The 136,668-nt window shown below is 51.8% G+C and overlaps 7 protein-coding genes and 6 long non-coding RNA genes across 20 annotated transcripts; 7 read left to right on the top strand and 6 right to left on the bottom strand.

Annotated features, from left to right (window-relative positions):
• Positions 1-1,265: 1,265 nt before the first annotated feature.
• LOC145544863 (uncharacterized) lies at positions 1,266-5,383 on the bottom strand. The gene is made up of 3 exons (XR_014081676.1): positions 5,143-5,383; positions 4,556-4,683; positions 1,266-3,299 (listed from the first exon to the last, which is right to left on the bottom strand). It is a non-coding gene; the product is annotated as an uncharacterized LOC145544863 (long non-coding RNA).
• A 6,845-nt stretch (positions 5,384-12,228) lies between these two features.
• On the top strand, positions 12,229-15,559 carry HOXC11 (homeobox C11). 2 transcript variants are annotated; one of them, XM_081588259.1, is made up of 2 exons: positions 12,229-13,021; positions 14,302-15,559. In XM_081588259.1, the coding sequence occupies exons 1-2, from the start codon at positions 12,340-12,342 to the stop codon at positions 14,532-14,534; spliced, it is 915 nt and encodes a 304-aa protein (XP_081444385.1). In that variant the 5' UTR covers positions 12,229-12,339; the 3' UTR covers positions 14,535-15,559. The 2 variants fall into 2 exon arrangements, with proteins under 2 accessions (XP_081444385.1, XP_081444384.1); XM_081588258.1 differs by having other exon boundaries at positions 12,335-13,025.
• Positions 15,560-20,538: 4,979 nt separating this feature from the next.
• Positions 20,539-23,827, bottom strand: LOC145544389 (uncharacterized). Its single transcript, XR_014081370.1, has 2 exons — positions 23,119-23,827; positions 20,539-23,041 (listed from the first exon to the last, which is right to left on the bottom strand). It is a non-coding gene; the product is annotated as an uncharacterized LOC145544389 (long non-coding RNA).
• A 562-nt stretch (positions 23,828-24,389) lies between these two features.
• Positions 24,390-29,467, top strand: HOXC10 (homeobox C10). Its single transcript, XM_081587271.1, has 2 exons — positions 24,390-25,212; positions 28,343-29,467. Exons 1-2 carry the CDS (start codon positions 24,462-24,464, stop codon positions 28,618-28,620), a joined length of 1,029 nt encoding a protein of 342 aa, XP_081443397.1. The 5' UTR covers positions 24,390-24,461; the 3' UTR covers positions 28,621-29,467.
• Positions 29,468-33,007: 3,540 nt separating this feature from the next.
• Positions 33,008-35,656, bottom strand: LOC145544386 (uncharacterized). The gene is made up of 3 exons (XR_014081369.1): positions 35,477-35,656; positions 35,034-35,110; positions 33,008-34,206 (listed from the first exon to the last, which is right to left on the bottom strand). It is a non-coding gene; the product is annotated as an uncharacterized LOC145544386 (long non-coding RNA).
• Positions 35,657-38,236: 2,580 nt separating this feature from the next.
• Positions 38,237-39,339, bottom strand: LOC145544383 (uncharacterized). Its single transcript, XR_014081365.1, has 2 exons — positions 38,912-39,339; positions 38,237-38,480 (listed from the first exon to the last, which is right to left on the bottom strand). It is a non-coding gene; the product is annotated as an uncharacterized LOC145544383 (long non-coding RNA).
• On the top strand, positions 39,278-42,208 carry HOXC9 (homeobox C9). Its single transcript, XM_081587261.1, has 2 exons — positions 39,278-39,932; positions 41,638-42,208. The coding sequence occupies exons 1-2, from the start codon at positions 39,395-39,397 to the stop codon at positions 41,880-41,882; spliced, it is 783 nt and encodes a 260-aa protein (XP_081443387.1). The 5' UTR covers positions 39,278-39,394; the 3' UTR covers positions 41,883-42,208.
• A 5,762-nt stretch (positions 42,209-47,970) lies between these two features.
• On the top strand, positions 47,971-51,959 carry HOXC8 (homeobox C8). Its single transcript, XM_081587262.1, has 2 exons — positions 47,971-48,896; positions 50,271-51,959. Exons 1-2 carry the CDS (start codon positions 48,461-48,463, stop codon positions 50,561-50,563), a joined length of 729 nt encoding a protein of 242 aa, XP_081443388.1. The 5' UTR covers positions 47,971-48,460; the 3' UTR covers positions 50,564-51,959.
• Positions 51,960-54,060: 2,101 nt separating this feature from the next.
• LOC145544385 (uncharacterized) lies at positions 54,061-57,408 on the bottom strand. 2 transcript variants are annotated; one of them, XR_014081367.1, is made up of 4 exons: positions 57,355-57,408; positions 56,808-56,898; positions 55,880-55,988; positions 54,061-55,426 (listed from the first exon to the last, which is right to left on the bottom strand). It is a non-coding gene; the product is annotated as an uncharacterized LOC145544385 (long non-coding RNA). The 2 variants fall into 2 exon arrangements; XR_014081368.1 differs by having other exon boundaries at positions 56,808-56,858.
• A 998-nt stretch (positions 57,409-58,406) lies between these two features.
• HOXC6 (homeobox C6) lies at positions 58,407-69,629 on the top strand. Of its 5 annotated transcripts, none has more exons than XM_081587268.1 (4): positions 58,407-58,569; positions 61,369-61,442; positions 67,507-67,732; positions 68,458-69,629. In XM_081587268.1, exons 3-4 carry the CDS (start codon positions 67,579-67,581, stop codon positions 68,763-68,765), a joined length of 462 nt encoding a protein of 153 aa, XP_081443394.1. In that variant the 5' UTR covers positions 58,407-58,569; positions 61,369-61,442; positions 67,507-67,578; the 3' UTR covers positions 68,766-69,629. The 5 variants fall into 5 exon arrangements, with proteins under 5 accessions (XP_081443394.1, XP_081443393.1, XP_081443392.1 ...); XM_081587267.1 differs by having other exon boundaries at positions 67,387-67,732; XM_081587266.1 differs by lacking the exon at positions 61,369-61,442.
• HOXC4 (homeobox C4) lies at positions 58,407-131,945 on the top strand. 2 transcript variants are annotated; one of them, XM_081587259.1, is made up of 4 exons: positions 91,550-92,663; positions 93,148-93,496; positions 129,348-129,403; positions 131,171-131,945. In XM_081587259.1, the coding sequence occupies exons 1-4, from the start codon at positions 92,225-92,227 to the stop codon at positions 131,395-131,397; spliced, it is 1,071 nt and encodes a 356-aa protein (XP_081443385.1). In that variant the 5' UTR covers positions 91,550-92,224; the 3' UTR covers positions 131,398-131,945. The 2 variants fall into 2 exon arrangements, with proteins under 2 accessions (XP_081443386.1, XP_081443385.1); XM_081587260.1 differs by lacking the exons at positions 129,348-129,403; positions 131,171-131,945 and adding an exon at positions 58,407-58,569 and having other exon boundaries at positions 91,463-92,663; positions 93,148-93,568.
• On the top strand, positions 71,957-74,232 carry HOXC5 (homeobox C5). Its single transcript, XM_081587269.1, has 2 exons — positions 71,957-72,433; positions 73,132-74,232. Exons 1-2 carry the CDS (start codon positions 71,980-71,982, stop codon positions 73,344-73,346), a joined length of 669 nt encoding a protein of 222 aa, XP_081443395.1. The 5' UTR covers positions 71,957-71,979; the 3' UTR covers positions 73,347-74,232.
• LOC145544384 (uncharacterized) lies at positions 113,174-117,529 on the bottom strand. Its single transcript, XR_014081366.1, has 2 exons — positions 116,963-117,529; positions 113,174-116,161 (listed from the first exon to the last, which is right to left on the bottom strand). It is a non-coding gene; the product is annotated as an uncharacterized LOC145544384 (long non-coding RNA).
• Positions 131,946-136,668: the final 4,723 nt, after the last annotated feature.

Below are 136,668 nucleotides of genomic sequence, written 5' to 3'. Positions count from 1 at the left end.
GACCGGCCAGAGCTTCCGCCCATCCTCTCCGCCATTACCCGGAAAGTAGGAGAGGATTGTAGGCCCCCGACCCGTGTGGGAAACGCATACCGGAGCCCCCAACCCTCTCTGCGCGGCGGGGACATGGAGGCGCCGAAGGTTCCACCGTAATTAAACGCGAGGTGGGCTGCAAGCCGAGGACCCCACCGCCGCGTATAAGCCGAGTGTTTGGCCCGACCGGCCGCCCTTCGGTGTCTACCTCCGTCGAGACGGAGCTGCCGATTTTTCGCGGGGAAGCGTGCGTCCCGGGCCCGCCGCCACCGAACGCCCCGCACCACAGCAGCCGGGCGCCGAGCTAGCGATCGCCGCTCCAGGCGCCGAGACAAAGACCCGCCAGCCGCTGGTGGCCGACGCGGGCGCCTGGCCGCTCGCTCCCCGCCCCGAGTTCGGAGCGCTCCGTGCCCCGGCCCGGCGGACAGGGCTCCGGGACCTCGGTTTAGTTCCCCGAGCGCCTCACCTGACTTCGGATCCGGGGCGCCCGGGATCCCAAGGAGAGGAAACACGGCCCGCCTCCCAGCCCCGGCCCCGCCGCCCCGTGTAGCTGCCAGCCCAACCAACAGCGCCAGTCGCCGCCCGAGGGCCGCCGGCCCCGCGAATGACGGGATGACCCCTGCTGGCCGGAGCCGCGGAGACCGCCAAGACCCGGACCCGCCCAGCTGATCAGCCCCGAGCCCCAGCCCGGGGAGACGCTCCGTGGGTTTGTGGGTGACCTCAGAGAACAGCCTGAGTCCCAGACGCTGCCGGGCTGCGGGAACCAGCCCAGGCCTTTCTCCCAAATGGCCTCCCTCTGCTGGGCACGCGGCGTCCGCACAGGGGCGGCCGGGCCTCCTGCCGGGCTCCTCACAGCCGGCGGCTCTGCCTCAGGCTCCTAAATAAAGTCTGTGCCGCCCGCAGGAGCCTGGCACCAGAGGCTTGGACGAGATCAAACGCAGAGAACCTTTAGCCAGTGCGACCCAGCCTCTTGCCTGGGGGTGACTTCTCTCTGGGCATGAGGTGCTTTGTGGATACTCCGAGACAAGCCTTTGGTTTGTCAATTTTCATGATCTGGAGTGGAGAACTTCAAGGACCAGTCTGTGCGGATGGAATTCACTGGCAGTTCTTGCTAGAAAAGCTCCCTATGAAAGATAGTGCACGTTCCAAGCAGGGAAAAGGTGCTCCATAAAATGTATGCCTGGACATACTGCCCACATAACCGACATATTGAAACAGTCTAAAATGCACAGAGATCTATATTACATGTACATTCTGGGAATGGAAAATATATTTCTCTAGAAAATATACCAACGTAGGCATTCATCTATTGTATGGGAAAGCAACCTCCTGAAAAAAGATTACATATAGCACATATATCCATCATATATAAAAATTCATTTACATGTATAAACAGTACACTTGCACAGGGACAGTACAGTCCTGCACCTATTTAGATACATGGGTATATACACTCTAAAAGCCATATAAAATCAGTACATGGACAATGCATCCAGATAATAATAGTTATAATATTAGATATTAATAGTATTATATCTTAATATATTCACATTTTAAAACTTCATGGAAAATATATCATGTTATTATATATACACAAAGTGCATACCAACTCAGTACATGAAAAATATATTCTGTGAATTACGTTTGCATACATGGTGTATGTGTACCAAATACACTAAAGTACATACTTTGGGTTCACATAGTATTGTATTTATAGTACACATTTCTCTGCCAATCTTAAAAACAGTATCAGGAGGAAGCCCAAGCATTAGCAATGACATTCTCCATCGGCAGAAGCTCTTTTCTATCTTTCCGTAATTTCCATTATTTCTGTCTTTTCAAACCCCCCTCTATATCTACATGGATTATTTATATCAGTGTTCTCCTGTCTCTGTTTAACTTTTGCCTCTCTTGTCTGAGGTCAGGGTCTATATTTTGAGCCCTAAGTCCTGTTTGCAGCAGGGTCTAACTGCACAATCATGCCTGCAGGGAATTAGCATTGTCTAATTACTTTACCCCTTCTATCTTAGGATTTGTTCTTCTGGACCTACTATAAATATCCAGTTACTCTGGGTTGCCAGTTAGTGAAGTACAGCAGCCAGGAGAGGTGTGTAACAGCCAGGTTCTGAGTGTGTGCTGGGCATACAAGGGCTCCTTGAAGGGTGAGGATTGTTTAAATTTTTTAAAATTTACTTTCAAAATTCAAGTCTAGGAAGCAGTATGAAGCAAAGACTGGACCTTGTCTTCTATGCTGCTCTGTAATTCCATAGCAGCCCCACTCTGCCCAGCCAACCAGGAAGAGGACCCTGGCCTGCCCAGCTCCTGGACTCCAGTTTTCAACCTCAATCTTGGCCAGGTCTACCCAAGCAACCAGGAAAATTTATCCCATAACCCAAGTTTTTCTCAACAAAACCCACTCCCAATGCTTTTCCAGAGGCAGTAATAATTTAAAGCATTTTGGGGGGCTGAGTAAACTCTGATTTGGCCCCTTAAAAATTAGGTCCACTTGGGTCCTTCTTTAGTAGCTAAAAATCCTGGACTATCTGACACATGCCTATGGAAAAATTCTTTGAGAGACAATACACTCACACCCAACAGAGATACTGTTTATGCATCGATGGGTTCCGTGTAGATGCAGCCATATTTTACTGTCCAAAGGAAACAATTAATTAGTGCCTCACCAGTCCCCACACCCGCCGCTGCTTGGCTGAGCGTGAGCTGCAGAGATAGATGTATGTGGCTAGCTCACAGGTCTTGTTAACAAGCCTCGTCATAAAGATGGAGATGATAAGAAAAGCAAAGAAGCCCTGGTGGCCGTGAGGGGGGACTTCGAGGGCCCAGCCCAAGGGTCTGTGGGGCAGAGGCAGGTTGGAGCCAGAGCGATGTAGGACCGAGGATGGAGGAGGTGTTCCGAGACCGAGGATTGAGGAGGATCCGGTGTATCCAGTGTTTTTCCCTTCTAGGTTTGAGACGCTGTGACTCGAATAATTCCCTCTCCCCTCCCCACTTCTTGAGTTTTCCCTTTTTAAAATCAAGACTCAAATTTTTAAAAATTAAAAAAAAATAAAGATACATAAACCTCTGTCCATGAGTGCCTGTCTTGCCCTTCACCACGTTTGTTCAGGAACCTGCCGCTTTCTCTTTTCCCCGCATTTCTGTTCGTGGTCCTTTTTCATCTCCATCTGGCACTCTCTTCCCTCCTTTGGCTTGCTCTCTGGCTTCAAGCTTGCTTTTTCTACCAAGTTGATACTGGCTCAGGCCCCAGTGAGCTTGTAAAAATAATAATACAGATACCCCTGCTTATCTCTCAGCAGAGTAAACACCCCTAGATAAGCCCAAAGGAAAACAAAAAACAAACAAAAACAACAACAAAACATTCGCCTCCCCCCCAAAAAACCCTTGGATATAATTGCTGGTTTGGGTTGCAGCACTTAACTCTGTTTATTCTTTCACCAATGTGGATACTGAACAGAGAGATATTGATATTAGAAGGCAGGGGGGAATTAATTTCACTTTTATAGTAATCTATTAAGAGCAGAGAGTGATCTGAATCTCCTTTAAAGGGACCAAAAGCGGGGGGCAGTGGAGAGAGAGAGAAAGGGAGGGGGAAGGGAGAAATATGACTGAAGGCAAACAAAGATGTTGCCTGAAGAAACAATGTAACACTAGACAGAACTATAAAGTCTAGGAATGTAAGAACGCAGGCTCTCTCAGCTTCCCCCATTTGGAATCCGGTCCCTTGCACTTCCTGCTGAAATCTCAACCTGACTACCCAGCGGTATTCAAGGAAGGATTCATGCAATTATCCGGATAATTGTAGGGGGAGAGAGAAAGCATTTCCTTTTGATGGTCTGATCCTCTCTGGTGTCTGTGCAGAGGAGGAGGAGGAGAAGGGGGTGCAAGGGGAAAAGGAGGTGGTAGGGTCTTCCAATATGACCCATCCCCTAGAAGATGGCTCCTCCTAACCACGGAGGTCCTCGGCAGGCTTACAGATTCTGAAACATACTTAAGAATGAACAGAGTCTCACTTTCATTTTTCAGCATATTTCCTTGGCTTTATTTGTCTGCATAGATCTGCCTCATCCAGTATTGTAATTATCATAAGTAAGCGAATAATAGATAATTATAGGGGTGTCCATAATATCATTTATTTTATAGCCACACAAGATATGATTAGAGTTAATGTTGGAGGCTTTGTTGGCGCCTGGGAGGCAACAAGAGGTAAAGCAGAGAGGCCTGAATAATCTATATCTTTTCTATTTTTATGTGTGTGGGAATATCCAAATCCCTATTTCTCTAAATTCCCTCCCCAAATGCCTTAAGTGAAATATCTAGGATTTTACAGGCTGAAAGCTCAGAGAAAGGTAAACAGCAATTAACTCCTTAAACCTTCCCCTAAGTCTCAAGAGCAGTGGTCTCTGCTCTCCCCATATCCCCCACAAACAAGAGCTTCACCCTCAGTTCAAGACTCCTAGGGTCACAGAGACCTGGCAGGTGAGGCCAGTGAAAGAAGACAGAGTCTTACCAAAACCAAGTTCATTGCCATCCTCAAGTGGGCACTGGGCCCAGAATGAAGTCCCTTTGATCCCAAACTTGCCTTCTTTCCTGGACCCTCTTCCTCATGAAGTGACTTAGCAGCTTCCTCAGAGATACCTGGATGGGGGCAGAAGCCAGGCAAGGGCTATGGAGGTCAGTTGGGGTGGGGATGGGAGAGTATTGGAAATATTATTTCCTGTTTCTGAGATTCAAAAGATCAGGAAAGAAGAAAGAGATTGCATCAGAGAGGCCAGGAAAGAGAGAATCAAGGGAAGCCATGAAACCAGAAGGCAAGAATCAAAAGAATTAGTGAAAGGAAAGGGGGAAGAAGAACAAGAACAGCAGAGGGAAAAAAAGAAGGAAGAAAGTAAAAAAGAAAGGGTAGGAAAAGGGGAAGAAAGGGAGAGAAAGGGGAAGAAGGAAGTGAGGGGGGAAAGAAAAGAAGAGACATTTGACAGACAAAAAAGGAAGCAGGGAGGCAGAGGCCAGGGTCGCCTGGGCTCTGCCTGGCTGCCTGCAGCGGTCTGGGTGGGCGGGGGGCGCCATGACAAAGTGAAGGTCAAGTTAGCATCGTACCTTATAAGGAAGGCGTCGGTCCTCCATTTCAGCCTTTCTTTCTGCCAGGACGTGGCCGTGGCATTTCTGGTCTTGTAAACACTGGAGTCTTAGGGGCCTTAAAAAAAAAATAATAAAGACCCCCCTCCTTCCTTTATTGGGGGTGAGCTCGGCCGGCTGGGGGAAGCAGTGGACACAGAAGTCAACTAATGAAGACTCCGGGAAACTTTTCTCTCCTTTTCTCTCTGGCTCCGCTCCCGCCAGCTGGGGCCCCCTCCCCCTCCCTCCGTCCCTCCCTCCCTCCCTCTCCCCACCCTAGTGCTTCTTTCTCTTCTCGGTATCTCTCCGTCTTCCGTATCTCTCGCCACCGTCTGTAACTCTGGGCTCCGTCTCTCCACTCCCTCTTCCCAATACTGCAGACTTCTAAATCCCTTTCATTCTACCGCGAAGCGGAATGGGACGTAAGAACTGGAGAGAAAATTAGCCGTCACAAAGAAAAAAGTTCATTTACAGCTTAGATGTCTGACTGTTCAGATTTCCTTCGAAAACAAGGCGGTACACTCGGTAAGGAGGAGGGGAAGTGAGGCAGCAAGAGTGGGGAGGGCTGATGAAGCAGAGGACTTGGATTTATTTATTTCTCACATCCAGAGGGGGAAAGGGGTGGGGGGAGAAACGGGAAAGTGAGAGAGAGAAGCGGTTGAACCCAGCAACTAGCAAAGAAGCAAGCTGCAGCGGGGGACGGGGAGTGAAGCGCAAGGACCCGGTGGTGCGGCGGTGATCCGCGAGTCCTGAGCCGGCTGAGCCCAGGCCTTGGGTACGGAGGGACAAGGGCGTTAGAAGTCTGTTGGTCTGAGAGGTGGGGGCGGCGGGGTGTGAAGGCAGGGATGGAAGGAGTCAGGGAGAGACAGGCGGAGTGAGGCGGCGCCCCAGCCGGCGGGCCGGAGGGAAAGCGAGTTCCGGAGCCGCCGCGGCGGCCCAGGCAGCGGGCAGCGGGCGGGCTCAGGGGAGAAAGGCGGCCAGAGGGAAGAGCCTGAAGTGGAATCCTTGGCCCGGTGCCTCCAGGGTACCAGAATAGCACCAGGGGAGAGGGGGAGAAAGAGAGAATGTGGTGTGGAGGTGGCTGTGAAGGACTCACCTCTCTCTAAGACTTCTCCTGTTTTTGCCTGCTCTGCGCCCACCTTGCCCTTTTTAGGCGTAATCATTGCTTATTACATGGGAATTCTAATAGCAAGGGAGGGACGCCCTGATGGCGGGCTTCTGGTTAAACCTGATGCCCCACAAACCCCTTCTGGTTGTCACCTACACCCTTCTTAACTGAAAAATCAGCGTCTGGGATCAGCCCCCTCCCACTTGACCTACCTGGTTGAGGGCAACTAAAGACTCTCTGGAACCTGAAGTGGGGCCTGGGGCCTAGGTGGGAGCAGCCAGGAGCAGTGAGGGTGGTCAGGGAGCTCCCAGGCCTCAGCGCCGGCAGCCCTCTCACCCTGTGTTCTGATAATGAAAAACAAAGGGGGAGGATTTGATTATTTCTGCTGGTGTTAAAGGAGCCTGGCTTTCAAAAACAGCCTCTGACCCTGAGCTCTAAGGTGATAAGTGTCTCTCCTATGGACTTTTAATCTGGTCAAACCTCCCACTGACTGGGCTCTGGGGGCTGAGGGGGTGGCCAGGGTAAGGACATTTGAAGCCAGGAAGCCCCAGGGAGGGAGCGGCAGGCCCTCTCTGGCACTCTCTAGAGTTCTGTGGAGAGTACTTTTAAAGGTCAGAATGGACTGGGGAAGCCCTTTCTGAGGTTTCCCTCCGGGAAAGGGAGCCCTAGGAAGGGAGGGAGTTTATTAGGAGCTGGGACTTTTCTCTAATGTGGGAAAGACAGAGATAGCCAGACCTTATCCTGCAAAAGTGTATTTTGTGCCTGGGACAGAAAATTGGTAGCCTCTGGGGAGACTAGGGACTGGCAGTGAGTGGAGCAGGGTCAAATGCTGTGGTGAAGGCAGAGGTTGAGGTGTGATTTAGGGTGGGTGCAGGAATCTGAGGGAAAGGGACTGGAAAGGTATCACCCAAACCCTTTTTCTTGGAGAAGCTAAACACACATACACACACACACACACACACACACAATGGGCCCAAAATTGAAAAACACCAGATGATCTGCTTCGAAGAGACATAAACAGGCCAAGCGGATGCACGTTAATAAAACCTGCAAAATCCCAGACAGGAACACTTAACATGCCCCAGAAACAAAGCATACCATGACAAATTCTCACCCAACACACAAGTACATGTAGCAGAATGTTCCCAGGCACAGGCAGTCCTTCCCTATTTCCAGCTCCCACACTGGGACACTCAGGTGAACCTGCCCAGCTCCAAAGGCACATGCACATTTGCATCCCGTGCTATACCTACCCACCAGGAGCCCCTATTGGGCAGGGGGGCTGCACACACACCCCACATAGTCAGGCCCGAGTCTCCTGAGCCTCAATAATGCATGATCCATACCCGGAGATAAAAGTCTAGACAATAGATGGCTGTTGATGACAACAAGGCTCTCCAAGTTTGGGGCCAGGCGATAAATCTCTGGCGAATCTTCCTGTAACTCAACGTCTGGCTGTAGTGACGGGAGAACCACGGAGACCGCTGAAAGGGGAGCAACAAAATGGAAGATGCTTTGAATCTAGAGCAGAAGGCAAGCGACTTCTTGGCTCGGTCAAGGGAATGAAAGCGGCCACTCTCGGCCCCCATGGCAGGTCCACAGTGTGGAAGCTTTTGGATCAAGCTTCAGAACACAGGCGAGTCAGGCTTCCTGGCTCCTGAAATCAGGGAGAAATGGCAGGGCCTGGAGGCTGGGACAGACCCTCAAACCATTCTTGCTGCAGGCAAAGGGTCTTTTTTGTGGGTGACCCAAATCTTCTTGCCATGTGCCACCTGAATTTTTTCACCCCATGCCTTCTCTCTCTCTCCCTTTCCTTTTTGGATTGATGGACTGTACCCTTTTGCATTTTCGACCCAGGCGTCTGATTACAAGTAAAGAGCCACTTAAGTTGATCTCATAAAAATGCCCCGAGCTCACTTTGATCTGCGCGGACTGGGTCCGAGCCTAAGTAGGCGCTAAAGCCGGGGAATGGCGGCTCCGGCCAACCTGGCCTCCGCTCCGCCGAGGTCGGAGATCCTGGTGGCTGGCGGGGTGGCCGGGCAGGGCAATCCTGCTCAGAAAAGGCATTTTGTGTGTGTGTGATGCTGCAGCTGAGTTTGGAGACCAAGGTCAGTGGTTGTGACTCCGTTTCCAGACTCCTTTTAAGACATTTCCTTCATTTTAGAGCATTTGGTGAGGGGGCCAGTGAAACGAGCTCGTAAAATGGGACTTTTATGGGGAGAAATGGGGTCGCGTTGCTAGCCTCCCAGGACAATCCCTCCGCGGAGGAAAGAGGGTGGGGCTGCGGGGGCTGAGGGGCTGCCCTTTTCCCTCCCCTGATCCTCTCCAGAGGCCAGAGGAACCTCGGAGCAGCGCGTCCTCTTAGGTAACCTGAGTTAGGACCCTGGGCTTGGGCTGAGAAGAGATGAGGGTTGGGAATTGGCAGTCTCTTTCCTTTCTAGTTCCCTGGCTGGAGGTGTGAGGTGTCTCGGGGTGCAGGATAAACCGCTGGCCTGAAAATCCCCAAGTACACTAAAAGGATTATTAACATCAGTGGCATTGCTCTAACGGAGAGAGATGTGCCCAAAAGGATGCAACCGTTGCCCGGCAGGCAGCCTCAGACCCACGGAGGGAGTCCATGTGCTGATTGCTTATCTTTTTATTGACTCCACAGAGACTGATGTTACAGACTTGAGAGCCCCTTAAGGGCCCCCTTGCTCCAACCTGAGGTTGCCTCCCAGTTCTTGATCTGTGGGAGTGGGCCTCTTTCCCTCACCACAATCCACTCTCTCCTGAGCCTCAGCAGGGGTGGACAAACTGCAAGGGGGCTCAGTACTGGGTGGGGGGTGCTGCGCTGGGATCCGGAGATACTGCCCCCTTCTGAAGCCGCTTCTGGTGTCTGCCTGTGGAAGGGAAGGGTGCTAGTATCCGTCGCAGCCCTGGCCAGAGTACCGAGGCAGCTACCCAGACCGCAGCTGCCCACTAGCCGTCATGCAGGCAGACAACGCTGTCTGAGGCCACCCATAGCCTCAGTGGGGCTGGCAGGATGGCCCCGCTGAGGAGGATTTCAGGTGAAATCTGGGTCTCCAGTAGGAGAGGCTACAGGTACCCATGAGATGAGGGGAAAGCCAGCCACCTCCACTCTGAGGCGTGGGGCTGCCCAGGGCTTTTGGGAAGTGATCTGGGTTCTCACTTCAGGGAAAGCACTGATGCTCAGGGATGCAGGCCGGTGCAGGTGGCTAAAGCCTATGCTTCAGGGTGGCCTGGACTTAGGATTGGGCAAGGAGGCTGCTTGCCCATTCCTTGGGCACTTTTGCTCCCCAATATCTTCCTGACTTCAGCCACCAGGGCCTTCTCTCCTTGACCCCAGTAGCAACCTCTTGTTGGGACTTTTTCTAAGCTGTTGAAAAATTAAAAGTCAGACCAAAACTAGAAAAAACATATTTTTGAACTTTGTGCCTTACTTTTAGGGACACGAATATTAATGTTCAGAAACCTCTGTTGGGAGACCTCACAGTTTCCTGAACATCGACTCCTTTGACATTCTTTCTTGCCTTTCTTTTTGTTTCAAGGAAATCGAGCTGCCAGCAGCTCCTTGCAGCCGCCTGGCTCACTTTTATGGTGGCCCTGGAATAAACTTTGGTGGTCAAATTCAAGTGCTCAGGCCCACAGCTGTCTTCCTCACAGGAAGTGCACCCCCTCCCCACTGTCGGCAGTGGCAGTGCCTTGGGGGCTTGGGCCCCACAGCGCCCTGGAGGCCAGGATGGGGGAGGAAGCATGGCCCTGGGGGGAAGTGGGGAAAGCCTGAGCTGAGACTCTGAGCCGTCATCCACACCTCTGCAAGGGATAGGGGTACCTCTCACCTCCTTGCCAGTTCCTATCACTGTTTGGGGAGCATTTTGCCTCCAATAAATTCGAGTTTAATGAGGAGAGCACGAACCCCATAAAAGCCATAGCCCATAGTTCCCCATCATTATAATTAAAAACGCTGGCCCCAGTTCACCCTATAAAAAGGGGTAGAGGAAAGAGGAAAAGCAACAGATTTTTTTTTCTTGCAGCTTACTCTTTAGCAAAGCTCCAGTCTAGCTCCTCTTTGCCTTTGGTTAAGATCTGGCCAGAAATAAAGGAGGGCTCGGGAAACTGTGCCCAGCCAAAAATGGGTAAAGGGAAGCCAGAGGCCTACCCTTGGGTATGCCAGAGCCACCCCAAGAACGGGACCCATGGTCAAGGCTGTCCCAACCCAGTTGTTGCACTAAAGTAGATTTGAGGAGGCAGGAGGGTTGGGAAAGAATGACTTTGGGGGAGTTGTATTTGGAGTCAAGGTATCATTTTTTTTTTTTTTGGTATCCTCCCAGTCTGGTATTGGGGCCTCTGTACCTCGTCAAGTTCAGCAAGAAAAATCAAATACAAATAATATTTTTAAAGTGGAAACCAAGTTTAACTATGAGTTAGGGGTTAAAAGAGGGTTTGGGCCATTTCTGGCTTTTCCTAAGAGTGCATGGACTAAGTCCTTGGGGGCTTCAGTTCCTCCCTCCTCCGACTCTTGGACCGAACAGAATAGATCATGCCCTGCTGGCTCCTCTTCAGATGCACGGTTGCTTTCTGCTCATGGGCGGTTGCTCTGGTACCCAGTCCAGAACCCTTCAATAAACCGATTTTCAACTATCCAGATGTGTCCTGTGGTGCCCAGAGGGAAGGGAGGCAGGCAAGGGAGGGCAGAACCACTGAGTCCACCCCTTGGGTCACAGCCATGTAGGAGGCTGGCAGATGTGGAGGAGGGCAGGGCAGGGCTGAGAAACAGGAAAGAGGCACCCACCAAGGTCTGGCTGCAGCCCCTGGGGAGGGGGGAGCGGGGTTTCCACTAGGGAGTGGCCCCTTGCCCAGCCCGCCAGGGTCCTCAGTTCCCCTCCACTGCCCTGCTGGTCTGTGTCAGAGATCTATACTGTCCACACGAATCATTCAAGGATATCACCCCCAAACCCAGACCCCCCACCATATCCTACCTAGACCCAACACTGGGCTTCGTAACTGCTGCGCAGAAGCTGAGACTGAGCTCCCAACTCGAAGGGGCCCCAACAGAGAAGATGCAGGACTCTCATTGCAACCTTTTTCTTGGCAGTTGAAATTTAAAAATCCACAGTGGATGCAGCTTTCTGCGCATTGATTGACAATAAAGGCAGGCATGAAATATTCACCCAGGGCCACTCTCTCATACTAAATATTTAACACAACATTAGAGAAGGTTTTTCCCAGACTTCGCCAGGCACCGGCTGGGCGGCTGGCTCACTGCTTACCACTGTTTATGACTAATCTGAGTCCCTAGCCGCCAGCAGCACAGCAAGCCAGACAAAGTTGGGACACTGGCTGGTTGCTGGGCCACCTCACCTTTGAGAAACTTCAGATACTCTTCCAGGGAGTCCCTCCAAAGGGGAAAGCGAGTCTGGATACCCAGTCCTGGCTAGGAAAAGAATCGACTTCTTCAAACTCTTGTAAACAGGCACTGACTCTCTTCGGGTTGGTGGGTAAGAGTCCCTGAGAGTTGGGGGGAAAGATTCACGTCTCTGGAGGAATCAGGCAGCGGAGAAAGAGGTCCTCATCCCCACCCCTGTCTTGGGCTGATCACAGGGAGAAGGCAAGACCCCCCCATACGTGAGAACCCTCCTCCTTCTCCCAATCCTGGGGAAAAAAAAGAGCAGCAGCTAGAAAAAAGTACAATTACCCCCTCCTAGCCCCCGCCCCCGCCCATCCCACCGCCCACCCCACCCCACCCCTCTCTCTCTCCTCCTTTGCTCGCTCTGTGGAATGGAGAGGAGGGGAGTGTCAAGAGCAAAACGAATACAAATCTGCAATTGATTTTCATAATGTTTCTGCGGTGTTTGCAAACCAATCGCCTGAACGTCCCCATCTTACCTAAGAGAGAACCCCTCCTACGACTGCGAAGTGCTCCGAACTGATATATGACAATATCTACTTTGGATCACGTGCTCGGGGAGAGAGACTAAGACGGATAACGCGTCATCTCGCCTTCCCAAATTTTCCCCCCTCGCTAGACCTGGTCCAAAACCTCCATCTGGAGCCGGCAGAAGAGAACGATGTTTAACTCGGTCAACCTGGGCAACTTCTGCTCGCCGTCGCGCAAGGAGAGGGGCGCCGATTTCGGCGAGCGAGGGAGCTGCGCCTCCAACCTCTATCTGCCCAGTTGCACTTACTACGTGCCCGAGTTCTCCACGGTCTCCTCGTTTCTGCCCCAGGCCCCCTCTCGTCAGATCTCCTATCCCTACCCGGCCCAAGTGCCCCCGGTCCGAGAGGTCTCCTACGGCCTGGAGCCCTCCGGCAAGTGGCACCCCCGGAACAGCTACTCCTCCTGCTATGCGGCGGCCGACGAGCTCATGCACCGGGAGTGCCTGCCTCCTTCCACCGTCACGGAGATCCTCATGAAAAACGAAGGCTCCTACGGCGGCCACCACCACCCCAGCGCCCCGCACGCCGCCCCCGCCGGCTTCTACTCCTCAGTCAACAAGAACAGCGTCCTGCCCCAAGCCTTTGACCGCTTCTTCGACAACGCCTACTGCGGCGGTGGCGACCCGCCCGCCGAGCCCCCCTGCCCGGGCAAGGGTGAGGCCAAAGGGGAGCCTGAGGCGCCCCCGGCCTCGGGACTGGCGTCCCGGGCTGAGGCGGGGGCCGAGGCCGAGGCCGAGGAGGAGAACACGAATCCCAGCTCGTCCGGTTCAGCCCACTCGGCGGCCAAGGAGCCGGCCAAGGGAGCCGCCCCCAGTAGGTAGCAGCGGCCGGGAAACAGGAGGGCAGGAGGGAGGGAGCTAGGGAGGGAGGGCGAGAGTAGGGGGGAGGCGAGGGGAGCGGGGACGGCCTCGTGTTTTGGGTCAGTCCAATTTTATGTGGAGTTTTATAAGCATTCAAAGGATTTTATTATAACCTACAAAGCCCTCTCTCCCAACGACTCGACTTTTTACGATGGAGAAGGGGTGGGGAGGGAGGGAAAAGGGCTCTTTGGAAAAGCCGGGTGAACCCCCCTCTCCGTTATCTCCTTCGGTCTGTGAAATTTTTAAAAGCGCCACCATCGCGGGCAATATTAACTTTGATCGTGAACTTAGAGGAGCATTTAAGGAAGGATGGGGAGCCCGGTGGCCGGGGTTGGGGGTGGGAGGGAGGGGAGGGGTGGAGGGGGAAAAAGGGGAGGGCAAGGGAAAGACAGGGAGAAACTCCGAGAGGGGGAGTGGTGGAGGAGAGAGGCAATGGAGCAGAGCCGGAGCCCGGGGAGTCCAGCCAGGGCCGCTCTGCTTCTTTAAAAAAAAAAAAAACTATTTTTTGAAATGTTCAAACTCGGTGTTGGCGGGTCCCTGAGCAGGGCCCGGAGCGACCCGAGGGTCAGCGGCGACAGGGGGTGGGGGCGAGGCGGGCTCAGGGCTCCCCTCTGCTCCAGGCCTGGGGCTTGGCGTTTCCCTGCGGCCCGCGGCCTCTGCGCCGGCCTGGCCTGGCCGCGGGGAAGGCGCGGCCCGCCGGGCGTCCCGGGGCGCCAGGGCCCCCGGAAGCGGCTCTCGGGTGTCTGGTGCCTGCTCGCTTGCTTCCTCCCCGCCTCCTAATGACTCGCGCCGGATCGCACTTCTTTGCGCCCGTTCTCCGCGGTCCCCCCACATTTCTGGGGGTGGGGAGGTTGGGGTGGGTTTTCAGAGCCACCCGGAGGGCCGAGGAGCGCGGCTGAGCGGGCGGGGGCCATTGGGGACGCACTTGGCCGCGGCTGGCGTGCATCTCCCGCAGACCCCGCCACAGCCACGGCCCTCGCCGGAGGGGAGGGGGCACGGGCCCCCGCGGTGGCCCGGGACGGGGGACGCGCTTGCCGCCCAGGCAGGGGGTCGCGGCTCGGCCCGGCGCCGCGCCCGCGGGAGGAGAGCCGGACGGCCTGGCGGGAGGGCTGCCCGGCGGTGGGGCTGGCAGAGGGGCCCACCGAGCGCTCCGGGGGGCTGGGGTCGCCCGGGTCTCACGTGTCTCTCTCCCCCTCTCCTCGCACTTGCCCCCTCCCCTCCCCTCCCCTCCAGACGCCCCCCGCACCCGCAAGAAGCGCTGCCCTTATTCGAAATTCCAGATCCGGGAACTGGAGCGAGAGTTTTTCTTCAACGTGTATATCAACAAAGAGAAGCGGCTGCAGCTGTCTCGGATGCTGAACCTGACGGACCGACAAGTGAAAATTTGGTTTCAGAACAGAAGGATGAAAGAAAAAAAACTAAGCAGAGACCGGCTGCAGTATTTCTCGGGAAATCCTCTGCTGTAACCGCAGACTGGGCCCTTTTGAGGGGAGGGGGAAAAGGGGGAAATTATTTTATTTTATTTTTATTTTTTATTTTCTAACTCGCCTACTTTCCGCGGGTGGAAAACTGGACTGTGGCCAGGGCTGGCCCCCACTGCCGTTTCCCGCACATCTTTCTGGACAACGTCCTTCACTTTGGTCTGACTCCATGTGGGACAGGGACAGGGCCTGGAGTGGGGGGTGAAGGAAAGTGTCTGACCCACGGCGAGTGGACACCGTTGGCGCCGAGGCCAAGACTCATTATTTAAAAGAAAACACACCTCGCGACCATGTCTTGCTGCTCGGATTGGGTGGGGGAGGGGCGAGAGTCGTGGGCGCCTGAACCGAACAATCCTTGAACTAAAAGCCCTCCCTTGCCCAAGTGACAAGATCTGCTAGGACACCGGGTCTGCGAGGGGAGACTTCCCGGGCTCCCCGTCCCTACCCCACCTGGCTCCATTGGTAGGGGGCAGCTAAATGTGACCCCGCCTTGCTGTGAAATTTCTGTTCCTTTGACCTGGTGTTAGGTGTGCAAACTCGTGTCCTACCTCTGTCTACGCCCAGGCCCCGCCCGAGCTGTTCTCCCCTTGAAGGTGTAGAGCTCTCCTTTGAAATTTCTTAACTGGTGCATTGAGGTTTCCTAACCTTTTTCCTAGCCGCGCCCCACTCCGTGAATTTATAGCTATAGTCTATGCATTTGTTACCTCCTTTTTTTTGTTGTTGTTAAGGAAAAAATAAAAAAGATTAGGGTGGAAGAGGCAATAGGGAGATGGGATTGGGCGCCTCCCCTATGCTGGGGCCTGAATTTTTTGTAAATAAATTTCACAAGCATTTCTTTCTACCCTGAGGGGATGTGGGGAGGACTGGCCTGGAATGAGATTGGAATCACCCATCTCCATGTGCGTGAGTGTGTGTACGTGTGCAATCCCCATCCGGCTCGCTCCCCGTCCCAGAGGGATTGCTGTGAATTTTTTTTTTGGTGGCAAATAAAGATATTTCATTCTGTTCAATATTATGATTTTATTTGACCCTTTTATTAGCCCCTCTCCTCTTAAAACCCTCAATGCTCTCCAGGCGGAGGAGGAGGCAGGCGGGCAGAGCATGTGAAGGTGAAGTAGGCCAGAGCTAGCGGGCCTGTACCCTCCTTTCCACGGTCAGGGGCAGGAGTGTGGCAGTAGCTTCCTCCAGCTCTCAGACTGAGGACTTTCCACAATGAGTCTCAAAGCTGTCCTTTCTCACGTGCTGCTCGAGCTTCATCCAAATGCCCAGCAACGCTTTCCGTTTAAGCACACGTTTGTTGTGGAGTTAATTGTAACCATCATCGAATTTAAATTTATAGGAATTTTCTTGGCTCCACTGCCCTCCTGCCAGATGTCTCCGTCTGTCGCAGTTAAATGTGTAGGGTCGAGGCTAGGGTTTTCGATTTTCCTTTTTTTCTTCCCCCCACCATGAGAAGACTGTATTGGAATTTTTATATACAGTTTTGAGGGAGGGAGGAGAGAGGCGGGGAAAACCAGCCCCCACTCCTTTTCCTCCCTGCGTCGGTTCCTGAGACGGGGAAGGTGGGGCTGGGCCCCTTCCCCTCAAGCACAAATGGCCAGTTCCTCCAGACACAACAAGACCCTAGGCTGGGGCTGGCCACCCTGATGTTTATACGTTGGTTTCCCAGAGTAGAAAGCCCCAGAGATTCGTTTTGTAAGGGGTTGGCTTGGGGTGGGGCTCTGGAAAGGAGGTAACCTGTGAGAGGGTCGCCACACCCATCTATACTTGCTGCATGTTTCCTCTGTATAAAGATAACCATAGTCCTTTTAGCGTGTTCAGTGAGGGCACTCGGGTGGTCTCTGTTCCAAATTCGTTCTTTGGGGGCTGAGATTTGGAAGCAATTCTCTCATCTTTCCCTTCTCTTTGGAACTGTTCTGTAATTCAAAGAAAATGTTTTTTGTCAATAACAATTCTGTTGAATGAAAGAAAAAGCACCACGACTATGGACTGACTATTGCATCTAGGTTCTGTCATTTTTGATGACAGAGGTATCTGAATCTCTAATTTGTAAATGTAGGTCTTGAGATGAAATTGGCAAACTGGGGTTTATACGCAGCCCCACAATCCTTTCATGTGCTTGCACACAAATATTTAAGTTGGGATGTCTATGCGTGCACATGAAAAGGAATGTTATGCGTACGTTTTTGCCTGTAGTGTGGAGTAAAATTGACCCCGTGCACATCTAGAGCTTGTGTTCTCCAAGGTGTGTAACCACTCTCGGTGTTTAGTGAATGTCAGCAGCAATGCAGCTGAGGAGCCTCTGTGTGTATGTGTGTGTGTGTGTGTGTGTATGTGTGTATGTGTGTGTGTGTGTGCTTGCACATGTTCATGCATGTGCACGGAAATACAAGAGATTTCTCTAGGTATGGTGTTTGTCCACCAGTAATAACAAGGGATATTGACCTGCCGGCTGTGTTTCCAATAAAATAGGAAGGAGATAATGATAATGCTATAGAAGGAACCTGTTTATAAAGCAAAATACTAATCTCCAAATGGCTCCTGATTTTGGAGAAAAATATTAAAAATCCAAAGCTACCACTTTCCCTGTATTGTGAAGCTCAGAAAAGGTACCCGGCTCTAGAAGGATTTCTGAAGGAAGGCGCAGAGTGACATAGTGAAAGAAAAACAAAAGCTTCTAGGATTCAAGCCCAGGAAACTGCCAGTCCTTGGTGACCCTCTAAAAATTAGGGGAAAAAAGAGGTCTCTGTCCCCCAAACAAACCCACCTTTGGGCCCCTGGGATGTCCAACCCCCCTTGCCGGTCAGGGGCACTCTGAGCTCAACCTCTTCGGGTAATCCCCTCCAGCCGCGGCGCTGCCTGGGAACAAAAGAGCCTCGTCTAGACGCCGCCATAAAGCGCCCCCCCCCCGCGCCTCTAAACCCAGTTTCATTTCGCCCTTAACGACCCAGTCTGGCCTGTGTTAGAAAACGCTTCCGCCCTAAATAGTAAACAAACCCGCCGCGGATAGTCTCGGCTCCCCCAACACACCCCAGATCCCCATTCCATTACCCCCTTGCCTGCATTTCCCCCCTTTTCTCCTCCTGCTTTTCTCAGGTCTCAGCACCCCCAATCCCCTCCCCCCACCCCAGTAAATAAACTCGAGGCCGAGTTCAAAGTTTCCTGGAGCTAAGGAGGAATGTTGGTTGTAAAATTCCAAGTTTATAGCGCACGTGGGAGTTTACAAGGGTATTAAGTGGTGTGGGCTGAGAGAGCACTCTGGGCCCCTCCCCCTCCCACTGTGGGCTTTGTGGGTGCAGGGGGAACCTGGGGGACTTGAAAAGAAAAGTGGGTTAGGGCCAGTCTTGGATTTGGGTTTCTTTGTCACTCAGACCCTGGGGTTGCTGGGGGATGGTGATGCAAGGGAGACTTGAAAGAAGGTTCACAAAGCCCCACCAAGCACCTCTGAGAGAAAACCCACAGGTTCTAGGTGTCCCAGATGGAGCGGGTGGGGAGCTCTGCTTTGGACAAGCAAGGTTACAGACCAGGTGTCTGAAAGGTGGACGGAGTTGGGGATACCCGGAACCCTTCCTCAACCAGAGAGGAGAAACTACCTGAGGCTGATTTCTCGAGTGGGTTGAAGGCAGAGGGGGTTTTCCTCACCAGAGCAAAAAAGAACTTTGAACTTCAAGGGAGTCAAGGGCACCACCCTTTCCCTCTCCCCGCCCCTCTCCGGAATCTACAGGGCAATTCCTTTCTGAGCAAATATTCCCTCAAGGGGGCAGCCCCTGGGGTTTCCTGGTGCCCCAGGGCTGGATAATGCTGTTTGCTGAAGGCTCCCAGCTCAGAGCCCGCCAGAACTGTGTGCACGCGACTGCACTCTTTATTATTCATATAAACCTTTGGAAAAGGCAACGCCCGGGAAGTTTTTATAACTTTGTTTGGCGTAAAAGTTTTACAAGATTCCTCCTCCCTTTTTTTAAAAAAAAAAGTTTTGGTTTTGCCATGGAATGAAGTCTCAGGATCTCTGGGAGGGTGGGGAGAGAGAGGTTCTGGGGTCCTGTGTGTGTATGGGGGGGGATGTCTGGAGCTGCATCTCTAAGGCAAAACAAGGCTTAAAGGTAGGGATTACTCATTCTTGAGGCCCACCTTAGATCCAGCTTTGGGGGCTTCTGGGAAAGTCTCAGCCACTCTGATGTTGAGACACACAGACCCCCAAAGTTTGGACGAAGTCAACTGGACCAGATCGTTTCCATCACATCCTCTTGTTCTCCTGTATGCATCTCTCTCTCTCTCTCTCTCTCTCACACACACACACATGCGCGCGCACACACACACACACACACACAAACCCTGCTCACCCTCAACCCACTGCACAAAGTGGAGACCCATAACCTTGACTCAGACCTCCAAGTTGGCAGAGTCTCTGCACACACACACCCACATCCCTGCTTCCTGCAAAGTCCACAAAGGGTTTGATGAAAGACAGAATTCAAAACGACAAGAACGGCCTGCCCAGAGGTTGCAGCGAATGTAGGACGAGAGAAGAAGAAAGCCAGTGGGCTGCAGTCCAGGAGTGTGCAGAACAAAGGTGCCTGTGTAGAGATGTGGCCTTGAGCTGCTAAGCCTGCTCCTGACTCCGTGGATCTGCCCCCCACCTGGGACTGACAGAACCCCACTCCTTCATTTCCCCTAACTCCAGCCTCGTGACATCAAGTTGACTGAAACAAGGGCTATTTTAATGTTCACCTCTGGAAGTCACGACAAAGACGGAGCAACTTCTCCAAAGACGGGCCTGGCGGATGAGGCTCGTTTGGGGTGATGGACTTGAGGATACCTAAGCCCTGGAGCTGGGCACTTCAGGGAGCCATCGGAGTCGGTCAGGACGTGCCCCAGCCCCTGCTTTTCCTTCTCTCTAATGGCGACTGCTGAGGCCTGGCTGCCAGCCGCTGACAGCCCTACACTTCGCCTTGTGAGGAGCCGAGTTAAGGCTGAAGGCGGGGGAAGGTCAACTCCAAGCTTGAGCAGCGGGGCTGGGGAGGGATGCTACAGAGCCTGGTGCTCTCCCCATCTTGGGGCGCCTGGCGCAACACAGAAAAGTAAGGAAAGCTGGAGGAGAAAGTCAGAGGAAAGGAAAGCATTGAAGAGGAAAGAAAAGAGTAAAGAATAAATTGTATAATGAAGGAAGAGAGAAACAAGGAGGACAATTAATTTAAAAAGAGAAAGAATCCGAAAAAGAGAAGGAAACAAATGGATTCCGGAGAAAAAGAGAAAGAAGCAAATAATGAGAAAGGAAGAAGATGGGGAAAGAAAGAAGGGGGGGGGGGATGGAAAACAAAGATCTTCAAAAAGGAATTTAGCCGGTAAGGGAGGATCGAGATTCTCTCTGGAGTAAGTCGGCCAACCGCAGACCTGACTCGGGGCTGGAAACCCGACCTACTGGGTAACTTGGGAGCACACCATAAAGTGGGGAGCAAGTCTTTCCCCTCCCCAGACATCCTCCCATCCGTCCTCCTCCTAAAGCTTCTCTTGGATGTGTTTGCTGTCTGGTTTCAATTCAGGAGGCAAAGTTAAATAACTAGCTGGCTTCAGCAGGGCAAGAAAGCAGTTGTGCTGGCTATCAGACTTCGGGATGCGGGAATCGCAGGGAGTACATTTTTGGGTAAAAGTGACTATTTGTGGCCCTGTACTTACAGTTAAGCGCCTAGTCAGACACGTGTCTAGGCGGTAACCTCCATAGCATTTGGGTGCAAACGTGTACAATGTCCAGATTTGAGAGCGACTCTGATGGCTGGGCTGCTGCTGTGGCGAGGACATTGGGGTGGATCAGAGGTCCCTCCATGCGTTCTCGGCCTCCCACTTGCCTCTTGTACCTGTTTGAAAATCTGTTTGCGGGTGGGGGTGGTGGTGGCTGGGGAGCTTCTAAGCATTCTGTCTTTTGCCTGAGATTTCTCTGCTCCCAGTTCAGCCGGGGCAGAGCCCGGTGTTAAGGAAGAAAGCAAATCTTTCCTTCAAGTTTTGAGAAGAGATTGATTTATTGGGCCTCCAAAACCAGAGGGAAAAAACTCGGCAGTTTTCACCACTAGTGTGATTTTGGTTTCCATTTCGCTTGAAGAGATTTCAGCACACACACACTGTATAATTATTTTATTATTTGATCCTAAATGGAGAGACATTTTATTTTTGTTTCACTTCACCTTTGGAATTTCCTAGATGACTACCTTAACTTGGTGAGGAAACTCCACCAATTTTCCTTGGAGGAATCAGGGTGCCTCTGGGGCGTTGTGAGGGCTAGAGTGGGCAAAGCAGCCGAGGTTCCTTTCTGTTCATTGAGTACTACCTTTCCTTCTTCTGTTTCCACTTGGGGACCCCTAGCGCCCCAGCCCTCAGCCTGTCCTCTGGAACCTGCCGACGACCACCCTGGAATCTGTGAGGAGCACCCTCCACCTCTCCCTTGGTCACAGTCTCACTGGCAGCAGGAGGCCCAGCTCCCATCCCTGGTGCCCTTTCCAGGGTCTGGGTACTGCGAAGAAGGGCGCAAGGGGCCAGGGCTCTCGGGACGGGGGGTTGTCAAAATATAGGCGCAGCCTGAGCCCCCTCACTGTGGCCTAGAGCCCCTGAATTTTCGCATCCCCAAGTTGAAGCAAGAAGAGGGCAATCCGGAGTCAAGCATAGATGCGGCACGTTCCCAGAAAGTTGGGTAAATGGCTTAACGGTGATTTTAGCAACACAGACTTCTCCTGGACCCCAGTCCAGTTCCCTAGGGGTGCAGGCCTGAGGCTCTAGGCCCCGTGGGGCTGGGCTGATGGGCGCCTGGCAGCGGAGGCAGGCGGGGTGGCCGTGGCAGCCTGAGTGCCTTTGAACGCCAGGCCCGGACAATAGGACTGAAACGGCCTTTGCTCCTGGCCTCGGGAAAGACGGAGCCCAAGGGGGCAGGGCTAGGACCCACACCCAGACCCACACACTCGCTCCCCTCTCCCCGTTCTCACCCTTGCATCTTCCTTCTTTTCACCTCCATTGGGGCAGAAACCCAAGCCTGCAAAACCCCAAGTTATTCAAGTCTGCGGCTTTGGGTACTTGTTTAACAGCTCTGGGTTTGCGTTTATCCTGCATAATTAAAGGCAAACATTTGTCCCACCGGGGGTCCCACTTAGGCTGATGAATTTGATTTCTTTTTTCATGAATGGGCCGTGTTTATCATACTTCTAATTATTTCAACTTTAAACACTATTCGTTCTTGTGAGGAGGTGGGAGTGGAGGCAGGAAGTTCCTTCTCCCTGGGGGATTATTTCCATGAATAATACCAAGGATTCTGAAAGCGATTCTGTCCCCACCCGGGGCTGAGGTAAGGAGTGGGTTTGGGACCGGGGTCGGGTTGGTCTGGGAGACAGGTCGCGAGGCCCAGTGAGTCTGCTTCCCTCCAGCTGGTTCCCCAGGTTAAGCTGTGGGGCTTGATGTTTTTGAGAGGTTATCTGGAGTTTGTCTCCCTCACTCTGCTGCCTCCCTCGCCCCCTCCCAGGCTAGGCTCAGACCCTTCCCCTTCAAGGCTCTTGGAAACCTTCCACAACCTTAGCGGATACCAGCCTGGCCTGGGCAGAGAGGCTCAGGGAACGATGTCCTGGCCCCCAGCTTCCAACACTGAGAGAAAAACCAGGAAAAGCTGAGGTAGTCAAGCGGCCCCTGGGTGTGGGGGACAGGGCCCAGCAGACCCCAAAATGGGGAGCAAGGGCAAGGGACTGGGACGTCAAACTCCAGGACAGGCATACCAGGCAGGAAAATAAAGGAGATGTGAAAGAGGGGGGAGGGAACCCCCTAAAGCCATATAATTCTCAATTGCTTTGGTCTTTAATTTCATCGCCCCATAAATGAGGAAATATCAGTTCCCATACTAAATTTTTATCCTCGGCTGATAGATATGACGGGGAATTTTCGTTGGGTCCTCGTAAAAGCGAACAGTTTCGATCAAACTGGTGGGGAAAGACTTATGCAGATAATACAAACAGAGTGGCCATAAAGTCTCCGCGTTTCCCGCGGGGTGGGCGGTGGGACAAATGGCTCCCTGAATTGACTGCCGCCCCGGCCGGCCAAGTCTCATCTGGGGCCTAAACAGGCTAACCTTGCCCCGGGCCAACCCCCTGTACCGAGCCTACTGCGACCCCTGCAAATGAAAACACGAAAGCATTTCAAATCTCCCTTGGCTGGCCGGGCCAGCAAGTCACACATTACAAACATTTTCTTCCAGTTTTTCCTGGGGTTCAGGAATCCCTGAGCCTTCTCTCTCGCCCTCTGGATGCAAGAAATCCGCGGATTTCTTTCCGAAGTCGTCTTCTAGCAGCCGCCGGCTTGGGCCTCCCTAGAAGCGATCCAGTCTCCTCACTCCACGCCAGGGCGCGCGGGGCTCAGGTCCCTTTCCCGGCCCTGCTCCAGTCCTTTGGAAAATCGAAACCCGAGGCTTGGCACCGGGGGAAATGTGGGGCCACCGGAAAGACAAAATATTCTTCAGATTCCGTTTCCTGAGGAAGGGGTAGAGAGTTTAGTTCGCATTGGGAGAAAGGCGATGAAGAAAAGGAAAGAACTATTTGAAACATACCTTGTCTCTTATTTCTCGCTTCCCCTTATTACAAAAAATAAAAATAAAAAATAAAATAACAACCACAAAAATAGTCTGGTTCCGCTGCATTTAAAAATACCCCCAGCTCCTTGGCTCCGTAAAGGACACTTCTCTAGGTTGGGTTTCGTCGCCTCCGTTGTGCCGGTTTCCCGGTTGATACGTGACTCCCCCAAGCCGCTCGAGGCAGCCCCGAGGGTTCCCTCTTTCTCTCTGGGAATATTCCCTGTTTTCAGGGGGGCAAGGTCAACTGGAAAGCGAGGGCCGCCGGGGCTCGAAGCAAAGCAGCCGAACCGGCTCCAAGGCCAAAGCCTTCCAGCCCGAGTTGATAACCCCGGAGCCGCCCATCCAGCCAGGCCCAGGCCGCACTCCCTGGTCGGGGAGCTGGCGCTTTGGGCTGTCGGCTTCTTCCTCCCGCGACCCCTAAACCCCTTCGGAACCTCCCTCGCCCACGCAGCCCTAAAGTCGTCTTGACCCCTCCCTGGCCTGCCCGGGACACTGGAGACTCCCCGTCAATCCCCGCAGGGAACTGGCGACTCAACCAACTTCCGTGACAGGCGGTCCCGAGCTGAACTCCCAGCCCCAGGGAACGAGCCCGACGAAGGAGGACACAGGAGAGGAGAAACTTGAGTTCTGTTCGGGAGTCCTTAACTTTTTCTCTCCCTTTTTCTGCCCACAGGAGCCCTCCCCCAAACCTCACCCCACTCCCATCCCAAGGGAATAAGTGGGGGCGGGGGGCAAGGAGAGGAAAAGAGGAGGTGAGGAGAGGGGAAGAAGTACCTGAATCGTGTCTTGACCTTTTAATTTGAATTTGACTGTTTTGAGCCCCGAGTTGCCTCGCTCGCTCACTCTCTCCCGCATTTCCCCCCCACCTTCTCCCGCCCCCCTCTCCCCAGGAGTTACAGGCTGGTTCCCGGGTAAGCAAACCCCATTCTCCCTAGAACCCCCGCACCCCCCTCGACTCCCTCCTGCCCCCGTCGCCCCGGGGGCCCTTCCTTTGTTCGCGGGGAAGGGCTCCGGCGCCCCTACCCCGAGGCGGCTGCTAGGTGGCGCTGTTACTCCACGCTGCGCACTCCGCCTGCCGACAACTTGACCCCGCTGACGTCACGGCCGTCTGAATCATCAAGGCCATTTTCAAATCCCATTGGTCTAGCCGTCACATGGTGAGGCCCGAATGCGCGGATAATTATGGAGCTGATATTTCCCCCCCTCCCCTTCTTTTCCCTCCCGCCCCTTCAACCGCCCCCCCTCCCGGGTGGGGAAAAAAAAAAAGATGTCAGCTCCTCCGCTGTAGTATTGCTCCTTAAAAACCCCTCTCTCTGAAAATGACATGCCCTCGCAATGTAACTCCGAACTCGTACGCGGAGCCCTTGGCTGCGCCGGGCGGAGGAGAGCGCTATAGCCGGAGCGCAGGCATGTATATGCAATCTGGGAGTGACTTCAACTGCGGGGTGATGAGGGGCTGCGGGCTCGCGCCCTCGCTCTCCAAGAGGGACGAGGGCAGCAGCCCCAACCTCGCCCTCAACACCTACCCGTCCTACCTCTCGCAGCTGGACTCCTGGGGCGACCCCAAAGCCGCCTACCGCCTGGAACAACCTGTTGGCAGGCCGCTGTCCTCCTGCTCCTACCCACCTAGTGTCAAGGAGGAGAATGTCTGCTGCATGTACAGCGCAGAGAAGCGGGCGAAAAGTGGCCCCGAGGCAGCTCTCTACTCCCACCCTCTGCAGGAGTCCTGCCTCGGGGAGCACGAGGTGCCCGTGCCCAGCTACTATCGCGCCAGCCCGAGCTACTCCGCGCTGGACAAGCCGCCCCACTGTGCCGGGGCCAACGACTTCGAAGCCCCTTTCGAGCAGCGGGCCAGTCTCAACCCGCGCGCCGAACATCTGGAGTCTCCCCAGCTCGGGGGTAAAGTGAGTTTCCCTGAGACCCCCAAGTCCGACAGCCAGACCCCCAGTCCCAATGAGATCAAGACCGAGCAGAACCTGGCAGGCCCAAAAGGCAGCCCCTTGGAGAGCGAAAAGGATCGGGCCAAAACCGCCGACTCCAGCCCAGACACCTCGGATAACGAAGCAAAAGGTAAGGCCGCCTGGGCCGTGGTCTGGCTGGGACGCTCGGGCACTGGGTCTTCGTGGCCCCGGGCGAGGGCAGGGAGAGGGTTGGGCCGAGGAGGCCCTGGACGGTCTTGGGAATGCTTGCGACTCGTGTCTACTGAGCGCCAGGCTGGTGGCGCGTCACTTGGCTAGGGAAGGTAAGCGGCGAAGTGGAGGTGCAAGGCCGGCAGCGGCGGTGGGCGCCAAGACCGGGTGGTGCACACCGCGGGCAGCCTGCGGGTGCCTTGTGCTGCCCAGGGCGGGTGACCGCGCCTGGGTGTGTGCTGCCTTTGGTTTGCTTTCTCTACGTTGTTATCCTGGGGGGCTGATGTCCGCCCCCCCTCAGGTCAGAAGCTTGCAAAAAAGCTTAAAATGGCGATCTTGGGCCAGGGACTAAGGGAAGCTTGGGAGAAGGGGGATTTCGCTTTACTGCGTTTTCCCAGTTGAAAATGTTTCCTGCGAAGCGCGGTTTGTTGTTTGTGGGTCTGATTCCTGCGTGTGGTTTGGGCTCCTGCGGTTTTTGGCTCGGCCGGGGGGCCTCGGGCAACAGGGCTGGGGCCGGAAGAGGTGGAGGTGAAGGGCTGCCCGCTGCGTCCCTCCCTCCCCCAGACGCCTAGGCTGCCTATGGCGTTGGAACAGGGCATTTGGAATGTTAAGTTTTTTGTCTTCCCTTTGAAATTTTTTTTCTTTTCCTTTTTTTCTAGTTGCATTTTTAAAAATGTAGTTTTCCCATTGATTTCCAAAAGCAGCCTACAAATGAGTGATTGGGAAATTTCTGTGTGCATGGTAAGCGGTTTTCTCCTGCAAGGGAGTGTGGCTTTAGTTGGATTTCATTGTGATTTTGGTTAGTGAGGGAAAGCCTAGGCAGAGTTCAAGCTCAGAGTTCAAGATTCATTTCTGCTGAAGGAGCTGGGGGCCTTCAGGACCCTTCTCTGACACCTGGAGAAAATGTAAAGGAAACAGGAGCAGTGGAGGGAGGCTGAGGGGGTTTTCCATGAAAAGTTGGAGCAAAAAGCATCGGAAAAGGCCCAACTGGCAGAAGAGGTGGGGGTGGATAAACTGCTCCCCACGGCACTGGCTACTGGAGGCTGTGTATAAGAAGGGCTCTTTGGGTGCAGAGGCAGATGAAATAGTGCGAACTGTGCAGACTGAGGGCGGCCTGGGTCTTGTGGCGCTTTGTATATGGATGCTGTGCACACGCATGCCTGGCGGCGACCTGTGCCACACTCACACACACTCACGCATTCCTTCGCATACATGCACACGCACTCTTTCGGAGGGTGAGGGCAGAGCCTCGCCCTCTTGGGTCTCCTCTGCAAATCAAAGGTGGGCCTTGGCAAATCATCCCATGGAGACCTTAGCCAGAAGATGGGCACGGGTGTGTTCCTGAAGGTGAGGGGGAGAGAGGCACACACACCCACGAAGCCTTGGTGGTGGCACGTGTGCAGCACAGAAGTTTAATTTTATACCATCTCCCCACACCATGGGATTGGTTGGGGTGCAGATTTAGGGTAGGAAAAGCTGCATTCTAGCCCCACCAAAAGCAAAGTCAAGGTTAACAAGCCCACCTCCTAGCTCAAATTGCTCCCATGCCTGATAGACTCTCCTTTCTCTCCTGCCATCCCCACATCATCTAAACCCTCCAGCCCCAACTAATCCCTCTCTGCCTTCTGCCTGTGCCTTTCTTGCCTCCATCTCCCCATCTTGGTACCTCCATCAGGCCAGAGGCAAGCCGGCTTTGGGCCAGACCTCCCCACTTGTAATTTCTCCCCTTCCCCTAAACCTCAATAAAAAAAATCAATGGCACAGAGTTATATGTGGAGAGCCTTTGAACAGTTTGGCAGGAGGCAGGTGCAGAGGTGGGAGCAGAATTAAGGACATTCAAATGTTTTAAACTAGAGCCTCAAGTTTGCATTTTTCTGGTGCCTCCTGGTTCCCCTAGGGCCCCCACACCACTCCCCATTAAGATAAGATCCAGGAACCTGGCAGTTTCATTGGGCATAGAGGGGGATAGAGCACAGAGCCATCAACAGAGTCCTTTGCTGGGTGTCCCTCTCAGATCTCTGGACTCTGGGTTTTTTCCTTGGAAAAGATAGCCAAGGTCCCTTCTGCTGCTTGAGGTTCATTTCAGCAAGAATGTGTGCCAGGGGGAGAAGCTATCCATGAGGGAAAGGGAAATACACAGTATATTTAGAGTATCTCCTTATATAAATAGACACACATGTGCATATCCCTGTATGTGTGCATATGGGGAGGAATGTGTGTTGCTGCAGAAATGCGCATGTACATGCATGCATATCTGCATAGACGAGGCAGGAGATTTCCAGGAGGCTGCATTTCCTCAGGATCTCTCTCCCTTGACCTTAGGTCTCTGGCCAGGGCAGTTGTCTGAGGACCCCTCAGCATGCCCCAGAGCTGTTGCCCCTGACCTCTGCTGCCTGCACAAGCTCCCTGCCTCAGGTACTCCTGGGGAAAACAGCCAGGAGTGGAAAAGCTGGCGATGGGAGATCCAGTGGGGGCAGAGTCGCTCTGTGGCACTTGGGGTGGGAGTCAGGGCTGGGGGTCTGACTCTGGGTGCAGAGACGGCTGCAATGGCCTCTGGCTGCAGAGACTGGGGCAACCTCCCTGCACTGAGTTGAAAGGGGCCAAAGCTCTCTGGGAATTGCTCGGGGCAGCGGGGTGGACTCTGTTATCCAGTCTGAGTGAGGCCTGGAAAACACCTTTCCTTCTGGTTGGGTTTTTTTTTTTCCCCCCAGAGCTGGAAGGGAACAGAGAGGAGGGAGGGTCTGGTGAGGCTTAGAGAGCCCACCAGGGTCAACAAGCTGAGGGAGAGCCGGAGTACTCAGAACCTGCTAAGTCAAGGTGGACTGGGGTGATTTAAATTTAATAGACACGTTGGAGGCAAGTACCTTCTGTCTTTCTTCCCTGTAAGTTTAGACCCCAGAGAAATTCTAAAAGCCCTGAACCCAAGAACACCCCACCAGCCAGGCCTGCGGGGTGAGAGCAGCTCCCCTGGGCTTCCTCAGCCACCCCCACAGCAAGCTGGCTAAGGCTGCACTGCTGCGAGGGTTTGCCTCTTCGAGGGATACTTATGTAAATAATGTTATTTTTAACAGAGGAGATAAAGGCAGAAAACACCACAGGAAATTGGCTGACAGCAAAGAGCGGAAGGAAGAAGAGGTGCCCCTATACTAAACACCAGACGCTGGAATTGGAGAAAGAATTTCTGTTCAATATGTATTTGACGCGAGAGCGCCGCCTGGAGATTAGCAAGACCATTAACCTTACAGACAGACAAGTCAAAATCTGGTTTCAAAATCGCAGAATGAAACTCAAGAAAATGAACCGAGAGAATCGGATCCGGGAACTGACCTCCAATTTTAATTTCACCTGAGCTCGGGGGGGCCTCCCCTCCCCCTCCCTTCTCCCCCCCCACCTTCCTTTCCCCGCCCCTCCTCCCTTTGTGCCTGGTGGTATATTTTTTTTTCCTCCCTGAGTATAAATGCAACACGCCTGCAAAAAAGGCAAAGACCTCAGACTCTCCTTCCAAGGGACCTATGGTTCGTGCTCCGAAGATGCGTCCACCTAAAGCATGAGAAATGGGGTGCTGGGGTGTGGGGTGTGGTGTGCCCACATAGATGAGGGTGGGAGTGTGGCTGGTGTGCGTGTCAACCCCTCACTCATGGACGCACTCACACATAGCATCCTGTTCTCCAGGCAAAGTTAAGGTCGAATCCACCCGATTATAGGGGAAAAAATCAACCAGAGAAGGTCTGTAATCTCGCAGAGCACAGTCAGAATCAGAATCGCTTCTTCCTTGCTGCATTTCCTCCTTAGAATAATAGACGTTTTGGAAAGTTCAGCTAGTGTTTGTGTGTTTGTCGTAGCGTCCAGCGCCTCTGCCAAACCCTCTCTGTGTCTTTACCTCCCAGTCGCTCTGAGAATCTGCTTGAAGTCTCGTATTTGTACTGCTTTCTGCTTTTCTCCCATCCTCCCAGCACCCCTACATCCTCCATCCACTACCATCTCAGAAATTCCATTCAGAGGAACAAAAAACAATTTTTAAATTAAAAATAGAACATAGAGAAGCAAAGACAGAATGCCCCTCCCCCAAATATTACCCTGTCCCTGTCTGGGAGTTGTGTTATTTAAAGATATTCTGTATGTTGTATCTTTTGCATGTAGCTTCCTTAATGGAGAAGAAAAAATCCTAATAAATTTCCAGAATCGTAATCCTCAAATGGGTGGTTTTTTTGTTTTTTAGTGTTTTTTTTTTTTTTTAGCGACACCCTCCCCCCAAAGAGGCTGAGTGTGTGGATGTGTGTGTTTTGTGTTCGACTCATCTCCTAGAGCCTTTCTAGAACGTCTCTTGGCAGGTTTAATGTAAGTGAGAGACCATAACGTTGATTTAAATATTATCCAGGTGACCACAATAAGTCAAGGTCATAAAACAGTAATGTCAGGACGGTCTTGGTGCGCGCGAGAGGTGGATTTTATGATCTGCAAATATAATGTGGTGCTGCAGTAAAAGATGCATTTAAAGGTGACTGGAGGAGGGAAAGAGGCAGAAAGCAAACTGCAATCTTGAGGAGCAGACGGATCCCATCGCCTGGGGTGCTGGGCCAGGCGCACCCCACCGCTGCTGGGGGGAACCCCAAGAGCCCCCCACCTATCCAAGGAGAGGAATAAACTTAACCGCCGGAGGGGGATGAGGAGCTGAGCCCCCCCTTCTCGACAGCAGCAGCAGAAGCGCGGGCAGTGGCAGGAGGAGGAGGCAGCGACAAGGTAAGAGAAGCGGTTTCTTGTTCTTCTCTTGGCGGCGGAGTGGGGACCAGCGGCGTCCCCAGGTGCCCAGCGCGCGTTGGGCAGAGCAGGGTGGAAGGTGTTCTGGGCATCTTTGCTTGCTGGGAGCCCAGGCTTGCCCTGTGGCGGCTTGAAGCGGAGGGCAGTGGCCACAAGCTCCCCCTCCCTGACCCATTGCCTTGGGGTTCGGCGGTTAAAGGGGTAAATTGGTGGTTTTTGGCTTCTTTCTTTACTTGGTCACTCAGGGTCGCCTGGAGCTCGACACATGGGTCTTGATGTAGCTCAGTCTGGTCGTCTGCTGGGGGGAGGCAGAAGGAGGATGGGCTGGCGAGGGTTGGAGCTTGAAGCTTGGGTTTTCCTGCTTTCTGCTGGTTTAGATGTGAGCCTTAGCCAGGCTCTCGGTCCCCACTCGCTCTGGCTGTGGGGCTTTGCCAGGCAAGTGGCCTGATTGGAAGAGGCTTTGGAGTGGTTCGGCCACACACGGACGAAGGGAAGCCAGAGTTCTGCTGAAAGATGGAGAGGATCAGAGGAAACCTAGGAGGAGAGCACAGGAGAGCCAGAAGGGCAAGAGAGGGGACCCAGCTCGAGAGTGGAAGGACACTCCAGCTTCCCCCAGGGCCAGGGCCAGAGGCAGGGGGATAGCCCCACTGCGGTGCTGGGGGCGGGGCAGGGGGTTTGGCGGCTTGAGGTCCCATTTCACCAGTCTCCCTGAGCAATTTGCTTAGACCAGAAGCTGATGAGGCAGTCAGACCCCCTACCCACCCAGCCACCCAAAGTCTACCCTCTAGTCCTTAGGGAGGTTGTGGGGGCGGAAAGGGGGACGGGGCTGAATTTCTTCCTTCCCCAACCCCCTTCCCTTCTCCTCCCGATAGATGCAAAGCTGAATCTCCCGCCCTGCTCGCTCAGCTGATCTGTGGCTTAGGTAGTTTCATGTTGTTGGGATTGAGTTTTGAACTCGGCAACAAGAAACTGCCTGAGTTACATCAGTCGGTTATCGTCGAGGGCCCCAACCCACCTATCCCGCTCCTACCCTCCCCAGTGGGACTGCTCCCCCGGCCCCCTCCTAGACAGGGCAAAATGGGTACAGACTGAGGAGGGCAAGCTGTGAGTGGGGCCACACAGCAAGTCTGGAGAACCCCAGTTTATCCTGTCCACTCCTCAGCCTGTCCCAATCCCCGTGCTTGAGGGAGAGGAGTTTTTCCTGCAGCTATTGTTTCCTGGGCCCAGCTGATGGAGACAGACAAAGGAGGTCTAACCAATTCCAAGGAAATTCAGGAATTTGAGTAAGAGGTGGCCTGGTGGGCCAGCTCAGCTGGGTAGCAGGGTGGGACAGGATGATTAGAAGAGAGAAGACCACAGAAATAGAAAGGAGTCTTTGAAGGGTTAGCTTTTCCCACTTGCCACCCCCAAGGAAAAAAAAAATCTGCCTCCAGTTGAGTGGGGCTGGAGCTTCTTCTTAGAAAAGTGGGGTGCATGGAGGGGTCCCAGGAGCTGGGGAACTCTGAGCGCCAGCTCAGCCACCTCCTCTTCCTCTTGTATAGCCCCATCCCCAGGAGAAGGGCATATTTAGGGTGTTAGCAGGCTAGAAGAAAGTCATCAAGTCCAAGTAGAAACCCCCCCACACACACCCTACTGGGAAACATCAGGGCAAGAATCTGGCTCGGGTCCCTTTCTAGCTGTCTGTTGCCCGTAGGCCTTGGTCTGTCGTGTCTGTGCCTGTCAGGCAGCTGCTTGTCTCTGCACTGTGTGGAAAGGTCTGGGTGAACGGAGGCTGCCAGCGCCCACCATTATCATATTGTTGGAGAGGTTGTTGGCTGATGCCAGGGGGAGGAGGGGAGGACCTGGAGTAAAGGGGCATCTGAGCAATGTGCAACTTTGCAAAGCTTCTTCCCCTCCTTGCCCCCTCTGGTTCCTCAGTTCTGGTCCCGGTTGCTAGAGAGAGGGCTCTCCAAAGAGGTTTCTCTGCCTGCAGAGAAAAATGGGGAGGGTCACGGAAAATGGGGAGGTACACCCCTGCTCTCAGACTGGGAAAGAGAAAGTCAAAAGGCAAAGGACAGGTTCTTGGTTCTCTTACTTTGGAATTATTATGATTATTAAAACATTAGAAACTTTCAGACAGGGAAACAAAGTCATGTCCCTGTAACACAGTATATCCGTGAAGTTTATTCACGCAGTTGTCTGCTGGGGGGATATATGGAACCTTGCATGCGTGTGGGTCTCTGTTTCTATATCTCTGCCTCCTCCAGGCTCTCCCAGATCCCCTGTATGTATTTTTGTCCATACTCATGTATTTTTTTCTCTCTCTTATACAAAGAGATCCCATGGAGACTAGAGGAGAGAATAGTAATAGAGCCTCCCTTCTCCCCAGCTGAAATTGTCAGTCTGTCTTTCTGTCTGTCCCCCAGCCCTTTGTAGGGGGAAAAAAAAAAATCTCTTCCCTTGGAAGGAAGTGCTCAAATCGCCCTATGGCTCCCAGGGAAATGGGGAGGTTTTCAGAGAGGAAGGCCAGCTGGTGCGAGGCAGGCAAGGGATTCCCTGGTTTGGGAGCCCTTGGCAGTCTCTGAGTTTTCAGGCTGTCAGAAGCCCGGGGCCAGCTGGAGTGAAGGGAGTCCTAGGCAGGGGCGGGGTGCTCAGGAGTGCCTGGCTTTGAGACAGTGTCCCTGATGGGCCGAAATTTACCAATGAACGACTTCTGCGCTTTGGGTCTCTCAGCCCCAATTTCCATTTCAGAGCTGGTGGGCTTATAGGGGGGTGGCCACAGAGCCATGGGTCTGGGTGTCCCCCCCCAATATCCTGGGGAGTGGGGTGCATTCTCACAGGGCCAAGGTGAGAACCAGTCTGGTGGCCAGTGTCCACCACGGGGCCCTGGGGCCATGGATCATGGCTAAGGCGATGGTGATTATTTATTCGCTTCGCTGGAGGGGAGTCTTCAAAAGAAACAGCGTGAAGAGGAGGGAAAAAATTATCTCTCTCGTCTGTGGATATTAAGATGGATTTTTATTTCTTAAAGGACCCTCCCCGCCGAGAGCGCATAAGCGTAAACTTAATATATGCTCTGCAGCCCAACTCCAGAAATCGCAATAAAAGTTAAAACCTCCCCTACTGGTTTTTTTTAATTATGATATGGGAAAGAGGAGCAGGATTTATAGAGCTGAACTCTCGGCGTGTAAGTGTTTAAGACTTGCGGGAGAAGGAGGAAAAGACAAGAGCTCGCCAAGGAGAGCCTTGGTCTCTGAGATCTCTCGCCGGCTGCGGGGGCTCCGGCTTAGACGGCGGATCATCTGTGGCCTCCCTGGGACCTCGGCTCCCGGGCACCCTCCGGCCCGGCCCACCGCCCTGCCTTGGTTCGCTCGGAGATGCGGCCCTTCTTGAGAACAGGTGAAGGGCAGCGGGGCCGGGGAGAGGGGGCTGCGGGTGGGGGCGTCGGGACACTGGGCTTTGTGTGGGTCCCGTGCAGGGGAGGAGGTGGGCAGCCTCGGGCAGGGCCGCGGCCCGAGGGTGGTCAGCGGGTGCCTTGGCTCGGAAGGGTGTCCGGCCGGCCCCGAGAGCACGGACAAGGTGGATTGTGTGAGGACTTTGGCCGTAGATGGAGCGGAGCGGGCTGCTGGGCGGAGAGGCCAGCGGCGAGGCGGGCAACCGGATGTTGAGTCTGTAGGAAGGACCTTGAGGTCTGCTTGGTGTTTGGGCTGCCGGGGACGGCGGCCCAGAGTGTTGAGCGCGCGGGGCGCGGCGGCCGGCGTGGGCGAGGCAGCAGGCCTGCACACCTCTGCAGCCGCAGGGCCGGGCCCAGGACGCCTGAACTGAGGCCGACCAATGGTCAGAGCGTGAAAAATAAATGCAGTTCAGGGTCCTTCTTTCTTTTCTGTATCAGAGGTCCTTTCTTTTTTGTGTCTTTCGGAGATACCTGGATTTGGTCCAGAACAGGTTGCCCGCGGGAGGGCCCCGCGAGCGGCGGCGCGCGAGGGAGGGAGAGAGGGAGGGAGGGCGAGGAAGAGGGAGGGAGGGAAGGAGGGCGGGCAGCGGCGGCTGCGGTGGCCGGGGCTTCCCTCCCTCGGCGGAGGCGGCTGCCCTGCATCTGTGGCCGTGGGGAGCCGAGGAGCAGGTAACGAAGGCACTTCCCAAGGCGGGATTGGACCAAGCCAGAGGGACCGAGTCTTCCGGGTCTCTGCCGGACGCCCTGGAGGGGAGAGAAGGTAGGGAGATCGCCGCCCGCCCGGCCTGGCAGAGAGGCCTGGGGAATGTTGAACCTGTATTTGATTTCAGACTCACACTCATGTTGTGAGTCTGTCTGCCTCCGGAGATGCGGTTTGCCTGTCTGTCTGTCTGTCCGTCTGAGACGTCCTAAACCCTAGGCTGTCCAGCCAAAGGCTGAAAAAAATCGGGAAAAATTCGTCGGAATGTGCACTTTCATTCACTGGATTCTCGGCGACTCAGTGGGGCTGGTGGCTGGGCCCCCAAGTTGGAGGGCGCTTTCTTCCTGCTTTCTGGATGCCAGAACCTCTGGTTCCCTCCGCCACGGGCTGAGTTTCCGGCTCCAGGTTCGCGGTTTGCCCTGAGGTTTGAGGCCAGACAGCTCCTAGTCTGGCAGGAAGGGCGGGGGAAGAGACTAGCGGCTCTGGCTCCTTAATTGTACTTCGGATCCGTATTGTCTCTACTTTCGCCACCTCCGCTTCCTCAGTCTGGGCTCCAAAGTCACTGCAAATTTCCTTGCGACACATACATCACACAAAGATCAGGTAACCAGGCGCCCAGGACCACGGGGGGCTCCAGGCGGAGAGCACCCCTAGCTCTGAGGCCGCTCCTCCTCCAGCCACTCCCCAGGCTGGGAAACCAGACCGGGTTGGGGGAGCGGAAATAGCCCCGTTTGCCGCGGGGCGCAGGGCAGGGGGCCGGAGGGAATGCAGGCCGTGGCGTTGAGAGGGCCACGTTCACAGGCCCTGGGGGTTTCACTCCTGCTGGGCTTAGCGGCTGGACTCTTGGTGTGTAGGGATCCCGGATACCCACCTGGGGTGGGGGCAGGACGCTGGTCTCCTCGCGGCGGGCCAGGAGAATTCAGTTTCTGCTTCCAGCGCAGGCCTGAGCTAGGAGGAGTTGTGTGTGTGGGTGTGTTTTTCCCAACAAAGAGGGATCAGGAGAGAAAAGGGGGGAAAGGAGTGGGGAACCAAGGAGGGGGCGGGGAGGAGGAGAGGGCAGCGGAGAGGTGATCTGAGCCCATTTCAGGGGGAGAAGGAAAACGAAAGCAAATGGAGCACGCAGGGCCTCCTCCGCGCAGGCGGGTGCTGACGAGCCGGGAGCGGGCGCCCTGCTTGCGGCTGCGGGAATGACCCGCTGGGGGACGGGGGAAAGCCTGTTTTAAATATAATCCGAACTTGACGGTGTGGATTGAACCGGAGGGAATTTAATCACTAAAAGGGAGGTGTAGGGCCAGGGGAGGGGATCAGTCTAACCTGTCTTTCTGTCTGTCTGTCCTGCCCACGGTGGTGCTAGCTTGATTGTGATCCCAGCTGTTCAGGTCTGAGGTGATGTAGTCAGGGTGCTCCTCCCCCTGAGGGGGCTCTCTGCCCAGTGCCGTCTTTTGGGGTCAGAAGAGAGCTCTAAGAACAACAGTGAATGCACAGCTGCTAGCTAAAGCTGGAGTCCTCCCATCTCCCAACAGGGACTCCCAGTGGCCTCCAGTCCCTCGGGCTCCCCATCAGTGATGAGGAAAATCGAAGGGAGTGGTGGGGGTGAGAGGGAGTCTGGGAACCTGGCAGGAGATTGAGCAGGCATAGCCGAACCTGGGAAGACAAACCCCTCCTTCTTGGTGCTCCCACATCCTTGGTGCCCTGACACCTCCAGGTCTGGATCTGGGGAGAGCCCTAGGGTCTGCTTCAGAGCTCTGACCTGCCACCCCACCTCCAAATGCAGAGGATGGGGGTACCATCCACATGTAGTTGTGGAACCCGAGGGACCTCGGCCTGGTGGCCTGGTGAACTCAGGGATTCTCAGCCTCTTCCAGCCCCCCTCCCCCAGGCTGCCTCTCTTAGCAAGGCCCAGGCAAAATGGGGAGTTGGTGGGGAGGGGGCTGTGGGTGAGGCCTGCTTCCAGATCCACAGCTGTGTCTGTGCCTGAGTGGGGAGGGTCTGAGTTCACGCTCTGAAACGAAGGCAACAACCTCCCCTCAGTTTCACAGGGAATTTGATGGCAGCAGAGAGCGTGGGCCTGGTGATCCTGGCTGCCCCACTGCTGCTGTCTCTGCCGGGTGGGCAGGCAGGGTGGGCAGGCTGCTCAAGAGTTGAAAAGAAGGTGGTGGCCAAGCTGGGTAGGAGAGAAAGGGGCATCTGTTTACAGCCACTGTGTCTGGGGGGCTTTCCCAAATAGTAGAAGCCCATAGCAGAGGGGCTTGGGGGCATCTTCCTTCTAGGAAGACTGAGGTAGGGGCAGATGGGCCCTGTCCCCTGGCGAAGACGAAAAGGAGGAGCCGGCAGGCTTGAAACCTTCTCCTTCCTCCTGTCTTCTTTGCTCCTGGATGAGAGCGTGGCTCAGCTCCCAGCTGCCTGGGTAGCTGCCTGCTCTGAGATAGGGTTCTATATCCTGGAGGCCTGGTGTCCCCACCCCAGCAGGTCGCCCGGGAGGGGCAGGAGAGGAGGCCTCTTCCTCCTTTGTGTCCGGACAGAAGTGGCCGCCGCGCCCAGAGCCGGTCCCGCGGCAAAGGCCCGGCCAGCCAGCGGGCTGCACAATGCCACGGCTGCTCGGCCAGCCCCGCGCCCTGCCCCGTCCTGCCTGCCTGTCGCCGCCCTTCCTCCGACTCTCTCTGCATGCCTTCCTTTCCCTGCTCTTCCCTCTCTTTTCATCCTGCCTCCCCTCTTTTCTTTCTTCCCTCTTTTATTCTAATCTGTTTTCTTCTTTCCTTCCCTCCTTCCTTCCTCCCTTCCTCTCTGGGGACCTGGCGCTGTGCTTCAGTCTTGCTGTCTCAGGATGTCTCGGGCTCAGTCTCTCTCAGGCTCTGTCCCCTGATGTCCTCTTGGTCACAGTCTGGCCCTGGGCCCTCTGAACGCTCAGCGGCTCTGCTCAGCATTGCCAGCAGCCACCCAAGAACCAGGCAGGGTCCCCCACCGCCAGGGCTGGGGGGAGGTGCTGATGGCGCTGGGGATTTGGAGAAAGCCTAGGCAGGGGGAAGGTAACCTCCAGTCTTTTCCTTGAACTAGTGAGGGAGAATTTTTGATTGACAGCTAACCCAACTCCATCAAGGCCAAAGAGATATTCTGTTTCTTGCTGTTATTTGGCTTTTCCAAAACCAGTCCAGTCGGGGGGAGGAGAAGATAATCAGAGCTGAGGGTGAAGAGGCTGAGGCCCGGGTCGCCTCTCCCCAGCCGGGTACTTGTCACGTCCCCCCCATGCGTCGAAATCCCAGCCCCGCTAGACCGAAAAGGAGATAACCCGAGAAGGGGAGGAGCAGGGACTGGGGTGGGGGCCTGGCAGGCTGGGGTCAGTGCTGCGGGCTGCAGACAGACCCTTCCCCCTCAACTTTCCTCACCCCCCCCCCAAACACACACACTACAGTCTCTGGAACACCTCTCTCGAGCCCTTCTCCTCCCTAGAGGAGACAGGCTGACAGAGATGCAGGAAAAAAGCAGCCTCCGCCCCCCCCCCCACCCCTGGTGTTTGGTCCCCTCCTGAGGACAGGAATGGGAAAGAAGAGCAGGCATCTCCAGTCTGAGAAACCTTGTCTTTCCCTGCTGCCTCAGAGCCTGTGTCTTAGCCTCAGCTCCTGCCTGTTTCCCTTGGCGCAAACTGGACTATTCCCTGCTGACCCTGAAATTGCGCCCCTCCTTCAAATTCACTCTGCCCTGCCTAGGACACCTGCGTCTCTGGGGATATCACCTGCTCTTCTCCCCCACCCCCACCAACTTCCCTGCCCCTCTCTTGCACCCATACTGAGAATTTCCTGCTTGCCTTTGCCCACCTTTGCTAAACCACCATGGGACAGTCTGATGGAAAGCAGAAGGCTGGGCAATGAACCCCAAATTCAAGGAGGGTAGCAACCAACTTACTGAGGGGGGGAGGAATCCAAGTTGTGTGATCTTCCCTACCATCACAATGCCCCCTCCAGAATTCCTGTGTCTGACTCCAAAGAAATTGCTTTCTCCCATTTCTCCATAGCTTTTTTCGTTCCAAAAACAGCCTACAATTTTATTTAATGAAAGACACATTTATGAACAATCAAATGATCCTCATAAAAATTTTATTGAAGGACGTAAAAACAAGCTACTTGCCCACGACCGAGGTCGCTCTCTCGCCTTGCCCGCTCTCACCCTGGCTCTCTGCAGACAGAGCCCCCGGAGTGACTTCTTTTTGGGGGGGAGGGTAGGATGTCTCAGAGATGGAGTTGGGGGCAAAAGAGGGCGAACAGGAAGACGGGACGGGGACACCCCACTGAAGTTGTGTAGATCTCTCCTCCACTTCTTCAGGCTGGCAAAGAAAGATAAAGATACAGACAATAAATTTAAAATAAAGATGTTTGCATATCTGTGCCAAAGCAAAGAGAGGACTTCGGGTGACAGAGGTGTATAAGGTCCTCAGGTCCTACCCCTCCCACCCTTGGGCCACCTTCCCCAAGCTTCCCCTGCCCCAGATTTGGGGGGCTGAGTTGGCCAGTGGCAGAAGGACGCTCCCCTTTCCCTCCTTCCCTCCCTCCATCCCAGCTTCCCCAGTCCCCTCCCACTCTCCCTCCCTCGCTGCTGCTGCTCCAGAAAGAAATACATACATACACACTATTTAAAAACGCATTTTTAAAAGCCACGTTCCGAACTGACAATCGCTGATCTCGGCTCGCGCAGAGACTGCGGGAGCGTCGGGACCGACAGAGACGGATTACGTCAAGAAATAGTTCCTCCACCTACCTCGGCCGGCCTCTCCGCCCCTGCGGGGCTCCAGCGCCCAGCTCAGCCCTGAGGGTCCGGGAACCCTGGCTTCGGGGACTGGCATTGGCACCCTATTAAGAAATCCTCCCGGGGGTGGGGGCGGAGGCCATCTGCTTATGGGTGGACACGGCCAGGGGCTTCTGTGCTGAGATGCGAGTTGTCCTGAGGGGGTGGCGGGTCCTTGGGTCCAGAGTTGCGGACCCCCAGGAAAACGCAGGTCGCGGGGATCAGCAGAGAGAAGGGGGTGGGAGAAGGGAAAAAAAAAAAAGCCAGGAAAAAAAGCCCCTGCGCATTGATCCGCGCCGTATTTTTGGGTAAATACGATCACGTGGGGGCCGGGGAGCCAATGAGCTGCGGGGAAAAGGCTGGAAAAATAATTACCTGCCTTGATTGTTCTGTGAGCAGATAAAAAGTACATATACAGTTCATACAATAATCTTATGTATGTAAAACCCTGTTACGATGTCGGCGACGGGGCCCATCAGTAACTATTACGTGGACTCGCTCATCTCTCACGACAATGAAGACCTCCTAGCGTCCAGGTTTCCGGCCACAGGGGCTCACCCCGCCGCCGCCAGACCCAGCGGTTTGGTGCCGGACTGTAGCGATTTTCCGTCCTGTAGCTTCGCGCCCAAGCCGGCAGTGTTCAGCACGTCGTGGGCGCCTGTGCCCTCGCAGTCGTCCGTGGTCTACCACCCGTACGGCCCCCAGCCCCACCTCGGCGCCGACACGCGCTACATGCGGACTTGGCTCGAGCCGCTGTCCGGCGCCGTCTCCTTCCCCAGCTTCCCGGCCGGGGGCCGTCACTACGCCCTCAAGCCGGACGCCTACCCCGGGCGCCGCGCCGACTGCGGCCCGGGCGACGGCCGCAGCTACCCGGACTACATGTACGGCTCGCCCGGGGAGCTGCGCGACCGCGCCCCGCAGACCCTGCCCTCGCCCGAGGCGGACGCCCTCGCCGGCAGCAAGCACAAAGAGGAGAAGGCCGACCTGGACCCCAGTAAGTTGGGAGCAATTTTCCTTTACAACCCGCGCGGGAGGGGAGGGGAGGCCAGGCGGGGGGAGCGGATTACAGCCCCTCGGAGCGGCGCAGGGAGCGCGGGAGAGGGGTGAGGGCGAGGACTCAATAAAAGCGAATTACCTTGGGGAGTTTTCAGGGGCAGGAAGGTCTGAGAAGGGGCCCAGGGAGCCAGGTTGGGAGAAGGCTGAGGGGGGCTCCTCTCCCAGAAGCTGGCTTTGATGAGACCCCCGCCCCCACACCCCCAGCCCAGGCTTTTTGGCTCAGTCACTACTTTCGAAGAAATGCAGACAGGGCCAGGGGATAGGGTTGGGGCGAGGTTCATTTTATGGTTTGGGATGAGATGGGGGAGAGATGAGGAGGACACTGGGGATAGAGAGGAAATAACCCCAAGGAGAAAAGCCACCCCTACCTCCCAGGCAGTGTGGGGGTCCTCACCCCACTAGAGATTCATAAAACAGAAGGTCCATGGGCTTCTCCCCCAGGAACCCTGGATGAGAGGTCTGAGGGCTTTCCCAGCCTGGGAACTTGGAGGGATCAGGACTTCCAGAGTTGAGGGAGAGAAGAGGGGTCCCAGTCTCCTTAAACTTGAGAGCCCTCTTCTGAGGGTCTGCAGGAGAGAGGGGTGGGAATGGGGGTCAGGTGTGAGGAGTGGGGAGAAGCATCTCCCCAGATTAGAGAATTGCACACACACACACACACACACACACACCAGTCAGGGAAAGAGGAGCCTTCTGAGTATTGCAGAGAAAGGCAAGGGTAGTTTTTTTTGGGGGGGGGACAGGTGAGAGCTGCAGGGACAGAAAGAGGATAGAAGGGGAAACAGCAGGAGGAGGGGGTGCAGCCCCTGGGTGTGAGGAAATGTCTGGGGGAGACCCAGGAGGGGGCTGCAGGAAGTCCTTTCCTGCAGCCCCATCAGGGGCCAGGGCCTAATTATACCCCTCTGAAGGCTTCCCTCCTTGCCCTCAGCTACTCCCATAAACCTGAAATTGGAGGCTTGGCTCCTGCAGAGCCTGTCCTGGGGCTGGCAGGAGGAGGGGGCACTGGAAGCCAAAGAGGGAAGCTAAGATATAGGGGAGCCTCTCCCCAAGGCCAGCAGCTCCCTGGGGAGAGGAGAAAGGCTTTTCCCATCCCAGCATCACCCTGAGAATTCGCCTCAGCAGGGTTGAATTCAGAGTGGAGATGGGGCGCTGGAGAGGGTAGTGAGGGGCTTGGGGACTCTCAGGGTCAGGAAACAGAACTGCTGAAATTTCAGGACTTGGTCGTGGGCTGGGAGGATGGGAGGGGGCAGAGGAGGAGGGAAGTGGGGAGGAGAGAGAGACCTCGCTATAAAAATAAAAAACAAGAGAGAGAAGCGTTTATGGGCCTATGAAACGGTTGGGAATTTGGACTTTTTATGAGGATATTCTCGAATTACTACTCTTGAAGCTGAGGAGGACCAGACTGTAGAGGCTTTGATAGCTTCGATTTCCTATAGTTTTAGGTGCTGGAAACTGAGGAGGGGAAAGATAGGGAGGGGGGAGATCGCAAAAGCAGTAAGGGGGGGAATTCCCCCTAAAGCAAAACGTGTCCAAATTCAGGTTCAATTATTGGGTTTGGGGAGCCTGGCTGAGCCTGGCGATGGGGTGGCAGGGGTCCTGGGCTGGAGAGGGGCTCCACTGACCCCTGCCTGTGTTTGGCCCTCCAGGCAACCCCGTGGCCAACTGGATTCACGCCCGTTCCACGAGGAAGAAGCGCTGCCCCTACACCAAGTACCAGACGCTGGAACTGGAGAAGGAGTTTCTCTTCAATATGTATTTAACCAGGGACCGTCGGTACGAGGTGGCCCGGGTTCTCAACCTCACCGAGCGGCAGGTCAAAATCTGGTTTCAGAATCGGAGGATGAAGATGAAAAAGATGAATAAAGAGAAAACCGACAAGGAGCAATCCTAAACCCTGCCCCAGCCTGCTGCCTCGCACAGCCAAGGGAAAAACAAAACAAAACAAAAAACCCACAAAGTACCCCAGCCCAGGCGGGAGACAGCACTGAAAGAAAAAAGGAAAGAGCAAGATAGAGAAAAGCCAATCGGCTTAAAAAGGAAGAAAATAAAAGGGGGGGGAAGGGGAAAAGGAAAACTCTTGCGATTTGGGAGGGTTCAGTGTTGAGAAATTGGTGTTTTAGAGTTAGTTCTACCCAGCGAGGAGGAGGAGGAGGCGGGGAGAGAAACCGCGTTCTCTTCTCCCAGCGCAACTGAAATAAACGACACACACAAATGTGATTTTTTTTCTCCTTTCTTCAGAGAAGCCAGTACTTGAATCGCTATATTTCTATTTTTTTTTCATGTATTGCATTTGGTCCCGGCCATCGTTCCCCAGGCCTGGGGTGCTCTGTGTGCAGATTTTGTACAAAAACACACACATGCGCACACACACAACATACACAAGTATGCTTCCCAGCCCAGGAGCTAAAGGGCGAGGGCCGGGGACCATGCCGCAGGCTGGGTCCAGCGGCGCAGGCCGGCGCCTCTGGCGTGTACATAGCAGTGTCTCCTCTCATCTTCAGAGTCGGTCCTGTAACGTGCTTCTGTTTGTTATGGTAGAACAGCTCTGTGTTAATATATCGAAGTCACTTAAAAAACCAGAAACCCAACTGCATCCAGTTCTCATTATTTCTCCTCCTTGTCGCTCCGAGGCTTCTGATGTGGAGGAGGCATGTGCTTAGATCCTTTAGGGGAGGTGGGAGCAAGGCAAGGAGCTCCCTCTACTTCGGAAGGGCAAGTGCCCGCCACTTCTCTCCAGGCAGGGTGTGATGGGGCTAAGAGGCTCCCGGGGCGCGGTGGAGGCTGCTGAGGCCCCGGTACAGCTTGTGTCTGCCCTGGCTGGCTGCCTGTGAGCCTCCTGGTAGCTCGATGGAGTCCCTGGGGGTGGGGGTACGGCATGAATGGTTTTCCTTGGCTGTAATTAATTGTAATAATTTATGAGTACATGAGATCGGAGGGAAGAGATAGGTAAAGATGAAGGTTGTGTGCTGGGTGCAGGCTGGGGCTGGATTCTTGCCTGGCTGCATCGGTGCTTTGAGGGGTGTCTTGGTCGGGGGGAGGCTGCTAAGGAGGGTGTGCGGTGAAGGGTGAAGAGGAAGGCCCTGCAGGCCTCAGGGAACTGGACAGGCACTGGGTATTGAGAGTGAAAGAAGATGCAGAGAGAGAGCAGGGAGAGAGAGTAGAAAGGGAAGAAAGAAAAGGAAGGAAAGGAGGGAGAGAGAAGAAAGATGGCAAAACCAATGCAATCAAGATTAGATTTAGTTTCTATTTCTCGGTGTATTCTCAGTTCCTCTCTCCATCTCCTAGTTCTCTCTTTTCTATTCAACCTCTCTTATCTCTCTGGTGCTTAATTTGAATGTTGAGCTGGGGGTGAAGTTTGAATGTTGGTCTGAGGGTGACAGTGGTTATGCTGAGCAACCGCAGCATTTCTAGGAGATCCCGAGGCTAGGGCCAAAGGAAGCGGGTCAGGGATTAGCCAGAAGTGGGGTGTTCTCTGGTGGCTGTGGGACCCCAGGGGCGAAGATTTGGGGATATGTGTGTGTAACAACAACCCAGTGGGGATGGTCGACTGCCTAGCACCCCAAGCGCCTTCCCCAGAACCAGCAGTTTTCATCTAATCAGAAGCAGACTCAAGCTGCCGGGTATGCTTCGGCCCAGCGCCCCCTTTCTCGGAAATCCCCCAATCTGGAAACTATTAAACTCAGACTGCTTGAAATATAGCCCTTTAATATCTCAGGCTGCCCATTCTGGCGAGGGTGCAGGGTGTTGCTATGAATACTTGGGGAATACCACTGTAAAGGAAAATAATTGGGGACCCCAATTCCTAAGCAGCTCCCCCCATGGCATCACCTTACAGGATTGGTGAGGCACTTGTAGGGACCAGCCCCTTCCCATCATTTGAATCTCCTACCCGCTCCTCCTATTAAATAGTCCAGTTTCAGGGGCTGGAGGAAGGTGGGAAGAGGTGAACGTTTTGTTTTTGATAATATTTTGAGGGAGACAATCTAAAGTCGCAATTTGGTTTTCCCAGTCGCTGAAGCACCCCTCCTCTTTCCCGCTGAAGAAGAGACCTCCCAATTCCAGAAGCGATTGTTTTCTTGGTCCTTTTGAAAGGTGCTTTGCCTGTAGTTTTCTGGCCACCTCACTTCTCCTCTGGGACCCTGGCCTCAGTTGCGCCCCGCGCGGAGTACAAGACACCCACCCATCTCCCTCGGTCCTGACCGCGGGGACTCAAGCTTCTCTCCCGCCCCGAGCTCGGCGGTGTTTCCGGGCCTCCACCCCGCCCCTGCTCCAAGGCCCTGTCGCCTCCCCTCGTCCGTCCGTCAGCGCGGCCTGCTTCCTGCGGCCCGCCCGAGCCGGTCTGGCTGCGGGCAGGAAGGAGGGCCGGGACCAGAGCGTGGGATCCAGAGCAGGCCCACGCGGTCCAGCCCACGGCTCAGTACCAGCTCAGCCTCCAGCCTGCAGGTCAGGATTGGATTCGATTTTTATTTATTGTCATTTGTGAACTCAAACCACCACAACACGACACACATCTGGGGAAAGAAACGAAAGCTGGGGACGAAAGAGGGGCTTGCAAACGCCACCCTTCCCTAATCCTCCCCTCCCACCTCTCCTCTGCTCCTTTGTCAGAATCACAAAACCCTAAAGGTTGTTCCACTTGGGAAGGCAGAGGGTAGGTACATTTCCGAGGCCCCGAAATGCCACTTTTATGGCGCTGTTTGTCTCCCTGCGCTGGATTCTGAATGGGGCCGAACAAAACAGCAGCGCAGAGCTGGCTAGACGTCTGGGCTTAATTGTTTTATGGTTTAAATAAGGTGGACACTCTTTCCTTTGAAATCGGATTATAGGAATGTTTTGTCTATGGCCCACGGAGAACAGGACCTCACTGGCTGGGAGGGAGAGGTGGAGAGAGAGCGCGCGTGAGAGAGGGATGGGCCACAAACCAGGGGGCAAAGAGCCGGGAGAAGTCAGAGTCCCACCCCAAAGTGCTGCAGGCGGCGGCGGAATAGGCGGTACGGAGCCGGCGGCAGGGTAAGAGGAGCGAGGAGTTTAGGGTGCGCGCCACGGGTAGGCGGTCGCGGGAGCTTCGGTGCGTGCGTCTGCGTGCGCGGTGTTCCGAGGCCAGAAATGCGCCTGATTGCGGGGAAAATCGCGGCATTTCCTTTTGCACAGTGTCTCTTAATGTGGGAAGGGAGGGTGACAAAAGAGAGAAAATAGTATAAAACCTTGGACAAGGTTTATTTCGAGGATTTAGAAAACAAAAGAACAGTGCTCCTGGGGAGGGGGGGAAATCCCTTTCGGGGACCCCTCTCGTGCGCATTCATTTGGAAACTCCTTCCTCCCACCTCCCACCTTTGGGTCAAGCCTGGCAGGTCCTGCTTGCTCTTAGCTGCTGGCTTTTTCCCGGCCGAACTGCATTGGAGCAAGTGAACGCGAGGTGGCGCTGTTGCTCAATGTTAGAGGCGGCGGCGGTGCCCCCAGCCGGCCTGGCCGCACTGACATTTGAGGCCCGGCCCCGAGGAGCAGCGACTAGAAGGCCGGGCGCCCCGGCCCAGCCCGGCCCCTCTGGCTCTGAGCAAATCAATCCTCTCACCTGCGAGGTGTAAATAAATCGCGAGTGGCGGCAAGAGATGGGCCCTCGCTCTGCCAGCAGACCCGGGAGGCTCAGAAGGGCGGGCGTTGAAAATAATCGCTTTGCGGAGGAGATAAGCACGAAGCAGGCCGCGCGTAATTAACACGCAAAGGCAGAATGACCCGGACAAACGAACATAAATCCACGATACCTAGGAGGGCGGTGCAGGCCTCAGGGGGAGGGACGGAGACGCCCCAGCAAGGATGGCTGCTTGCGGTTCCTTTATTTCCAGGCTCCAGGAGGGAAATCAACCAGATACATGTAAAAAACAAACAGTCAAATGAACTAAAGAGAGAAAAGGCGGGGGACCCTCGAAAGGGGAAATCAAGTCCAGCCGGGGGTTTGGGGACTGGTGGGCTCTCAAAGCAGGCGGTGCAGGCAGCACACTCTGGACAGTTGCATTCCAAGACACAAAGGCCCGGAAGGATAGCTCTGTGGCAGGGTTTTCGCTGGCCCATAAAATGTTGAGATATCCCCCCACTCCCTAAAAGATAAGGCGAAGGCCCCAGAGCGGATACGGCCTGCCCAGCCTCTGCTTTCCAGGAGGGAAAAGGAAAGTATTTATGACAGTCCCCAGTGACCTAGAAGCTGGGAGTCCAGAGTCTGTCAGCTTAGTACCCGCAGAGCAGGCTCAGAGAAGGCAGAGCCTGAACCAAGGCTGCAGCATGCTCTCGTAGTGGAGGAAATCTCTGTCATGTCCCCAAATGCCCTGGACCCTGCAGCCCTGGCATGGCCCTCTGACCCTCCCCTCCTGCGGCTCCAGGGTCAGAGTTATGGGTGTGGTGTTGCAGAGTTGGAGCAGTCCCCACCTCACTCAGATGGGGGGGATTCTTCCAAATGCAGAGTATCCTGATCTCTTGCTGGGGCCCCAATGGTTCTCCTTTGGGAATGTGGCTGAAGTGACTATTTCCCCAGCAATTATTTAGATACAAAAGGGGGAGACTCATTCTCTCTGCATCGTCCTCCCCTGCGCTTTCATTTCTTCCTTCATCCCTAGAGCTGGGCTCCGGATGGGTGGCTAAGAAAAAGATCTGATTTTCTAACTGCCTCCTTCCTCATCCAACCCTGAAACCCCAGGATGTGGAAGGAAAATAGGTAGCAATTTTTTTTTTTATGATGCAAAGAGCGAAAGATGCATGTGTGTTTATCAGGTCTTATTTTCATATATGCCTGGATGTGCACAAGTGTGCACAGCTTCTGTGAAGTGTCAGGGGTGCTTTCTGATAGTTGAGTGGGTGTGCATTTGATGTTGTTCGTGGTGGAAGGGAGCACATACAGTATGTGTGGATCCTGAGTATGGCCCCGCATTGCCCTCACATACTGTGGAGGGGGAGGACCAGAAAAATCATTCTTCTTCATTCACCTGCACAGAGCACACGTGTCCACAGCTCTCTTTCTCCCTTTTCTCTCTTTCTGTGTTCAGTCCATGTAACTGTACATGTTTATGGCCAGAGAAGGGTGCTGATGGAATAAGGGTCTTTTATCCATTAGGATTAACTTGAATTTACCCAGTCTTGGGGATGGGGGAAACCCCCCAGAGAAGTGTGGGTAAATATTTAAAGAGTGTCTGTTGACAGTTCCCATCCACATCCTGGCCTGGGCAGCCTGCCTGGGGATGTTGTGTGTGTAGGGGGGGGGGAGCAGTGAAGCCAGGAGGCCCCTCCAGGCCAAAATGGCATTTTCTATGGGGTTAGGGTATGTGGGGACAAGTAAGAGGCCTGCTTTAGACTCCTCCAACCCAGATACAAGGGGTCTCCTAAGAAGCAACCTCCTGGATCAACCCAGCCAGAAGCCAGAGAACCACAGCTGCCCTCTCCTTCTGTCCCCACCAGCGGCTTTGCTCTCAGAGCCTCCAGCAAGCTCGTGGCTGTTGCCCGGGGTTCCTGCCTGAGGCATAAGCTGGTGTCTGAAGGGGCAGTGCAGCCCTGACTGGGTATGTGGAGTATCCTCGCCTCTGGCCCTCTCCAGTACCCACAGCCGGCTGACAAGGGATCTTAAGAATCTAGGGGGGACAGGGCAGCTGGATAGGGGCAAGAGGGTTCTGATGGCTGAAGTGTCTGGGGATAAGATGTGCTTTTCCTCCTCAAAGTCCCCAGGCTTAAGGACCCCCTGGGGAACCCATCTTCTCTTGTTGGCATTCAGCCCCCTCGGGGGTCTTATACCTGTTGAGGTAACCTGAGTTGACCTGCTGGCTCAGGTACCTCTCTCTCTGAGAGGAAGGAAAAGAGAAGGGAGGAGAGGCACCTTCAAATCTGAATGCGCACCTTGGAAAAGCTGGCCCTAGCCATTAGCTGGGGCTGGCTCACCACCCCCCCACACACATACCACACCCCCATCCCTCCCCCTTCCTCCCCTCCCCTTCTTCCAGGTCCCCCCAGCCCTGAACCCCTCTACCCCCCGCCCGCCATCCCTCCCTTCCTTCTCTCTCCCTCTCTCTCTCTCTCCCTCTCTCTCTCCCTCTCTCTCTCTCCCTCTCGCCTGTCTTCATGTCGTGGATTGATGAACGCGAATCGCGTGTAAGCGCCGCCACCGCCGGGAGTCTGAGGAATTCGCCTGGGCTGTTAAAGGAAAGAGCTAAGTGCGAGAGCGCGAGCTCTACCTACCGACAGTGAAGAGAGCCGCCGCCGCTGCCGCCGCCGCCGCCCGCTTGCCCGCCGCCGCCCGCGCCCAGCCCGGGAGCTGCGCCGCCCCGCCGGCCACCGGCACCCAGGCGCCCCCCACCTGCCCAGTCCGGCCCGCCGCCCCGGGGAGCCGGCCGGCCTGGGGATCGCTCCCGGGGGGGAGGGCAGTTTCGGGGGTCCCGGGCGGGGGAGTCGGGAGCCAGAAGGGAGGGGGCGGCGGGTTTTCATGTGCCCAGCATGAGCTCCTACTTCGTCAACCCCCTGTTCTCCAAGTACAAAGGCGGCGAGTCCCTGGAGCCGGCCTATTACGACTGCCGCTTCCCGCAGAGCGTGGGCCGGAGCCATGCGCTGGTGTACGGGCCCGGCGGCTCGGCGCCCGGCTTCCAGCACGCCTCGCACCACGTCCAAGACTTCTTCCACCACGGCACCTCGGGCATCTCCAACTCGGGCTACCAGCAGAACCCGTGCTCGCTGAGCTGCCACGGAGACGCCTCCAAATTCTATGGCTACGAGGCGCTCCCCAGACAGTCCCTTTATGGGGCTCAGCAAGAGGCGAGCGTGGTGCAATATCCCGACTGTAAATCCTCCGCCAACACTAACAGTAGCGAAGGACAAGGCCACTTAAATCAAAACTCGTCTCCCAGCCTCATGTTTCCATGGATGAGACCCCACGGTGAGAAGCCTTTTCTCTTTCCCCCTTGGTCTCCCGCGCTCCGGGGTCTTCCCCCCCTCCCTCGCCTCCTTTTTGTCTGCCCTCGCTTTCCCTCCTAGCTTGGGGCTCTCTCGGGCCCCACCCCCGGGCCTGAGTGGGTTTCTGGAGGTTGGGAGATTCAGCTAGGGGTGGGGCACCGGGCTTGTCTGGGAGATTTGGGGGATTGGGGTAAAAGTGGGGGAAAAGGTGGTATCTGGGTGCAAAGGGTTAAAAAAACGTTTTCTCCACCTCTGTCAGTCTCTCTTTCTCTCTCTCTCCTCTTTCTCTGTCTCTTTCTCTCACCATCTGTAGTCAAAGTTGGGGAGGTGGCTGGGAAGGAGCGGGGGACCCTGAGGTTATCAGCCTTTGGAGCAAGCCAGTTTCTCCATAAGGCAGAGAGCCCCAGTCCAGGACAGTGGCCAGGCTGTCTTGGGATGAAGACCCCTGCTTCCCTCCCCTAGCTGGGTCAAGGGGTGGCAGGACCCCAAGGACAGGTGATCTGCCTCTCTGGGGTACCCACCACCTCCTCTCAGAGAACTAGCTATAGGGCCACTACCCCAACTTTGCTCTACTTCCCTCAGTTGGAGAGAAGAGAGGGAGTCAGAGAGGAGGGGGGAAAAAAAGTCCTGAAAAGGAGAGAGGCCATGTAGATTAGAGGGCTCTGAGGTCCAGAAGACCCTCGCCAAGCTGCCCCCCATCAAAGGCTTGTGAGGTCTTCCTGAGACCCTCAGGGCAGCTCAGGTCATGAGCCCCTCCAAGGGTGGCCCCTCATCACCCAATTTCGAAGTAAAAGGGGAAGCTAGAAAGCGACAAGTTCCAGCGAGGATGGCCCGTGATTTATTTGCTGATCTCCAGTTAGCAATCAGGCCAAGCAGTGATACATTCCAGGAGATCAATTATTTTTCCTCCTTGCAAGGCATAAGGCAGAGAGATCTGAAGAGGGGCAGTGAGCAGAGCCCCACTTCTTCACCCCCAGCCTTTTTGCCTTCCTTTTGGAAACAGACTGTCCCCAGCCCTGCTCACCCAATGCCCCTCTGTACTTGTAAACAAAGCTGCAAGGGCCAGTTTCCTGGAACTACAGGCCTGGGGGGACTGTGCAGTGCTCCCTTGGCCTCTTCCAGCCCCCACTTTCCAGACAGATCATAGTCCCTGCCCCCACCCCCACCCTACCTCCCAAGGTGAAGCTAAACCAAAACAAACCCCCCAAACTTTCCTGCCCTTGCCTGCTCTGCCTTTTCTGCAGGAGGGAGGGGAACTGGGGAAACCAGAGGGGGGGGATTTCAGGGGAGGAAGAGTGACAGGGGAAAGCCAAGCCCCTACCCAAACATAACCAGACTGGGCTTCTGTTCTGTCCAGCTCCGGGACGGCGCAGCGGAAGGCAAACTTACAGCCGGTATCAGACCTTGGAACTAGAAAAGGAGTTTCTCTTTAATCCTTATTTGACACGAAAGCGTCGGATTGAAGTCTCTCATGCCCTGGGACTGACTGAGAGACAAGTGAAGATCTGGTTCCAGAACCGAAGGATGAAGTGGAAAAAGGAGAACAACAAGGATAAACTGCCCGGAGCCCGAGATGAGGAGAAGGTGGAGGAAGAAGGAAACGAGGAAGAGGAGAAAGAAGAGGAGGAAAAGGAAGAAAACAAGGACTGAGCAAAAAAGAGAGACACCCCCCCCTCCTTTAGCAACTCCCTTGAAGTTTCATTTTATGGTAGCAGATAAATTGAGAAGTTTACGACTGTCATTTGCTTTTATAGAGAATAGAATGACACTCACAACTCTAACTACCTGTCAGATACTTGCAGCTCTGGTTTTATTACCTTTGGACTTCCCCCCATCTTTATTTGTTTGGGGGCTGGAGGGGGGAGACTGAGACACAGGGAAAAGTTCCGAGTCTCTGTCTCAGTCGTTGCCCCAACACACACACTTCTCCCTACCCCCACTCTTCTTAGTCTTGCCTGGATTTTAAGGTCTGAGACCTGGCCCCCTTTCCCCTTCTCCCAGCCCCTTCTTGCCACAGTGCCACCTCCCTGCTTCTCTGGTATTTATTTTAGAGGGGAGCCCCCTCAAAATGCGGAAGAAAACTCGTGGCTTTGTTTTCATGCTAGGATTAGTGTCTTAGATTGACTTTTTTTCCCAAAGGACAGAAAAAGTGAAGGAAGGAAGGAAAAGAAAGGGAAGATGTTCAAAGACATTTTAAAAATGATAGCAAGGAATATCCCCTCTCCCTCCCTGGGGGTCCCCACTTAGACCTCCTTGACTTTCTCTAGGAACCTGATGGAAACCTGAAGGAGACTGGGGTCTCCCCCTCCCCCTTCCCTTTTCACGGGGTAGAAAGGCGCCTGCAGTTGCCGCTCAGATCCTACCTAGCCATCCCATGGTCACTCGGGCCCATGCCTTCCTCCCCTTCAGCTGTCTAATTCCTGTTGTTGGGCCCAGCTTCCTCTGAGCTGCACTGGTATAAGTGCTCAGAAATCGCCATAATCATGAAAATAATAATAATACTGATAATAGTCATAGTAAATCTTTAACATACTACCTAAAGGGAACCTGCAATAATCTTGAAAAAATAAAAAAGAGAAATTAAAAAAAAATCCTAATACAGGAGAAAAAAAGAGAAAAAAATTAAAATAAAAAAAAAAGACAGAAACCTCCAATGTATTTTATCACTACCTATAGGAAGAAATCCTGCTTTGAGAGTATTTGTAATGCGGTTTTGTTGTCGTTTGTTGCTGCTTATTTCACTAAGAAAAACCCAACAACTGAGACTGCCTAGCCCGCCGGTCCTGTGCGCTTTTATTGTGCTTCTAACCCCAGTAGAGTAGAACTAAATTGCACTGAATGTATAGTTAACTGTCTTGAATTCTCTGTTTATGCAATGTGCTCGAAAGAAAAACGTTAAAAATATATCTATAATAATAATTTTTGGTCATTCGTCTTTATGTCCAGCTATGAATGTAGATTTTGTGTCCCGGCAGCAGCTCTGTTTCTGGTCCAAGTACTTTGTATTGTATACGTGAGTCATAATAAAAAAAATGGAGAAAAAAAATATTTGAAGCTGTAATGACTGACTCGACTTTTCCCCATCGCACCCCATTTTCTACCCCTCTCCTCCTTACCCTTTTTCAATATTCTAGTAAAGGTTTCCTCTCCTGATCTGACTTGGGGTTGGACAGCACTCACATGGCGAGGAGTGGAGGAGCTGAGAGGGCTGGCTGGGCTTGGAGGGCAGGTGAAAGTGGGGAGGTGAACAGGAGGAGGAGGAAGAAGAGCAGAATGCCCTTGGGAGAACATTGGCTCCAAACAAAGTATGTTGGTAGATGCCAGGGTCCCAGTGGAAAGAAAGCATCTTCTCCTCCACTCATCCATCTTCTTCCTCCTGGCCCTGGGCTGAGCTCTGACCAAAAATCTGCCCCCCTCTCATGCCCCTCCAGCTACTAGGCCTTTTTCAACCAGGGGCTGGGGCTGAGGATGAGGCAATTGTGATTCCTTCTGATCTCACATGCCTCTCATGGTCAACCCTTAGTACTCAGCCCCCAGCACTAGAAAGCAAACAGGGTGAGAAGGATGTGAGGCTCAAGGCAATCTGGAGGACTTGGTTGGAAAAAGCCTGAGAGTGGGGGATAAGGGAGCTTAAGCCTACAAGAGAGGAGAGAAGGGAAAGGTGGAGGGACTGGTAAGACAAGCAGCCTGAGTCCACAGTCTGAAATTCAAATTCAGCCAGCACAGAGCCATCACTGTCACTCAGCCCGCTTGCACCTACTCCAGCCTCTGTTCTGGTTGTTTCAAGCCCTCTCAGCTTCACCTTGACAATTGGGCAGCCTGCCCTGCCCTTATAATTCAGGTCATTGGCTTGGGTGGGGGTGGGCCCGCTGAGTGGACAGTCCCTCACTCCAGCCACAGCCGGTAAGGACAGTCTTCACTGGATTCCCCATTCCCCAAAATAAAGGGTTGAAGGCTAAGGGACTCAGGGGGCAAGAGGTCCTCCCTGGAGAGTCCTAGACAGAGAAATCTGTTTATGCCAGTAAGATTCTGGCCAAATAATACCAAATTCCAGAGATACAAGCCGTCTAATTCAGTCAAGAGATGGGACAAGGGGAGAGGAAGGGATCTTCTGGTCTTAAAAACCCAGACCCCCAAAGGCTGAAATATTTTTGAGGCCAGACCTCTCTTTCTCTCTTACTCCCTTCACTGTCTCAAGTCTCTGTTCTCCTGTTCAATGATTTTCCCAGACTTACGCCCAGGTCGACTCTAGTTTTGTGTAATTTCACCCGCGTCTGAGCCCCTGGCTCCCACGCAAAGTGGTCTTGAATACAGGATTGGATCAGGCGTCGTTAATAGGGGACTCCTGCGGCCCGAGGGAGGCTACCGATTGGAAGTGCAGGCTGCGGGCAGTCGGGAACAGCTTTGAACAGCTCTGGGGGAAATCTTTCGGAACCTGGGGTCCCAGCTGCCAGCCGCGGGACCAGCCAGGTAACCCCGTTTGCTGCGGGGAAACATCGGCTGCCCGCCGGGGAGGCCCAAATAGACAGCATTTCGCTCCGACCTCAGGCCTTCCCACGGGCGTCCAGGCTCCGAGGGCCGGCGAGGGTCGTTTCATTTTGAAATGTGGAATTATGCTTGCTATTAATAAAAAATCGCTGGCCCAGTAGCCGAGTGGGTTGACCCTACACTAAATGGCTTCCAAGAACCTCACTGAATTTTCCCCACACCCAATGCCCCATTCAACCCCGGCCGTGCGCAGCAATGCCCGTGGCCCCAAGCCCGGCGTCGGAGGGCGGGGTGCGTCTGGCGCCCAGCAACGCTTGAGATGCGAAGCATCGGGTGGGCCAGACCCAGAGAGCTCCAGTCGCTCTATCTTACAGCACCCGCTCCCCCCCAACCCGTGGTGCCCACCGCCTCTGTTTTCTCGTTTGGAGAGAAAAGGAGGCAAAACCCGTTTTATGGGAGAACTTAATTGCGAGCGGGGATGCGCTCTTTTTAGAAACGCGTCCTCCCAAATACTCCCGCCGTCCCATTACCGGAATGGGGACCATTCGGCTGCAGCAGCTAGGACTTTCTCCCATTCTTTACTTTTTTATTAGCCAATCAAAGTGGCTTCCGAAAGCTATTTGTGATTTGTGAAAAATAGTGTCTTTCAAAATGCTGAGTTGAAGCATCTCGCTCATTTCGCCTTGAATTTATTATTCTAATCTCAACCGTAGAGACAGGATAATGCAGCTATTAAGTTGGGGGGCAAATTCGTTTCTCAGGATTTAAAAAAAAAATCTCGGCATTGTCTCCCTCCCCACTTCATTGTAGAGGCCAAGGGAATTACGGGCCTGTAGGGGATCTGGGGGAGGAGGATGAGGGAGATAATAAGTGCCCTAAAAGGCTCCTTGGGGGACCCTAGGATGGGAGAGTGTATCAGCCTCCCCAGCCTCAGCTTCCCCAAATGAGATGCCCCAGCGGCTGTGTGCTGGAGAAAGTCACCCCGTGCCAGTTAAAGCGAACTCTAAGACAGGTTGTGCCACAGACTAGAAGTAAAATTTCCGGTGAACTGCCCGCAGAGCTGTCCCATTCTCCCCGAGGCCCATTGTGAAAAGCTGGGCCAGTGCTTCCTTGTCGTAATTTTTAACTACCTGTTATAAAATTTATGGGTGGGTTTGTAAAAGAAACGAGGTCCCTGCATCCGGCTGAGGGAACTGCTTCACTTACTGTGGAGGAAGTTTGGGGAGGGGATGAGGGGACCCCCTGTTGGTTGGGGTGGGGCACCCAGCTGTGGAAGTCCCCATGCCAACATGACTCGGGAACCAAGAAAACAGCTTTGGGCCTTCAAATCTCCAGCTGGTTGGGGAGACTGGCTGGGTGGTGACTGGTTGGCAAATAGTCTCTATGGGGGAATTTATTCTGGGCTCCCTCACATTGGATTCATTGCCAAAATCAGGGGTCTGGAGTCTCCCGTGCTCTGGTGTTTAGCATGGAAGGTGGAATTTTAGGGAAGAATAGATTCTTTTTTCAGGGCCTGCAAGGTGTGTCCTAGCTGCCCAGACACTGGAATTTTTCTGAAAAAGACAGATGGGTGTGGGCCACCTGACCAGACAGAAAAAGGCCTCCTATGACCATGCACCCAAAGGAAAAAGAACTGGGAATTAAGAGCGATCATAGGCCTTAATTTTATATTTAATTCTAAAAAGATTAGGAGGAAGCTGCCATCTGAACCTAGGAACTGAGGAGACCTGACAGTAGGATGGGGGGGGGGGCGGGGAGGATGTCACTTTCTCTGAGAAAAGAACCTGGAGATGAGGAGCGCTTTGGGAGTTCTGCAGGCTGCTCCCCATTCTCGTCCGCCACCCCCCTCCCCTCAAGCTGCCTCCGCAGGCCTGCCCAGGGCCGGTCTAAACTCTCTCCGCTCTTCAGACCACGGCCAGGTCAGTCTTGGTTATGAGGCTTCTAGCGGCCTGTCCATCCTGTTCCCATCTGGGTGGAGTGGGGGGGCTTCCCCTACGCCCCAGTGGGAAGGATGTTGTTCTCTTCCTAGAAAAAAATGACAAGGGTAGGCTGAGCATCCCTTCTGAGTCCCTTCACACCGCCCGGGCCGGCCGTCACTGCCCCAATGCCACAAATCTTTGCAAAGCTTTGGTTCCCCCAGAGCCAACCTTAAGACCCCATTTATTAAGGAAAATATGTAAAATCCGGCATGGCAGAGGGAGGCAGCTGACTCAGCGCCAGAATCCCTCCTTGTCTCCTGTCACGTCCCCCCTTCGCCCTTTCCGCGCTAGCCAGGAGCAACCCGGCCCGTGGGGAGTGGGCGGTGGGTGGGGGTGGGGATGGGGGTGGAGTGGGGGTCGGGGGATGCTCCCTCTCCGAGAGAATTGGGTAAACATGGCGACCGCGGCGCCCATTTGCACACGCTACACAAATGCATCGCATTCCCGGTTGTTTGCAGAAAATTTACAGCTGAGTAATAAAAGTTTACGATCGACTCACAAGTTGGATTGGCCACAAGAAGTCATGTGGATTCCATCCATGAACGTGAACTTTTTATTGTGGTTTGTCCGTTCGGAGCGCTCCGCAGAACAGTCCTCCCTGTAAGAGCCTAACCATTGCCAGGGAAACCTGCGCTGGGCGCTCCCTTCATTACTAGTATTTTTTTTTTTTATTAATCTGATTAATAATTATTTTCTCCCCTCATTTAATTTTTTTCCTCCCAGCTGGAGTTGCCGGAAGCTGGGAGCACCTGGGGAGGGGGGCGAGGGGGGAGGCTGGAGTAGAGGGCACCCCTCTCTCCCTTTCCGACCCTCTAGCCCCCCAAGGGGCAGGAGGAATGCGAGAGCAGGAGTTGAGATAGGGAGCTGCAGATGCCTCCGCCCCTCCCCTCTCCTAAGCTCTCCCTCCTGCCCCCTTCTTGCATCTCTCCTTAATTTTATTTGGCTTTTTTAATTATTGGGACTATTCTTTTTTATTTTAAAATTTCTATAAAGTATATATATATATACATATATATGTATGTGGAGCTGAGAGAGGCTCGGCAGCGGCACAGAATGAGGAAAGACGAGAAAGAGAGAGTGGGAGAGAGAGGCAGAGAGAGAGAGGGAGAGGGAGAGTGACAGCAGCGCCCGGTAAGTGTTTCCTTATTGGTTCAAATATGTAACTAATGGTCCGTAGCTGGGTGGCGGTTTGAAGATAAGGACAGCAGCGGCTTGTCTTGGTTAGAGAGGAGAGGGGGCGAGAGGGTGGGCGCGTGGCAATTATGGGGAGGGAAAGTGGGGGGAGGGAGAAATTGGGCTAAACTGGAATATGGTAGTGGGGGAAGTATGTTGTCCTTATGTCACTGTACGCTGAAGCTGGGGGTCGGGGGGCCAGAAGACTGCGTGGGGCTCAAGGCCGGGGTCTAGTGCGCGGACCTTGTCCTTACCTGTTATAGATCTGCGGCCTCTTGGCTAACGGGACTGGGACAGAGAGGGCTCTGGAGCTCAAAATCCAGGGCAGAAGAGAGAACCTGTAAGCTGTAACCAATGCCCTCTGAGCAGAGTCAGCCCCCCAACCCCCAAACAAACTTTCCAGCGCCCCCTCCCTGCTCCTCAGCCCCCTCCCTCCCGGAGAGCGCGACCGCTAGATCTCACACATGCGCAGTGCGGGCCCAGGGCCCGGCCGCGGAGCAGGAAGAGAGCGCAGCTAGGCGGGCGGCGGGGCCTGTTAATTGGCAATTAGGGGGGAGGCTGGTGGCTGGTGCGCGTCAGCGGGCGGGAGAGCGTCTGCCCACCCCCTGCTTCCACCCCCACTCAAGCGGATGGAAAGATGGGAGGTGCTCTGCACTGCGGGTGGATGGGTGGGGGTGGGGGACTCGGTACTCAAAAGCCATCTTGTGCTTGGAGAATGGGGGCCAATCTGCCTTCTCTCCCCCCTTCCCTGGCGCGGCGTTCTCCACCCCCAACCGCGGCCACTCTACCCAGGATACCAACGGGACTGCTTCACGCGCGTCGCCTGGCTGCTCTGGGCTGTGATCTGCCGTGTCTGGGGCGGAGGTGGGAATTGGAGAGGCCCTAGAATGGGTGGGGACAGGGACCAGGCTTCGCCGGCAGGGCCTCCTGGGTGAGCAGAGGTAGTGAGGTCTCAAGGCTCGGCTGGGGCACGGCTGGCTTATGGGGTCGGTACTCAGAATTGGGCGGCCCGGAGGGGCCTGGGCAATGGGGATCTTCCTAATAATTGGTGCTAATGGCGTGTTGTATAGTCTTAACCCAACACATATGGTTTCATAACACAGTGGCTTAATTTCTTCCAAATGTACGTGGCCCTGAATGTGTTGCAGCTTGATATATGACCCCGCCCTTCTCCCTGGCCTGGGTCCGAGGCGGCCGCTATATGTGTGAGCTTCTGTTTATAAAGGGCAACGCACACACACTCGCTTACACACCCAAGGCAGACACACCCCAGAGCTGGGGGAGGGCAGGCTGCATATTTCTGGAAAGATCCGAGAGTCTGGGGGCCAGAGTTCCCATTCAGCCCGAGCCAAGAGCACCCCCCCATCCTCTCTCAAACGCGCGACTGGGCTTCTGCGCCAAGCCCGAGTGGGGGAGGGGACCGGTCCTCGATTTCCTGTTTAAACCCGGACTGGTCGCCTGGGGGGTGGGGGGGAGATAACCTGTTTTATCAAATTTTTAAAAATATAGTTCGACTGCATTCAAATCAAACGCCTTGGGCCCGAGTTGACGGTGAATCTTCCCTCCCCTCCCCCCACAATCCCCTTCCCTTCCTCTCCTGCCCCCCCAAAATTCCCCTTTCGCAGCCGACATAAAGGCCTGGGAGGTATTCTCCCGGGGGAAGAAATGGCATTTTCTCTCCCCCTTCCCACCCCCCCCAATAGGACTTGTGTGTGTCGGCAGAGGCGTCTGCCGAGGGGCTAATTTCGCGTTCCTTGTTTACGATCGAGAAAAGCGCTTGGCTCTCCCCAAATGGGCCCAGCCCGCCGCCCGCCGCCCGCTCCGGCTGCCGCGCGCTCTCTCGCCGCCCCGGCGCGGCCCTGGGGCTAACGCCCCGGGGAGCCAGGCCGCGGCCGCTCAGACCCCGAGTCCGTGCGACCTGCAAAGGGCGAGGGGAGTACCGTGGGCCAGTGGAGGGGCCCCGGAGGCCTGAAAATGGGAGCTTTTCTCCTGGCGTATTCTGGGAACCGCCGATCGGTGAGGCCTCTATTTCTCTTTCGCTGTATTTTGTCTGCCCCCGCCCCAGCAGATGGCCGCACTGACTGGGGGAGGGGGACAAGTCTTTGTTCACCCCCCCCAGGACAACAGTTTCCGGAGAAGGCCACTTGGGCCAGTGGGGATTCACCTGGAATACTAGAGGGGGCCCCCTCCCTTTGGAGGGGTGGGCCTGGGCTAGGCTGGGGTATCACCATCGGCCTACAGGGATCTAACCGAACGAAAGTGGTTGGTGAGATTTCACAGTGGTAGGGTTGGTGGTTGTCGGGTTAGCAGCACCATCCTGAAATGTCCTTATATATTATTTTTATACATTGATTTTCTGTCCCTTCTTGGCTAGAGTCCTGCAGGCCCCCACTTATTTCACCCCTAGACTCTCCTCAGGACCCAGAGGGATGCAGAGACAGTCTAGCAGCAGTGACTGGCCCTAATTTTCCATTTTCTAGTCTGGCCAGGGGAAAAACCCAGCCCCAAAACCAGCCCCTTCCTTCCCTCCTTACTTTCGATTTTCCTTCCTTTCTCTCTCTCCCTCGATGGCACTCAAACAGAAGCACAAAAGGGGCCACCCGTGGCAACCCTCAGCCTCCTTGCAGGCCAAATTCCCTGTGGACAAGGTCCTAAGAGCAGGAGGACACTGCTGTGATTATCTAATAATAGCCAGAGCAGCTGAGAATAGAATTGGGCTCAAGGACTCTGCACACCCAGAGCTAAGGCTGGGCAGAAGCCCTGAATCCGTGGGTCAGGGTCTGGTGACACTCCCTTGAGCCCAGGGCCCCCAACAGTCTCCACTGAGTCCACTCTTTGGGTACCTCGGGCCTGTCCCTTACGGGGCTTTGTCAGTCCTGCCACGGGCTGTATTTCATGCGCCAGCTCCTAGCTAAGGAGAAATGGGCAGATCAGACCCTTTCTCTCCCTGGTCTGACAGTTGTGATCCCCACGAAGAATGCGACCTTGTTTGGAGAAGGCGACCTTGTTGGGTTGGCTGTTGTGTTCCGAAACCAGGCTTGGTACCTTTATACGTTTATTAGATAGAGGCTCAAATGTACGGGCGCAGACTTCTGCATGAATATATAGACTCATGTTTCCTCAGTGGTTAATTGTGTATTACCATGCCTATATTTGCTCAAACACCATTTTATGTGCGTGCGAAATTTTGTTAGCCCTCACTAGATGGGCTTGGGCTCAAGGAGGCACTGGGTGCCCTCTGTGCGTGCTCTGCTGAAAATGTGTTCGTGCTGGAATCGGAGTATGCGGGTATCAGTAACCGAGAGATGCCACAAAGGTTTTCTCAGACCTTATTGCCTTCGCCATCCAAGCAGCTGGGCTGGGGAAAGATTGACTCCCTTCTGCTTCCTCTCCACACCTCCCTGCAGACTTCCCCAACTCAGGATTGTTTGAGCAGGCAAACCCAGTTGTGCTGAAAGTGAGTTCGGTGGGAAACTTTGGCGGGTGAGGCATGCCTGTGAGCAGTTTTGAGCAGTCGCTGGGCCCTGGTGTTCGAAACCTCGCTGAGGCAGCAGAAAAGATTGGAGTGGTTAATAAGGTGGCCTCTGGGCAACAATCTGGGGTGGCTGTGGACGGACTAGGGTGCCTGGAGAGGCCGCTGGAGAAAGCCAGACAGACAGATGGGGATGTGGTGAATGCATGTCTCCCCACTCCTGCTCGCTCTGGCTGCTCACGGGGTCTCAGCTTTGCCTGTGTCATCTGTGGAACGGGCTACGGGATCTCAAAGTTCCCCAGAAACCTAGATCTGGTTATTGGTGGGACTTTATTTTAATCCTCTCTGCTACCTAAGCCGGAGAGATAGCTGAAGCTTGGTCTGACTGCCTGTGTGCCTAGAGCACTGAGTGTGGGCCAGGGCTGAGAATTAACCAGCCGCCTTTCTCCCTTCTGGGCCCAAGGAAAGACAGAGGCTGGGGTATAAATGTCTGTTAAAACCCCCAGGAAAGAAAGCAAGGATGGGAGAGGAGCTGGCGGGGTGTTAACTTCACTCCCTAGGCATCAGGTTCCTCCCCCAAATCTCCTGTCCAGACTTGCCGCGGGTGCGAGGCATGCAGCTCTTTCCCATCTTCTCTCGCACCAAGGGCAGCCTTGAGCTTTTAGGCCTTAGCGGCCCCGAGTGCCAGGGTGACATTACCCCCAAAGTGTGCCCCTCATCACGGCCCACGGCCTCTGCCACGGCGCTGCAGCCGCCCCTGTTTATTGTGTCTGTGAGTTGTTTACTTGTTTTGTCTGCTGCCACCCTGCGTCAGAAACCCGCCAAACAGCAAACTTACCCAGGAGAACAAAGTGCGGCGCTATCCTGAACTCCCTCCCCTTTCCGGCACCCTGCTCCCGCCATTCCCACCTCCCTCACTCTCCCTTTCCGAGGGGAGGAAGCAGAAATCGTCCTAAAATAGGGCAGCTGTTTATAGGGTCGGGGGAATTATGGGGACACCATAAACCTCCGGGTGTCCTGGTGGTGGAGAGATAGAGCAGCCCTCCCCTGGCCTCCAGCTTTTTTTCCTTTCCCCTGGCAACTGCTTGGTTAAGGGGGCCACACTCATTGAGAAAGCCGAATCCCCCTCACCCCACTCCTTTCTGCAGTTTTCCCTGAGACACAGGTTGTTGGGTTTTAAATCAGGCTAATGTTGTCGGATTCATAAAGCTAGATAAACCATGTCGCTCTCCCCATCACCCTCCCTTCTCCTCAGCCCCCCAAAATAGCAGTGAATTTAAGCAAATCCTACAAAATTAAATTGCCCCTTCACTAAAGATCCTATAAATCTCCAATCTCGCCAGGTGTAGAGTCGGAGAGGCCGCTGTTCGCCTCTAACTTTGCTCCTGGCTATCAAATCTGAAAGAGTATCATAGAAGTAAGTAATATTCTCGTTTCTGAAATTAATTTCCCCCTCCCCATCTCTCTCCCTCTTTTCGCCAGCGCAGATTAAATGGTTCTTTCATATCTGCAAACAATAAAGGATAAAATTATTTATAGGGAAATGAGGACAGTGTTTCTTGTTGGCTTATTGTTCCAGAACATAATAACATTTTATTTTCAAGTGGAAGAACTTAGACCAGGGGAAGAAGAAGGGGACAGTTGGGGGGAAAGGAAGTGAGAGGAGGCAGGGAACCCACACAGAAAACTCCTGCTGTATGTAACTTTTATGACATTTACAATTTCCTCATGATAACTCACTGTGACGTCATAAATGCTGTGTTCTTGTTCTTGAATTTTACAATTCTCAAAACTTCCAAAATGGATCCAAGCTATACTCTGCATGGAGGGATATAAGAGAAGCCAGAAAACTGGGGATCCTTTGTTCTCATTCTGGGGACCAAAAATATTCTGAATGTTCTGGATTTTAATTTTCCCTCCTGGGCCAAGCAAGGCTATTTGCTTTCCCTCCCTGAAATGTTACTCAGGGTCTGAATTCCCTCCCCATTCCCAATGGATGAGACACTATGTCTGAAGGCTCTCCGTATGCCCCCTCCTCAGTTGATACTTGGCTGCTTGGGATAGAGGTGGGAGACTTGGGGGCCAGGCCCCCAAAACCAGAAATTATTTCTTCCAGAGGGAGCCCAAAGGGGCTCAGGGCTGAGTGCAATAGGACAGAGATGTTGAAGACCTACTGTACTTCTTAACCTTCAGCCAGAGAAGCCAAACAAATGCCGGTGTGGGAGTTTGTGTCTGCTGATGGTAGCGGCATTAAGTGGAGTGGTGGTAAAGAAAGATCAGGCAGAAATCTGGAAAGAGAGAGGGAGAAGAGAAAATATGATGTGAGTTAGCTGAGCCCCTCCAGGTACCTTTCTTCTCTGTTTAATTGCAAATAAAGCAAAAGCAGCTTGGGCAGCCTCTCAACCTCTCAGCTCAAAAGCGCAGGCCTCTGAGGTGTTTGGGGCAGTTCTCAGGAGCTTGACATGCCCCATCTGGCCTTTTCCTCCTTCCCGCCTCCCTGCTGCCCCCCAACTCCATTCAGCTGGCCAGCCTGGGCCCTGTCCCCAGAATATCAGCACCCCCAAATGGGATCCATTTCCGGGCTGGGTGTGTCAAATTTCACTTTTCTCCAAGTGTCTCCATGCCTCAACTTTGAAAGGAGAAAGAGCATTCTTTCTTGCAATGCAACGTGTTTATGGAGAGGTATGAGCTCAGACGGTTCCCCCACTGGATCTTTGAGAAATTGGGGGCTCCTTGGGTCAGCTATGCTGGGGTGTCCCCAAGCAGACCCAGTTCCCTGCGTTCAGGTTCTCTGACAGACTAGGAAACTCTCTTTGTAAGCCTTTTACTCTGCATTCTGTGGAGATCAAAGGATCTCTTACACAAAACACTAGGCATTTGGAGTAGGATTTATTTTTTAAATTTTTAAATAAAAAAAAATCCTATCATAAGCCAGTCGGGCCAACTGAGCAGTCACTCTAGAACAGCAAAGCCTTAACCAAACAGTGCTATTGTGAGGTGAGCTGAACAATTATTGAAACTCAGCTTTCTCTGCAAGAGGGATTTCAGCCCTCGCCCAGTGGCACAAAAGGGGCCAGTGGGGCAACCACTCCTCTCCCGCCCTGGAAGTCGAGAATCGAAGGGGTGGGCCGGGCATCTGTAGGGGCTTCCAGGCAGCCAGGCGCTCAGGCCGAGTGCTGAGTCCTGCAGCTCCAGTGCCCACGTCCCTGAGCAGCCTTCGGAGGCGCCGGGCTGCAGTTGGTGGCGCCGGCAGCCAGGAATGGAGTGTGTATGTATCTGTGTGCGAGGCTGGGTGAGTCACAGACAGCGGCGCAGAGTTGGGGGATCTGGGAAGAGAGAGAAGACTGGCAGAACACAAAGTAAGCAGGACCTCTGGAGAAGACTGGCCCCAAATAAAAATTCCAGATCTCATGCCTCTCACTTCACATACCCTTCCCCAATAAATTAATATATTTCCCAGAGCAGAGTGGAAAGCAAAGGCAGGCAAGGTGAGGCCCACCCATGAACCCCTCCAGGGCCAGAGGTCAGTCCCAGCCACCCTCTCCCCAGTTCAGAGCTATACAGGCCCCCAACCCCCAGTCTGGAGCAGGATAAGGCTGGAATAGGAGACTTAACACTTGCCCTGGGAAACCCTCCAGTGTCCAGCCTCCAATGCAACCCTTGGGGACTCCCGACCAATGACTGCCCCCATTTAGGCTCAGGGCGCCTACAATGAGTTCTCTCCTATAATTAGTGTTCATGAAAAGCGTGTGTTTTGGTTGCTGGGACAGGGAGCGGCAACGTTCCCCCTTTATTCCTTTTCTGTATTTTTTGAATTCTGTTTTTGAATCCACTGATTCCAGCTCCGAAAGCGAAAATCCATTCTTGCCGCCAAACCCCCTCCTGATTCCAGAGGCCGAAGGGGCAGAGCAAGTCAGAGACCTACGGGCCTGATTAGGGGGTGTTCTCTGATTTCTCTATGCTTGTTTTATAGAAACAAAGAACTAGTTCTCCCCCCTCCTTCCCAGGACTTGTGCATATTTACAAGAGCTCAACTGCAGTTTTAATAAAACATCTGTTCTTGCTTCTGCTGATGAGTTTCCATAATTGTTTTCAGACAAATTTAACAGGCAAATATAAATATATTTAGAAAAACCCAAGTCCCAGCTTTTCCCCCATAGACAGTCGTTCTTTTGCCAAAAAAATAAAATTAACATGAAATGAGAAAAGGAAAATATAATCCAATGGAGGGAAGATTCGGCTCATCTGACTTGCTCTCCCCCCTTGGAGCGAATCCTTCCAGCAAATTTCAGCTGCATAATTAAAGATCTAACTGAAGTAAGAAGGCTTCTTTCCTGAGGAACGAAAGGTGATGGGGGAAAAGTGTGTTAGAAACTAATTTTGCCGAAAGTCTTTAAGCAGTGGCAGAATTTATTTGTATTTCTGCTTCCCCTTCTCCCCCTTTCCAGCATTTCTGCCTTCCCCCCCCCCAGCAGCTGGTTCCTGTTCATTATAAATTGGCGAGACCTTTCAGTCTCTGCCCTCTGTTTAGGGACGTAATAAAACACTTAACTTTCCGAGGCTGAGACTTACATTCTGCTCCTCAGGTCGCCCACCCCCGCGCCCACTGCCTTTAGGCCCCAAAGGGGACTCTTCCTAACTTGGGCACCTTTTTCTTCTCCACACTTGGTTTAGAAGGGACTCAAGGAAACAAACCCAGGCATCCTTGCTGGGGAGCTGCAGCACATGCTTCCCCAGAAGCCCCTTCTTTCTTCCAAAGTCCTTCCTTCCTCCACCCACCCATAAAAGAGATTTTAAAATACATAGGAAATCAACACTCATTGAAAGCAAAACCTCATTAAGACATCCTATCTTCCATCATTCAATTTGTTGTACATTGCAACAATTTAATATCTTGAAGGAAATATCACTGACATGATTTATCCCTCTAGCAATCTCTCTCTGAAAGGGGGGCGGGGAGGGAATTTACTCTCTCTTCCGGCCTGTTCTACATGTTACACTGCTATCCTTAGGGCAGAATTGAGACTGGGAACTCTGAGAGCTGCTGCTGGTGTCCAGGGGTGCACTGACTTGTTCCTTAGTTCAGCCCCCTCGACCTTCCACCCCCTCCCCACTTCTCTTTCCTTCTTGCCCTCCAGGGGGCCTGGAGCCCCAGACAGCTGTTGGAAACCCCTGCCCAGGCATGCCATGAATTCGAAGACAGCTGGATTCTAGAGCGAAAAGCAGCTCATGCTGGTGTCTGTTTGTGTACCTGCCATGACACTCCAAAATGAGACAACTCATCTCAAAATTTCTTTCTTAATTTAAGAATCCTCCTCTACACTTCACCTTCCTTTCCTTGGGGAGAGGAAAGTATGGTCCAAGAGGGGGAGCCTTTATAATTATAGGGGCCTTCCCCCTGCCCTTCTAAACACCAACATGTTTCTCTCCTCTCTGAAGGACTAGGGCTGTATTTTTAAAAACCAACACAAATTGTCTTGCAGGAAGACTCTTCCATCCCATAACGAGGTTCATGTATTAACTAACATGTTGTCTCCATCAGCTCCTACACACTGTCTGCTTTTGGGTTCGAAACTTTATTTTTCCCCCCTAGCGACACTCCAGGGAAACCTTAACGTTACAGAAGATGAATAAACGAGTTTTTTTCCCAGTGTAGTCCCGTTTATGGCTTTATTGCTACCCATTGATTACTCCGCTTTGTTACACAGAAGGAAAAGATCATAAAATCCGGCGACATCCGGGTTCTTGTTATAACCAGTTCTCCCCCTCCCCAAAATGGTGAGGGGAAAATATGAGCTTCCACTGCTCCCTTCGCTTGCCCCACCACCCGCCTCTTTGTCAACTCAGAGCATTTTCGGCCTATGTTACAATATCAAAAGAAGTTTGGATTAATCAGGAGGAAAAAGCCCATCTGCACACCTTCCGCTGTTTCCGTTCGTCCACTGCGGCTCCTCAGAAGCCTTGGACTCAGCTGCCTTTTCCTAACCTCTTCCTTTTTCTCAGCCCCCAGGTGGGAAGAAAATGGGGGTAGGGAGCTGCTGAGAGGCCTGGCCCCACCAGGTGTGGCTGGCCCTTGGGAGAGAGCGCCCCAGGAAACCTTGGCTGGAATCTCCAAGCCCCAGAGCTCAGGTCCAGGGGCACTTCCCTTGGCAGGATAGCGTCTGAGGAGGGCAGGAGCTTCTGCCCTGGGCAGGGGCTTGAGGCTGCAAGACGCTCTGTGTCTCTGTGTCCATCAGAGCCCCACCAGCCTTCTCTGTTTGGCTGGATGCTATGTGAATTACCCCAACAGCCCTGGCTGGCTCCAAATCATAAATTCTCACCAACATAAACAGGAGTTGATGTGTCTAGAAAGACTCTCAGAGTTCTTTCTTCCTTCCTTCCTTTTTCTCTCTCTCTCCCACCTTTTACTTCTTTCTCTTCCTTTCCTATTGTATTTTTAAATAAATTTTCCCTTTTAGGCAAAAATGCTGCAAGAGTTTCCCCAAAAAGGGGTTCCTAACGAGGAGGAGGTAGAGGGGGGCTAGAAGGAAGAGGAAGCAGATGCATGGCTCCTTTGCACACCTCAGCTCTGCCACTGCACCCTGAAGTCTGAGCCTTCCCTCTTTAGACTTAGGGGCTCCCCACATGCCCCCACCACCACCCCCAACTCTCAGACACACTCTCCTTCCTCTAAGCACCATGTCTTTTGCAATTTCTTTCCATTCTTGATTTTTTAAAAAAAAAAGTATTCGGGGAAAAAATGGACTGGTGTAGAGATGGGAACTCGCTCCTTGGAGTATCAAACCAGGATTTCCTGTAAGATTTCTGGGGAACCCCCTGAGCTGGGAAGGAGTTCCTCCTATGGAGAAATCAAAGTGTAATTTTAGAAGAGGGCAGATATAAAAGATGAAATCAGATTGAAAATATAGAGATTTCTCCTGTGGCCACAGCACAGCAAAGTTAGCTGGGGCTGAAAGATTTCCTGGGAGTGCAACTCTCCTTTTCTGGGCCCCAAGGCCCTGCTCGCAGACATTCACCCTTCCTTCACCCTCAAATCAGTTCCCTTACATATATATTTTTAAAAGAAATCCAAGTCTTACTTTCAAAGCACACACTTAGTCTCAACTAGGGAATCAACAGAAGCAGAAGCGATTTTTTTCCCCCTTCTTGACATCTGGCTTGCGATTGGCTAGGAGGGGGTCAGCTGACTTTGTCATTTTGTCTGTCCTGGATTGGAGCCGTCCCTATAACCATCTAGTTCCGAGTACAAACTGGAGACAGAAATAAATATTAAAGAAATCATAGCCCGACCAGGTAAAGGCAAAGGGATGAATTCCTACTTCACTAACCCTTCCTTATCCTGCCACCTCGCCGGGGGCCAGGACGTCCTCCCCAACGTCGCCCTCAATTCCACCGCCTATGATCCAGTGAGGCATTTCTCGACCTATGGAGCGGCCGTGGCTCAGAACCGGATCTACTCGACTCCCTTTTATTCGCCACAGGAGAATGTCGTGTTCAGTTCCAGCCGAGGGCCGTATGACTATGGATCTAATTCCTTTTACCAGGAGAAAGACATGCTCTCAAACTGCAGACAAAACACCTTAGGACATAACACACAGACCTCAATCGCTCAGGATTTTAGTTCTGAGCAGGGCAGGACTGCGCCCCAGGACCAGAAAGCCAGTATCCAGATTTACCCCTGGATGCAGCGAATGAATTCGCACAGTGGTGAGTTTTACAGCTCCGAGATATAAATTAAATAAACTGAACTGGCTTTATGACCGGCTTCCCTAGAAGAACGGGCGGAGAGAGTTTTTTATGGCCCCATAAAAACAATCACGCTCCTCTCCTCGCCGACGCCGCCGAGACAGGGCCCCCTCTTCTGCCCCCTCTGCTCGCCTCCTGCTTGCTTGCAGGGGCCTGGCCCCCTCGGCCCCTGACGGATTAGAGGGCTCCAAGGCGAGTTGAGGGGGCAGGAACAGGGCAGGGGGTGAGGGGAGGGGGTGGGGGAGCCCCCCAAAGTAGAGTCAGACTGAGGAGAAGGGAGGGGGAGAGAATGGGACAGAGAAGTGGGGAGAAGTTTCCCAGAAGCTAGGGTGCTTGGGGAGATGGGGGAGCCCAGACCTTGAGAAATGGGGCCTCATCCCCAGTGTTTTGAGATTTTTCTAAAAAATCAGCTTTTAGGTTACAGCTTCCTGCTTGGTTCTGCCCCCCTCCACCCCCACACACCTTTCTTTGGGACACACCTACCAACCCCAGGGGTACTGAATGGGGTTAGGATCCTGGCTGTACCCCCAGTGGGGGTGGGGACAGAGCAGAGGGGAGAAGGCTGGAGGCGTAGGGGGCCCGTGAGTGCTGGCCAAGTTGGGAGAGTCAGGGCTGTGCTAGGCTAGATCATCTGCAGAGGATGCCTTGCTGATTGTTTGTAGTGTGTTTTGTGCCCGGATCTCTAGGGGTCGGCTATGGAGCAGACCGGAGGCGCGGTCGCCAAATCTACTCGAGGTACCAGACGCTGGAACTGGAGAAGGAATTTCACTTCAACCGCTACCTAACGCGGCGCCGGCGCATCGAGATCGCCAACGCGCTCTGCCTGACCGAGCGACAGATCAAAATCTGGTTCCAGAACCGCCGGATGAAGTGGAAAAAAGAGTCTAATCTCACGTCCACGCTCTCAGGGGGCGGCGGAGGGGCCGCGGCCGACAGCCTGGGCGGAAAAGAGGAAAAGCGGGAAGAGACAGAAGAGGAGAAGCAGAAAGAGTGACCAGGACTGTCCCTGCCACCCCTCTTTCTCCCGCTCCCTCGCTCCCCCCAATACCCTCCTAATCACACACTCTATATTTATCACTGGCACAATTGATGTGTTCGGACTCCCTGAGACAAAATTAGGGAGTCAAATATGGACCTGAAAAGTCAACTCTGGACGTCCCCCTCCCTCACCGCACAAACTCTTTTCACCAGGCGCCTCCTCCTCCTCGCTCCCTCGCTAGCTCGTTCTCGGCTCGTCTGCAGGCCCCTTCCCCCGCCCAGGCCTTGGGGCTCGTCCCTGAACCTCGCTTTAGACTCCACAGATCTCCCTCCAAACGAGGACTTGGCCTCCCACCCCCTCGGCGCCCCCCATCCCCGCCCCCGCGCAGAGAGCCGGCTCCCGGGCCCCGGGGGCCTCTGCTCCCGGGCCTCAGGGCCCGGCCTGGTAGCCGGGGAGGGCGGGAGGCCCGAGGAGGGCTCGTGGGGCCCCACAGCAGCCCCCAGGGCCTCCCCGCAGCCCCCGCCCGGCCCCTCTGCCCCAGCAAATGCCCAGCCCAGGCGAATTGTATTTAAAGAATCCTGGGGGTCATTATGGCATATTACAAACTGTGACCGTTTCTGTGTGAATATTTTTAGCTGTATTTGTGGTCTCTGTATTTATATTTATGTTTAGCACCGTCCTTGTTCCAATCCCATCTTAAAAAGGGGAAAAAAAAAAGAGGGAAAATTACAAAAAGAAAAAAAAGTGAACGACGTTTGTTTAGCCAGTAGGAGAAAAAAAATAAATTAAAAAAATTCCCTCGTGTTACCCTCCTGTATAAATCCGACCTCTGGATCCGTTCTCGAATATTTAATAAAACTGATATTATTTTTAAAAGTTTATATCGGGATTTCTGTTACTTCGCTCACCCGCCGGCCTCAGGCTGAAAGTTGGAGCAGTCTCTGAGCGCTCCCGCGTCTGCCCGCCGCCTGCGAGCCCCCGGCCCCCTGCACGCGCCTGGCCCGGCCCGGCGCCGATCCCGGCCTTGCGGTTCTCCCGGGGATCGCACTGGGGGCTGGGAGGCCTCTCCCGGCTCCCCACGCAGAGCAACGCACTCAAACCGCAAAAAAAAAGGCCGCGTGGGTTTGGCTGGGAGTAGAGTGGGACCCCGGGTTGGCCGCACTGGTCTCCGGCCCCACACAGGCCTTTCTTCCTGCCCTTGGTAGTTTGGGGCCCTCGGCTTCTGAACCCTGGACCCCCAAGGGCCAGAAAGGCTGCATCATCGGGCCCCAGGTCGCCCCCGCCCACTCCCCGGAGTAGGGAGGGAGGCGCTGGAGCCAGCAGGGCAGCCCCCGGCCCGCGCCAGGATTCTTGCGAAACGTGGCGGAGGCGGAGAGCCGAGGGGAAAAAGAAGACCGCGGGATCTGAGCCCTTCGGTAGGGCCTGAGCGATTCAAGGACATCTCGGAAAAGAAAGCCTGGAACCTGAGCTCTCGCCTGCTCTGGGGCTCCTGACGTGGCCGGGACCAAATTCCTTCTTCCTTATTTCTCCAGCCCCAGTCTTTTCCTTACTGTTTCTTCTCCCTTCAAACTTAGGCCAGTGAGGAGCGCAGCCAGACCCTAGCCCTTCCCCAGCTCTGGCCGTCTTTCCTAAGCCCAGCCAGAGAAACCTGAGTGGATGTAGGGGGTGAGGTATTGAGGGGGTCTCCCGGAGGGAAAAAAATCCGCCAGAGTTTTCCAGACCTTCCAGATCCCCGCCAGTGCCCCCTACAGCGCCTCCACCAGCGGGGGTAGGGGGTGGGGAAGGGGGGGCTTCTCCTGGCAGGGGCGGAGATTTCCTGGGGAGAGGCAGGCAGGAAAGAATAAGACTTGGGGCTAGGGGAGGGGGGTCGGAAAGGGCCCGAATGGCTGCCGAGGCCCTGGTCTCAGGCTGTGAAGGTAGCCCAGGCGCCTGCCCTGCCCACCCCCACCCCCCTGCCCCCAGCCAGGTCCTTTGGGAGACCTCCAGATAGCTCAGAAATTGCTCTCCCTTGGACCTTCTGAACCCAGGTCCCTGGAAAGCCTGGTTCAGAGGCCTTTTCCCCAAAGGGCACAAAACAGGCCTTTTCCTTTGCCCTGCTCATATAATATTTGTGGGAGCTTGGATTTTGCTTCTCCATGCCCTCGAACATATATTTTCCATCCAAAATACTTGGCATGGGTACCACACGAGGGTCATACACAGGGATGCAGAGCAGTGCTCCAGTTCATTGTGTCTGATTCTTTACCCACGCAGCTAGCCACTCACCCACCCACACACACAAGTGAAAACTGCCTTGATGTCACTCTGGAGTCCCTGGCGTGATGAGGACGCCTACCTATCTTCCCCTGGCTCCTTACCTCCAGGCTCACCCCAAAGTCCCCAGCAATCTTAGTCCCAGGAGCCCTCTATCTAGCTCTGTCCACCCAGGACCACTCCTCATGGGCATCCTGTCTACCTCTCCAGAGGCTGGGTTCACTTTTTCAGTCTGACAGGCACCTCCTCAGCAGTATCAGGGCTCGGGGCCTCAAAGGAAAGGGACCTGGACCCTTGATTTAGAGAACCTGAGATAAGGCTCCTCCAGCCTGGGTAGGGGCTCTCCTACCTCAATCCCCTTCTCAGCCATTTTTGAACATTGAAACTCCCTGGGGTTGTGGAGGATGGGGCTATCCGTTATCAAAAAACGCTCTGCGCATCCTGGTGAAGCCTTATCTCCCGTTAAAATTAAATACAATTTAAAAGGCCATTTCAGGAGTTTATTGCAGCAACACCCAGCTTCTCCTCTACAGGGTAGAAAATCCAGAGAGGCCTGAAGGCCAGCCAGCGAGCCAGGATGCAATTCCCCCAAGTAGGCACCAGGTGTCGCTGTGGGCTTGTTGTCCCGGCTACCCCCCAATTCCAAGAACCATTTTTTTTTCTCCCCCTTCTCTCTTTTTCTCTCTCTCACTCCCTCTCCCCCTCGGTTGGGCTTTGCCAACATATCAAGATGCGTTTCGCCGGCTTCCATCACTAACCTCCCGGAGGTCATCAAGCCAAATTTATGAGTGGCCGCTCGAGTCACGTGACTCTATTTAAGGCTCCCTTATTTGGGAAGAGCGCATAGGATAAAGAAAGAGATATCTCCACCTATAAATTGTGCACTTTGGAGAACAAAAAACCCCTCAACTTCAAAGAGTCACAAATCACCCTTAATCAAAAAGGGTGCAGAAATTTTTTTTGGGCCCTCCCCGCCATGAGCTCCTACGTAGCCAATTCATTCTATAAGCAGAGCCCCAATATCCCTGCCTATAACATGCAAACTTGTGGGAACTATGGATCGGCCTCAGAGGTGCAGGCATCCAGGTACTGCTACGGCGGATTGGACTTAAGCATCACTTTCCCACCGCCTGCGCCTTCCAACTCTCTCCACGGGGTAGACATGGCTGCCAACCCCCGGGCTCACCCCGACCGCCCCGCCTGCAGCGCCGCAGCCGCTCCGGGACACGCTCTGGGCAGAGATGAAGCGGCTCCTCTGAACCCCGGGATGTACAGTCAGAAGGCGGCTCGCCCAGCGCTGGAGGAGCGAGCTAAGAGCAGTGGGGAGATCAAAGAGGAGCAGGCGCAGACAGGGCAGCCTGCCGGACTGAGCCAGCCACCGGCCGCGCCACAGATTTACCCGTGGATGACCAAACTGCACATGAGCCACGGTAAACTTTAGGACTTCATTTTGCGCGCTCGGGTCCGCCTGGGTTTTATAGGCCATGCGGGGCAAATAAAGAAAAAAAACCTGCGGCCATAAATTTTACGATCCAGGCATCAATGGCTCGTAAAACTGTCCACTAAAAGGCTTAGAGGCTGTGTGCGCCCAAATTTACGACGACATAATTGGATCATAGGAACAAAACGTGTATAAAAGGCAATATTCAATTTTTGGGGGAGAGGGAGGGAGTTAAAAAAATAGAGGGATCTGAAGGGTGAGGAGCGCGGGGCTCCAGAGCGGGGATCCCCCCGCGGTCCCTCCTCCCTCCCCTGCAGAGCCGGCTCGGCCGCCGCTTGCGGCTCCGGAGGATTCCAGCGACTCGGGAGGGGCGGGAGGGGGGTCCCCGGTGCTCGGATCTCGAGGGTGCTTATTGTTCGGTCCGAGCCTGGGTCTCCCTCTCCCCCCCACCCCCAGCCCCTCCGGCTGCTGAGTGAAGGCTGCGGCGGAAAGTTTCCTGCCTGGGCGGAGGCTCCTCTCCCGGGGCCAGGCTGGGCTGGGCCGGGCCCGCCTGCGGCCCGCCGGGCCTGTCCGGCCCCGCTCGCGTCTTCTCCCTCTGGCCGCGGGTGGGGGCCTGGGGCTGGGATGGGGACGCTGGGGTGCTGCACGCTATTCACCCCTTCCTGGCTTGGGGGGTTTATATTCCAGAGACGGACGGCAAGCGGTCCCGAACCAGTTACACGCGCTACCAGACTCTGGAACTAGAAAAAGAATTCCACTTTAACCGCTACCTCACTCGCCGCAGGCGCATAGAGATCGCCAACAACTTGTGTCTCAACGAGAGACAGATCAAGATCTGGTTCCAGAACCGCAGGATGAAGTGGAAGAAAGATTCCAAAATGAAAAGCAAAGAGGCTCTCTAGAGGCATCGGGGAGGCCCGCCGAGAGCACCCCGAGCCCGCTTCGGTCCCGCGCCTTTCCCTGTCGGTTTTTCCTCTCTAGATATCTTGGGGGCAAGAACGGGGTCTGGAGCGCCGGTTCCCCACCTCAGACAAAAGCTCTTTCCCTTGGCATTGCGCATCCCCACCGACCCCAGGTTCCCGCGGGGCTGCCCGCGCCGACCGGACTCCCCTCAGTTCTGCTCAGCACCGAGGTCCGGGGCAAGTTCCGCAGGGGACCCCCAGACGGCTGTGGCACAGGAGCTGATGCTGAGCGAACCTGGCTTGGGCCGCCTCTCAGAATTCCTGCCCCAGCGTGGGCCGCCGGGGTTCAGGTGGGCCCTGCCGGCGCGGCAGGCCCCACGCCCGGACCCTGCGGCCTCGCCCTCTCCTTTGTTCCGGCTTAGGCGGGCCAGGCGGGCTGCCGGCTTGGTGAGAGCATGGTTGTGCTTGGCAAACCCCCGGCACCATCTCGGGGTGCTTCTTTGTAGCCACTCAACTCGATACTCATTTCTTAAATGATCTGCATATGAAAGAGGGAGATGACTATCTGCCTAGGGCCCCCTCAGTTGCCCTATGCTCTCTAAACCTGCGCCCCCCCAACCCCAAAACCCGGAAACCTGTCCAGCCTGCGCTCTCTGCATGCCCTCTCAGGCCCCCGGCCTCAGACCGCTAGCTAGCTCAATTATTGGGGTTCCCTGCTACTAGACCCCACAAAGGTCCTAGAGGCTCCTGGCTGCCCAGTAGTCCTTGCCACGACTTTTGGTGTCCTTCTGCCCATCACTATTGTCCAACTATTTATTAACTCCACATCTTTCCTGAAACTATATTTTGTCATATCAAATAAAGACAAAGAGAGAACAGGATGAAAGATACAGTGGCTCCTCTCTGTTTGGGGGGCATGTATTGGGAAAAGTGTCTAAATGGGCTGCAGGGTACTGGGGGAGGCCCACAGCCTTCAAGCGGCTCCTTCAAAAGAATTTTAGGAGAGTCTAGGGGCATTGAGTAGAGACAGGTGAAACGGAGCCGCTTTCCTAACCCTGGCTCCAAGAAGAACCTCTTGGGGAAGGGGAGGGCACCCAAACCATCTCTGCTGTCTTTTCCTATGCTGTAGCTGTCCCAAGCATTCAGGCCTCCGTACCCACTCCCACCTTGACTGGGTGAATCTGAGGCCTCTAGGCTGGCAGCTGCACACACTGCGTGCCAGAGCTAATCTGCAGGGACCAGAGACCCATGGCTCTGAGGTGCTCAGACTCAGGCCCTCCTGGGCTTGCGAAGAGCTCTCTCAAGGCTAGGCGGTCCCTGAGGGGCCTCGCTGGACATAGAAGAAGGGTTGAGCTCTCAGTCTAGGGGCCTATTTGGTCCCCCAAACGATGCTCAGAAAGAGTTGGTACAGCTTGGTAGAGGGGCACTGCAGGAGGAAGTGTGTGAGCTTTGGGTGGGTGGGTGGGAGCAGTGAGGCAACCTGCAGTTTGTACCTGCCTGGCAGGAAATGTTCAGATTGTCTTCCCCACCTCCTAGAGCCTAGGGTTATGCAGACAATTAGCTGGGAAAGGAGCTGTGTAGACCAGTGCCTGAGTCCCGTCTGTTGGCCCGCCATCATTTATCTCAGTCTCAGAGATTTTGTGTGGAGGGGGAGGGGGAGCTAAAGAGAAGGGGGAAACGCAGATAATTCAGGTGGTGCCTGAGGCTGGTCTGGGCCCAGAACTGCTCTGCCCCAGGCTCCTGGGATGGGATGAAGGAAAGAAGTACTTTACAGGAGAAACAAATGTGGGAAGGGTCCATAAAACTTTACTGCATTTCCTCTCCTGCCTCCCAGGATGGGGTAATTTCCTGGAGCCAAGCCTAGGCCCCCCATACTGGGGGGGTGGGGGCCAGTTCGGGAGCTGGCCTCGGAGGCTGTTTCAGCAGCCAAGAGGGAGAGGGAGCAGAGAGGGTCTGGGGAGGGGAAGGGGAATATTTATGATTATTAATGCTGATGCTCCTTGGATTTATTATAAGGATGGACTTCTCTGCATCCTACTGCCTAAGCTGCCAGTCATTTTTTTTTTTTTGAAAGATCCAAGAGCCTTGCCTCACTCCATGCCTAACACATAGGAGGTCTTACACAAGTTTCTTGAATTGCACCCCTGGCTACACCCTTCGTCTTCTCAGAGCACTCAGACCAGGTTAGGGCACCGGTAATGTCTCTCTTCCACTAGCTCACAGCAGTCAACTCAGCCCAGCACCAACTCATCTCTCTCAAGCCCCTTCCTCTCAAATAAAATGTGTGATTTTCTTCAGGGAGTTATTTTAATTTTTTCTCCATGCTGAGTAAAACTATTGGGCGAGCAGTGAAGCATGGAGAAGCACTGGCGTCTCCAGTGGGTAACAGTTAACTAAGAAAGAGGCTGTAGCACCCACCAGCACCCACCCCAGCCTCCCTGACTGCCAGGGGAGAGGCTCTGTGCTTCCTCCCCGTTGGCAGCGGGTGGGGGGGGATGCACCACCCCAGGGGGAAAGCCAGGGACGGAGGCAGTGTGACAGACCCGCTGAGCAGAGTGCACAGATGCCTTCTCCCCACAGGGTTTGGGCCTCTTTCCCTGGAGGAGCTGGAGGACTTGGGTAGACAGAGCCGTGCCAGCCACTTTTCTACCCTCTTTCACAGTCTGCAGGCCTGCGGTCAGGCCCCAGCCTCTACTTCAGCGGCATCAGCGACCATAACCTAGACAGAGGCCACAAATCTACTCCCCTGCACTGGGAGTGGGTACAGCCGAGACCCCTGCTTTCACCGTGAGCAGAGGCCTCTGCGTTGGAGTCTGGGGTGGTTCCCCTACCAGCCAGCCTCCTAGAACAATCTTCAAGTACCAGGGTTTGGCATTGCTCTAAGGGAGTTAGTGGAGGGGCTTCTGGGTCTGACCAGAGACCACGGAGCCTGCTTCTCCACTCTACCCTGGAACCCACCCCCTCTGGCAGCAAGAAAGAAGGGGAAGAAACATGACTTACCTTCCCGGGGGAGTGGGAAGAGGGGTACACGGCCCACTCTGAGCAATTAGAGGATAGAGGAGGAAAAAAAATAGGAGGAAGAAAAATATCAACACGACCTTGAAGGCGACAGGTCCTTATGGAAATAAGTAAGTAAATAAATAAATAAGGGTCCACCCCTCCCCCCCTCCCCACCCTGCAAGGGGGGTGTGGGGGTGGGGCAAAGGAGCAGCAAAAGGGCTTTTTAGTGTAACTGAGCATTAGAGAAATACGCACGGCTTCTATGTGAATTTAGGAGTTTGAAACTTTTGGAGGTTATTTATGTGAATGGCCTGAAGGCAAGCCCGTGAGTGGCTCTTGGGGGACCACGTGATGTCATTAAACCAAGTTTTATGGTGTAGGGAGAGCTGACAAACCCACAATATATTTACATCATATATAATCTTAACTGTCCAGCCACGCAGCTGCTGGTGAGGTTTAATGCTAGGACAGAGGGCCTGGCAGTTAGAGGGGATTACGGCGCTGGGGATGATGGTGAGAGAGGTTACATCTTCGCAAATGAATCCCAGGCAAACGCTGTAAGTTAATTTTCTCTCTCTCTGACCCTTTCTCTCATTTACTTAATTCCCCCCCGCAACCCCGCTCCAGATAGGAGGCAGTTTCCACTCATTAAGGGGAGGGGAAGAAGGCCTCCCCAGGCCATGGTGGGAGAGAAAGAGAAGCCGCTGGGAGGTAGGAGGATGGGGGAGCTTGTCTCCCCAGACCAGCCCTCCCCACACCCAGCCCCTTAGTTCCTCCAAATGCAAGTTAACTGGGGTAAAGAGAGACTTGGCTTCTTTAGAGCTTCACTAGGTCTCCCTGACCCTCTTTCCCTTCTCAATTGGGAAGAAAGACAGCGGCAGACACAGGGATGGTTGGTGTTTGTAGGACTGTGTAAACTCTAAGCGCAAGCGCAAAGGGCCTCTGGGGCCCTTGTCCTGGGGAGGGGCCAGTTCAGCCTTGGCCAGTGGCCCAGAGTCCAGGCCAGCGGGCAGCTGGGGAGGGGGGCAGGGAAGGAGAGTTTGAGACTACTGAGCCTGGGACCTGAAACGGCAGAAGCATTTTAAAGGTAGAGGATGAAGCCCAGGGGGTCCCCAAATATTCTTTCTTTCTTCACCACCAGGCCTAAATGGGCACCTGTCCCAGTCTCCACAGTCTGGGGGTCTTAGCCGGTCTGGGGCCAGTATGGTTTCATGCCTCCCTCTCCCTCTAGCTGTTGAGATCCTTCCTGGTGTCCCCAGCACTGGCCTGAGGTAAAACTAGGCCTGGGAGGCCAGGAGGCTCCTGCTGTGAGTGGAGTATAAATGGGTCTGGGAGTGGAGGCAACATCTTTACTAAGCCTGGCCAGGGAAGTCCCCCAGCTCTGAGGAGAGAGTGGCCTCTGGGGGATGGAGCCTTCAAGACCCAATATGGGTTTGGCACCCTGGGGCCAGTCTCAGGCTTGGGCTCCCTTCAAGTTTCTAGGAAATGTTCCTTCCTAGAGGTGTCCTCGGACATGGAGGCACGTGTCCTCCACACCTGCGAGAGTGTGTACCCTACCTGACAACCTAGAAACTCAGGTTCTCTGAAGGGGCCAGGGATTCAGAAGCAGGGCCAAAAGGCGGGCCCTTCCAGGGTGTAGCATCTAAGTCCTGGGAAAGGGGAGGGGAGTGGATGGGGAGAGGAAATGAGCCAGAACCGAGAGGGAGGGACTGAACTGCCTTGGGGGCTAGCGACTCTGGGTGCCTGCGGTGTGGAGAGGTGCGGTTGGGTGACTGGAAGAGGACACTGCTACTGAGCCCCTGCCACCCAAGAGACTGAGGCAGAAGCAGGCAATCAAGCAGAGGCAGGGACCCCAGGCAGACTCTGGCAGGGTGAAGGGGGACAGAGACCCAAAGACACTGGGCACTGGGCGTCAGAGCTGGAGCCCCATCCCTCGCTCCAGGGGACTGTCGCCTGTGTGAGGAGCACAGGTACCCTGGTGGAGAAGTCCAGAAGCCTTCCCTCTGGGTCCTCAGTCCCTCACAACCCACCTGCCCCACCAGCCTCCCACGCCTTTACGTTCCGGGAAAGTGGTAGGATCCCAGGACTCTTTCCAGTGGCCCAGTGGAGAATTAACTTTCCTGTCTTTATGGGCCCTCCTCCTTTCTCCTCTTCCCCACTAGTCCAATTTGGAGAGTTTCTGGAAACTTTCCATCCAAGCAGCAGGGAGATGGGAGTTCCCCTTGGTCTATAACTTGACTCTTCCCCTCCCTCTGGCCTCCCTAGTACCTCAGGGAGCAAATCTAATGGTCTTCAATAAAGAATTTAAGCAGGCCAAAGTTCCACACCCAGGCAAGACTCGCCACCTTCCCCCACTCCTGGCCAGATCTCAGTCCTAGCTCTGTCAGCTCTGTGTAGCGGGGTGAGTGTATTTCTCTTTTACAGACTTACATAACATCTCTTGGAGGGTTTCTATAACTTTCTCGTCCTCTTTTCCTGTTTCTTAGGTTCAAAAGTTCCATGTAAATATCACCCCTTAATAGATCATCCTTCCTCTCAAATAATTTGCCACAGCGGCTTTATTTTTCTTCTTTTGTTTGTAGGACTAATACAAACGGAAGTAATAGTACAACAGGTCTTGAAATTTTTGGTTTTCCCATCCCTCCCCCACACTGGAATTTAAGGTTTCTCTGGAGTAGGGGGATGGGCAGTCCATCAGGTGCCCCAACTAACCTGGAAAGCTTTTAATTTTATTTCTAGGTCTTTAACCCTAGAAGAGGTCAAGCAACCAATCAAAAATGTGCTAAGCAGGGTCACATGGCCTCCACTAACCAATCAGCCAAAAAGGGTCTCACCCTTCCCTGCTCTTTTCTTCCTCCCTTCCCACCACCCTCTTTAGTTTCTGGGTCCTCCCTCTCTATGATGTGAAGGGAATAAGTGATGCTGAGAATTTTCTAGCCCCTTCCCTCTGTCCCTTACCCAGCTCTCAGGAGTCCTCGGCTTTTGTCCTCTAGTTCTAACAAAGTTGTATTTCAAGGTCAATCTCAATTGTACTGGGACTGGAAGTTGTGTGCGCATCCTCTGCATTACTCCCATGTTCTCCTGTGTGATCCTACCCAACTCCCTGCACTTTATAGATATGCCCTTTCGATTAGGCTGTACAGTGGGTGTGGATGCATACTCCAGCCCTGAATTCAAATTTTGTGACTATTCCCTATACACTTACCTTGCACACCTTTTCGTTTTTATTCTCTTCTGATCCTCTTGAGCACAGGTGGAGTGATTAGAAGTGATCTGTTTCAATTTTCTCCCTGGAAATGCTCCAGAAGCCATTAGCTTTATCAAAGTGCCTCTGGCGTGGTTGGGGAAGGCAGCAAAAGTGGAGAGTTTTTGAAAGTTGTGTTTGGTACCTTTAGTTTGTTGAATAACTTCAAGTCTGGAAAAGGAAATCAGCACAGAAAACCAGGACCCTTGCCTCACTGCTCTTATATGAAACAGTTGATGGATTTAAGAACCCTTCCTTTCCATTATTTTAACAAGTTATGATGCTGATGCTGCTGTTTTGTCCTGGCCAATGGCTACCAAAGGATACAGACACTGAAGATGTGGGTTTTAGTGTTTATATTTACATGGATCAGGTCAGAATAAGCAATGGGTGATAAACTATTTCTGAGCAAAACATCTGATAGTGCAGTGTGCGTGTATGGGAGGAGTGCTTGTGTCTCCTGAACACTTGGACTGGGCCCTGAGCCAACTGACTTGCTTTTCAGGTCCAGACCCAGGCATTTCATCCCCCATCCCCCAGTCTCCAGGGCTTTGTTGCAGGGTTAATTTTCTGATTGAGTTCTACCCACAACCTCTCCTTCTCCCTCCTGATCTCCTGCCCTCTTTGAGCTGACCGAGCAGCAGGAGTTCTGATGGGTTGTGCCCCCAGACCTGGAAGCCCTCCTCTGGGGGTGTCAAGCCCAGTTTGAGCTGGGCTTTGTCAGCATCCCCGTGGTAGTTTGCTTTCTAGGTGGGGCTGATTTGGGGACAATGCCACAGGCCAGGTGGGAAGGATTAGAATGAAAAGCCAGAGGGAGGGCAGCTCTTTTCAGAAACCATTGGGCCCTCACTTCCCAAGTTACCTTCAATCCTACCACTCTATTGACTTCTTTCATGAACTAGAATTAGGGCACACAAACTTATTTTTCCCTGGTAGATGGTGTGGTAATCTTATCTAAGACCAATCCTCACCTCTAGTGTGGATGTCTCACGCTGGAGTTTCCAGATTCCATGAAAATAAGGAAAGAAGGGGGTGGGGGGCATGGCTGGCTCATTCTAAGCAGGCACTGGGAAGAGAGCTTTTATTGCCTCAGCCCCTCCTAATATCCAGGTCAACTTTATCTGTCTCTTTGCCTCTCCCTCTCTTTGTGTAATTACTTTGGGTTGAATTTCTCGGCGGAAATATCATTGTCCAGGGCTTGAGTTCTGTGTTTTCTTTTCCTGAAGAGACAAGTGCTGCTCTGAGCCTCCTCCTCAGTGGGATTGTAGACCCTGGAGCCCTTAGCTGTGGAGATGGGAGAGAATCTGGATTCAGGACCCCAAGCTAGGGCTCTTTGGCTTTCTGAGATTCAATTAAAGAAGAGGCTAGCTGTTAGAGGGCCTTTTTATTGGGGCTTTGTAAACCCAAATGGTGTACCTGTTCTGATACCTCCCTTCACTGCTTTAATAGGGCCCCAGGAGCCCAAGGAGTCTGGACTGAGGAGCTGAAGTAATAGAGATCTCTTTGTCCTTGAGTCCTACAGAAGAACTCTGGGATTCATTTTCTTCTTCATTGCTAGGAAGATCCACTGTGTGGAGATGGGAGTGGGAGGGAGATGGGAGTGGGAGGGAGATGAAATTTAGGACTTGGGGAAGTTGGGCTATCTAGGACCTTGTTCAGCTTCTGATGACCAGGCCTTAGAAGCTACAATGAAAGGTTGACCAGAAGGCTCTGGGTATGCTGGGGAGTAAGTATAGGAAGAAGGCCACTTCTCTACACCTGACACAAGCACAGAGAACATTCTGCCATGATGTGCTGCCCCATATTGAGGGGTGGGATGGTGGAATATGTGGGTTTAATTCCATGGGATCTCTTTAGTTCTGCATGTGTCACAGCTCTGACAGAGTTAGAGGAGGCTAGGTTCTGCCCTTGAAAGATTCCCACTTCTCCCAGCCCCCGGCCCAGAACATCACACCTGAACACACAAAAGTATATGTGTGTGGCCAAGTATGGTATTAAAGAGGTCAGAAGCCCAGGCAGGACACAGTAAACCAGGCTTAAACTAACTTCCCAGTCCTTGTCCTGCCCCATTCTTCCCATCAGCCCAGCCTGAAGACCATTTGTCCTCCTCCTCCACACCCATGCCCTCAAGCCCCAAGCAACTGTTGAGTTTCTTCCTTTCTGCTTCCCTGGAAAACCAAACCCCTGGAGCAGCCCCCACAGAGGGTGGCAGCCAGGCTCTCAGTGATCTTTAGTTTCCTGTTGGCCTGTTGAGTTGTAGGGGGGTTGGAAGGCAGTGTGGGACCATGAGGCCAGATCCTTATCAAATCCACTCTTCGGGCTCAAACTCCAAATATCTCAGGGCTGCTTCTTTGCTCAGATAGTGGAGAAAATTCTTGTCTAGAAAATACTTCTCTAAAAAGTTAATTTTCTGGCTGGAAAACCCAGTGTGTGTGTGTGTGTGTGTGTGTGTGTGTGTGTGTGTGTGTGTGTGAAGAGAGTAAGGGTCAGGTCCCTCATTTTGGATTGTGTCTCTCCCCCTCCTCTGTGTGTGTGTGTGTGTGTGTGTGTGTGTGTGTGTGTGTGTGTGTGTGTGTGTGTGTGTGTGTGTGTGTGTGTGTGTGTGTGTGTGTGTGTGTGTGTGTGAAGAGAGTAAGGGTCAGGTCTCTCATTTTGGATTGTGTCTCTCCCCCTCCTCTTGAGTGGAGGATGGGGGCGTGGGCTGAGGCTTTATTGAGGGTGCTTTTCCTGTTGGGAGTAGTGGTGGGTCATAAAACCTAGAGGAGGTTGTTTTGATCTGGTGACTTCTCAGGAAGTAGCATTTGAGCTTTTGCTTTGTAAATCACTCTCCCCCAAACTGGCCAACTAGATTGGATTGCACTTCCCCAAGCCCACCTGGGGCCCTTCTTACTTCCCTTTCCACAGTAAACCAAAGCAGAAAAATCAAAGGAAGTCCAGGGGCCCCCAAATCCTCTGCCTCCAATAAGAAGAGGGCTCACTGGTGATTTGACCCCTCTAAATTCAGCATGTTCTGGGTGGTATGGCCATAGTTCTCCTTAAAATTCCAGATTTAAAAATCATGCCATCTTTCATTTTCTTTTGCCCATGCAGACTTTGGTTCCCCCAACCCCTCAGTTATAAACCAAGTAACATGGAAGGTAATCAGCTTCTGAGCCTGGTGGTAGATAACATGACTCCTAGGGGCACTACTCTCTTGTGGGGCTGCTGTCTCCCTGTGATACATTTCCTGAGCCCCAAACCCCTTCTTGACAAGATGGGACTTCCGGTGTGTAAGAGAGAGCTCATGAAGAGAGGGGATGGGACTGAGGCATCAGCATTATATGAATGGAGGAAACTCTCTGCAGTCAGTGACTGGGTTTTATGTAATTAAGATGCATGCTGGGGTGTGAGTGAAAGCCCACAGCCGCCTCACTAACTGAACTGTAATTTTTCTCTAACTGAACTGTAGCAAAAAAAAAAAAAAATCATTTTACCTAAATGGCTCCATTTGGTAATGTTAATGACCCTTTCCCTCCTAAAGACATCCCTGCTTCTCAAGGGTCCCTCTGCCAGCTTTGGGCTAGGGAGTTAAAGGGAAAAGAAGTAAAGAGGCTTCTACCTCTGTCTCAGTTCAGGCTACATCAAGTTAGGATGCTTTCAGGCCCAGACATCAGGGCTCCTATCCATAGCCAGAGAAATGCCCCATATGCTGGAAATGAGGCCATAGATTATATGAATTCCTGGGCCTTCTTAGCACTTACTTGCACAGGCCCCAGTTTACTCTCCTTCATTTCCCAGAGAAGTCTGGGTTGGGGCATCCCAAACCCACAAGCATCAGAGAATCTCCCTCATCCCTAAGGCTCGATGCAAATACACTGTCTTTATAGAGAGCTGAGCACTTCCATAGCTGTATACATGAAAATATATTTATAGATCGCTCCGTGTATAACAGGATGTATGTTTTCCATCTCCCTCTAATCCACATTTAAATGCAGATTTATAGATCTTTAGATTTATAGATCCACAGTGAACATAACAGTCCTCTGTCAGATTTCTGTGTGCACGTTACCAATCTCTCTATAGTGCTGGATGTATAGGCTGGGATGTATTGGTACAGCACTCCCTAAATATCTGGATGAATATTTGGTGAGGTTTTTTTTTTTTCCCCTTGGTTGGAAAAAAACTCTGAGTGTGTTTCTCAATCTCTATTTTGAAAAATTTATCTAGATTTATGCAAAAACCCCAACTCATAAAATAGCTACATATTGAAGCTACATATTTGGAGATCTTTATAGTCTTTGCAGTTTTGCTGCAAACTTAAATATTTGAAAGTATGTTTAGAAATGGTTTCATAATACATGTATCTATATGTAGGGGCATAGATCTCCCTCTAGAAGGATATAAACTTAATTCATCTCTCTGTCTATCTCTGTGTCAATAAAGACATCAGGTGAGTGTCTTTATTGGGGATAGGGAACAAATATCTTTCTGGCTGTTTTGCTTATTAAAGAAAGTGATTCTGTTGCTGTCTTCAAGGTTCCCACCAAATAGAATCTAAAGGAGTTAGCTGCCTCCTGAAAACCTACTCTAGGGACCACAGCCCTCTCCAGGCTTTCCCTGTGACTTGAAATCCCAGCCCAGTCTCCCCATCCTGCAGTATCTCCCAGAACAGCCGGCTAAAAAGGGAGAGAAAAGGGAAGAGCCCTGGGACTATGCTCCTCTTGGCTCCCAGGGTGGAGAGGTTGAGGGAGGGAAGCATGAGTCTCCCCAACACAACTGGGCCTTTGAAATTTGGGGAAAAGTGTTCAAGTCTCCCACTATTTTTGGAGGGTGCCCAAATGGTGCCAGGGTCACTGCCCTACCCATAAATGCCTCCTCCCCAATTGTTCTTGGTGCCCAGGGCCCAATTAAGCGGCTGCCTCACTCCCGGCAGCCGAGCTCTTATCGGCCGGGGATTGATGCCTCCGCGGCTCCTGTATATCATTTCCAAGATTTTTTCTGTCCAACTCCTCGGCTCCTTCGGCTTCCGCGGCTTTGACTAATGATTGCTACAGATGCCAACGTCTCCAGAATCCTAATAGCCAGGCAGGCGGATGCTTATTTACCCGGCAACATTGCCGCGGGGGAAGGGGAGCTGGGGGAGCAAGGATTGGGGTGCTGCAGGTTGTGGGGGACAAGGGAGAAGATTGTGATCAACTCAAGTTTCCCTCAACTTCTTCCCCAGTGAGAAAGACATTCCCAACTCCCTCCTCTCCCTGAGGGAAAAATAGAATCATAAAATAGGGCTAATAGTAACTCATAGCTTGCCTCGTTGGAAAAGATCAAAGAATGAACAGGACATGGGAGAATAATCAGAGAAGTGTTTATTACTTGTAAATAGATGAGAGATTAAGCAGGAGACCAGCAGTTTAGGGAGGAAAAAGGAGGGTTTCTTTTCTTTTTTTGTCTGGAGGAGGAGAGAAAGGGAAAGTCAGCCACGGTGGGAGAAGGGGCTCCTTTTAAAATTCTCGCGTCTTCTCCGTCCTCTCCCCACCCCAAATCTAGTCTTCCCATCCGTGAAAATGCCTCCCCTTTTCCCCTTTCTTCGCCTCACCTTCGGTCCCTCCGGTGTGGGGATGACCCGCGTGTTGCCGACCCGGGTGCCTCCTCCCAGAGGCCGCTCGGGTGCCCGCTGGGGCTGCCGGAGTGCTGGGGCCTCTGTCTGGGGGTGGGGAGAAAATCAGACCCAACAGTCCACTGCGGGCTGGGGGTCGCCGGCCCTGCGCTCCCACGCGGGCCGAGTGGCGGAAAAGTTGCAGCCGAATCCGCTTCTCCGGCGCTTCTGGGCCGCCAGCAGGGCCAGGTCTTTGGGGGGAGCGGCTGGAGTTCCCCGCCGAGCCTGCAGCCTGGGCATCGCGCTTCCTCGGGTCTCCATCCTGACCTTACCAGACATACACACTTCATGCCGGTGAAGAGACAACACAAAAAAGCCGAGCAGCCCGGCTCCGAGCCCAGGCGTGGAGTGCTCACTCCAACCCGGAATATTTTTCTATCAGAGAATAATGGAGCACAAAATAATTCAGCAGAGCGGATGGGCAGGAGCGCAGTGTGGGAGCCCCGCGCAGTGGGCCGGCTGCAGAGCGGGCCGCGCCGCCCAGCCCCGGAGGACCATTTCGTTGAAGTGTAGAGCGAGGCCGCAGCCCAGTCCCGACCCAGCCGCCCGAGGGCCAGTCTCTAAATGACGGTCCTTCAAGAGGACTCGGAAATGCAAAAAGGGAGCCGAAAAATTTAAACAGTCTGAAGGCAGAGGCGTCCCGACGCGGCCAAAGCGAAAATCAATCACGTAATTAAAACGGGGAGAGGGTGAGGCCCGAGGTTGGGGGTCCCGGGTTCCGAGGAGGTGGCCAAGGTGTGGGCCGAGGCGGGTGAGTGGCCCGGGGATGGGGCTCGCCCGCCACGGGCCCGGAGCGCCAGAGGCTGCGGGGAGGTTTATCACAGATCGCTATTGATTCCCGCTAGGCTGGGGAGAGCAGGCTGTGTGTCCTCCTCCAGGCCGGATCCTGAAACCTACCGATGGGCCTTTCCCGGGCTCCCCCATTTTTATGGGGTTGCGGCACGCAGTGAAAGACGGCTCCCCTGTTCCCAGGAGTGCCCGGATCTGTCCAGGCAAGTTTGTCTGAGCGTGCAGGTGGCACCAAGACACTGCCTCCGGGTTTAAGGGGATAGAGGAAGGTAGTACCCTAGTTTCAGGCACTTACATGTTCCCCCAACCTAGGAATCCATGCTTGCCTTTTGGAATGACTCTTACCTAAGGAGGGAGGGTTGGAAGGGATGTGGGTAGGCTTATCAAGGGGAAACTTGGGCCTGAGCTAACTGGATCCCTTAGGGGTCTCAGGGACCCCAGAGAAGGAAAGGGAACAGTTTCTGGAGGTAGGAAAGACGGCACGCAGGGAGCTCTGTTTGTGAAGGAATGATGTTCTTGTTATTATTGAGGTTAATGATGGTAATGATTGGATATGGCTGGGTCAGCCTGAGAGAAGAGCTCTCCACAGCCCTTTCTCACAGAGGCTTCTCTGGAGAAGTCACTGGCTCTCCAACCTAGCTGTAATTGGGGAGAATAAAATGAAGACCTTTCCTCCCTTTCCCTGCCCTTTCCTTCCCCACTCCTTAAGAACTCCAGATAAAAAGGGGACACCTTATAAAATCTTCATCACCCACACCAATCATTTCCCGTCTGGTCTCTCCAGTAAAACGCATCATTTTGGGGCACTGGGCTTTTGCCAGGCACCCTTCTTAGGAAGTTCAGCAAGGAGTTACCGGGCCAAGTCCCCACGAATGAATTCTGTTTCTGACTCTGGAGGAGACCCAGGATTCTCTTGCCTGCTCCATGGAATTCTCCCTCTATCCTTGCCTCTCCCAGTCTCTGCCTTCCTTGGTCCAGGGTGCCTCAACCCATGAGTCCCTGGCAGCTCAGAGGCCAAGAACAGATTAGAGTATCTTGAGATGCCCTCATCAACCCCAAAAGGAATCCCACCTTCCTATAGGCTTCTTAATTCTGGGAGCACCAGGTCAGCTCTCTGGAAGCTACCCTAAGCCAGCCTAATTCCTAAATCTTTCAAAACCACATTTAGAGTGCTTTAAAAGTAAAAGTCCTTTCATCCCCCTCGAATAGGAAAGTTCAAGTTAGAAATACTCAGCAGCGCAAGCTCCCTGCAGAACTATCAGAATTTTTCAATAACAACAACAAAAATAAGAATTAAAGCTTTCATCAAAGGGAGAAAGGGACACCCCCACCCCAGTTTTAAAGGATATAATCCTGCAGCCTTGGACAAGAGTGGGGAGCAGGGGTCAGTGAGGCCAGGATGAGCAAAGAAGAGGATGGGGAACCCAACCTCTAACTAACAATTTCTCCAGCATAAAAATGAAACATCAAATTCGTTAGCCCAGGGCCTTCATTTTTCCCCTTCCACATTATAACTAGTTATTGAACTCACTGGAAGATCTAAAGGCCATTTGCGAAGAGACAAATTTCAATGGAGTTTCCCCATCAATAACCCCATGGCAGTGACCTATTGGAACAAGTCAAACACCCGAGGTGAAATGCAGGTCACTCTGTCTAACCAATATTAAAATGCGGCCACTTTTTAAAAAGCCACTTTAAATGAGATTTGAGGAAAATTGAATTCCAAGGAAGGCAAAGCAAGGAGGGGAATATTCACGAGAGGACCTTGCCTATGGTCTCCGAACAAACAAGAGAAATTCATCTTTAATATTTTAAAGGGGGGCAAATTAACATTCCATGATTGCTTTTTTTTTTTGAGACTATAAGCGATTCCAGGAGAAAAAAAAAGGTTGAGTATTTTCTGGTGACACGTCTGGGTTATTAAAATCATTTTAGACCAATTCATTACTTTTACTGACAAGAGATTTAAGAAAAAATCAATTAAGCATTTGCATATTCTTTTGCATACATTAGCCCTGCCTGCTGGCATTAGAAGGGGACAAAACACATACATATATACATATACACAAACAGCGGGGGAGGGGGAGGAATGGGAGCCTTGCTTTAGTTTGGGGTTTGCAAGTTGCTTGGAGAAAGAAAAATAAAAATGGAATGAATTACTTGATTGTATACCATCTAAAAGTCAATTTATTTGAGGAAGAGGAAAGAGATGTGTTGCAATGTTTAATCTCTAGAACAACAACAAAAACCATATACACACTCGCGCGCGCACACAGTCACATCCTACCCTTCTGAGAGTGGGGAAAGGAATGACCCTCATTTTCCCTCTTTTTGCCCTCCAAATCCTGAGTTGGCTATCACTATTTTTCTCCCTAGGAAAATCCAGGGAGTCTGAGAGGTGAGATTTTAATGCAGCAGAGAATCAGTAGAGTCGCTGAGGTCTCTCAGCCGGCAGCTTGTTACTGGGGAGGGGAGGAATATGGGTTATCCAACGGTCAGTATGGTAATCCGGGCACAATAAGGCCTCGCACACAATGGACACATATTTTTCTTCAGCAGTGTCAGAAGGGAAGCGCTTTGTACTAAAACACGTTTCCGAAAGAAAAACCAGATCGAGATTTAGAAAGAGTATGGGGGGCGGTGCGGGTAGCATTCGGAGAGTGATTGTTTGGAGGCTGGCAAAAGGTGATCAGAAAAAATTAAAAAAATAAAATTGGGGCTGAGAGAGGTAGAGGGCAGAGCAGGGGTTGGAGATCCCTGGGCTGATGAGGCAGGAGGGCGAAACACAAAAGGAGATACAAGGATTCATCACGGACAAGAGCTGCTTTAGTGCCCCCCCAACCCATTAAGCTAATGCTAAGTACAGGAGCCCTCAGAAGGGATCTTATTTCTATGCTTGCAGTAATATCCAGGTGAAAATATTTGTATGTGTGGTCTGTGTAGTGGACTCTGGCTTGCTGTTTTCTTCATGTGATAGGTGACTTTCTTGCTACTGAGATATAGGAGCCCAAAGAGTTTTTTTGGTAAATGATGTAGATACAATGTGGACAAATTTGCGGAAATCTCCCAGATTTCACTTTCTGGACCCGAATGTCAAATTAGCTGTGCAAACCTGGAAAGAAAACTCCATGTATTTATGGCTGCATAAGGAGGCATTTAATACATCAATAAATAGTAATAGTATGAATGCACATAGACTTGACATTCAGTTGAAGGCATCTGAACTCTCTTGGATCTACCTACACGCACTGGCCCAAAGTGGGTTTCGTGCTCCCATTCCCTCGACCCACCTGCAGGAGCTCAGAATCCTGGGGAGTGGGGGTGTAAGATGGGCTGTGCCTTGGAAAGGACTTCCTAGCAAGCCCAAGAGGGTGAAACGATGGAAGAAAAGCAAGTTGAGGTGGGGGCAGGGCTGGTAGAAGGTGATGTGAGGGCTGGGAGGAGGGGAGCCAGGTGGAGGTGAGACTATTCCTGGCCAGCATAGGGTGGGGCAGCCGGATCCAGGTGCAGGCCTAGAAGGGAGGATGGGGGTGGGGCTGGAAGGCTTTCTCCTTCAGCAACCTTTCCCCCACCCTACCTGAGCTCTTATGAGCTCTGCCTCTCCCCAGGTGGGGGGCTGGGGCTGGGTTCAGAATTTTTATGTAAGACAGCAGTCAGCATTGGTTTCCCTTTGGCACTTCTTTTTTTTTTTTCTCTTTTTTTTTTTTTCCTTTGGCACTTCTAACAACTTGTAATTAACCCACCCCCCAGCATCAATAATAAACCCCTCACACATCTCCAAATCACTACCAACTAAGCAGCAGCCTTCACCTTCTCACATCTCTCAAGCTCCTCTTCCAACCAAACCAGCCAATCTTCACACGCAGAGGGTCCCGGATAAGAGTGTGCAGGAGTTCTCAACCAACTTTGGAAATTTGAGAATTGCCTCTAAGAGGTGGTCAGCCTCCAGGGAATTCCAGTTCTCTCGCCCATCTAGTGGCAGCGAGTGGGCACTGACCTCTGAGCAAGAGGTTTCCAGGGACTCCCAAGCACTGGCTCTTGATGAGCCTAGGGTGAGGGTGGGGGGGGCTTGAACATGGCAGGAAGAAAGGTGGCCAGGGGCCCAGGCGGGGGAATCAGTCCTTTGGGGCATCGGCTGTGGCCCAGCTCTCCAGCCTCAGGGTGAGCCCAAATTTGGAAGTGAGAACCCTCTCTGGTATCCCAAAGGTGGTGAGAGACAGGTTGGGAATCTCCTCCCTTCAGCCTCCCTCTCGCAACAGTTTTATTTTTTTCCCTTTCCCCTCCTCGTTCCCTTAATTGCAGATGTTCTAATTAAACCCTCAAATAGTTGTTATGCCGTTTTAAAAGGTACTTATTCAAGTGTCAACCAGGCTGGGCTGGGAGGAGGCAGCGTAGGGCGGCGAATTAAAGGTAGATTGACTAATCACAGCGGCGATCATAATAATAAAATCAGAGGGGAAAAAAATCACATTACGACTTTTCGTGGAAAGGAGGGAGCAGGCAGCCAGCGGCCGCCAGCCCTGCGCCGCCGCCGACACAAAGAGTGCGGGCGATTCCGCGAGACTGATTTATGACGTTTTACAGCCCTATAAAAGCTGTAGCGACGAGGCAAGCGCTCCTACCACCGCTGGCAGATTTAGTCTAATAAATAAAACATAAACAGTTAACTTTATGTGTCACTTTTATTGTTATCAAGTAAAATATAGCCGAGCCCCGGCAAGCTATGATTTTAAACTATAATTGTTATCAAGTGCAACAAGGGGACCCAGCTCCCTCCCTGGGCTCTCCCTTCTGCCACCCCCTCCAACTCTGAGTTATGGGATTAGTTAATTAGAATTGGTGGTATGACGTGGCCGCGCCTAGCTGGGGGGGGGAGTGTCAGAAAGCAGCTCTTCCTTGCCCCCTCCCTCCTCCATGGCCCTGCCTCCCCACCATCAAGGCTATTCCTGTGGGTGGGTGGCAAGAGAGAGGGGAGGGTGCAGGAATGGGCTGGAGACCCCCAAGGCCCACCCAGCCTCCCCGGCTTCGTGAGCTCGCCCCTCAGCTTTTGGAAGGCAGCCTGGAGCTGACCCTTGGGGATGCGTGTTTACATGTAAACACATGTGTTACATGGATACAATCCCTGCCGGAAGCAGGCTCTACTCACGCAGGCCTTCCTCCTAGCTAGGTCTGCCCTCTGTGGGGATGGAGAAAGAAGAGCTCCCAGGGCCTTGGCTGGGCACCATCCCAGGGGACTGCCCCTGGCAGAGTGCTCTCCCTGCCCCAAGTCCTCGGGAACCAGCCTTGGAGGTAGTTGTCAGAAAGCGGCAGGCCAGGCAGAATGGAGAGCAGAGACAGCTGCCAGTGGAAGAGATCCTCTGCTCTGGGCTGGGCAGGGAGGGTCAGTGGGCACTTGGGGAGGGCAAGGCTTCTGAACTATGCTTTTGCCAACCACTTCCTGTCTCTCTTCAGCGGGGGTTCAACCCCCAGACCTCCAGAAATGACGTCAGAATCATTTGCATCCCGCTGCCTCTACCTGCCCGGTCCAGCTGGGACCCTGCCTCGCCGGCCCCCTGGCCAGAGGGTTGGGTGAGTGTGTATGGAGAAGAGGGCTGGACTCTGGTCTCCTTGGATGGGGGGGTACCACAGGCTCGCCAGCCTCCTGGGCTCAGCCTGGGCCCCTCCCCATCCAACCTCCACTCCAGTCCTCATTCAACTTCCTCTTCCTGCGAAAGAGGGGCGCTGCCCTGTGACCTACACAGACTGAGACAGGATCGCCATGAATGGGGACCTCTGGAAAAGCTCGGGAGCCGAGGCCCGAGGGATACACCGGAGGTCCAAGGAGAGACTCTGGGAGGGGGCTGAATCACAGCCTCCCAACAGCATCCCAATGCCCAGGCTTTGGAAAGGAGCTGGGGGCTTCCCATCTCCTTTTGCAGGGGAGGGTTGTCAGTCGGAGTGGTGTGTACTAGGGGCACCCCAGCCCCTTCCAGCTAACCCCACATCACCACCACCACCACCCCCAGCACCACCACCACCACCACACACAAAAAAAATTGGATACATTTTGAATAAAGCGATTCGGTTCCTTATCCGGGGACTGGGTTGCTCCGTGTGATTGGCCGGCGGAGTCACATGGTGAAAGTAACTTTACAGGGTCGCTAGCTAGTAGGAGGGCTTTATGGAGCAGAAAAACGACAAAGCGAGAAAAATTATTTTCCACTCCAGAAATTAATGATCATGAGCTCGTATTTGATGGACTCTAACTACATCGATCCGAAATTTCCTCCATGCGAAGAATATTCGCAAAATAGCTACATCCCTGAACACAGTCCGGAATATTACGGCCGGACCAGGGAATCGGGATTCCAGCATCACCACCAGGAGCTGTACCCACCACCGCCTCCGCGCCCTAGCTACCCTGAGCGCCAGTATAGCTGCACCAGTCTCCAGGGGCCGGGCAATTCGCGAGGCCACGGGCCGGCCCAGACGGGCCACCACCACCCCGAGAAATCACAGCCGCTCTGCGAGCCGGCGCCACTCTCAGGCGCCTCCGCCTCCCCGTCCCCAGCCCCGCCAGCCTGCAGCCAGCCAGCCCCTGACCATCCCTCCAGCGCCGCCAGCAAGCAACCCATAGTCTACCCATGGATGAAAAAAATCCACGTTAGCACGGGTAGGCAACTTTGCTTTTTGCTCTCCCCCTCCCCTCTTCCCCAGCGCTCCCCACCCTCCTCGGCCCCCGCCGGCCCCGTCCTCCTTTCTCTCCTTCCCCCTCTCTCTCCAGGAGCGACTCTGGGTTAGCACAATTGAACTGGATTTACGAGCGAGAATGGGTAATTACATCCCCCATAAATTTTATGGCTTAGCTACTCTGGGCAGTCCGAGCCATGTGCTACGATCTGTTATGTATGTGTGAAAACTATGCTCGCTTTCTAAGGGCGCATAAATAATTCAGTGTCGTTACAATGAGGATTCCCCTCTTATTACACTACAAAGTCTCCAGCTCCCTTCAACTTCTTTATAACCCATTTAGCTTGATGACTTTATTTCCATCACCCCCTCCTCCTGTTCCAACAGAGCTGAGGATGGGGTGAGGGTGGGGGTGGGGAGCCTGCTGCCTTTGAACCCCACTATTTGCTTTCCCCCCCTCCCCTCAGTGAACCCCAATTATAACGGAGGGGAACCCAAGCGCTCGAGGACAGCCTACACCCGGCAGCAAGTCCTGGAATTAGAGAAAGAGTTTCATTACAATCGCTACCTGACCCGAAGGAGAAGGATCGAGATCGCTCACTCGCTGTGCCTCTCTGAGAGGCAGATCAAAATCTGGTTCCAAAACCGTCGCATGAAATGGAAGAAGGACCACCGACTCCCCAACACCAAAGTCAGGTCAGCGCCCCCGGCCGGCGCTGCGCCCAGCACCCTCTCCGCAGCCACCCCGGGCACTTCTGAAGACCACTCCCAGAGCGCCACGCCGCCGGAGCAGCAACGGGCAGAGGACATTACCAGGTTATAAAACATAACTCACACCCTGCCCCCATCCCAGGCCCCCCATCCTCCCCTTACACACAAATTGACTCTTATTTATAGAATTTAATATATATATATATTTTGGTTCTTTTCTCTCTTCCTCCCACCTTCCCCCTTGTCAATTCCAAACAGACAAAACAGATAAACAAACAAGCCCCCTGCCCTTCTCTCCTTTCCACTGTTAAGGACCCTTTTAAGCATGTGATGTTGTCTTAGCATGGTACCTGCTGGGTTGTTTTTTTTTTTTAAGGCCATTTTGGGGGGTTATTTATTTTTTAAGGAAAAAAAACTGCAAAAATTATATATTGCAAGGTGTGATGGTCTGGTTTGGGTGCATTTCAGGGGAAATGAGGAAAAGAAAAAAGGAAAGAGATTTTTAAGCCAGTACTCCTCCTTCTCCTCCTCCTCCTTCCCCCCTCTTTCCTTAGGCCTTTTGCATTGAAAATGCACCAGGGGAGGTTAGTGAGGGGGAAGTCATTTTAAGGAGAACAAAGCTATGAAGTTCTTTTGTATTATTGTTGGGGGGAGCTGGGAGGAGAAGGGGGAAGACCGCAGACAAAGCTAAATGCATCTGGAGAGCCTCTCAGAGCTGTTCAGTTTGAGGAGCCAAAAGAAAATAAAAATGAACTTTCAGTTCAGAGAGGCAGTCTATAGGTAGAACACCTCACCCCACCCCCCATCGTGGTTATTGTGTTTTTGGACTGAATTTACTTGATTATTGTAAAACTTGCAATAAAGAATTTTAGTGTCGATGTGAAATGCCCCGTGATCAATAATAAACCAGTGGATGTGAATTAGTTTTACGTCAATGTCTGATGGTTTCTTTTTCTCCCCCTCCTCCTTCTGGCCTGGTAACATCCCACCTTCTCTCTAGAGTTGCTGAAGTTTGCTCTAAGCAAATACACAAATCTTAACTCTCAACTCCAGTTTCCCAAGGTCCTTAGAAGATCCAGCAAAAGGTTTGGGGCAGAGGATGTCAGGAGAGGGAATGTGGAAGAGTAGGGCACTTCCTCCCTGAGTCTGTAGGGGCCAGACTCTCCTGGGGGGTCTCACTTTTCTAGAGTTAAGCACAGTGCCTTCTTTTGTCTCTTCCTCTCTCCTCTCTTCTCCCTTCCCTCCGGTGAGTAGGCCTGCCTAATTTGCAGATTAGAAGGCAAGTTTAGGGAGTTGGGACGAAGAAGAGTTTCATCTTTGGGGAGTTCTTTAGGGCTGAGGGATTAGGAAGATGCCTCTCAACATGCCTGTTCTCCTTAAAAGAAGAAACATTTTGAGCTGGTGATTCTAAAGCAGCAAAGTGACCTGTCAGGAGGCTTTTCTGTCTGTTTAGACTTGGAAAGAAGGGTGAAGTGGAGGCCAGAGGCCTGGGAGGCCCCCTTGCATGGGTAGGCCTCAAAGCCTGATGCCTGGAGATAATGAAGCACTCTTATTCCCCACTCCCCCCCAACTTTTATCATGGACCTGCTAGATGTTGAGAAAAGACACAGGGAGAGGCAGGGGGATCACCTTTCTTCCTCCACCCTCCTAGGTCTCCTTAGGGCTTGGAGATTGGAGGAACAAGGCTTCCTGCTTGTAAAAAAAAATTTTTTTTAATTGCTTCCTTGGGGGCTAAAACAAACAAAAACTGATTTGGATTGCCTGAATGATTACTTTAAACCAAAATCTCCCAAAAATTCTAGTCCTGGGGACCAGGCTCTGAGTAAGGCCTGCTCGAATTTTTGCTTGTTTGTTGGGAGAAGGTGAAGGGGTAGTTGGTGAGCTTCTCCGACAGTTTACCCAAATATCAGGATGGAGGGCTGTCAGAAGTAGAAGAGAGAGGGAGAAGAGATATGGGATAAGTAGGGAAGCCGTGGATACTGCTCTCCTCTCTCCTCGAATTCTGGAGTGAAAGGCAACAGAGGAACCAAGTTATGAAAACCTGTTTGATGTGCTTTGGATTTATTTCCTCTTGAACCACTTGCTGGCTGTGTGTGTGTGTGTGTATGCTGGGGTCCTCTAGGTCTACTTTCCCCTCCCTCAATGGTGCCCTGGGGACAGCAAAACATGCTGCCTACAGTGTGAGGAAGCAGGGCCAACAATTATCTGGAGTGATTTTATGTAATCAAGTGAATTAGGGGCCAAATCTGACTGTAGCTCCCATCATCTTGATGCAATTGGCTTTGGGGCAGGAAAAGGGTGTCTAGTTGCGCTTGGGAAAAGGGAAGGTGTGAGGAGGGGACCTGGAAGTCTTTCCAATCCCTTAAGGAAGTTAAGATGGAAAGAGGGGGCAATGGAAATTAAGATTCATAATCTTTTCCTAACTTTGCTCACTGGGTTTCAGGGGAATGTATTCTTTCTCCTCCCTAAAGTGGAAGAGATGAACACAGGGGAGGGAAATTCACTATCTTCTATATGTTAAAATGAACTTGCTGAAGGTACATGCTCTTGTTTGAGAAAAGCAGTATAAAAGGATTGGGACAGTTCTTCTATTTTTCCTTCTTTAGGAGCTTCTGTTTTAAATTCCTCTTCCTTTTAAATTCCTTTTCTCATACATACACATGTAGTCACTCTCTGTGTATCTCTCTCTGTCCCTCTCAGTCTGAAAAGCAAAAACATCAGACATCCATAGTTTGACAAATAAAGCTAAACCCTCTTGTATTTGAGTTTTGGAAAAATTTGGCCTCTGGCCTTCCCTCCAGTGGGTTTCATTCTTTGCTTTTCCCCCAAAATTCTCCTTTGCCTTGGACCTGACCACCTGGAATGGGATCAGGCTCTCGGAGATGAGCGGGATGTCCAGTGTAGGGGGCCAACCTAGGCCCCTAGCTCTAGCTGTCTTGACCCACTGGATGCTGCTACAGCCTCACTGGGAAGCTGAGGGTCGGGGCTTTTATTGAAGTTGGATTGAACAGTGGGGAAAGCCTGGGGGGTGGGGTGGGGAAGACACAGCCCAGGTTCACGGGGAGGACACAGCATTTTCTCTCCCATCGCCTTTATATTCAGCAGCGCCTCTGACCTCTCCCCCACCCCCAGCTCCGACCCTCCCAAGCCAGCCCTAGCTCAGCCCCCGGTCTCCAGACAGGATGCCACAGCTTCTGTGGGGCTGGGGATTTCTTGCCCCGAGTAATGGAAGAGGCAAGGCGCATGAATGCCTGCTAGCGTATTGTGTGTGTCTCTCCAATGGCTAAGTAAAAAGAAGACGGGGTGAAACCGGCAACACCAATCTTCCAAGGTCCTTCTCTCCAAGCACCAGGGGATCCCCACAGGTCAAAAATCCCCTTGACATGTAAGTAGTTAGCACTCATCTGCTCTGGGAGCGAGGAGCACTGCAGTTTCAACTCTATCTCTGTTTGCCATTCAATTTTTATTTCAACTCCCGGTCTTGGGGAGGGAAGGCGGGAAATCCAATCAGGAGCGGTGAACTTCTGCTTGAGGAAAAAAATGGAGTATCTGAGCCGAGGAGTGTACCTGGGGAACGAAGAAACTTGTCTCCAAAAGGAGAGAAAGAGTGGAGAAAGTGAGCCTTGGGGACGAGGGTGGGGGTGGGGGAAGGACTGAGGAACTTTGCTTGTCTGAGGGCCTCTCACTGCTGCTTGTGTGAAGTTTCCTACAAAGTTTTCTCTGCAATCTGTGCATCAGCTTTTTTTGAGCATACACTTGGCGGATTGCAATCCAGGGACGCCTTCCCGCTGTTAGATGTATGTATCTGTGTGTATTTGGGAGACCGCTAAGGAAGACAAACAGTTAAGGGGTTTTCCGGAGCTTGGGGCCAGGGTACCCTCTGCTAGGCACGGTTTGTCTGCTTTTCTAAAATTAGAGAGACTGACTCTGAAGGGGGTGCTATGGTGGGGAGGAGAAGCCTGCTAGGGCAATTTTACCATCTTTTTCTCAGCTTTCTGCCCAATCCTGGGTAAGTGTGGTTCACAAAGCCACTTCTCATGGTTTTCCACAGCTTCTATCTGCACCCCACTTTGGAAAGCTGAAAATTAACTTTCATAAGAAATCAAGAAATCCTTCTTAGGCTTGGAAAAAGAGATGGAGGAACCCCCAACTCCAGCGGCCATCAGGGCAGCGGGAATATTTATTACCTCTCTGGATATCATTACCTAAGAATACAATTTTATGAACTTCCTAATCTGTTAGCTTGATTTATCTGGGTGGGTAGGGGCCCAAAATAAACATTTAGGGGATTTAGTAGGAAAAAAAAAAAGTCTTTGCCTGTGACCAGTCTTTCTGATGGAACTGACCACCCCGCTTGGCTTGCTTTTTCTGCATCCCATCTCACTAGTCCCAATTTAATTTTTCTCCTGCAGCATGTGGCAGCTTTGAGTATCCAAGTTTTAGTTGCTTCTTGAGAATTAAAAACGGTAATGTGCTCTGTTTGAACTGGACACCTGGAGGGCTCTTTCAGCCGCCTTAAAATCTGTGCAGCTACTGGAACTCGGATCCCCTTTGGGCTTGGGGAGCAGAGAGAAACCGAGGTCTGCTCACTGACTCCCAGGTCCAGGAGCCTCTTCTCGGGCTTGGCTCTCCTCGGGCTTGGCTCTCCTCTACGCTTCAGGATTTTCCTGCTCTTCTCTCTGGTGTGAGCTCCGGAGTTCCTTTGAACTGCAGGGTCCTTCCAGAAGCCAAGCCCACAACCACAACCATGCCTACAGGCCCAGCTAACTGATGAATTAGGAGGCAGGGGAGACAAGGATGGGTAGGGAGAGTCTCAGAGTATGTTTGAGGAAGAGTTAGGGCTACATAGTCTAATAAACCTAAAGGGACTGTTTCAACTTCCCAGTCCCCATCAGCAATTGCCAGATTCCCTAAGATGTAGGGTCCTGTAGCATCCACTCTGCAACCGTGATGGGAATGGATCCAGTCCAAAGAAGTGTCCCCTCTACTCACTCCTTTCTGACCCTGTCTTTGCAGCGTCAGAGTTTGGGAGAGGGAAGTATATTTGAACTTTGGGCAGAGAAACCCTAAATCACAGCATATGGGAAGCTCTGCCAAACAGCTCAATCCTAGGTTCCTGCTCCCAGGGGTGCCTCTGGCTTCCCAGGAAGCCGGGCCTAAGAGAACAGGGCACAAAGCAGCTGCTTGCATTCGGGGGTCCTCGCTCCCCTCCTCGCAGCGGCCAGGGTCTGGAGGAAGCCGAAATGGGACCAGCCCGACAAAGACGAAAACGCGAGAGGCCGACCGGCCGCCCGGCTTCTGCTCCGGGTTCCACACCGCGTCTGCTCTGGGCGCAGTGTCGCCTTCAGCTGGGTCACGACCCCCGGCTCTCACGGAGGACAATAGGGCGCAGGGCGGGGGCTGGGGGCTGTGTGGCCGGCCGAGCGGGTTCACTGAGCGGTGAACTCCTTTCCATCTCCCGGGGCTCGCCCTTTAGGGCCCAAGCTCCCTTTGCTTCCCCCATCCCACCTTCCATTTTTTCGTGGAAAATGGAGCTGCCTCTCGGTTGCTCATCAACCGACCAACTCCCCACCACCAAATAAGGAGACTTTATTTCCTTTGGAAAGGAGAGGATAATTTTCTCTGACTTACAAGAGCAGGAAATGAGACCCTCTCACAAGATTTTTGTGGGGACCAATGGAGACGAGAGATCTCCTCAGTCAGTAGTAGAAACATTTCCAAACCCGGAAGAATCCCAGGTCATCAAACCAACAGTCTCTCTTCTGTCAGAGGAATTCCAGGCCCAGAGTGGGTCCACCCCGCACCTCAGCCCCAAATCCTGGGAATAATTGCCTCCCTTCTCCCCTGGCCTTTGTCTCTGAATGCCAGGTTAGGATTAGGACTCTTACAAAACGGGAGGCACCTTCTCCAATCCCATGGACAGGGGACAGGGCTGGGTTATCCATGGGGGTGTGGGAATGAGTCACTTGGGAGATGGCCCCCAACCAGTTTGTTCTTGTTCTGTGGTGTCACCCCACTCCCATGACTGCCTGGCTCCTCCTCAAAATGACTCTGTCCCTTTGGGTGGGAACACAGTGTTTGTAACTTTCTACATGTGGAGTTTTTCCACTCGGCTGGAACAGACCTTGGTAATTAAGGTTACAGGACAGGGGTTGAGTTCCAGCAGGAGGAGAGAAGAGCTGGGGAGAGGAGAAAGTGGAGGAGGTATGGAATATTCCCCATGGGCATTTGCTCCTGCTTTTAGCGGCCCTTCTCCATGCCCCACCTCCTCCCTCTGCCACCTGACCCCGCTCAGATGGGAGATGGGGAGATTTGAGCTTCCCAGCTGGAAACCTCTCTTCTTGGACTTGGGTCTCTGATGATTTTGAACCATTTGGGGATGTGACTGCCTCAAGTTCTATCCGTGTCTGTCTGTCTCTGCTCAGCATTTTCAAGGAAGCCTAGCGTTCCTGCTGCTTTCCTCCGGTTCTTGCCCCTCTGCCCTCTCATTCCCCAATAATCCTCTGGGACAGCCCCTAGCCCCAGTGCTCCTCCTCAACTCCCCTCCACTGAGAATGCAGAAGAGGAACCAAAAGGTAGGGGGCGGCAATCTGGGAGGGACATTTGAGGTTCAAAGGTTCCTGGCTGAGCTTCCAGTCCAGGTCACCTCAGGGACCGATCTGACTGCTCCAGAGTGGCCCCTGGGCCAGCAGCAAATAGAACAAGATTTTATAGCCCCAGGGCAGATGTTGGCTTAGCTGTCTCACCCAGATTCCCCTTTATCTCTACTCCACCAAAGAGGCTCCAATCCCCACTACACCTTTGTTCTCTTTCCTTTTTCCCCTCCTCCCCCTCCTCTTCTTCCGTTTGATCCTGCCTTTCCCCCTCAAATTATTCCTTTAGATCTGGAAGCATCTGTTCCTGCCTGCCCCTCCCCCTCCCCTCATTCCCTCCTTCCCCCTCCCTCCCTCTCTAGCAAAGAAGCCCCCAAATGGAGGGCCTCTGGCCTCTAGCCTGTTCTGCTACCTCAGAGCCCAGAGACCTTTGAGGCCAAACCTTGAGACCCCTCCTAACCCCCGGTCCCTTTCATTTCATTCTCTCAGCTGGAGAGGGTCCTGGAATTGCACAATTTGAGTCTTGGCCCCCAGGGACCAGTCTCTTCTCTTACTGGGTCAGTTATCCATTAAATTCAGGCAAAAGCACTGTAGTCGAAGGGTTTGGTGCTGAATTATTTAGATTATTGCCCCAATTCTCTGCTGGGCTTTTTTTGGATTCTGGATTTTGAACATATCTTCATATTCTGACCCTAGAGGGGAAATGGCCTTTTCTAACCTCTCTACCTGGTCATTCTTTATTACCCTCCCCAGCCCCTTCCCTTGATTGCAAAGTCATTTTCTGAGCAATTAGCATTTCCCTCAATACCTCCCAGAATTCTGTAATCTAACGGAGGAGGCCAAGGCATTGTCCCTACTACTCACACGGAAGGGTCTCTTTTCTCTGTCTTCCAAAAAATAAAAAAGAAGCCAAGAATTGACTCCCTCACATCCTCCTTCCCTCCACTCATATCCAGGAATTTGCAGTCTCCAAAGCTTGATGGAGAGGGTAGTAAACTTAATCAAAGTGAACAACAGCTTGTTTTGTCCTCTTAGTCAATCCAGTTGGATTTTAGTCTGGAAAAGGCAGGCCCAAGACTCTTGAACTCTGTCTGCTAGATCTGTCTGTAGCAAGAACCCACCTTATATCCCAGAGCATCAGACTGGAATAATCCCAAGGTCCTTGCCCTAGTGCCCACAGTTGAAAACCGGTAGAAAAGATTAAATCCTTCTCTGTCCCTTCCTTCCAGCTCTGTCTTGAGATTCAGCCCTGCTTGGGATTCTGCCCCTCTTCTCTCTTTAAAGATCGGTGGTTGGCCAAGAGCCCCAGATTCATGCTCCCTTTGCTCTGCCACTTGGTTACCATGACAATAAGAGGCAACTATCCCACCCACTCCAGGTGGTTGGATAGACCCAGACCAGCCAGGATGTTCTCTGGGGGAACCTGATCTAAGAAAGACCCTGGAGATGAGAGCCTGTATTTTGTTATAGCATCTTTGCTAATTAGTCAGGATGGAAGAGGGAGAACTGGGGAGAGAGTCTCTCCCTGCACTCTATAATTTCATACAGTCCTTTCTCTCTGCATATGTGTTTGCCTAGAGGTACACCGTCAAAACAAGCATAAGGCAAGGACCTCAACACATTCATGTCTTCTTTTTATAAATGCATGGGAGGCGATTTTGCTGAAGGTCTGCATGTGTGTATGTGTGTGTGTGTGTGTGTGTGCGGAGAGGCTCTGAGTGATAGAGAAGAATAACATCCCAAGTATAGACCTATGAAGTAGATTTTTTGACTTATCACTGATGTTACTGGTGACAAAGGTTTTTGCTATCCTCTCTTCCTCATACACTTCTGTAAAAGGTCTGCTCCTTTGCCTGAAGGATGTGGCCTGAGGACTCACTCTTGATCCTACAACTTGACTCCAGAGGCCTGGGGTGGTTATATAAGAAGAAGGCAGGCGTCAGAGACATCTGGAAGATCAGATACCTCACTTAATGCTCTCACTTACATGTCAAAGTTAAATCAAAACCACAAACATTTATCTAACCCTTCAATCTACACTATTCTGCTCATAGGCAGGGCCCGGGAAACCACCACCACCACCACAATAGCAGCAGCAACTGCACAGTAACTGTCTCCTAGGGTTCTTAATTGCCTTGGGATTAAGTGGATAAATGTATGAAAAGCACTTAGATGAGAGCTTGGCATATAGTAAGATTTCAGTAAGTGCTAGCTGTTATTATTACTAACAATAATGGGCATTTTCTTAAGTGCTTACTATGTACCAGGCGCTGTGCTAAATTTATTTCATTTGAATCTTATAATAACACTGCAAGGAAGTTGTGTCCCTATTTTACACAAGAGGAAGCTGAGTGAGGCCCAAGAGGCTAATGATATGCCCCACTGGCAGAACCAGCACTCCAATCAGACTTGCCTGACCCCAGAGTGGGCACTCTGAACCATTTCTCTGCTCTTGATGAACTTGGACACTGCTGTTAGGCTGGGACTGAGTTTGGCAGAGAGCTCTGGTGAGGATGTGGGTGCAGCAGCAGCCTGAAGGTGAGCAGAACCTAACCTGGGTTTTGCCACTTGCCTTGGTCTTGCCTTAGGTTCTTGTCCCCAGCAACAACAGGCTCTGACAGTTGTTCACAAACTTTTTGGTCTCAGAACCCCTTTATACTCTTAAAAATTATTAGAATCTCCAAGAGCTCTTTTTATATGGGTCATACCTATCAATATTTACCTCACTAGAAATGAAAACTGGAACTTTAAAAAAATAGTCTTTTAAAACAATGATAATCTGTCACGTGTTATCATAACTTTTAAAAAATTTTAATTGGAAATCATAACTTTTTTTGAAAAAAATAGTTTTAAAAACAATTTAGTGAGAAGAATGTCATTGTTTTACATTGAAGCATATCTTTTAAATGTCTAGCTTAATAGAAGGTGATTAGATTCTCATATCTGTTTCTCCTTTCAATTTGTTGTGATACGGTGTCTGGTTTTTTTTTTTTTACCTGTTTGTTCACACTCTTTTAATCCCTCAGCCCCCATAAAATAAACATTCTAAAGTGTAAGCAGTGGAAAATCATGTAAACTCTGCAGAAATAGAAAATAAATTAGTTTCTTTCAAGACTTGGGGGAGGTCCTTTTCCTGAACGCTAGCTGCTGCTGCTGCTGCTGCTAAGTCACTTCAGTCATGTCCGACTCTGTGCGACCCCATAGATGGCAGCCCACCAGGGTCCGCCGTCCCTGGGATTCTCCAGGCAAGAACCCTGGAGTGGGACAGTGTCTGTTTGAAGTACATGAAGTACATAGCCTCATGCAGGCAGATATATATTGGAAAAGAAAGGAGTTCACAGAACTCTTGAAAGGGTATCCAGGACCCCCAAGGATCCTTGGGCCACACTTTAAGAACCAATGATCTAACCAACTGAGACAACCAGCAGAACTCACTCCATAATAACTATATTGAACATCTTTTTCGCTCTCGATTGTTGCTTCTAACTCCAAGACTCATCGTCATTTCACTAGTTAGGGCTGTATTCAAATTGCGTTATCTTAGGCAATTACTCTTTTTTTTTTCCTATCCCATATTTTAAATTAGATAGATAAATACATTGGCACGCATGCATACAAATATTTATATGTTATACATGTTATTGGTGGATATTCATTATTTTATTGTGAATATGTAGAGTAAAATATAGATTTATAGATAAAATACTTTTTATGTTTAGCATAGTTTGACCTGGGCAGCTTAGCTATTCCTATCAATCTTGTTTTTCCAAAGGGGAAACTGAGCCAAAACAGGGTGATGTAACTTGCTGAAGATGACATGCTCAGTATGTGGTGGACGGAGATCAGAACTCCTGTCCTCTGACTCCAGCACCTGTGCTCACTGCACAGGAACCCTCCCTCTGAAGACACGGCTGCATAACACGTGCATGAAGGTGGCTGGGTGCCATACACTGTTTATGGAAGTATATGCGATGGCTTTAGTTATCTGAACATATTTATGTATGAAAGGGAAAAAAAATCTTGTATCTCTGTGTGTGAAGTTGCAGTTTTATTGAGAGGCACAAGGCACCAGCTTGCCAATGGTTTTCCTTCCTTACGAAACTCACGGTGTGTCTATGGTCTTGGGCTTGATCTATCTAATTTCCAGGACACTTACTCCTTCCAATTCCTCTGTTGGTACATTCTCACAAGGGGCACGCAGATAGCCCTGTTCTTCATATGAGCACACAGAACAGGCACACCTGGAGGTAACAATCTGATCCCCTTTCTTTTTTTTTCCCTTGGACATCATGAGCAACTTCCTGTCTTTTCAAAATAAGTGACCTACAAGTGTACAACCAAGAGACGCATAGCTGTGTGAACGGAGGTGTGTATGTGTCTCTGCAGATGCAAATGTGGAACCCTTGGGTGTCCATATACTTGTTTAGGTAAGCACCAAGAAAATGTATGAGCAACTGGAGCCTCAGTAATTTCATTAATCTGATAGAGATTTTTATTCACAAATTCTATATTTTAAGACTGCATGAGGTTCATGTTTATGCACGGTCCAATGAGAAGAACCCTAGGTGGGAAGCAGGCTGTTGGAATTCTAGTCAGGGCTTTCTGCTCCCAGTTGCCTTAAACAAATCACTTACCTGGTGAGGGCCCTCCACCTCCTCATCCACATAATGGGGAGAATAATGAGAGTTTCAGCTACATCTCCAGATGGAGAGTGCAGTGGGGAAAGAATAGGAGATGTCTGTGAGAATGTGATTCTTTCATAGTATGGAAAAATCGAAACAAAATCAAGAGAGAATAATATAATCAAACATTCACATACCCATCACCCCACTTTAACAGGGATCAACCCATGGTCAATCTAATTTCATCTAGTTTGAGCCCAACACTTCCTCATACACTTTGAAGCAAACCCCAGACAGCACATTATTTCTTATGTGAACAATTCAATAAATATCTCTAAAAGGTAAAACCATTTTTAACAACCTAACTACAATATGATTATCATACTGACCTGAAAAATGTCAGCAAATTTTTTTAGCTTTTTAAGTGTGAGAAAGGTCTAAAAAATGTAGAGCAGCTGACTTCCCTATGCCTCGTGCTCAGGGTAGATTAATGTTAATAAGGGAAAATGAGGAAAATGGGAAGGAAAGGATGAAGTTTCCTGTTTTATTTCTCTCTTAAAATCCCAGTTCACCTCCAGAAACTCCCCTCTACTCATTAGGGCCATTAAAAATGGACTGAGAGGGGACCGTGGAGGTCTAGATTGCTAGAGGCAGCCAGAAGGGGCCCTTGGAAGACTCTGCAGATTTCATCTTGGAAGGAAATAGTTGTTGAGCCAGAGTGAGTCTGAGCAGAGAGCCTGCCCAACCATTTTCCAGCATCAGATTTCATCTTTGGCTTGCCAAGCATTTGAGAGATGTCTGAAGTCTCATTGGAGTTTCTGATCTCTAAAGACATGCAGATACATGTAATAGCATCCTTATACAGAAACCCAAAAGGAGATATGCACAGAGGCATAGGCAAATACACCCGTTCATACACAGATCGTGTACAAGCACATGCAAGCATTCAGAGACAGATGCAAATGTACAAGTAGATGTACACCCAAAGAAAGTGAAAGTGAAGTCGCTTAGTCATGTCCGACTCTTTGCGACCCCATGGACTGTAGCCTACCAGGCTCCTCCGTCTATGAAATTCTCCAGGCAAGAATACTGGAGTGGGTTGCCATTTCCTTCTCCAGGGGATCTTCCCAACTCATGGATCAAACCCAGATCTCCCACATTGCAGGCAGATGCTTTAACCTCTGAGCCACCAGGGAAGCCCCTGATGTACACCCAGGTGTGTGGGAAAACACAGAGACACAACCCAAACACTCAGACATATGTGAGTATGCAGGGATACAAAAAACATGCAAGTCATGGAAAAAATACACAAAAAGCCCAGAGACATGCGAATGCATTTTGGGCCATTTTTACACGTGAGCAGTTAAAGTGGCCAAGCCCCATTTTAGCTGGCTCCTTCCCTCTCAGCCTATAAATTTACCAAATGGCCAAAGCTACACTCTGAGTCACATTCATGCAAATGTGCACCTAAGAGAAATTGTCCCAAGGGCTTCTCTCAATCCTCTCTCTCCCAGAAAGACAAAGACTAAGGGTAGTATGGCATGGTATGTATGTGGGTATGTGTCCATATGAACACGTGTTTCTTTGTTCTAATGAGTCGGCTTGATGAAAACAGAAGGGCGCTAGCCACATACAGACTGCAAGTCACTGTAGGCTGATGAGTGAACATTGCTTTGCCTACACTGTGCTGCAGCTATAGGTTAGACTGATATTTTTGCTGAATTGATTGACCCAAGTGGGTATTTTGGCAACTTATAGACATGACTGAGAGTGCTTTCTTTGAGCCTGAGTGAGGCTGTCAGTTGTCTGGGTTTGATTTTTTTGAGTGAACTTACTAATCAATTCAAAGAATAATGATGATGGAACTGAGTTGATCAGGTGGTTGACTAGGCCTCACATGGCCACAGAGTGATTCCGAGTCAAAAACGATGGGCAGGATCTGACAGTTTAAAAACAGGATCCATCAATTAAACAGAAAGAAACCAGTGGGGCTGTTTGGCACTGTGTTCACCAAAACCAGTCAACTGAGTAAAATGGTCTCATTTCAACCAATTTGTGCAAGATGTACCGGCAGTACCTGAGGGTCAGGGAACCCAAATGGCTTTGCATTGAAAGCTAGATGTATACCAAGATCTAAAAGAGGAAAGGGCTGTGTTCACGGCTGTACACTTGGAAGAATAAAGTTGTAATGCAAGGTTGTGTGTGATTGCATGTGTGCTTGTATCTGGAGCTGTGTCTACTTATAACTAATAACACTGGCAAGAGAGTAAAAGCTGTATATGATAACTGGCGCTTTCTTTTCATGTGGAATCACAGAAGGTTAGGTACTGAAGGAACCTTTAGAGTTCATGTAGAAACTGAGACTTGGGGAGCTTTTGGTTTTTGTTTTGTTATTGATTTTGTGGCCATACCCTACATCAGGTGGGATCTTAGTGCCCTGACCAGGGATCAAACATGTGCCACCTGCATTGGAAGTTCGGAGTCTTAACCAGTGGACCACTAAGGAAGTCCTAAGGTGTGGAGAGTTTTAAATGACTTGTCCAAGGTTAGACAGTGAGTGAACAGCTGAGACACATCTAGACACCATATTTGTTAAAGCTGTCATAACAAAGTACCCACAGAGTAGGTGGCTAAAACAATAGAAATTTATTTTTTTCACATTTCTGGAGGCTAGAAGTCCAAGACCAAAGTGTTGGTAGGGTTGAATCCTTTAGAGGCCTCTCTCATGGTCTTTTTCATATGGTCTTGGGGTCTACCTGGTCTTTCTGTGTCCTAATCTCTTCCTTGGACATCAGCCAAGTTGAATTAAGGTCCGCCACTATGTCCTCATTTTGTCTTGATTATCTCTTTAAAGGCCCCATATCTAAATACAGTCACATTCTCCAGTACTGGGGTGTTAAGACTTCAACATAAGAATTTGGGGTGACACAAAGCCTAAAACAGACATCAAGGCCCTAGACCCCCTAGTCCAGTGCTATTGTGCCCACATCAAACTGATAAGTTATCTGGTGAATTTTGTTCCTGAATTGATTTAATTTTGTTTGGTTTCTTAGAGATGGGAAAGTTGGTTGGGGCCAACATGAGATTTAAAAATGTATTCCGGAGCCAAAGCCCAGTGGTAAACTGAGTTAGCACTGCCTGAGGACTCTGGAATTAGACAGACCACCAAACACTGGGAAAAGGAAGTTTCCAGTCAGAATCTGTGGACTAGAAGGAACCATGTGAGGTTAACTTGACCGTCTCAGGGGGATGAGAATTACCTGATATGTTCAGAGAACACAGGTGTCTAACAACTTTCATGACTGGCAAATTCTTCTTATATATCATCAGCATTCTTCATGCTAAGTTCAACCCTCTTCCCTTGCCTCCAGTCCTCAGAACTGGACAATAAGAGTTTTTCCTTGGGAGCTTGAGGAGGGCTTGATGATATATTAAGGAAAAACTTTCTATTCAAGATAGCCTTTTTCCTTATCTGAGGCTGGAGGTAGGATGTCAGAGGCAAAAAAAAATGTGCACTTATCTCTTTGCTCTTTGCCCTGAGACCTTCAGCCCCTCTCCAGGTCTTGGGAAGCTCTAGAGAGTGGATTGAGGTGAACTGACACATAAGGTAGCACAGAAACAGGGTCTTCCCCTGTTTATTAGAGAGGCCCTCTAATTTCACAGGGCTTCCCTGGTGGCTTAGACAGTAAAGAATCCACCTTTAACGCGGAGACCCAGGTTCGATTCCTGGGTCAGGAAGATCCCCTGGAGAAGGGAATGGCTACCCACTCCAGTATTCTTGCCTGGAGAAGTCCATGGACAGAGGAGCCGGGCAGGCTATAGTCCATGGGGTCACAAAGAGTCAGACATGACTGAGTGACTAACACTTTCTAATTTCACAGAAATCACAGATGGGCTCCAGTGGGACTGTGGAGTGTGGTGTGGGTATGATAAGGCATGTGCCAAAAAAGTGGCCATAACCAAACAAGGAAGTCCATGTTATCATGATGGTTGGTGTCTGTGTTCTCTGCCATGGGAATGAAGCTCAAATTCTGGGTTTTGGAGGAAGAAATTACAAAAGTATCTAGCTGAAATGCAAAGAGAGCCAGGTGCGGCGTGGTATCCTGGGAAGGATGGTTTGAGGATCAGAATGCTTGGGTTCTGGTCTCTGTCTGAGCCTCAGTTTCCCTTCCTTTACAATGAAGTGGTTCAATTAGGTTATCACTCAGATCCTTCTAGCTCTGAAACTCTAAGCAAAAACTAGAGGATGCTGGGGGGCAGGGAAGGAATACTCTTTGTAGCAAATCAAATGATGGACTATGTGTCTCTGTGAACCAAACCAGGCACAGAAAACTCTCCATCTTCATTCCAGAGTTGGTGGGGGTTGGAGGAGAGGGGGTGTTAGCTGTGGTGTCTCCTCATTTGACAACTCAACCTTCCGCACAGGGCCCCTGCAGACACACCATGGGGAGCTGACTCCCTTGAGGACTCTGCCCCTGAGGGGAGGGAGGCAGAGACAAGATGGGGCAGGACAATGGGAAGGGTGTCTGGAGGATGCCAGCAGTCAGGTAAAAACAGAGATATCAGCCCACCTTCTGCTTAGCTTCAAAAATCAGAATAAAGGGATCCAATTTCATAGCTTTCATCTGAAGTTAATGGATAATGAGATGCAGGATCAGCCTTATGCAGTGATGCAGTATAAAGCCCCTGGGAAAGCTCTGTTTTCCCCCTCCCCAATTATCCTGCCACTGAATTGCCTTAAGTTCCACCATTAGAGCACATGGTGTTAAGTGCAGTCCTCTGCACATCACATCCTTTAAAATACAAAAGCACCGCTGGGATACTTTATCAAACAAGGCTAGAACCAGAAAAGTAGTGCTTAGCGGGGATGCTTAGGGAGACGAGGGGCTCTGAAGATTAATCTCTAGATGCCTCTCAGTTTCACGTTGGCTGAGCCTTACAAGAAAGCTAGACTCTGCCTGGGGAAGTGGGAACTCAAGGACTCCACTAGAGATGAGGTGCCTCAACTCTGGGTCTATTTCCAGTCTTGGGAAAGGGTTGGACTCTTAAGTGGTAAGGCTAGTCATCATGCTGAAAGAAAAAATCACAGACTCTCAGTAAAGTAGAATTCAGGGAGATGGAAATTCTGAGTGTATGGGCACTTGGATATACCACTGTAGAAGCCATTATAGAAGTTCCTCACAGGGCCGCCTCTGCATGTCCAGAGGATGTCAAACTATTTAAAAAAAAATTTTTTTTCCTTTCCCTGGTTTATATTCTGTTTTTTTTAACCCAGGAGGCATGATTTGGAACTATGAAAACCTAACAGATGGGGAAACACACAGCCAGGGTTCAAACCTGGCTAAGCGACTTTGGGCAGGTGACTTAACCTTTCTGAGACTACATTTCCTCATCAAATTCAGTATAAAGCACCTGGCATATAGTAATCCTCTATAAATGGAAGCTATTATAGTTATGAGTATTGAGAGGGCTTCAGGACACTACCCATGAATTGGAACTGAGTCATGGAATGAATAATTACCATATTCGGAACAAATCAGAAGCCCCGACCCTGGTAATTCATGCATAATCTTCTCACTGCATGGAATCCAGTCTTTCCCCAACTTAATTTGACCTCTCAAAAATGGGTGAACAAAGAAGAAGAATGCATTCTGGACTCTTCTAAGCAGCCTGGAAACCTTAGGTTTAGGGCAAAGATGGTCTTCCCCAGAGACAGGATGGGTGGCTGTCTTCATGATATGGTTTTAAGAAAAATCATACACCACCCTCGCACAAATCTGTATTATGCCACTTGCCATGGATCTGAAATTCCATCATCATATCTACTTCTTCCCACCTGGGCAATGGCTCCTGCAGACCCCTACCTAAAACACACAATTTCCTGGGAGGATGTACATGTGCACACATTGGTTAAGGTTTCCTAATCTGGCAGTCTGTCTTTTACCCCATGGATACTGAGCTGGGACTCAGGGTAAGTAAGCTTTGATAGGACTGGGGATATGGAAAGGCCAGAGGCATACAGTGGAAAGTATGGGCAGCAGAAAGACGTGAGGACTAGAGAAAGAAGAAAAGACACCAAATGAACTCGGGGATCTGCTGAGAAGGTCCACTATGTCACCTAGGGTTTAAAGAGGTAAAAAGTAAATGCAATTCTAACTTTTCCAGTTTGCCTTGATACTGACTTTATCTGACTCTTGCACCCTCCACCCTGGACTGGCTTCTTTCCAGGAGCAATTGTGTACTTGGGTGGAGGGAGAGGTGGAGGGCGGCCCTTAGCGTTCCGGCTGTCTAAGCAGCAACACCCAGGATCTCGATGACTGGCCAAGCAGCTTTGTCTCTGACCAAGACTACCATGACAGCAGCTTCATTCTCCACCCAGGGTTGGGGCTGAGCACTGAGTAACTAGGAGTGTGCTCTGCACATTACTGGGATTCCTGGGGGCCTTTTAGAATCTGTCATCCAAAAACATGTGTCTGGTTTGTGTTTTAATTATAATCTGTGAAAAGATGAAAAAAAAAATCGTTAGTCACTCAGTCGTATTTGACTCTTTGCAACCCCGTGGATTATAGTCTGTCAGTCTCCTCTGTCCATGGAGTTCTCCAGGCAAGAATACTAGAGTGGGTTGCCATTCTTTTCTCCAGAGGATCTTCCCAACCCAGGGATCAAATCTAGGTCTCCTGCATTGAAGGAAGATTCTTTACCATCTGAGCCACCAGGGAAGCCCCTGTGGCTTCTTTGCCAAAAAAACCCAATAGACACGTGGGGCCTGGCATCTCTAAGATCTGGCCTGAACAGGTCTGAAGGCCCCTGATGTTGCCACGTTTGCAGGACTGGCCATCCTCCTACACTTGATTCAGATGTTTTGGCATCATGGCAGCATAAGTTCTCTCTTTAACCTGATCTGCCTGGAAGCTGTGCAGGCAGTTTCTGCCCCCAAAAAGGGCGATCAGAGAAGTAAGAAATGGATTCCTCCCACATTATCCTAAATATCACTGTGATATCAGGGAAACAATACTTACCACTCTTCTTCTCCTTGTTATGGGGAAACTTCCCAAACAGGAATGGAAAAGTCTGGGAACAGGAGAGAAGAATTGGGACTGGAGAGATTGTTAAGCAGGTGTAAAACACTGGGGGAGGGGTTCTGTAAACACTCCATCTCAGAGAGGGTGACTTTGTGGATGGGAGGAGGAGAAGGAGCTGAAGGGTGGTAATTAGCTTATTATTGTCTCCCCTGGGTGTTGTGAGAATTCCTTAGGAGACACTTGTAAAAAAGCAGAGGGAAGACAGTAAATACACATCTAATGATATGCTAAATAAATTATTATTGTTATTATTATGACTATTATTATAGCAATTGCAACTTGCTCCTTGAGTCCAAGTTTCCACTAGAGATGGGAATTGGTCCCCTTATAGCCAGGCCTCCACTCTGCCAAGATGCCCCCAGACTCCCCCACCCTCAGGAATTACTGGAGTAATTGGGCAGAGGAGACCAGCCAGTTGCCTGGTTTCTGCGGGAGAGCAGATAAGGAGCTTGCAGAAACGTGCAAGGCCTCAGCCTGGTGCCTGTGCTCAGGCAGGAAAGCAGGAAAGGGATTTGCCAAGAAAGGCAGGGCTTGTACCTGGAGAGGAACTTTCTGACTCCCAAGCAAGGGGACTCAGAGAGGACAGCAAGCAGACAACTGGGGGTGGGTCACAGAAAGAATGTGTAAATAAATATATCAATTAGGGACACCCAACCCAGAGATCCTGGTCTTCCCAGCTCCCTATCATCCTGGCAACCGTCCACACTGTGTAGAGTCTTTGCTGGTGACGGAGCAGATTGTTTTTATCAGCTTCTCAAAGGGGTCTGGGACCCAGAAACAGCTAAGAGTCATTCCAGCCCAGATAAAGGGAGCCAACCTCTCCAGGCTCGACAGTGTACAGTTGACTGCATGGTCTCTTCGTTTCCTGCCTTTTGGCCAAAGACAGTTGTTATTTGAACCCTGCAGGTTCTGAGGTTTATAGCAAACCACCCCCATCTCCTGGCCTGAGCCTAGAGACACCTGCCCAGAGTTCAGCTTAGGCAAACATATGTAAATGTCAGCCCCTCAACTCTCTCTCTGCATTTCCGTAAAGAAAGTAGCCACAATCCATCGGTAGGTGGGCGTTAGGTGTTGGAGGGTGGGGGTACAGATTGTCTGCAGAGGAAACTGTCAAAAACTGGGGGACTAGAAATGAGATTCCAGGTTTAATTTAGCCCAATCTCCAGACCTCAGTCCCTTATCCAGACCCCAGGCAGATTGCCTCTAAGGGTTCTTAGAGGAAATAGAAACCAAAGCAGGGGCCTCCCTGCTTCAAGCCTCGATGGGATCCTGCAGACCTGGATCCTCACTAGATGGGAAACTCTGAACCTGACTATCTCACCCTATGCCAGTGACTGCCTGCCCCTAACTCCCAGAAGGAATTATTCTATAGGGACCAAAGCAAGGGGATTAAGACAATTAAGAAATAACTGTATGAAACAACCTAAATATTACTGCAGCAGAAAATCTGAACCTTTTTAAATTTAATTTTTTTTAAAAAATAACTTTATTTTTATTTTTGGCTGTGCTGGGTCTTTGTTGTTGTTGCATAGGCTTTTCTCTGGTTGTAGCAAGTGGGGGCTACTCTCTAGTTGTGATAGACAGGCTTCTCATTGTGGTGGCTTCTCTTGTTGCAGAGCACAGGCTCTAGGGCGTGGGGGCTTCAGTAGTTGTGGCACTTGGGCTCAGTAATTGAGGTTCCCGGGCTCTAGAGCACAGGCTCGATCATTTGTGGTGCATAGGCTTAGTTGCTCTGTGGCATGTGGAATCTTCCCAGACCAGGGATTGAACCCATGTCCCCTGCATTTGCAGGAGGATTCTTTACCACTGAGACACCCAGGAAGCCCCACCTCAAATTTTTTTAAATGTTAATTCTGATCAGTTTGGTAGCATCCACAGAGCAGGGCTGAGGCATCGTGCATTTCCTCAGCCAGGCTAACTGCCTCCAGTTGATTTATGTTTATTTCATTTGTATATTTCTTAATGGATCAGGTGGTGGTTCCTTTTTGGACCTCTCAGGCCCACTGGCAGCTCTAGCCCAGCCCAGGTCTTGACTCTGGTTTAGTTTTAATATATTTAGGATTCTGGAAAATCAGGAGACTGAGGGCAAAGGGCAGAGCCTGACTTGCCCCTTTCCCCTATTTCCTGGCTCCAGGTGCCTCACTCCAGTCCCTAACCTCCCATCTTAGGGCTGGAGCTACTCTCTTGCCCTGGCACTAACCACTGGCCCCAGCAGAGCTCACTGTGGCCAGCGACCATGTGATCCCCCAGCCAGGCTCCAGTCCATGCACCTAGATACCCTAACCTGTGGTGGCCAGTGGCTGGGAAGGGCGAGACTCCCTCTGCCAAAAGCCTTTGAATTGGTTGCCATTCAGTTTATTTACAAGTACCTATTGGGCAACCCTTCTGTGCCAGGCGGCAGAGAGAGTCCATGCTCTGGAGCTCCAATTCAGTGGGCAGGGGTGTGTGGAGGCTGGTGCTTGGCTTTTAACCCCAGCTGAGGAATCTCCACTCCCTTCCAGCATCCTAAAGATCTTGGAAGCCCTGCTGGCCACTGAAACTAAGAGCCAGGAAACTCCCTCATGCAAACCATTCAGCAAACATGCCTGCAACTCCCAGGTTTTCAAAAAATAATGAAATTAGGTTGACGGTGTCTTTTTTCCCAGAGGATGGTTGGTGCAGAAGAATTGTGGAGCCTGGACTCAGTGACATCTGGAAGGGGCTGCTGGGAAAGCCGTGTGGCTGAGTAGAAGTGCGGGACAGAGGTTCAGTTCCATGTTCCCTCCTCATTAAGGTCAAATTCTCCCCATAAAGGCCCAAGGCAGGGCTATTAGGAAGCTAAAGGGGCCCCTAAGAATCCCAATTTGGGGACCAACAGATCAGAAATGGCCCAAGGGAGGAAAAGTAGGCCCCAAAAGCCCAGGCCTCAGAGAAGGAGGGTGGGGAGAACCTCCCCAAACTCCTATCAGAATAGGTCCAATACTGAAAAATTCACCCCTCCATCCACCAGACTCTTCAGGAGCACAGGAGAGGCCCAGGCTAAAGCAAACTTTATGAGGCCACATTACCTTGGTTTCCTACCTTGGTATTACCAGAGAGCAGCAGGGGCAAAAGTGTACCCCACTTCCTGCCCCATCCCTCCTAAATGTCTTCATCTCTAAAGCCTACTCCTTAGAGACCCTAAAATTAGGGTTCAAGAGAAATGCACCAGGCGTATGAGAGGGTCTGAGTGGTAGCCAATCTTTGGTTCATCAAAAGCCAAACCGAAGGCCCTTCAAGATCTGTTCCCTCCCTCCGTCGTCGGTGGTGAGTATCTCTGGGTGGTAGGACAGTTCACTGCCTCCCCTTCAGTGCCACCTATGCCAGCCCGTCACAAAACTGGTTCCACTTTCAGTGGGTGCCCGCTGCTTACCTCTTTCCTCCCTGACTATCCGTGCTGAGCCCCAATCTCCCTCCTTTTGCCTCCTTTCCTGGAGACTTCCCATGCTCTGTTTACCCTCCTGTAACTCCATCCCTCCGTAAGTAAAGAACTCTGGTAGCTGGTTGGTTTCCTAGTTGGCCAGATACAGCTGCTCTGTTGGCCCTCTGAAAACATTTCCTGAACAAGTCTCTCCCAACCCCTGCATATAAATATGCCTGAACAGAGATAGACTGGCCTAAGCCCAAATACACACACATCATGAGATAATTACACCCTTATATACATACAGATATCTCTATAGAGTTATATTCGCAAGTGTCTATAACTCTCGCGAGATAGCAGCATGTACATATAGGACTATAATTACTTATGTCTATTTTTATAACTATGTAGTTATAAATAGATATGCCTATATATAGTGATAATAATATAGAAATATCTCCAGAGCCATATATGGCTCTAAGTGAGTGCTCTAACTACTCTATATCACAATCAATAAGTATATATCTCCTGATACATAATTCCAACGATATACATTTATCTATATAGCTGCTCAGAGCTGTAAATCTGTCAGGATATCAAATGTCCATAAAGCTGGATGGCTAGAAGAGAGTCGTATATTTTCCTATATATAAATCTGCTCTTACAACTACTGTATATGCACAAATACAATGGAAATAATTATATTTTCCTCAAGCATAAATCTGTAAACACAACCACAGCACATTTAGGTATGGTTCGAGATAGAGCAATATTTTCTAGACATCAGTCTGTCAATAGAGCCACCAGTGCCTCCAAACAGAGAGTTATAGTGGAAGGTATAAATAAACTCTCCAGCCGCCAAGGGATGTGTAGACCGAGATGTAAACAGGACTCGAAGCCGCCTTTCTTCTTCTTCGTAAGTTTCCTGATGAGAGCACAGTGCAGAGGTGTCTGGGTGGTGCTATTTCCCCCCTAAAGAGGACTGGAGGTCGCTGGACTTTAGGGAATCAGGCAGGAGTTGGTGGGAGCAGCCCAGAAGCCCCTTCTAAGTCAGCCTACCGGTGGCTGAGAGCTTGGGCAAGCGGAGAGGCCTGGGGGAGAAAAGATGAAGCAGAGTCTGGCTTGAGTCACTGTCCCCAGTCTTAGGCCTCAAATCCTCGTACCAAGGAAGCCCCCCGACCGACCGGGCATCCATCCAAGCCGAGAGAGCCAGGAGAACCGCGGAGGCTGGGAGAAGAGGGCTGCAGGCCGACCCGGGGAAGCTGAGACCCAGCGGAGTCGCCTGCCGGTGCGGGTCCGCACCGCGCCCCATCGCCCGGGGCAGCTGCCTCGGCGGGCGGCTGCCTGGAACCCAAACCTGAGCCTTCTCTGTGCGCTCCGCGCTCAGTACTTCGACTGACCGCAGTTCTTTCCTCTTATTGTTATTTTGCCCGGTTGGTTATGGCAGTGTCCTCCACTCCACATGGTTTTCAAATACTAGGACGCCCAAGGGTCTCCTTCAAATCTTTGTGTGTCTACACTGGCTTTAAAGAAGTGACTCAGTGAAAAGTAGTTCTCCGTCTCTTTTCTGACCAGATGGGTCACCGGCTGTTAAAAAAGAATCCAAACCCCTTAAAAGGTCTGTGACTAAAATTTTTTTAAAGTTTTCACGCTCACTTGTTATGATCATTTTATCTTATTTCTCTTTTTAAAGTTCACTAGTTTGTTTTTGTATTTCCTTTTTAATTTTCTTTTCTTTCTTTTTTTTGCATACGATTGTTTTTAAAAGGGGATTTCGTTAGACCCGAAACTGTGGGGCTTCCTCCCTTGAGAGAGCGTAGGTCGCATCTCTACCCCTCTGATTCCATCCTCCCCCCAATACATAAATTAATAAGATGACCAGAAAATTGTACCTGCATAGAATGAGGAGGACGTGGAAGTATCCAGGACCCTGCACTTCTCTTCCTTTATGGAAATCCTCTCCGCTCCAAGCCCGCGAAGGAAAATTCAGTGTGCCTCAAACCCTCTTTTCTTTCTCTCTCACTGTCCCTCTCTCTCTCTCTCTCTCTCTTTTTAAGACCCCAGAAAAGCAACTTCCCTGGTCTTGCCTCGCGCTCTCCCTTCTCTCCGACAAGGCCATAAATGTTTTTCAGCGTCAATCTCTGCCCGCGGCTGGTCCTCTCGGACAACTCCAACTCGGGCACCTCGGCAGCTCACTCATTGGGCCTGGACCCTGGCTGTGATCATCGCCTCTTCCCTTTCTGCCCCTGTAGGGCCTAACCCTATATGCTTTAATTCCTCTTTAAAACAGGGGTTCCAGAGAATCCCCAGAGCTACTAACCCTCCTCTTACGTGGGGTTCCTCTGGATCAGACAAAGCAAAAGCCGAGAAAGAGAAACAGGAGAGAGCGGCCTGCAGGCTCGCCTTCTCCTCCTCTGGCGGGAGGACCTTATCTGGGGAGGGGGTTCCCAAACCCAGCCCCACACGGGCATAGGAAGAAGCTAACTTCCTTCCTTTCTTGTCTCCCTGGGTTGCTGTGATCATGACTCCTTCTCCTGTCCCCTCCTCAAAATATCTCCTCTTGCATTTTATTGTTATCCTGCTAGGGAGGGACTGTTAACTACTGTTTTTATTGTTATTATTTATTGTTATTATGATTGTTGTTAGAGATTTGTTCACCGGGTGGTGTGGGGGGAGCAGCAGCCTGGCCCAGAGGGAGCCTGGCTGTCACACGTGCACATGTGCACACACACACACACACACCCCCTCCTAGCATGGTGCACACACAGATATATATCCACAAATGCCTGTTATAGTCAGGCCCTGAAACAGCAATTCACAGTAGGCTGGCATGCTCCTACCCCAGCGCACAAACAAAACATTGCCCACTCACACCAGCATTCAGCCGCAAACACCACCCCCAGACCAATTTCAAAACCCACACAGCGAGCTTGCAAGGAAAGGAAAATAGGTAAGAACCCACTTGCAGAGATCACTTCTCTCCCAGAATCTGGAGGGGTGAGTCAGGCCTCTGTCTCTTCCCCCCAGTCTCTCTCTCTTTCTCTTTTTCTCCTCCTTGTTTACAGCTTCAGAGAGCTCAAGGCCCATAAATCTTGAGGGGCCTACAGAGGCAGAGCACATTTGTATGCATCGTTAGGACTCGCTAATACCTAAGCCCATTAACGAGCGTGTTTGCGCGTGGTTTCCGGTGTGTATTAACTTATAGTTAAATTCTGGAGGAAAGGGCATTGTGAATTAACATATACCAAATCCATCACGGGGCTTTTGTCATATCAGATTAGTCAGCGAGGGTTTGGGGGAGCGGGATGCCTGAGTCGGGGTGTACCCACCCACCCTCTTAACTTTCTGGTGTAACATGAAGGTCTAGGGTAAGAGGATACTGCTGTGGGACAGATCCCCCAGGCCGGGGGCTGCACACCTGCGGGACGGTGGATGGCCCAGGGACCGGGGTCTCGGAGATCGGCGCCGGTGAAGGGAGGCGGGCCAGGGGAGGCCCAGACGGCTGGGCCGGTGGCTGTGCTGAGACCGCTCGGCCCGCGGCTGCTGGGCTCTCTGGTTTCGGCTTTCTGAGAGGAGAGGCAAGTGGAGTCGCTGAACTTTAATTAAACAGAGGAGAAGACAGTGGGGAAAGGACCAAACGAACGGAGGAGGAGGAGGCGGCGAGAGGCGGAGGAAAGGAAGCAAGTCCGACTTGGGGACCTGTCTGCAAAGGGCGGCAAGCTGGGCCCTGGTGATGGTCTTCCCTTTCCCCACCCCAGCTTCTCCGCCCTAGTCAAGGACGATCATTCCAGCCCTCTTTTAAAAAGAAAAAAAAAAGAAGAAACGGTAAAGAAAAAATTCTTTCTAATTACAGGGCATGTTTCAGCCAGGTGTTCTCGGTTCCAGTGACTCAGACCCTATTGGAACCCCAAGGATCTGTGTAAGTGGCTTGGACAGACAGAGATGAAGGATGCCACTTTTGGAGGGAGAACGGGAGTGGAAGTTCTTTCTCTTGGGGTCCTGCAGAAAATGCCAAAGACAAAACCAGCTGAATTATCGTGTCCGTGTGGATCTAGTTGCCTGTTTAAATAAAGCAAGCAGAGAGGGAGGAGGGTGGATTGAGTTGGGAGGGGGGGTACGGAGATCCACGGCCGTCCGGGATGGAGCGGGATGACGGGAGAGAAAACGCCTCCCTCTCCCCTTGCGAGAGCAACTCAGGGGCCTCCCCGGCGGGGCTGGGGCGGCCGCGCGCGGGCCGGGCCGGGGCGGGCCGGGGCCGGCGGGGGAAGGGGAGGCGGGGGGAGGGGAGGCGGGGGGAGGGGAGGCGGGGGGAGGGGAGGCGGGGGCGGGCGGGCCCTCCCCGGGCGCTGTGAACTTTAGCTGGGCCGCCGCCTGTCAGCCCCAGAAAGCGTTAAAGGTGCAGCAGCCCGCGCCAGCCTCCGCAGCCGCCTTTGTACGCGTGATTTATGACTTCAATCTTGGTTCACCGAGAGTTCACACGGCTTTCGCTGCTGTTGAAGGTTAAAAGATGGTCTTCGCTTGACAAGTGGGACTATTGAAAATTCCTTCTTCTTCGTTTTTTTTTTTTTTAAAGAAGCGAAGAGAGAAAAAAAAAATTGGGGAGAGGGAGGGGACAGGGTTGCAGGTGGGGAAAATGGTAAATCGGGAAAGTTTGCCCTTCTAGGATTTTTTTCCGGAACTAGGATTTGGGGGTATAAGCTGGGGAGGCGCATGGAAAGTAGGAGGAGCTAGGGAAGAAGAGAATTTTTTTGGCCTCTTTGGAGGCCAAAGGAGTGGCATTAACACACACACACACACACACACACACACACACACACACACAAACTCGTGCTTCCACAGTTAATTATCTGGATAACTTGGATCACACCTAACTAATCCTCCTCTTGAGACCAAAACTGGGATCAGGAAAGGAGACAGCTTGGGGCGGGCGTATGATGCCCACCCAGTGTGTTTGGCTGACCGTCCACCTTGCCTGTAGCAGTTTTTCAAGGGCGCCCTTGTACCACAGATTTGGAAAAGGGTGCTTTTAGGTTCTAGTTGTCCCAACTCCCTTCAACCTGTAGATTTAGCCTGACGTGCACATTTGAGGTACATGATGAAGCAGATGGGAACACTCTGGAACTGGGATTGGAAACCCTTTCTAATACCAGATCTCCTTGTGCACTTCCACCATCTTCTCATTCCTTCTTCTAGTACTTTGAAGAAGGTGGTTCCACATCAGAGATGGTGGTCAAGGATCACCTAAGGACCAAAAGATAAGGCCCCTTCGTGGTCTAAGGCGGTGAATGCTTAAAAGAACCAATCTCTCCTTTTCAGATTCCCTGAGAGAGAGAAGATTCCCTGAAAAGTGAAAGTGAAGTCGTTCAGTTGTGTCCAACTCTTTGTGGACCCCATGGACTGTAGCCTACCAGGCTCCTCTGTCTATGGGATTTTCCAAGCAAGAATACTGGAGTGGGTTGCCATTTCCTTCTCCAGGAGATCTTCCCAACCCAGGGATTGAACCAGGGTCTCCCGCATTGTAGGCAGATGCTTTACGGTCTGAGCCAATTCCCTGGAGCTGAGAGTTTCTGTGCAGCTCTTTGAGGTTCTTTTAAGGTTTTTTTTAATCCCCAAAAGTGGGAATTTGGGGTTGTGGTTGTTGGGAAGAGGAGCAGCAGAGAGCTGGGTCTGGTGCTGGGTATGCCTCCCTAGCTCTGTTTAGGCCCCACCACTATAACTGGGCTTCCTGGTGGCTCAGATGATAAAGAATCCTCCTGTAATGCAGATAAACCTGGGTTCGATCCCTGGGTAGGGAAGATACTCTGGAGAAGGGAATGGCTACCCACTCCAGTATTCTTGCCTGGAGAATTCCATGGACGGAGGAGCCTGGTGGGCTATAGTCCATGGGGTTGCACAGAGTGGAACTCGATTGAGTGACTTACACTTTCACCATAATTGATGCCATGTAGGGGTCTTCTCAGGAGGTCAGGATCAGCCTCTCTAATTCAGAAGCTGGAACTAAGGGCATCCACACTAGAAGGGGTGCTTCCTGTTTCCCTTCCTGCATAGAGTTGGAGAGGTCTTCTGCCACGCTCTGAGGGCTCCAAGGCAATCTGCAGGAGAATGGAAGGAAGAAGGAGGAGAGCCAGAAGATAGCCACATCAGCCCCTCCCACACCCCATATATAAACAGTAGAACAGGCAGCAGGGAACAGAGGGACTCCAGAAGTCCAGAATCCAAGTTCTCAGGTCTCTCTGGCATGGATGGCCCTCTGGCCTTGGAAGAGCTGGAGGCAGTGTGGCACTATGTTTAGTGGCTTGGGGAGGGAGTGGGGATAGTTGTTGGGAGGAACCAGCCAAGGAAGCTAATGAATGCCTTCCATGTTTGGCTAGGGAAGCAAAGGAATGAACTTAAGGGCCTCTAGGGAAGTGATGGCTGTACTGAAGTTCCCCTCCCATCCTCTCCAACTATGTTCCTCCCTGGGAAATCATTTCAATGGGCTTGTGCTTATCTGCAAGTGGGGAATAATTATAAATTATTAATTCATAATTAAGACTGTTAGTGCTGACCATTGCCCTCCAGTGGGCTCCTTGATTTCCTTCTCCCCTGTGAAGCACAGAGCAGCCTCTGTTAGCCCCTGCCCTCAGAACAAGCAAACTGAGACCAGCCCCTTGAACTCAGCCTCCATGTGGAATGGTCGCTTCATTACCAGTCAAGTCACGGTGCACCTCATAGAGTATTTGCACTCAATAAACCACCTCCCATGAACTTCAGATTTCAAAGTGCTTTGTAGGCTTGGCTCCTAGAAAGACAGAGTGGGGCCTGGACGCGAGACCCCAATAAGAAAAGTATCTTGGCCAACCTTGTGTGGAGAGAGGAACTAAGATTTGGTGGCAGGACTCCCAGGCGCAATATTCAAGTGATCTGGGATCAGGGATGGGTGGTCTGCCTCCCCTGCCCTGAGGGGATGATGGCTTCTGTCAGCCCTCTGGGCACTCCTGAAGACACACTGGGCTCCTTTTCCTGACCTCCCTTTCCCCCCACCTCACTCCCCTGTAGAAGGCACCACGCCCTGGGATGGTTGGGGGTGGGGAAGTAGAATCCATCAGTTGTTTCACATCTGGAATGGCCTAGAGAGAAAACTGTCCCGGGAGATAATTTCCCTTTAAATCCCTGCCTGCAGCTCACCTCCCTCTGCACTGAGACAGTTTTCTTCATCCCCTCTTCCTGCCTTTCTTGCCCTCCAGAAGTGAGATGGGGAGGGCGAGGCAGCTCCCACAGCTGCACCTGGAGAGAAAGAAGTAGGAAATGAGGAGAGGGGTTCAGACCTCCTACATCCCATGACTTGTCCCTCTATTCCTCAAACCCAGCTTAACACCTTGATACCAGGGCCCTCCAGCCTCCCTCCCCCAACTCTCTCTCAGGGAAAAGAAGCCCTCTCTTCCTCCCCGAGGCAAGGCTGCTGTAAGGACACCACCATTGGGGAACCGGCCCTCATGCATCTCTCCATGCTGTCTGGTCCAGGGTAAGCCAGTGGCCCAGCCAGCGCATCACTGCTTCCTGCCCCGGTGGAGCTGGTCCACGGAGTCATCTCAGCCACCACCCCAAAGTTCACTTGCTCTTCCATCAGGCCACCCCAGCGTCCCTGGGTCTCTCACTAGCCCGGAGGCAGGTAGGAAGCCCATCCAGAGAGTCCTCTGGAGCTGGCAAGTATATTTTAATTTACTGTTTGATGGCAAATAAAGAGACCTTGGGAAAAAAGGGAAGGAGCAACTGTGCCCGGCGTCCTCCCCACCGGCCCCTCCTCTGGACATTGGCTTTCTCCACGAAACAGTGCACTGTTGTTCTTGGACAACCATTCCCCACCATCTCCGTTCGAGGGTTTGAGTTTCACCCTCCGTTCACCCCCATTAATCACCCCAGCAGCTAAACATCACCCAGCCCCCTCTGGCCCTTTCTCTTCTTCTTGCCCTTAGTATTCATGGCGGGCATTCCTCACTGCTTCGGGCCTCACAAAGACCCCTCCTCTGACACAAGTTCCCTCCCCGTTCCAGCCACCCGGTCCTGATGATGGGCTCTGCTCAGTGGTCCTGGTCCTCCCCACACCCTCCTTCAGGTACCTCAGCCCTTCCCCACATACCCTGTCCAGCCTCTCCCACCCACCGCCACTCTTTCCTTCATGCCCCATCCACGTGTAGCCCCTCTCTACCCTTTACCCTAATATATTCCCTAGGTCCTTCAGATACCAACTAGGAAGCACTTCCCTTTCAGCCTTGAGAAACTGAGTAGCTAAAAGCATGGGTTTTGGATTCAAGTCCCAGCTCTGTCACTTGCTGGTTGTATGACCTTAGGCAGACTACTTAACCTGTCTTAGACATCCATAAAATGGACATACCCACTGACCTTATGGAACAGTTGTGTGGATCAGATTAAATTTTATTTGCATGGATCCAAGCATTCAGCAGGAGCTTGATAAATGGTGGTTATTAATATCAAGCTTCTTGTAAGGAGGGAAAAGGATGCTCTTCAGATTCCAATAAAAGTGAAGGAATTGCCTCCTCCAGCATCTAAAAGAGAGGGATAACAATGATGGAGTCGTGCAGATAAGCAGCGCCTTACACCAGCAGCCACTCTCTTCTGTTAGCTCTCAAGGGCCACATCATTTGCCACACATTGGAACTGCCTCGGGAGCTTTAAGAAATGCTGATGCCTGGATTCCACCTCCTGAGATTCTAATTTGGTTGATCTGGAGTAGTGGCCAGGCTTCTGGATTGTTAAGAACCCCTCGGTGATGCTAATTTGTAGCCAGGGATTAGGTACAGGCCCTGGGACACAAGAGGTGCTAGAAGGCTGCCATGTTGCCCTTTTCCTGTGTATTAACGGGAGGTACAGCAGGAAGGGTACTCAGCCTAGAACTTCTTCTCAACTTGGGGCCCCCTCAGCAGCCACATTGCTTCAGGTGGGATTGGCAGGGGGCTGTCACTTAGGATTGACTTGAGATCACAGAATTTCAGACTTTCATCCTTTTAATTTCTTACAACTATTGGGATTTAGAAAGGGGCCACCCCAAGAGGAAACAGGGGAATGGAAAAATGGACCCCTCCAAGGTTCCTCCCTCCTCAGAAAAGTATATGAGCCCCAGACCACCAGTGACAGAGGTAGAGGCAGCTAGTGGGGAAAATCTGTAGTTACATAGTAAATGGAGTTTCTACCTGGTTGCTACAATAATAGGCCAAGCAATTAGTATACAAGTTTCCGGGGTCTTTTCCTATATTTCCAAAAAGATAAATCACCCCCAGGACCAGAATCTGCATATTGTAATTAACTGATAAATATTTCACACCTGGTTCAAACTTTCTCTTCTATTTAATGGCCACAAACTTGAGCACAGAGCAAACTGGGAAAGAGAGAGGGAGGAGAGAGGAGGGGAGGGAAGCCCCACATTGGCTTTGAGGGAGGGAAAAACTGTCTCAGCTGCTTCTTTACTTTCCTCCTGTTCTTTTAAGGAAACATTGCTCACCTGAGAAAATCAGGTCCCAGGTGGTAGAAGATGTAACTTGGGCTTCTTGGCCTTAGCCCTGACCTCCCCCAGAAGAGGCCAGTCTCTGGTGACCCTGGGGCGCTGGGAGCTGCCTGCTTTGGAGTCCAAGGGCCCAGTGTTTGAACATAAGCTCAGTTCTGCCATTTATTAACCGGTTGGTTTTTAAGAAATTTACTTAATTTATCTGAAACTCAGTTTCTTCATCTGTAAAGCAGGCATAGCAATCTTTTCCTTGTAGGGTTGCCTGTGCCCAGTAGTATTACACTTGATAACTGTTGTTATCAACAGTAACAATGTATAATGATTTGTCACCCCATTGTATCACATTGCATTGTATCTCTTCCTTTGCCCAACCCCACCCCAATGTTTATGGCACTTAATCTAATGCTTCCTGTGAATGGGGTGAATACCTTATCTCATTTAATCAACCCAACATCTCTGTGAAGGGAGTATAGTATTACCTCTGTTTATTATCTGTATTATGCAAATAAGGGAACTGGTACCTGTAATTGAGTATCTAGCCCAGGGTCACTCCAGGAGGGCTTAAGAGCACAGGCTTTGTGGTCTTTGATAGTTTCAAAGTTGGGCTCTGCTGTTTCATAATAGCTATAGGATGCTGCAGAGTAAGCTACTTAACCTAAGTCTCAGTTTCTTCATCTGTAAATTGGGACTATTCATGGTACCTATGCTCAGTCCCTCAATTGTGTCCAACTCTTTGCAACCCTATGGACTGTGGTCTGCCAGGATCCTCTGTCCATGGGATTTTCCAGGCAGGAATTCTGGAGTGGGTTGCCATTTCTTTCTCCAGGGATTCATGGTATCTATCTGGAAGATAACTGTGGAACTTAAGTGTGAAATTTACGGGCAGTGCCTGACTCAGTACTGGCACTTCCAGGTGCCCAGCAAGTATTAGTCATCCTCATTTTGATCCCCACTATACCAGCAGTGGCCTTCGGCAGCTCAGCCCTGGTGTCTCCGGCTGTTTAGTGGTGTTTGGAGGTTAAGTGTGTGAGGTTCTCCACAAGCCACAGACCTGCTCTCTCATTAACTCCCCCTCTCTCCCCACACACACTTCAGTACTCAGGACTTGGGAAAAAGGACACTAAACAGATTATGACTCCATTTCGGGAATTAAATCAAAACTCAAGACTAACTCAATTTGGCTTCCTACGAGAGGGAAAGGTTAAAAGGGAGTGAGGAGGCGTCTGGGTGTGCTCTCAGAATGGTAATCGGTTCTGGGTCCTTGCCCCCAGCTCTCAAAAGGGCCCTTGCCTGAGGGGGATACCCTGGGGTGGGGGAGCAGAGGAGCCTTAGAACTCTAGGTCACCTGGAAGTGGCAAGGGGCTGGAAAATGGTCCAGGAACATTTCCCCAAGCGGAATCTTCTCACAGCCCTCAGTCAGCCCAGCCCTTTACTGAAGGGGATCCCAAGACTGGACAGGACTGGGGCTTAAATGGGTAGGTGGGCCTTGAGGTGGTCACCTCAGAAGGAATATCTGTGCTGACCTGCTTCTTAAGACATCACAGCAATACTGATACCATTGTGTTTTACATTCAGATACACTTGTTAGACAGCCCCAAGCACTATGACCTGTGTTCTTGTATGAACATACAGTCTGCATGTGAATATCCCCCCAACTCTCATTCAGCTTTCTGCTTTAGCCCAGATGATTCTGAGCGACATGAACTAAAAAGTGAAAATCGATTTCTACTTCCAGAAGAGTGATAATTTTCCACAGCATTTCCTCCTTTGCTGCTAACACTCTCCTCCCAGGCTTATAAGGACCATATTTCCCCTTATACAGAAGGGGAAACTGAGGCTCAAGGAGATGGGTAGCTTGAATCACAGAAGCAGTAGATACAAGGATTAACCCGGAACAGAAACCAGGGCCTTGAGGAGGAGACAGGGCAGGGAAAGCCCCACTTCGAGTTTCACCTGGAGGCCCCAGGCCTCCCCAAAGTCCAGTTGGATGGGGACAGCGCCTGGGAGGCCGTCGCTGCGGAGGGAGGGACTCAGGGGCTCGCCGAACAGCGGGGCCTCGGGCGAGAGCGTCGCCAGCGCGTCCTCATTCCGCGATTACTGTCAGGCGACCATCCATCAGCGCCGCCCGGGACGCTCAGCCAGACTGCCCGCCGCCCGCCCGGGTCTCTCCAGATCGCATTAGCGTGGGGTGAGGGCGCACAGCGGCACCGGCTGCTGGGAGAGGGGCGGGCTGGCCACGCTGGGGGGTTGGGGACCTGGGCCCCGCAGTGGGGCCGCTGCAGGGGCAAGGCAGAGGCTGCTTTAGGGGGTTTAGGGGGTCTTCCTTCCAGTCTACCGGCTCCGGCGTCTTAAGGTCGAGGAAGGGGGCGCTAGAGCCCGGGAGCGGTGGGGGCGGGGAACCCAGAACACACAGGGCTTCAGGGAGGGGGCAAGGTAGTTTGGGAGACCTCTCTCACTCTTTAAGGGTAAAGAGGAAAACGGGAAAGAGTTGGTTGGGGAGGGGAGAGATTGAGATAGGGAAGGCAGTGGATTAAGTGGGAGTTGTTTATTCTTTGCTCAGTCAGTGTCTGACTCTTAAGTGACCCCATGGACTGTCGCCTGCCAGGCTCCTCTGTCCGTGGGATTTTCCAGGCAAGAATACTGGAGTGGGTTGCCAATTCCTTCTCCAGGGATCTTCCCAACCCAGGGATGGAACTCAAGTCTCCTGAATTGGTAGGTGGATTCTTTACCACTGAGCCACCTGGGAAGCCCCGTTAAGTGGCGGACAGGGACTTAAAAGGGGAGAAAATTGAGGAAGTAGAGAGAATGGAAGAGGAACAGATATGCAGGGGTGAAAAAAACCTTAGAAATAATCTAGTGCAGCCCCCTCATTCTACAGAGGGAGAAAGTGAGGCCCAGAGTTTGGCCAGCTCTCCCATAGCCTTCCCTGCTCTGGGGATGGGCAAACCTCACCAGTTGCCATAAGATCAAAACCAGCAGGCTTGAGGTTGGACATGAAGAAGTACTTCCTGGTCCCACAGTCTGGAACCACTTTTTTTGACCTAGGCTCTAAAGCAGCTGTCCTTCCCTGAGAGTGGAGTTGGCACCATCTGCCAGGGAAAAGACTTGTCCACTGCAGTCAGATTCCCTAGTCTGCCTGTATAAGGCTTGGTGCTGGGCATACTGAGGGGCTCCAGAGAGCCTGGTCCCTATCCATGGGACTTGTGCTCTAGACACTGATGGACTCCCATCTCTCTGGCCTCCTCTCCCGTCCCTGCCAGCTCTGCAATATCATGGAATCCCTGAATCCTTGGCAGCCCTCAGATCATCTCATCCTTCCTCCTGCCTCTGGACTGTATCTGAGTGGTTCCTGCTAACCCACCCGGGCCTCTCTCCTTCAACCTGTTTCCTGACAATCAGGAAGTCCCTCCTTATGTCTCAACTTGATTCCTCCATCCCTGTGGTCCATCATCATCACTTTGGTGAGATTTTGTCATAACCAGGACTGAAACAGAACATTCTTTCTACAAGCGAACACTCCTGCTTTCCAGTGGTACCCAACCCTCAGTGGCCAGGCAAGGAGTGGAGACAACCTCCTTTTGAGAGCTCTGGAAACTTTTCTTTCCTCTCTATGAAACCAGCTCCTATATGTGCTGAGGTAGGGATTGTCTTCTGAGAAGGTTTCATCTTTCTGCACAGCCCAGGTTACATTCAGAGGAAGGCAAATGTGAGGGAGTTTCCAATCCCAGCCCCTGCCCCTGAAGAGGCCTGGGGCTCAGTAGAGGAGAGAAATGAACAGAGCTGGGACAGGGGCAGCTGTACCCCTTTCCAGCCCCAACTCCCAGCGACAGGGCCCCTACAGAACAAGAGATATTCCTGAAGCTCCAGTCTAAAGGCCGTAGATAAATTTCAGCATTATTCCTTCTTGTGGGCAAAGGGATGCCCTCAGGACTTGTTTAGTTGCTAAGTTGTGTCCGACTCTTCCAAGTGGAAAAGCCTGGGAAAGAGGTTGTTTTTGTAGCCGCTGATGCTTTATCCAGAAGAGGATGTCAGCCTCACCCCAGGAGCAGTGCTGGAAGCTGAGAGTTTGGGAGTATACAGTGAATTCTTCCAAGGGCATGCTAGTAAAGGGGATTGAAACGTCCAGGCCAGAAAACCATCCAAGGAAGGAAGCCATGGCAATAACTCTGTCTCTGTGCTAACTCCACATACATTGTCCCATGTGATCCTCAGTGCCGGGTGCAGCGCCTGGCACAGAAAATATGCTTGTTGTACAAATGGATTCATGAAGAGCCCTGGGAGGAAGGTCATGATCCTCAATTATAGATGAAGAAACAGAGGCGCACAAAGGTTAAATGACTTGCTCAGGGTCATGTGTCTCATTGGGGCAGGGCCAGATTTCAAGGGGGAGCTACTTTTGTGGTTGAGGGTGCTGGAGAAGAGGAAGGCAGGAAAGGAGGGGTAAACGATCAGACACCAGACTGGGGAACAGAGGAGAGCTGCATAAAGTGATGACTCCCTGGAAGAAGATGACATTTCAGACCATGCAGCTTTAAAATTATCTCACTGAAGGTTGACTGGTAGCATACACACAGCCCTGCACATAACATGGCGAGGTCGAGGGGGAGACTGGCCCATTAAAGACCAAGAGAGGGAGTTGACACTGACAGTCTGGACACATGACCCCTTAATGCCCCTCTGTGCTGTAGCAGTCTCATTTCCCTGGACCTATTCTTGTTATTATTGTTGTCATTGCTTCTGTCTGATTTTAATTATCTTATTTTTTTTTCAAATAGGAAATACATATACATGATTGAGAACTCAAAAGGCATCAAAAGTTATACAGTGACAAGTAAGTCTCCCTCCCACATGGTCAGGACTTCCAGGCCACCCAGGTCCTCTCTCCATTCTAACCACAGCAACCACTGGCTTATAGAATCCTCCAAAGATATTTTCTCCCTCTCCTGGCTTGTACCCTAAAGTCACCACAAAGCTGAGTTGAGCACAGAGGTTTGGGAGAGAGGGGTAAAGGGACACACCTGGACTAGTGGGTCTGGGAGGACCAAGTACCTTCAGTTCCCCCCACCCCACCCTGCTGAGATGACTGCATGCCTTGGGAGCTCGGAAGCCTTGCAGGGGAGAGGGAGGGGTTAGGGGTCCCAGCCGAGGCAGGAGCCCTTTCCAGGGCTCTAAGTCCCCACTCTGTCATCCCAGGACCCCCAGTGTTCACCTGGCTGAGGCATCACCCAGTTGGGTCCTGCTCGGGTTCTCCAGAGAACCAGTCTCCATACCTTCCCTTTGTTACCCGTTGCACTGTTGGGAAGTCTTCCTGGATGTCTAACTCCAATTCCTTTTACTTTCGGTGCAGCTCATGGTTTCAGCTTCTGCCCTCAGTGGAGATGAAACATCCTCTTTGAGATGATGGCTCGATTCCCTCCCTCCATGAACATACACAATAACATACACCCTCCCCTACCTTGAAGACCTCTGAATTCCCATCCACCCATCATTTCCAATCACTTCATTCTTGCTTGGCACATCCCTTTGGTATTATTATCCCAAAGTGCTTCTTGGTCACTGAGATGATGAAATTCCAACATAAAGTCAAGTCTTCCACCAGATTCAGGGGGGAGATCCAGCTAGTCTCTTTGCCAACAGAGTCCCCCCAGTTTTAGTGATGGCCTTGCACAACTCCTGCACTTGTGTCCATCACCTTGACCCTCCCCTCCCACTCTGGTCCTCATTCATGGCCTGCAGTGTGATGAGGCATAAGTGGACCCCATCCTAGGATGGCTTCCCCTGCCTTCCCTCCAAATCTCATCTTCTGTGTTTACTCATTAAGCAGTTATTATTACTGAGCAGTAGTCTAGGTTCTTGGGATACACTGGTGACCCAAACAGAGAAAGACACCTGCCCATGTCAAGTTTACATTTTAGCAGGGTGAGACAGATAATAAACAATACATTTATTAGATAAGTAAATTCTATTATATATTAGGTGGGAGTTATTACTGAAAAAATAAATCAGAGAAAGAGGGATCAAGATGAAGGGGAAGTCTGCAATTTTAAATATTTTAGTCAAGGAGGTCTCACTGAGAATATAGTATTTGAATAAAGACCTAGAGATGAGGACGTAAGTTAGTCCCACAGCTATCTTGGGGAAGAGAATTCCAAGCAGAGGGAACAGCTGATGCAAAGGCCCTGAGGCAGGTATGTGCCAGGCAAGTTTGTGGAACCTGGAGGCCAGTGAACAAGGAGAAGAGTGGGAAGGGATGATATCAGAGAGGTAATGAGGGCACCCGGTAACATAGGGCCTTGAAGGCTATCTTAAGGAGTTTGATTTTTATTCTGAATGGAGAGGGCAGATATGACTGAACTGACATTTTAAATAGGCCTTCTGTCTCTTGTGTTGAGAATGGATTGCGGGGGTGGAGGGTGGGTCAAGATGCAGGGAGACCTGTTGAAAGGTTCTGGCACTAATCCAAGTGAGAGATGAGTGGCTCGGACCAGGGTGGCAGCAGTCAACGTGGTGAGAAGGGCCCAGATTTGGAATCTGGTGACAGTTTTCCCTTCCTTGACTTCCATCCTCTGCTCTCTTCATGCTCTCTCTTCTTTTCTAGGTTGTATGTTTTCTTTTGCCTTGAAGACTGAGAGCTCCCTGGGGGCGGAGCTCAATGCCCATCCCTGGATCTGCCCAGCATCTAGGTGTGAAGGTCATCAGGCCCCATTGCTGCCCAGGAAGAGGCTGATGAGCAGGGCAGCCCGGCAGCCCTCCTCGGTCCCAGGCTCCCTGAGCCGAGGGGAGGAGGCTGCTGACTCTAAAGAGGATGTGATGGACAGTTATTGAAGGCACTCAGTTGGGGGCTCCACTCCAGTCTTAATCTGAGCCGCCCTCGAGGAAATCATAACCAGCTCTTAAAAACATGTTAAGACCAAAGCTAGTGTGTGTGCTTGAGCAGCGCTTCAGACAGCTGCTTAATACTGGGGCCCTCTGGGTCTTTGATTTCTCCACCCTTCGCCTGGCCCGCTCCCCCCATCTGGCTGGTGTTTATCGGCCAAGACATTGTTTAAATCACACTCATTTCCTATAAACATTTCACTTGAAATGCCATCCACTGCTCCAGAAATTCATCTATCACCAGCTCAGGACTGTACTTGAGGAGCCTCGGGGTGATGGCTCCCCACCTCTTCCTCCTGTCCCCCATCATCCCTCCTCCTCTGACCCATATTCTCAGATTTCACGCCCTAAGAACAACTTCCCCTCAGTGTAACAGCGCACTTAGTGCCAGGATTATTTATAACAGTTAAGATGGCAACAGGCTACAGGGAACAACCCAGCCCATGGACACTGTCTCTTACAAAGCTCAATAAATGGACTTGGATCGCTATTTACCACCTAGTGTCTCAGTCTCCTCTGTGTTTCCTGCTGGCTTCAGGGAGATATGGGGGGATGGGGGAACAGGGGCCTGGACCAGGTCAAGGCTGTCCTCAGAGTTTAAGGTTCTTATAAGCCAGGCCCCAAATAAAGTGAACCCTTGTCCTCTCTCTGTCCCCTGCCTCTCATTTCGGGCCTCGGGTAAGTTCTCCTCTCGGAACTGAGATGCTCTTAAGGGTGTGTTCTCCAGCAGGGAGCCCACTGCCTGCCCAGGAGTTAAACTTGTTGTTTTTATTGTTCATTCACTAAGTCATGTCCAACTCATTGCAACCCCATGGACTGCAGCACTCCAGGTTCCCCTGTCAAACTGGGGAAGGCATCTAATCTTGACTGGAATGGGGTGTGAGAGATTCTGGGGTCTCCTTCCAAGGAAAACTTTGAATTGGCTCAACTCGGGCTAGAGTGGAGGCAGGGGGATGGACGAATCCACTTCCTAAGTACGGAAAGCTTCCTGACTGACTTCCTCCTCCTCAGCCGTAACAATTCACTAGTTGCCCTAATTTGAAGGCACTAGTGTTAGGGCTGGAGGACCCTAACCCAGTGAATGGCTCCTCTGCCAATCTCATCTATTTGGTTAGAGTCACCTGAAGGAAAAGTGTCATCAGCTCTCCTAGTCCTTCCCAAAGGCCTGATCCAACCCTCCCCAGACACTGGGGTACCTCCACCTCCTTCCCTTCACACCTGTGACCACTTGCTGTGCTGAGGAGGCTCCCAGCTGAGTTCCAAGGTGAGTTCTGGTGAGAAACTTCTAGAAGGTAGGGAGGGATTCAGGGTTAAGCCCAAGGTGGGGCAGGCAGGGGAGCAACCCTCGTCTTTGGAGGTCAAGTAGCACCCCTTTATAAGCCAAATGAAGAAAACAAGTTCTAAGAGGAACACATGACTCCATAAAATAAAGGGACATAATTGGGAGCGATATCTAATTTATCTATTGAATGCCTCCTACGTACTCTTTTATCACTTAGATGGACAGAATATAATTGGTGTGCTGAACGCCATCAATCTCAGGGCCTGGGCTTCCTGTGCTGGCTACACCTATTACTGTCAGATTATGACACTGTAATACCAAGATCAATGACATTTTAAATGTGCTCCAGTTATGGGCAATTGCTGACAATAAAAACAGTGACAAATTGATGAAACTTGGGCAACGATGATCTGGTGTCAAAAATAAACCATAAATAATCTGCTTTCCAAACTGGGAGAGGTGCCTGGGACACCAGCTTAAGGGGAAAAGGCCCAGGGAGAGCAGAAACCCCTCCACACCATCTTGGCCACTCAGGAAGCCACAGCTGCTTTGGCAAACTCCCTGAAGGCCAGACTGTGAGGGCCTGATGGGGAGATGCAAAGGTGGTCTTAGGTTAAAGCCTGGGGTCCTTTCAGAGAGAGTCTCCATCACTTGGACTTTGGGAAGTGCACCTGTGTGGCTGCCAAGTCGGGGGCCCCCCTTAACGGGGGTCAAGACACCCTCGAGTGGTCTTGTGGGATCCTGCCCATACAAAAGGATTGTTGGTCAAATCACAGAGTCAGACTTAGTCAATGTCAAACCTGGTGGAGACTTTGAGTCTCTCTTGGCAGACAGTCTGGCTTTGTCCTGCAGGCTGGCTGGCAGAGAGAGGTTCAGTGTCTTTCCTCAGAGAGGCCCGCATGCGGGTGTGTTCTGGGTGCCTGGCACCAGCGTGGCAGGAATGAGTTAGAGGCATGTTCCTTTTGGGATCATGGAGTAGACATGGAAAAAGAACGTGGTAAAAACAGACCAAGCCCCCCTGCTCAAAACCATGATGTGTCTCCTTCTCTGGTTTTGACTAATGTTAAATGTTTCTCAGTGAAAGGGAGCTCTAGGCCTGCAACCAGCAGAACTATTCAAGGGCGTGTTAAGGCAGACCCTTCAACAGTTCCTTATTTTTAAGGGATTTATCGTTTGCTTTGTTGTTTCACTCTCACATTTCCCCCTCGTTTTAATAATCACAATTTCTTAGTATGGATACTACCGCTGATACTATTACAAGGTTTAATATTGGAAAGCATTTATTGAGCAATTACTTCATGCCAAACTCTGTCCCAAGTTTTTTACACATATGGTTTTTAACCCCCATAGTAGTCCTTTGAGGTGAAAGTCATTTTCCACATTTAGAGGCTTAGAGATTTGGTGACTTCCAGAGAGTCACCAAAGGAAGAAAGGAGCCAGAAAGAAATCTAAGATACAGACTCCAAGACTCACCTTTTTTTTCTCACTGTCGTTTTCACAAACCATTTCATCCCATTTTATAGATGAGGATGCCGAAGCTAAGGGGATTTCCTCAAGAACCTAGCTAGTCAAGGCAGAGCTGGACCTAAACCTGGCTTTTCTGACTCCTCCTGTACTACATCCTCTGCTCTTCCCAGGTGTCCCACAGCTGTCTCCTTCCTCAGAAGGCTGCTACTCACTTGGCCAGGTGCTCCAGCCTGAAGGTGGCAAGTGGCCACGGTCTGCTTGACTCCAAGCAAGCAGTGGTTGAATCTTCACTCTGCCACTTGACAGCTCTGTGACCTTAGACAAGTCACTTCACCTGTCTGAGTTTCAGGTGGTTTGAGAATTTAAATGACGTAATCCATATAAAGCATTTGGCACTAGAGCCTGGTGCATAGTAAGTGCTCACTAAATGTAGTCATTAGAGCTATAACCTGGAACACTGGCAGGGAGTTTGACAAATGAAAAATCAAATAGAGAAGGGACTTCCTAGAGGAGCAGGGCACACACGGAAACATTTCTCACCTGGGGTATAGAAGCCATGTGGTGGGAGTATCACAGGATGCATGAGAAGCCTCTCTGAGGACCACAGAAGTTATTTGATGGCAAATATCATTTTTATATGAAGACATAAAAAATATACTATGAAAAAAATATATATATACTCTGTAATAGAATGCAAAATTTGCATAATTTTAAAGCTAAAACTTAAAGCTTCAAAAGAATTTGGTCCTTGGGGAGGGCCCTTCAAGCTGAGCCCCCAGGCCATGCAGGTGTGCTAAGTCACTTCAGTCGTGTCTGACTCTTTGCTACACCATGGATTGTAGCCCTCCAGGCTTCTCTGTCCATGGGATTCCCCAGGTAAGAATACTGGAGTGGGTTGCCATGCCCTCCTCCAGGGGATCTTCCCAACCCAGGGATCGAACACATATCTCCTTCAGTTCTTGCATTGCAGGCAGATTCTTTTACCGCTGAGCCACCAGGGAACCCTGAGCTCCCAGACCACTGGGGTCCAATTAATTCTTCTCTAATATCGAAAGGATTTTGGCAGAAAAGCTTGAGAATCCTCATGTCAGGGACAGAGCCTGGACAAGAGCCAGGATTTCCGATTTGGTCACTCTTTAAAAGAGTAAAACAAACACAATTGTTTCCACAGTTTAACCTTCAAGTTTAGCATTAAGAACACGAAATATTCAATTTAAATTTATGACAACTTATTTCTGATTCCTTCCTATTTAATAGTTACAAGCCAAACCACTAACCATAAACCCCGTGAAAAGTCACACTTTATAGAAGGTGGCAAAGCAGAAACACTTAACATTGATTGGATTCTTAAGGAAAAACCCAGGGGCTGCCAAACACTTAGATACTTTTAAGTTTTATGACCATGGGAGGGATTTGCCCCTCCAGGTCTCATGGACTCTTTCTGCTCTTGACCCCCACTCTAGTCCTCTGCGGGTGCCCTCTGTTGGCCCAGCCTTTGGGCTGCCCAGGGTTCAGGGCTTTCATATTCCCAAAAGGTCTTGGAGTGTCCCTTGACCAATTATAAAACACCAACAGGACACACCTACCTAGGGCTCTGTAACTAACCCAGCAGCTGCTGCCATCATGGCTAACTTCTGCTCTTTCTAAAATCCTACCTTCTCTCTTCTTTTTAAAATTTAAATTTATTTATTTTTCATTGGAGGATAATTGCTTTACAACACTGTGTTGGTTTCTGCCATGTAGTGTAAGTAATACATGTTGATTGTAGAGAAATGTTAAGAATCCAGGCGAAAAACAGGAGAGAAAAAAAGTCCCCAGAGTTTCCCCACTAAGGAAGATCCTCAATTCACTGGGCAAGTCATAGGACTCTGGGAGTGGTGCTGAGTCACCTCCTGTTTAAGGTGGAAGTCTGCATAGTGTAACTCTGTTCAGAGTGGCGACGTGGTATTCTATAGGGTCGCAAAGATATGGTATTCTATAGGGTCGCAAAGAGCTGGACACGACTGAGCCACTAAAAACCAACTTCTGTAGGGAGTATTGTTCTGATAAAAATCAGAAGCCTTGGTTTCCCTGGTGGCTCAGTGGGAAAGAATCTGTCTGCCACCAAAAAAACAAAAACAAAACAAAGAATCTGCCTGCCAATGCCAGGGACAAGGGTTGGAACCCTGGCTGGGGAAGATCCCACATGCCTTGAGCAACTAAGCCTGTGTGCCATGACTATTGAGCTTGTGCTCTAGAGCCAGGAATCCGCAACAACTGAGCCCAAGGGCTGCAACTACCGAAGCCTGTGTGCCCAAGAGCCCGAGTTCTACAACAAGAGAAGCCACCACAATGAGAAGCCAAAGCACCACAATTAGAGAAAAACTTGAGCAGCAACAAAGACCCAGCACAGCCAAAAATAAATGATAAATAAATAAAACTTTTTTAAAAAAATAAAAAACAAATACCACAAGCCTGCCCAAGTTTAAGGT

This window comes from Giraffa tippelskirchi, chromosome 4, assembly GCF_054371585.1.
Source record: "Giraffa tippelskirchi isolate mGirTip1 chromosome 4, T2T-mGirTip1v1.2.pri, whole genome shotgun sequence".
Taxonomy (NCBI): Eukaryota; Metazoa; Chordata; class Mammalia; order Artiodactyla; family Giraffidae; genus Giraffa; species Giraffa tippelskirchi.
Note: the sequence above shows the minus strand (reverse complement) of the source record. Positions and strands in the feature narration are given on the sequence as shown.

Coding starts and splice junctions, on each gene's coding strand:
- HOXC6 (XM_081587263.1), top strand. CDS start 67,333: ATGAATTCCTACTTCACTAACCCTTCCTTATCCTGCCACCTCGCCGGG. Junction 67,733..68,457: donor GCGAATGAATTCGCACAGTG/GTGAGTTTTACA, acceptor CCGGATCTCTAG/GGGTCGGCTATGGAGCAGAC.
- HOXC8 (XM_081587262.1), top strand. CDS start 48,461: ATGAGCTCCTACTTCGTCAACCCCCTGTTCTCCAAGTACAAAGGCGGC. Junction 48,897..50,270: donor TCCATGGATGAGACCCCACG/GTGAGAAGCCTT, acceptor TGTTCTGTCCAG/CTCCGGGACGGCGCAGCGGA.
- HOXC10 (XM_081587271.1), top strand. CDS start 24,462: ATGACATGCCCTCGCAATGTAACTCCGAACTCGTACGCGGAGCCCTTG. Junction 25,213..28,342: donor CTCGGATAACGAAGCAAAAG/GTAAGGCCGCCT, acceptor TATTTTTAACAG/AGGAGATAAAGGCAGAAAAC.
- HOXC4 (XM_081587259.1), top strand. CDS start 92,225: ATGATCATGAGCTCGTATTTGATGGACTCTAACTACATCGATCCGAAA. Junction 92,664..93,147: donor AAAAATCCACGTTAGCACGG/GTAGGCAACTTT, acceptor CCCTCCCCTCAG/TGAACCCCAATTATAACGGA. Junction 129,404..131,170: donor CAAAAGTTATACAGTGACAA/GTAAGTCTCCCT, acceptor CTTCTTTTCTAG/GTTGTATGTTTTCTTTTGCC.
- HOXC9 (XM_081587261.1), top strand. CDS start 39,395: ATGTCGGCGACGGGGCCCATCAGTAACTATTACGTGGACTCGCTCATC. Junction 39,933..41,637: donor GAAGGCCGACCTGGACCCCA/GTAAGTTGGGAG, acceptor TTGGCCCTCCAG/GCAACCCCGTGGCCAACTGG.
- HOXC5 (XM_081587269.1), top strand. CDS start 71,980: ATGAGCTCCTACGTAGCCAATTCATTCTATAAGCAGAGCCCCAATATC. Junction 72,434..73,131: donor CAAACTGCACATGAGCCACG/GTAAACTTTAGG, acceptor TTTATATTCCAG/AGACGGACGGCAAGCGGTCC.
- HOXC11 (XM_081588258.1), top strand. CDS start 12,340: ATGTTTAACTCGGTCAACCTGGGCAACTTCTGCTCGCCGTCGCGCAAG. Junction 13,026..14,301: donor AAGGGAGCCGCCCCCAGTAG/GTAGCAGCGGCC, acceptor CCTCCCCTCCAG/ACGCCCCCCGCACCCGCAAG.